This window comes from Pleurodeles waltl, chromosome 6 (genome assembly GCF_031143425.1).
Source record: "Pleurodeles waltl isolate 20211129_DDA chromosome 6, aPleWal1.hap1.20221129, whole genome shotgun sequence".
In the NCBI taxonomy this organism is placed as follows: domain Eukaryota; kingdom Metazoa; phylum Chordata; class Amphibia; order Caudata; family Salamandridae; genus Pleurodeles; species Pleurodeles waltl.
In genome coordinates this window covers 1,535,534,314-1,535,678,492 of record NC_090445.1, presented here as the reverse complement: position 1 = coordinate 1,535,678,492, position 144,179 = coordinate 1,535,534,314, and the positions used below count along the sequence as shown (strand labels likewise).

At 45.9% G+C, this 144,179-nt stretch overlaps 1 protein-coding gene and 1 pseudogene across 1 annotated transcript; one reads left to right on the top strand and one right to left on the bottom strand.

Moving 5' to 3' along the window:
• The first annotated feature begins 47,217 nt into the window (after positions 1-47,217).
• Positions 47,218-122,128, top strand: PLEKHN1 (pleckstrin homology domain containing N1). The gene is made up of 16 exons (XM_069241119.1): positions 47,218-47,813; positions 48,887-48,974; positions 69,891-70,037; positions 73,187-73,267; positions 79,479-79,563; positions 81,729-81,853; positions 86,039-86,188; positions 89,535-89,615; positions 107,435-107,510; positions 109,510-109,664; positions 111,618-111,812; positions 113,960-114,223; positions 114,342-114,488; positions 117,588-117,767; positions 118,587-118,635; positions 119,720-122,128. The coding sequence occupies exons 1-16, from the start codon at positions 47,734-47,736 to the stop codon at positions 119,941-119,943; spliced, it is 2,127 nt and encodes a 708-aa protein (XP_069097220.1). The 5' UTR covers positions 47,218-47,733; the 3' UTR covers positions 119,944-122,128.
• LOC138302264 (U6 spliceosomal RNA) lies at positions 86,997-87,090 on the bottom strand (annotated as a pseudogene).
• Positions 122,129-144,179: the final 22,051 nt, after the last annotated feature.

Below are 144,179 nucleotides of genomic sequence, written 5' to 3'. Positions count from 1 at the left end.
AAATCTCCAAAACCGGGAAATGTACTGAGGCCCTCTATCGGATACAATGGTATGTGGAAGTCCATGAAGACGGAAGATATGATCGATAAATATCTGGCTTAGTTCGTGGGATGTAGGTAGCTTTTTTAGGGCAGTGAAGTGAGCCATTTTAGTAAAGGAATCCACAGTGACCATGATTACCCGGTTTCCTGCTGAAGGTGGTAGTGAACACATAAAATCAGTAGAGATGGTGTGCCATGGAGTTGGCGGAACAGGCAAAGGCTGGAGTAATCCTGCAGGTCTGGTACGGGGAATCTTGACTTGAGCGCATGTGGGACAAGCCTGAACGTATCTTTCAATATCCAGTTTCCAGGTAGGCCACCAGAAAAATTGCGAAAGAAGTTCTTGTGTGGCCTTGATGCCTCTATGACCCGCAACCGGTGAATCATGGCACATTTGTAATGCTTTTTCTCTTACTCTGTCAGTAGGGAGGAATAACAGATCTTGATAATAATAGTAACCTTGTCTTTTATGTAATAGAGGCCTTAGTTTCTCTACTTCGTGATCAGATAAGTTGGAGTATTCCAGTTGTACCTCCTCCAGAAAAGACTGAGCTACTCCAATGATCTTACTAGGTTCCAGTAGATGTTGAGATGGGGCAGGAGTACAATCTGGATAACGGCGAGACAGAGCATCAGCCAGAATGTTTTGGGATCCAGGAATATAAGTAATGTAAAAATCATACTGACTGAAGAAAAAGGCCCAACGAGCTTGGCGACTATTCTGGCATACGAAATTTTGTAAACATTGTAAATTACGGTGATCTGTTCTCACCTCAAAAGGCTCCTTGGAACCCATCAGGAACTGTCTCCATTCTAGGCAGGCTGTTTTCAGGGCCAATAATTCTCTTTCCAGGACTGAGTAATGTTGTTCTGCTATAGAGAGTATATGGGACAAGTAGAAAACAGGATGTTCAAGACCATCATCCTCTTGTTGTTGAAGTAAGACGGCTCCAATGGCTCTTTCGGAAGCATCGGTAACTACAATAAATAGTTTGTTGGTATCTGGATGTCTTAAGATGGGAGCTTGAGTGAACGCCTTCTTTAAATCTTGAAAGGCTGTTTCGGCCGCCTTAGTCCAGACAAATCCTTTTGTTAAATTTTCCTTCTTTAAAGTGTGAGTTATATGGCTAGTCTGTTTCGCAAAGTCTAAGATGAATTGCCGATAAAAGTTTGCTAACCCTAGAAAACATTGTGTTTCTCTAATAGAAGATGGAGAAGGCCAGTCTAGAATAGCTTGTACTTTTTCTTGATCCATAGCTATGCCGGTGGGATTTAAATGATAACCCAGATATTTAACTTCCGTCTTGTCAAACTCGCACTTTTCTGGTTTGCAAAATAACTGATGTGCCCGGAGTCTTTGAAGGACTTGTTTCACATGGGAAGAATGGAGTTCGGGATTTCTAGAATAAATAAGAATATCATCTAAGTAAATTACAACTGTCTGGTTCAGAAGGTCAGAAAACACTGAGTCCATAAATCTCTGGAAGATTGCGGGGGCATTAGTGAGACCAAAAGACATTACTTTGTATTCAAAGTGACCAAAAGGGGTCCTTAAAGCTGTTTTCCACTCGTCTCCTTCTTTAATGCGTAAAAGGTGGTAGGCTCCCCGTAGATCTAGTTTGGTAAACCGTTGAGCCCCTCTGACTGCTTCTAGAATATCCCTGATGAGAGGCAAAGGATAACGATCTTTAATAGTTATCTTATTCAGGCCTCAAAAATTCAGGCAAGGGCGAAGATCCTTTGATTTCATGGGTACAAAAAAGAGAGGAGCCCCGGCCGGAGAAGACGATGGAACAATAAGACCACTCTGTATATTTTCTTCCAGATACTCTTTTAGAACTTCCTTTTCAGGTTCCGTGAGGGAATACATCCTTCCAAAAGGAACGATAGTGCCAGGTTCCAAGGGAATAGCACAATCATAGTCTCGATGTGGAGGTAACACAGGTCTGGATGGTTTTTGGAACACATCTTGAAACTTCAAATAGTGTTCAGGGACTCCTTGGACTGTATTAGTGGAAGAACCGGTGGTACCTTCCGTAATTATTGATCTCTTAGGTGACCAATACTTGTCAGAAGAAAAACAGTGCTCGTAACAAAATTGTGAAGACAAGGAAACTGTTCGGGTTGCCCAATTCACATACGGATTATGTCTAATGAACCATGGAATTCCAAGAATGATGGTATGGTTGGGGGATGTTATGAGATCAAAGGCAACGTGTTCTTGATGGTTACCGATCTGTAAATTCAGCAGCAGAGTAGTTGTATCAACTGGACCAGAGGATATCAAGGATCCGTCCACTGTGTGCACTTGTTCGGGAATTTCCTTGGGTTGTGTAGGAACTTGTTGAGTAGTGGCCCACTTCTTATCCATGTAAATACCACTAGCACCACAGTCTAGTAAAGCCATAGTCTTTTCTTGACGGCCGTCAGGAAATTGTAACAGGACTAGTACTATGAACAAGGATGTTGTATTGTCATTAAAGGAACTGATGGAAGGTATAGCTGATAATCCCGTCCCCTCCCTTCTTACAGAGGACGGGAAGTGGTGTTTCCCGATGGCCTTGACGGACGTACAGGACAGGTACGAAGCATATGGCCAGCAGAACCACAGTACAGGCACAACCCTTTCTTTCGCCTGTCTTCCTGCTCGCTAGCGGAGAGAGGGCCTCGAGTAGTATCCACCTGCATGGGTTCTCCTTCGATGTCTCTAGCAGGAGGGCGAGGTTCCTCAGAACGATGCGGATAAACTCGTGAAGTGCTTGGTTGGAAAGACCCTCTACTCCGTCTCTTCTCCGATCTCCGTTCCTGAAGGCGGTATTCGATGGAAAGGGCTTGATCCATCAGGCCACGAAGATCTTCCACTCTGGTGGAATGTACTAATTCATCCTTTATTTCTTCTTTGAGTCCTCTACGAAACAAAGTCACCAGCGTACGTTCCACCCAGGTGGTCTCTGCCGTTAACTGACGAAAACGTGTTATGTATTGTAGGACATCTTATGAACCTTGTTGAATGTCGCATAAGGCTTCTTCCGCTGAAGCCTCCAATCCAGGACGACTAAACATTTGTTTGAAGCGATTCACGAAGGCGGAATAGTCCGACAATACCGGATCGTTGGACGATACCATCGGGGTTGCCCAGGCCAAGGCAGGAACGGATAAGGCACTGATTAGATAACCCACCTTTGTTCTGTCATGGGAGAATTGGGTGGGTCGGAAGGCGAAGTACACCGTTAATGAATCAAGGAACTCACGCAGTTTGGTTGGTTCACCGGAAAAACGATGGGTAGAAGCTGAAAGCGTTGGAACATCACCACTGCGGAAAGCCAAAGCCTGTCGTAACGCAGCATTCTCATTGCGTAGTTGTTGTAATTCTTGAGCTTGTTGCTGAATCGTCATCAGGAGAGATTGATCCGGATCTGCAGCAGCCACCACTGTGTCATCCATGGTGTTTGAAGACGTCGGAATGGTTTGGCGCTGCAATCTGTCACGACTCACGTGCTGCTTGCGCCTGGAATCTGCAGATCTCGTGGTGTGGATCTTGAGTGTTCGGCTTTGGCCCAAAAAGGGGCGACTCTTTCTGGTAGCCACGGTGCTGTAGGCAATGGAAACGCCAAGAACAGACCGTGACCTTCAGAAAATAGCACCAGAGGGAAAAAAAACCTTCCAAAAAAGGGGAAAAAACCTCCAAACAGAATGACTCCTGAAAACAAGAACAAAAGAACAGGAATCAAAAAGAACTGAATTCAAATAGCACAGAATTGGCGAATTCCAGAACCAAAAGGCAAGGAAATCAGGAGCGAAGACACCATCTGAACAGAAAGTGTTGCAGCGCAAAGAAGAGAAGAAAACACCGCCCTTAAATACCAAAAAACAGGAAGTGACCCACAGGAAGAAAAAGGACACCATCTTAGATAGGGCAAAGTAGATAGAACAGAATAGAGTAGAAACCATAGAGACTAGGGAATGAGGAATGCTGGGAAGAAAAAGGTAACCTGGGAAGGGGGAAAAGACATAAAGGAAAGTGCAGCAAAAACCCAAGAAAGAAGAAAGAAGAAAAAGAAGAAACAAGAACAGGTAAGAGGGGTCAGGAGACCCCAAAAATGCAGAGGGAGAGAGCAGTGCGAGGTCCCATGTAAGGTCTGGGGCCTCGTAAAGTACAGGAAAGGCTCGGGGCGCGCCGCGTCTTAGAAACGCGATGCGCGGCCCGAGCCGAACGCCCGGCTTGTGCCGAACACTCGGCTCGCGCCGCGCGGTGCGGCACGACACATTGGCGCTAAGTCAAATACACAAACCAGTTACGTCCAGGTCAAAGATTTTAGCTTCTGACTTTAGTTATTTAAGACCAAAACCTCCACAGAAGTATGCTTGTAAAGCCCCTATGACCTCAGAAGAGACACTTAGAGACTCACAGGGTGACAGGCAGAGGCCAACAGGCGGACTCCAGGTCCATTTGTCACTCGTCTGCTCAGCAGTTGGAGGAAAAGATCTCTTGTAGCTTTTTGTGTCCCTTTATCTTTAACAGGAGGTCAGTATTATGACCCTTGGAGCCCCCATCTTTGTCTTGGGTACAAGGGGGAGAAAAAGTCCAGGTCTTCTAGGCTCTGCTCAAGTCTTAGACAACCGATTCAGAACCCTTATGATCTTCCACATGTCCCGAAGTGTTCTGAAATGGGTACCTGAAAATGCCACATTTATGCCTGGCACACGATAGTTGGTGGCAATGACACCTGAGAACGCCCTAACCAATGGGGTAAAGGTTCTCTGGGCTAAGCCTACCACTTTGGGCATTTTCAAGATGGTTGAAGTCTTTGGCCACACTTAAACCTGGGCTCTGAGGGCTAGGGGTGTGTGAGGGGAGTAGTATGGTGATACTAGTGTCCTTCCACACCTAACAGTAAAGTCTTTTTTTAGTGAGTCCCTACATCCCAAGAAACTCAGAGACAGAAGTCTGGTAAAACAAAACCTGAGTTCTCAGCAACCAGACAGTCGATACACACCAAATATTTTGGCATTCTGTTTCCCTCATTTGAAGGACACCCCAAATGTTATATCGAAAACCTAGCAGACCTGTCAAGCAGGTCTTGACACTTCAGCAGGATATGACACTGTGGGGGCATGGCCTAGATGGCCGACAAGTTGGACGTGCAGTGAGCAAGCTCTGCACGCCTCGCCCACAATAAGGCATCCTGTACCACTGTGGATCCCTCCTTGACTTGTGGATCAAGAGGGGCTTGTTTCACCTCTCTGCTCCTGCCAATGTGCCTGGGAACTCTGCTGCAACGCAGCACCAACTGGACATTGGGGAGTGGCCATGGCTGGGTTTGAACCTAGGGCCTGCGTTCTGCCGCAGGCCACACCGGCTCTTCTCCTCAGATCTGGTCACTGCTGCTGTGGACCGCGGTATGAATGAGGGCCCCTGGAGCGCGAGATGGGTGCTGTGAGAGTGCCTGAGCTAGGTGGGCCTCTCTGATTCCTGCTGGGGAGCAATTAACATGGTTGAAGTACGCATGGGAGATGCGGACCTGCAGGGGACTCCGGAGGGGTGGAGAGGATGTTCTGGGAAGGGTTTGTTCCCCCCCCCTCCCGGGGATTGGCACTGTGCCCCCACCCCCACACGGTCCCTGTACTTTCTTGTGGCAGCCACGGTGTTGAGGAGGGCTCGCCGGGATGAATGTGACTCCTGGCAGTGATGGAAGCAGGTCCTGCCCGTCACTCTGAATGTTGAGTGGATCTCCCGTGCTAACTAGCTCCTTGGGGCCTAGCAGCTGCTGTTTCAGAGTGGAGGGGTAAGCTGTGCCTGTGTAGGAGCCCCACTGAGGGGGTTCATTTATTGAGGGAGGCTCTCCCCTTTCCTTCCCCTGTCCCCTTATTGCTAGCTGCTTGAATGTTGCGGTGATCGTGGCCCTGCTGGAGTTGACTCGTGTTTCTGCATGATGGGCATATTCCTCCTGCAGATGTCACCATGGGCTATGTGCCTTCGGAGCAGCACGCTCCATTCGGGGGAAGCCGGCCCCCCTCCAATTCCGAACATTGAGTGCCTTATGCTGGTTGGGGTTGAGACCCCTGGGACAATGCTTGGCCTCCTCGCTGCAGAGACACTCCCCTCTCTCCCTGGGTTCAGCCTGTGAATGGCGGTGAAGTGCACCAGCCCCTAACCACAGGGACCTGGGACCCTGACCTAGGTGTTGTTGGGGATACCCTTATTGCGTTTACCAGCTGCAGCAAGGGGTGATGTAGTGGTGAGAAGGAACTGCCCACCGCCCGTTGATGATCCCTGCAGACACATTCACTGGGGAGCACATTTGAACAGTGCCCACTGAGCCACCAGGGCAAGGACGGCGCCCGCCTCTGTTTATTTAGTAGTTTATTGGTGCTGGGCTGCATTACTGGAGCAACGGGCCCTCCCCGCATTGCCTGCTGCCTGGAGCCGGGTCCTCTCCTCTAGATGGGATGCCATAGTTGGCACCCGAACCATGGGCACAGGCTATGTGCTTGCGCACACACTGGCTCTTAACCCATAGGGTGTGCCAGGCTGCACATATCCTGATTGGGCTGAGAATGGCATGGTTAAGCAGCAGGGACCCATGGGGGCCTCGAACAGGGTGGGGTAACATTGATGCCTTTACAGACGTTGGGCCCCCTGAGAGTGGATGATGCCCAGGAGGTGCCTGCTAGTGCATCCGCCATCAACAGATTTGACAATCTATTGGGGCCATCAGAGATGTCAGGGCCACATTGGACCCTAATCTAGATGACCTCACGATAAAGATGAGCTTCCTGCGGGTGGATAAAGCTAAACTGGCAGGTGGAGATTCATCCGCGTGAACATATATCTTGACTATACAGCAGATGCTCAATCTCAACTTGGCGTCTTCATGTCTATCAAACGCCAACTCTGGCAAATGTGATTGCATTACTCTCTGATATTCCCAACCAAGCTGCAGGTGCTGGACTCAGGCACAAGTTGAGTTTTTACATACTGTGCCGAAGCTGGGAATGGTTAGAGACAAATGGGGTCTCACTGCCACCAAAGGACCAGGCCGGCACAAGTGGAAGAAGAGGAAGGCACACTCCTCACAAGTGGCACCACAGCAGTCCTCTCCGGGGTTGGCCAACCGAAAAACAGGCCTCAAGGGAGGGGGCACTAGCAAAGGATGAACTGGAGTCCTGCCACAGGCACACCACGACTGGCTCCCCCACACACTCAACATCCTCCTTGGGTAGAGACCCGCAAAGGGCCTGAGTGGGTATTCCTCCTGAACTGCAAGTGGGCCCGGTCTTGACACAAATGTCAGCAAGGCTGGTGATCTCACCACAAACTCCATATCCTTTCTTTGTAGCAACAATTGGGACACCACTAGTTGTGCTCCACCATAGAGGGGTTTCATTGTTAAATGCATAATGCAGGCGGGCTACACCACATTTGTCTTTGTTCCATCAGAGCACACACTCGTGGTTTGCCTTCTAATGTTCGTAATGTTATTACTGGTCAGGGGCTTGTTCTTGTCTCAATCTGGGGTGGGTAGGTGGGGTTACAGTTCACGCTTTAGTTATTTGTTCTTTTGTTTAATTCAACTGTCTGTGGTTGCTTGTGGGTGGGCTACACAGGGTTGGGGGTGCATGTCAGTTGCTGGTAGGAAATCGGGGGTGAGACGGTAGGGTGCTTTATTGTCTGATAAATGATGCCGAGAATTGTTGACTCTCCCCCTGTCTATACGTTCTTGTCCTGGAATGTGCTGGGGTTGGGGTTGCCTAGGCGGTGCCATCAGGTGTATTCCTACCTTTGGCACAGACATAGACCCATGGCCTATCTTCAGGAAATGCATATGATAGCACTGGAGCTGCAGCGCTTGCAGTGCTGCTGGAGGGCCCAGATAGTGTGGAACACTTATTCAGGGTATGCTAGGGGGGTATAAATATAGTTGGCACCCGCAGCCCCCCTTCAGGTAGTGTACCACAGAGTGGTCTTGGAGGGGAGGAATGTGTTAATTGAGGGCCAGCTGGATGGTGCACCTCTCGCACTGGTGACACTCTGTGCCTAACTATGGCCAGCCTCAATTCTTTGATTCCCTCCCACACTGCTGCATAACCTTCAGGCCCGAGTCTCTTTGGGGATGACTTCAATTGCATGCACAATCTCTGCCTAGATCGTGCCACTCCTCTGCTGCAGGTGCACAGTTTCCCACTCATTAGAGATTGGCTGACCCATAGTGGCCTGTGAGATATTTGGTGCTCCTTATACCCCCTTGAGCGAGAATACTTTTATTTCTTCCTACTCCTTCAACTCCACACGAGAATTAACCTCCTCTTGGGAAACCTAGGGTTAGCCCTCTTTATCAGGCAGCGGAATAAATGGTCTGGAAACTGTTGGATCATTGCCCCGTTCTGGTCACCTTAAGCTGGGGTAGGGGTAGGGCGACCACCCCCACATGGCGCCTGCCTACCCACGCACTGCAGGAAACAGTGTTTTGGGAGATGATAGGTGCTCAAGTAATAGAATACTTTGAGTTGAATTAAGTCTCTGCGTCAGACAAGAGGGTGGAGTGGGATGCCTTTAAGGTGGTCATGAGAGGCCGTTCTGTAAAAACTGATTATGATGTCCAGTTTTCATTGGATTGGGAGGTGATGGCGATGGAGGTGTGGTTAAGACTTGGTCTCGGGGTCGGGGTGTCGGCCACAGAGAGATGCTCGCTGGCCTCCAGATGGAGCATAGGGCCCTGACAGGCAAATTGAGTTAGCTGGAATATGCGGAATACACAGCTCAGCAGCATGTGGAGGGTGACAAGGTAGGGCTGGTCTTAGGGTGGTTGCTATGCTCTGAGAATGAGCAGCCTAAATTGATGCCCATCTCACCATGGGTGACATACTCACATCAGAGCAGTCCATTAATGGTACCTTCTTTGATTACTATCAGGCCCTCTACTAAGAGGATGTCAAGTTAAATGAACCTGAGATTTCAGCATGCCTGGCAACCCTGTCAGTCCCCACCAAGACCCTGTCCCTCGCTAGACACTGGACACCCCTTTGATGATCAAGGAGGTTCGTCTGGCCCTAGATCAAATGGCGTGCAAAAAAACTTCGGGGACAGATGGACGTCCTGTGGAGTTCCATACGATGTATAGTGACACACTTTCCCCACGGCCATTGGCTCTGTTCCAAGCAGCAAAGAAAAGTGGCACTCCTCTACCATCAGTGATGGAAGCGCTCGTATTTTTGCTACCCAACCCCGGGAAGGACCACTTGCAGGTGTGCTGTTATAGGCCACTCTCAATGCTCAACACCGATTGTAAGGTGTTGGGGAAGATCATTGCTAATTGCCGGCTTCCTTGTTTGTCCACTTTGGTCCACCCGGACCAAAATGGCTTTATTCTAGGAAGGAACATGTTCCTCAACCTTTGCAGTCTTTTTCGTATTATTGAGAAGCAAGGTCTGGGTCCAACAGCAGGAGTGGTGCTCTCACTGGACATCAAGAAGGCCTTAGATTCCCTGGGCTGGTCATATCTCCAGGGGTCTTGAGACATAGGGTCAGAGCTACTGTGTTGGATAGACTTGTTATAAAATGATCTGGTTGCTAGAGTACAGAAGGGTAGGGACATTTGTCCACTCTTTGGGGTGCACAAGGGCACCCAACAGAGTTGCCCACTCTTCCTGCTCCAATTTGCCCTGGCCATAGAGGCTCTGACTGGCCTCTTCCTGCAGGGAGGCCTACAATGGAGCATACGTAGTGACATTGAATAGGAGATAATCCCACTTTATATGCGGATGATGCATTGATATTTCTAAGAGACCTTGACTTGGATTTGTCAAGGGTGACGGAGACTCTGGATGGCTTTGGTGCAGCCATGGGCCTGTGACTGAATTGGTCTAAGCCCTGTCTATTTCCTCTACAAGAGATCAAAGAGGATAGACGAGGGGACCTGTGCCATTTTGGGCAACTGTGGCAGTTTGACACCTTCCGCTACCTTAGAGTGAACATCTATCATATGGAAACTGACCTGGTGGATGATAATCTGGGAAGAGCGTTAGCAAGAGCATGCCATGCACTGATGTTTTAGACCTCTCTGCCCCTTTCCCGATGGGTTAAATGTCTATAGCTAAGATGCCGGTACTGCCTCGGCTGCTATATAATTTTTCAGCATTGCTGATCACAGGCCCCCAGCACTTTTTTAGGGACTTGAACACGCTCCTCATAGCCCTAGTATAGGGTGCCGGTTGAAAGAGGGTCGTATCACAGAAATTGTTTGCCCCATTGGACAAGGGGGGCTTGGGTGCGCCAACTGCGAGTTGTATTATGCCTATCCCCAGTTGAAATGGCCCATGAGAAGGATAGAGACTGACCCCAGTTCCAAACTAAGATGCATGTGGTGTGAGGTAGGTGACCAATAGGTGTTGCACTGGCTGACAAGCACTGCCGGCATCGCTATGTGTTCCCAGGACACAGCCCAGTTCCATATGCTCCAGCTGTGCCTTTATGGGCACTTCCGTTATTCTGCACTACAGCTGACAATCACGGCTTGAGGGTGTGGACTGAAGATGGGTCACTACACTGGAAGATCTCTATGACCACAAATTGTTGATGCCCTTTCTGGATTTGTGTGACCGCAGTGAATTGCCTGAGGGCCAGTCCCTGCCTTATAAAGCACTGGTGGCGGCTATTGTGGCAACTTGGGTACCAGACTTCACTGAACTGCCGACATCTCTGGTTCTGCAGAAGCTGCTGGAATATGGCTCTTTAAGACATGCGATTACACTGCTTTACGATGGTTTGCTTGCTGTACAAACTCCCAACCCTCAGGGGTGGCATGATAAATGGTCCTTGTCGCTTGGGTGCGAGTTATTAGACAAACAATGGGATCAGGCATTGGTGCAGGTACAGGGCGTGTCCAGGAACTCCTTCCCAAAATACACACAATTGTATTACGTCCACCAGACGTACTTAACTCCATATTGCCTAAACTGTATTTTCTTCGGTGTCCCAGCAAAGCGCCCACGCTGCTCCTGTGATGTAGCAGCTTCTGCTATGTGATTTGGGGCTGCGCATAGGTCACATACCTGTGGGACGGGGCTATCCAGACTTCGGCGGAGGTTGTGGACCGAGCCCTCTGGTATGACTTTCTTGTTTGCCTGTTGTGCCTGCTCCTGCGGACACGTAAGACCAAGTATGTTGCTCACTCCTGGATATTACTCTTGAGCTTCTAAAGCACCGGAGAGCGATAGCCTGGAAGTCGGCCACAGCACCTCTACTATCTCTCTGGTTGAACGATCCCCTCAAATATGCCACGGTTGAAGTGGTGACTTGGAGGACTCTTTCCGCAACACGAGGAGCGATTCCCCCGTTAGATATCCGGGATGCGTTTTTGACTGAGTTGTTGGCTAAGACTAACGACCTTCCCCCATATGATTTTAACATTGCTCTCATGCCAGTGACCACTTGGGAGAGAGAGTAAGGTTAGCCCTGCGGCAGGTGGCAATACATACATTGTTTCAGGGCCCTTCTTGTAAGGTTCGTTATTTGCACACCCCCCACCTTCCCTTTTGACATGGTAACAGCAGCCTGTGTTTTCTCTTCCCAACGCTCCTGCTTGCCCCATGTGCTGTGGCTTGCTCCTCTGTGGATTTGGATGCCTTGTCGAGTGGGGCACTGGACTCTTGGGCATGTCCTTCCCGCAGATTTGTACCTCTGAATCCTGATGCTGACCACCCATGGGATATGCCGTTGTCCACCACAGACACAATTGATTTTCTGTTTGTTCTTGCTTTTTTGATCTACATTCTCCCTTTTTTATTCATCCTTTTCCCCCTGTTTGTTTTACCTCCAGGAAGACAGTATGCATGGTTTATGTACTTTACAATATTCTTGATAGGGGCTCTTCCATCTATTTTTTCCAGGTTCTGTGTATGGATGGGATACTATTGGTACTGTTGTGGGTGATGACCCAATGCTAGACACCTCTTGTATCCTTATTGTTAATGTTGTCTATCCTAAGTGACTTTTCTACTTGGTGTTGCCCTAGTTGTTTGCCTCCCATTGTTTCTTCATGTTTAATAATAATAATAAGCAACTGGAAAAAAGAAGGATCTGACACTGTGATGTCAACAAGAGACCCACTATGTTAGAGGATGGTGGAGCTGGAGGTACAATGGAAGGGAGCAGGCCTGGATGTTAGCTATATCTACTTGTGACTGGGTAAGCCTCTTTGAAGTGCATCAGGGTGCTGGTCCCAGCCCCCAGGCCAACCTGTTGATGGGGCCCATTGTTCCTGCCCTGAGAACAATTCTCACCACGTAGTGAGGGAGCCATCAGCAGCCAGGTGACAGTTGGCAATCACACAAAGGCCTTTGAGGCTTTAGGCAGGGGGAAGGTAACTTTTCAAAAGTACATTTTATTTAATAGGTAGACAATATGCGACTTTATCATTAAACTGGATTTTGTTTAACTATTAAAAAGAGCCCTTGAAATATTTTTTAGCTGTTACCAAACCAAAATTTTAATTATAATGTGTGATAATGTATTCCAGTGCTTTCCTGTGGAAGCAGACAGCCTTACCATAGTGAAAATAGCTTTAAAGCTTTTTCAGTGTAAGGGCATGTAGAACATAAACATATCCTACTTTTTAATTCCATGCACCCTACCTTATGAGCAATAAGGCCTACCTAGGGGTCACATGATAATATTGAAAAGGAATATTTAGGTCTGTCAAAAAGGGGTTATTTGACATGCTGAGTTTGCAATTTAAAACTGCACAGCCAATCTAAAATGGTAGACCTGGAGACATGCTCACAGTGCCACTGCAGTGGATAGCCCAATGAGTGCTGCAGTCCACGGGTGGCGTTTAAGTTACAAGCCCTGGGTACACTTAGTATCATATACTTATAGGCACATTAAATAAACCAACCAGGTGCTTACCAGTTTAATCATTTTGAAAGGAGGAACACATGCTCCTCCACTGGTTAGCAGGGATAACGTGCACAGTGTTCTATAGTCAGAAAAGGAAATCAGCAAAAGGCAAAAAGATCCTGTGTGGCCCTACAGAAAGTGCAACATTTCTAACAAAGGGAAATGGTCCCAGATCACTGGATGAATAGCAAAATACAGACTTCATTTGGAGTCAAGGGCCCCTGTGCCCCGGAGCCACTGCACCTGCTACATTAGTAATAACTATGTGCTGCCAGCAGTCACAGGCAGGAGGAGACACATAAGTGTTCTTTACTAGGGCAGAGGTAAGGCAGGGACTCCTTAAGTTTATATTTTGGACTTTTGGGGTATAAAGTTTGAGCTTGGCTATAAAGCAATGTAGCGGTGAAAATGAGAGGGTATACAAAGCATCTAGGGATTGAGAGGGTGGGGGTGATATGGTTAGGCAGGTTTGTGTTTCTTGCCCTGAACTGTGCCCTCAGGGCAGCAGTGGGTGTGGCAGACACTCATAAATTGCTGCCCGGAGGGTGCAGCTCAGGGCAAAAAACTAGGAATACCACTATAGTAGGGAAGAGATAAAAGCTTAGGTACTAGAGGGGTTGGCTGGGTGTTTTGTATTATATTATGGCATTTGTATAGTGCTTTCTACCCCTATATGGAGCTTTGAAGTCCTGATCAACACAGGTATCATACTTCACAGCATGTGGGTGTGAGCTTAGAAGTGTGTTGTCTTCGCTTTGAATCTTTAAGGGAAGTGTTTCCATGTTGAGCGTGATGACCACTGAGGTGCAGTTATTGGGTATGGGGCACAGTGCCTGGAGTTGTGATGGATGAGGAGGTGTGTAAGATAGATTACCCTTTTTAGGTCGAGCATAGGCAGCGTGCATGTGCTGTCTCTCAACATGCTGTGATCTGTTTCCGTGGGCTTTCACCATGCCCATCACTTTCCTTAGTTCCTTGGATTGCCTTTCAAAGTTCCTTGGGTTTTTAGGTAAATGCTTTGCGTTTGTCCTGCCCCTCACCCCCAACGTTTCTGTTAGTCTGTTAGTCAGCCAGCCACTCTGATGGTGGAGCGGTGAAACTGGTATGCTATTCTAATTAGCATCACAGATTTAAATTAGGATGCTAAATGGCAATATTTTCATTTTTTGCTGCAGATAAAGGAAGAAGGTAAATGAAAGTGCTTTAGTTATATGCAGGGCCACAGGAATTATGTGGCAGAGAGGACCAAATTATGCGGCAGGGTTGACCAATTTACGTGGCAAGAAAAGTCCAGTTATGCATTTACAATGCCAATAGCTAGAACTCAAGTGTAGGAGGCTGGACTGGCTTGTAGTGAGTATCAAGGGGTACTTACACCTTGCACCAGGCCCAGTTATCCCTTATTAGTGTATAGGGTGTCTAGCAGCTTAGGCTGATAGATAATGGTAGCTTAGCAGAGCAGCTTAGGCTGAACTAGGAGACGAGTGAAGCTCCTACAGTACCACTAGTGTCATATGCACAATATCATAAGAAACCACAATACACAGATATACTAAGAATAAAGGTACTTTGTTTTTATGACAATATGCCAAAAGTATCTCAGTGAGTACCCTCAGTATGAGGATAGCAAATATTCACAAGATATATGTACACAATACCAAAAATATGCAGTATAGTATTAGAAAACAGTGCAAACAATGTATAGTTACAATAGGATGCAATGGGGACACATAGGGATAGGGGCAACACAAACCATATACTCTAAAAGTGGAATGCGAACCACGAATGGACCCCAAACCTATGTGACCTTGTAGAGGGTCGCTGGGACTGTAAGAAAACAGTTAGGGTTAGAAAAATAGCCCACCCCAAGACCCTGAAAAGTGATTGCAAAGTGCACTAAAGTCCCCCAAAGGACATAGAAGTCGTGATAGGGGAATTCTGCAGGAAAGACACAAACCAGCAATGCAACAACGATGGCTTTCCAGTCGAGGGTACCTGTGGAACAAGGGGACCAAGTCCAAAAGTCACAAGCAAGTCGGAGATGGGCAGATGCCCAGGAAATGCCAGCTGTGGATGCAAAGAAGCTGCTACTGGACAGTAGAAGCTGAAGGTTCTGCAGAAACGACAAGGGCTAGAGACCTCCCCTTTGGAGGATGGATCCCCCACGCCGTGGAGAGTTGTGAAAAAGTGTTTTCCTGAAGAAAGACTGCCAACAAGCCTTGCTAGCTGCAAATTGTGCAGTGAGGGCTTTTGGATGCTGCTGTGGCCCAGGAAGGACCATGATGTCGCCAATTGCGTCTGGGGACAGAGGGGGCGTCGAGCAAGACAAGGAGCCCTCTCAGAAGCAGGCAGCACCCGCAGAAGTGCCAGAACAGGCACTACAAAGTGGAGTGAAACGGTGCTCACCCGAAGTTGCACAAAGGAGTCCCACGCTGCCGGAGGACAACTTAGGAGGTCGTGCAATGCAGGTTAGAGTGCCGTGGACCCAGGCTGGACTGTGCACAAAGGATTTCCTCCGGAAGTGCACGGAGGCCGGAGTATCTGCAAAAGTCGCGGTTCCCAGCAATGCATTCTGGCGTGGGGAGGCAAGGACTTACCTCCACCAAACTTGGACTGAAGAGTCACTGGACTGTGGGAGTCACTTGGACAGAGTTGCTGGATTCAAGGGACCTCGGTCGTCGTGCTGAGAGGAGACCCAGGGTACCGGTGATGCAGTTCTTTGGTGCCTGCGGTTGCAGGGGGACGATTCCGTCGACCCACGGGAGATTTCTTCGGAGCTTCTAGTGCAGAGAGGAGGCAGACTACCCTCACAGCATGCACCACCAGGAAAACAGTCGAGAAGGCGGCAGGATCAGCGTTACAGAGTTGCAGTAGTCGTCTTCGCTACTTTGTTGCAGTTTTGCAGGCTTCCAGCGCGGTCAGCAGTCGATTCCTTGGCAGAAGGTGAAGAGAGAGATGCAGAGGAACTCGGATGAGCTCTTGCATTCGTTATCTAAGGAAATCCCAAAAGCAGAGACCCTAAATAGCCAGAAAAGAGGGTTTGGCTACTTAGGAGAGAAGATAGGCTAGCAACACCTGAAGGAGCCTATCAGAAGGAGTCTCTGACGTCACCTGCTGGCCCTGGCCACTCAGAGCAGTCCAGTGTGCCAGCAGCACCTCTGTTTCCAAGATGGCAGAGGTCTGGAGCACACTGGAGGAGCTCTGGGCACCTCCCAGGGGAGGTGCAGGTCAGGGGAGTGGTCACTCCCCTTTCCTTTGTCCAGTTTCGCGCCAGAGCAGGGCTGAGAGGTCCCTGAACCGGTGGAGACTGGCTTATGCAGAAATGGGCACCATCTGTGCCCATGAAAGCATTTCCAGAGGCTGGGGGAGGCTACTCCTCCCCAGCCCTAGCACCATTTTCCAAAGGGAGAGGGTGTAACACCCTCTCTCTGAGGAAGTCCTCTGTTCTGCCTTGCTGGGCCAAGCCTGGCTGGACCCCAGGAGGGCAGAAACCTGTCTGAGGGGTTGGCAGCAGCAGCAGCTGCAGTGAAACCCCGGGAAAGGCAGTTTGGCAGTACCCAGGTCTGAGCTACAGACCTGTGGGATCATGGGATTGTGCCAACTATGCCAGGAATGGCATAGAGGGGGCAATTCCATGATCATAGACATGTTACATGGCCATATTCGGAGTTACCATTGTGAAGCTACATATAGGTAGTGACCTATATGTAGTGCACGCGTCTAATGGTGTCCCCGCACTCACAAAGTCCGGGGAATTGGCCCTGAACAATGTGGGGGCACCTTGGCTAGTGCCAGGGTGCCCACACACTAAGTAACTTAGCACCCAACCTTTATCAGGTAAAGGTTAGACATATAGGTGACTTATAAGTTACTTAAGTGCAGTGTAAAATGGCTGTGAAATAACGTGGACGTTATTTCACTCAGGCTGCAGTGGCAGGCCTGTGTAAGAATTGTCAGAGCTCCCTATGGGTGGCGAAATAAATGCTGCAGCCCATAGGGATCTCCTGGAACCCCAATACCCTGGGTACCTCAGTACCATATACTAGGGAATTATAAGGGTGTTCCAGTATGCCAATGTAAGTTTGTAAAACTGGTCACTAGCCTGTTAGTGACAATTTGGAAGAAATGAGAGAGCATAACCACTGAGGTTCTGGTTAGCAGAGGCTCAGTGAGACAGTTAGGCATCACACAGGGAACACATACCTATAGGTCACAAACGTATGAGCACTGGGGTCCTGACTAGCAGGGTCCCAGTGACACATAACAAACATACTGAAAACATAGGGTTTTCACTATGAGCACTGGGTCCTGGCTAGCAGGATACCAGTGAGACAGTGAAAACACCCTGACATACATTCACAAACAGGCCAAAAATGGGGGTAACAAGGCTAGAAAGAGGCTACTTTCTCACACAACCCCCCCCCCCCCCAAACGAAGGACAATAAGGCTAACCTTGGCCAGTTGAGACTTTATTGTCTAAGTGGTGATAAGTAGAGAGTAGCTCTGCAATAGACTGGTTACTCCCTTTATCATCCACTATATGGTTACTTCCCTGTGGGGATGTAAACCACCCTGTTTGAAGTTTTTTAGCTAAGCAACAATGTGAAGATGTATTTTCAGAGTTTCTATCAGTAAGTTTTAGTTTAGAGCAGTGGGAATTGTCCACTGAACCTATTTGTAGTGATGGAAATGCCAGACAGGGATGCTGTCTCAGAAAAGCCACAGCTGGGCAAAAACTTTGTCCATATGGCTGGAAGAGAGAACAGGGATGCTGTTTCTCTTGAGTTGGAGCAGGGCAGGGATGCTGTCCTATGAGCTCCACACTAGGGCAGGGATGCTGTCCTAAGTGTTGTGAGGCAGTGCAGAGTTTCTGCACTAAAGTTTCTCTGGGAGGGTTGGAAGGATGCTCCATGTTAACTAAAATGGTGCTCTTTTTCTCACCAATGTTAGTTATCCCACAGAGAGGTACTTGTACCTCAGGGAGTACAGCTTTGCCAGCTGATGCTTCCCTTGGAACAGGTGCCACCCCAGGAGAGGTTTCTCCCACCACAGGAATGGTATCCTGAATGGCAGGGTGGTTAGGGGATACTGTGATACCTTTTTTACCTGTTGATGGAGAGGGATCCTGAGTTTTCAAGCCTTCTCCCCTTTGCTTTTTCATTTCAGTAGAAATGAGAGGGAACAATTCCTCTGGGATGCCCAGCATGGCTGCATGGGCATAAAACTCTACATCAGCCCAACCTGAGGCCTCTAGGTCATTACCTAAGAGACAGTCTACAGGTAAGCTAGGTGATACCACCACCTGCTTAGGGCCAGTAACTCCACCCCAACTAAACTGAATTATAGCTAAGGGAAGAAACTTAGTGGAGTTATGGACATCAATAATTTTATACTGTTGTCCAATGACGTGTTGTTCAGGAGCCACTAGGTTTTCAGTCACCAAAGTGATACTGGCACCTGTGTCCCTGTAGGCCAAGGCCTCAACACAATTTATTGAAACTGTCTGCCTGTACTTATCCATTCTAAGAGGACAAGCAGCCAGTGTGGCAAGGCCAATGCCACTAGGTGTGACAGAAACTGTCTTGGGACTGACTACCCCAGTTTCTATTATGGACCCATAAGTGAACCCAACTACACCCTTAACTTGACTGTTGCCAGCAGTCCCACCACTAGTACCACTACTGCTAGGGGCACTAGAGCTTGATGTATTAGTGGTGGTAGGCTCAGGGGGTTTACCTGGACAGGACTTATCCCCTGGCCTATGGCCTCTGTTTTTACACACAAAGCACCAAGGCTTTTTAATGTGTGCGGGTTGAGAAGAAGAGGAAGAATTTGTTTTATCCCCACCCTCTGAAGAGTGTTTAAGATTTGAAGTGGGATCATTGGTTTTACCCTTATCCCCATGCTTATCTTGAGATTTTTCACCATCTTTCTTGCCATCCTTGTCACCACCTGTATGAACTTTTCTGTTCACTCTTGTTCTGACCCATTTGTCTGCCTTCTTTCCCAATTCTTGGGGAGAGGTCAGATCTGAGTCCACTAGATACTGGTGCAACAAATCAGACACACAATTATTAAGTATATGCTCTCTCAGGATTATGTTATATAGGCTTTCATAGTCAGTCACTTTACTGCCATGTAACCACCCCTCCAAGGCCTTCACTGAATGGTCAACAAAATCAACCCAGTCTTGTGAAGACTCCTTTTTGGTCTCTCTGAACTTCATCCTGTACTGTTCAGTGGTTAAGCCACAACCATCCAGGAGTGTATTCTTAAGAACTGTAAAATTATTGGCATCACTTTCTTTTACAGTAAGGAGCCTATCCCTACCCTTTCCACTAAATGATAGCCATAGGATAGCAGCCCACTGCCTTTGAGGGACATCCTGTACAACACAGGCCCTCTCAAGTGCAGAAAACCACTTGTTAATGTCATCCCCCTCCTTATAAGGGGGAACTATCTTGTGCAGATTCCTGGAATCATGCTCTTTTGCAGGATGACTATGGGGAATACTGCTGCTGCCACCATGGGTTTCTAAACCCAATTTCTGTCTTTCCCTTTCCACCTCTAAGGACTGCCTGTCCAAATCCAGCTGTTGCTTCTTGAGCTTCAGTCTGGTTTGTTCCACTCTCAATCTATTGAGCTCCCTTTCTAACACTCTGTCATCAGGGTGGGTGGGTGAGGCATGTCTAGAGACAGAAGTATGCTGAGATAGAACAGAAGGAGACCTGGCCCTAACAGAAGGCACCCTAACAGCTTGGCTAACAGAAACAGCACTTCTACTATGATGAGAAGGAATACTCTGACTGTGATGTGAGACCACACTATCTGTATGATGTAACTCAACATCAGTACCAACTATGCTAGGTTGTCTGCTAGGGGGCAGGCTTGGAAGTTCCCCTCCCACCTCTTTTGCTAGGGGTGCCCCAGAATCAGAGTGGGAACCATCAGCTAACTTTTCAACAGTAGTGCCAGCTCTGGCCTTATCCTGTTCAACAAGCATATTCACTAACAGTTCTCTAGAAGGATTCTTCCTTACACTTAAACCTCTATGCAGAAACTCCTTGCTTCTTTCCAGCTAAGGTTATCATAAGCAAGTTTGGACAGATCAACAGTTTGGCCTGTGCCAGACATTTTAGACAGTGTTTAAGTGACAGAAAAAGTGAAGAAAAAGTTTTTCAGAACTTTTAGAAAGACAGAAAAAAACTTTTAAAACTTTTTAAAGAACTTTTTAGAAAGTTAGAGGTACTTTTCAGCACTTTAGAAAAGAGGTGAGAAAAGAAATGCAAAACTTTTTGGTTAGGTGTACATACACTGAACTTGTTTTGTATATTTTTCTCTTATGAAAAGTACAATGACAAAAGTGGTAAGTAGTTACAGAGCACTTATCCCACCACTGCACAACCGATGTAGGAGGCTGGACTGGCTTGTAGTGAGTACCAAGGGGTACTTACACCTTGCACCAGGCCCAGTTATCCCTTATTAGTGTATAGGGTGTCTAGCAGCTTGGGCTGATAGATAATGGTAGCTTAGCATAGCAGCTTAGGCTGAACTAGGAGACGAGTGAAGCTCCTACAGTACCACTAGTGTCATATGCACAATATCATAAGAAAACACAATACACAGATATACTAAAAATAAAGGTACTTTGTTTTTATGACAATATGCCAAAAGTATCTCAGTGAGTACCCTCAGTATGAGGATAGCAAATATACACAAGATATATGTACACAATACCAAAAATATGCAGTATAGTATTAGAAAACAGTGCAAACAATGTATAGTTACAATAGGATGCACTGGGGACACATAGGGATAGGGGCAACACAAACCATATACTCCAAAAGTGGAATGCGAACCACAAATGGACCCCAAACCTATGTGACCTTGTAGAGGGTCGCTGGGACTGTAAGAAAACAGTTAGGGTTAGAAAAAAAGCCCACCCCAAGACCCTGAAAAGTGAGTGCAAAGTGCATTAAAGTCCCCCAAAGGACATATAAGTCGTGATAGGGGAATTCTGCAGGAAAGACACAAACCAGCAATGCAACAATGATGGATTTCCAGTCAAGGGTACCTGTGGAACAAGGGGACCAAGTCCAAAAGTCGCAAGCAAGTCGGAGATGGGCAGATGCCCAGGAAATGCCAGCTGTGGATGCAAAGAAGCTGCTACTGGACAGTAGAAGCTGAAGGTTCTGCAGAAACGACAAGGGCTAGAGACTTCACCTTTAGAGGATGGATCCCCCACGCCGTGGAGAGTCGTGCAGAAGTGTTTTCCTGAAGAAAGACCGCCAACAAGCCTTGCTAGCTGCAAATCGTGCGGTTAGGGTTTTTGGATGCTGTTGTGGCCCAGGAAGGACCAGGATGTCGCCAATTGCGTCTGGGGACAGAGGGGGCGTCGAGCAAGACAAGGAGCCCTCTCAGAAGCAGACAGCACCCGCAGAAGTGCCGGAACAGGCACTACAAAGTGGAGTGAAACGGTGCTCACCCGAAGTTGCACAAAGGAGTCCCACGCCACCGGAGGACAACTTAGGAGGTCGTGCAATGCAGGTTAGAGTGCCGTGGACCCAGGCAGACTTACCTCCACCAAACTTGGACTGAAGAGTCACTAGACTGTGGGAGTCACTTGGACAGAGTTGCTGGATTCAAGGGACCTCGCTCGTCGTGCTGAGAGGAGACCCAGGGTACCGGTGATGCAGTTCTTTGGTGCCTGCGGTTGCAGGGGGACGATTCCGTCGACCCACGGGAGATTTCTTCGGAGCTTCTAGTGCAGAGAGGAGGCAGACTACCCTCACAGCATGCACCACCAGGAAAACAGTCGAGAAGGCGGCAGGATCAGAGTTACAGAGTTGCAGTAGTCGTCTTCGCTACTTTGTTGCAGTTTTGCAGGCTTCCAGCGCGGTCAGCAGTCGATTCCTTGGCAGAAGGTGAAGAGAGAGATGCAGAGGAACTCGGATGAGCTCTTGCATTCGTTATCTAAGGAAATCCCAAAAGCAGAGACCCTAAATAGCCAGAAAAGAGGGTTTGGCTACTTAGGAGAGAAGATAGGCTAGCAACACCTGAAGGAGCCTATCAGAAGGAGTCTCTGACGTCACCTGCTGGCCATGGCCACTCAGAGCAGTCCAGTGTGCCAGCAGCACCTCTGTTTCCAAGATGGCAGAGGTCTGGAGCACACTAGAGGAGCTCTGGGCACCTCCCAGGGGAGGTGCAGGTCAGGGGAGTGGTCACTCCCCTTTCCTTTGTCCAGTTTCGCGCCAGAGCAGGGCTGAGGGGTCCCTGAACCGGTGTAGACTGGCTTATGCAGAAATGGGCACCATCTGTGCCCATGAAAGCATTTCCAGAGGCTGGGGGAGGCTACTCCTCCCCAGCCCTAACACCATTTTCCAAAGGGAGAGGGTGTAACACCCTCTCTCTGAGGAAGTCCTTTGTTCTGCCTTCCTGGGCCAAGCCTGGCTGGACCCCAGGAGGGCAGAAACCTGTCTGAGGGGTTGGCAGCAGCAGCTGCAGTGAAACCCCGGGAAAGGCAGTTTGGCAGTACCCAGGTCTGAGCTACAGACCTGTGGGATCATGGGATTGTGCCAACTATGCCAGGATGGCATAGAGGTGGCAATTCCATGATCCTAGACATGTTACATGGCCATATTTGGAGTTACCATTGTGAAGCTACATATAGGTAGTGACCTATATGTAGTGCACGCGTGTAATGAGGTCCCCGCACTCACAAAGTCCGGGGAATTGGCCCTGAACAATGTGGGGGCACCTTGGCTAGTGGCAGGGCGCCCACACACTAAGTAACTTAGCACCCAACCTTTACCAGGTAAAGGTTAGACATATAGGTGACTTATAAGTTACTTAAGTGCAGTGTAAAATGGCTGTGAAATAACGTGGACGTTATTTCACTCAGGCTGCAGTGGCAGGCCTGTGTAAGAATTGTCAGAGCTCCCAATGGGTGGCAAAATAAATGCTGCAGCCCATAGGGATCTCCTGGAACCCCAATACCCTGGGTACCTCAGTACCATATACTAGGGAATTATAAGGGTGTTCCAGTATGCCAATGTAAATTGGTAAAATTGGTCACTAGCCTGTTAGTGAAAATTTGGAAGAAATGAGAGAGCATAACCACTGAGGTTCTAGTTAGCAGAGCCTCAGTGAGACAGTTAGGCATCACACAGGGAACACATACCTATAGGTCACAAACGTATGAGCACTGGGGTCCTGACTAGCAGGGTCCCAGTGACACATAACAAACATACTGAAAACATAGGGTTTTCACTATGAGCACTGGGTCCTGGCTAGCAGGATACCAGTGAGACTGTGCAAACACCCTGACATACATTCACAAACAGGCCAAAAGTGGGGGTAACAAGGCTAGAAAGAGGCTACTTTCTCACATCAAGCAAATCCGAGAGCTATTGCATTGCAAATGCTTGTTATAGTTTGTGATGTGCTGCAGCTCTGATTAGCTTGACAGGCCTCTATATTGTATTGATGTTATTTTTTTTGTTCTCAGTCCGATTTCCTAAGCCGGCTCTAGCAGGACTTCGACACCACTCTGAGTCTTATCGATCTAAGGGCGGTAATAGATATAGAAGACGAGTGAAGGGAATCGAAGATGTGCTCGGATACACTGTGTTACAGTCCTAATTTATATGATTGTCATCATGAGGTCATAAGTAAGGAGATTTGTCAACGTTCAAAATTATTATCTTCCTTTTTTGGTCATTATAGGATGTTAGTGCTTAGGGGATGTGACCAGTTGGGACCTGTAGATGGGCTTCCTAAAGAGTCCTCTGTGACATGGACTACTTTGCAGGTTATTTTGGCCTTTGCCTGCCTGTCTGGTTAGTAGTGAGCAGTTAGTTAATCAAACTAGTATAGTCTAAATCTGTGCACTCCATGTGCTTGCAAGTTTCCACAGATCCTTTCAAACAGTATATGCCTGCCCCGTTGACGGATCAGGCAGTGAATTTGTATGTAATATCATATGGCTGCACAAATTATATCAGATTAAGAGTGAGGGACTATCAGAAAGACTAAATGTATTGCCATCCATTTTGTAGTTAAAGGTAGGAGGAATGGCAGGGTAGAAGTTCCTTACTTCATCTGAGTGGTGGTATGGTAAGAGCCCACTATCTCTTTAGGCAGGATGCAGTATTGCAGGTGCAGAGTGGCAACAAGTAGTTATGATATTGACTTGTGGGAGGTGTCTTCTGGTTGGGATAGCGACGTTATCATATACATTCCATATATTAAGGTCATTCTGAGCAGTGGCGTAATGAACCTTGAGGGCCTTTCCTGCAAAATACATGGAGGCCCCCGCCACACTCCGGACTTCACAGTGCCGGATTGCCCCCCTGCAGCTCCCAGCCCCCCCCCCACACACACACACACCGCGTGGGCTGCAGGGGGCTTTTGTTATGCCACTGATTCTGAGGCTATTTGGGGTGAAGGGTCCAGGATTGGGCAGCCACCCCTGTGTAAATAGGCCCTGTCTTCTGAAGACAATTTATTTTCCCCTCTCCTCCCCGGTCTGATCTCTGCCACTCTGGTTTTACACAAAGTTAACCCCTACACACACAGGCAAGTCTTATGCAACCACAGGGAACTCTTGCACATATGTTGACTCGTCAGAGCCCTAATAAGTAAACTTACAAGGAGACGCAATTAGGTCGATGAACCTTTGGACCGCGTTTGGGGACTTCCCAGCACGAAATAGTCTGTTTCCTTCGTCAATCAATAGATCAATAAACATTTAGCAATAACCAATCAATAACCAATCAATAGAAGTCAATAATTGAACTCACCATGACCTTCCAGTCATGAATAACCACACCAATTTAATTTGAAGTTAGAACATTTATTTCCCTATTTTTAACAATCTAATATCACGTAGGTTAATCTCAATAGCAATGAAACACATCAGAAACAATACTATTTGACAATCGGCAAGAAGAACACAACTTAATAAATGCATGGATTATGCACATTCAGATTTTGAAGCACATCATTAATATGAATCAGCTTAGCAGAGTCTCATTAGTACATGAATCAACAAAGCAAGATCTCAGTCATTTGTCTATTTGCATAAGATACTAGTGAACACCTCAAATAACCTCAAATTAGCATTGGCATGTTGGGCTTCATGCAAAACATTTAGTGAACACACATTTAGAAAACATCTAAACTAAGGCCTCAAACAAAATAGCAGTTGGTACCTAGAAAGAAAAGGCACACAGACAATCACAATCACCATTGGATAGTTACCAATCCAGCAGATCAGCAAGCAGCGTCAGTCTTCGTCCTCAGGACATCAGTCGATCAGCATCAGGCAAAGTTAGAACTGGGCAAAGTCTTTAGCATTTAATAATAATGGCTGAATAGGTAATGGCAAAACTGGCTCCGGAATAATGGCAGAAGGTGGCAGAAAATGACTGACAAATGGCTGGAAAATTACTGATTTCTCCTTGTGCAGTGCTGTTAAGTCAAAACTGTCAAACTATTGCCAAATTTCCTATTGGATGAATTTTGGTGCATTCGTATCTCTGACCAATAATTTGCAAACACCTTATTAGAACTTTCAGTAATTCACAGTCCCCATGTCACGGATTGGTCCAGTTATTGCAGTCTTAAACGGTTGGAATGTCAGGTAACAAAATGTTGCAGTTCGCACTCCAGTCAGTGTCTTCATTGTCTTCTCCTAGGAGAGTTAACCTTGCACCTGTTACGAATTACACTGTTGCATTTAGCAAGAACATTGCCTTCGAGTAAGCGGGTTCACACAAGAAGAATTCTACTACGTTTACAAACACATAACTTCTGGAAAAGTACAGCTTTGTGTCCTTCAAGAAAGCAGCATGTTAAACGCGTTAGAAATACAAGTCAAATATGAGGCCGGGCCGCTAGGCCAAAACCAAGCTAAGTTAAGGCCTTTATTAAATGAATCAAACCCTTAACATGTAACCTGAATTGTGATACACTACTACAAATTTAAAACATATTGCATAACACTTCAAAATTAATAAGCATTTTCATTAGTCTTCGTATACATTGGTAACCACTCTCCGCGGGCACATTTCAAATGCATGCATTATTTTTTTACGTTAAACACATTTTCTGTGCAGCTTCATCACACAATATATGCAAGCTTTCGCATTAATATTTCTTGTTAAAACACACTCCTCTGATGACTCTTGTCATCACACAAAATCTTCCCCCACAAATTGTACGTCAGTTAAAATTCTGTCATTTCAATCTCTTTACGTATTGGCTTCCCCCTTGAATTTTCCTTAAACAATTTTTCCCTTTCCTTTTCTTCCCTCCTCTTATCATTTTTCGCCTTTCTTATTTTTATTCTTTTGCAAACTTTACATACCACCCACAATACAAATAGACAAACCACAATAATCAATATCCCCTGTATTATTTTAGATAATATCCCATGCCAAATGTTGCTGAGCCAATTTCCCACTGAAGCAAAACCCTTTCTGACCTTTTCCCAAACACCAGGTTCTTTCAATTCCTTTAAATCTGCACTTTCATTAGTCAAGTTAGTAAGCAAGCTTCTAATCTTGTTACTATTATCAGGAATATACGCACAACAATGACGCTCATTAAGCATTTTACAAACTCCGCCATTCTTCGCTAAAAGAATGTCTAAAGCAAGCCTGTTTTGAAAAGTCATAGCCCTCTCCGCAGCAAGTTCAGTATCCACCAGGAGTATAGCTCCTGAGAAATTTGTCAGCATGTTATCCACAATAGTAGACAACTTTCGAATCTTTATTGAGTTCAAAATAACTCCCAGTAAAGCAATTATTGCCCCAAATATATCTCCCACTACACCAGCAGGTGTATCTCTTTTCTGTCTAGTACGATGTAAATCAGACAATCTCGGAACTTCTTTAAGTCATTGAGTTGGTAAATCTTTGAGAAAAATATCCCCAAATAGCATGTCCCATAACATATCTTTGGAAGACGGTAATAAGCATTAAGACCACATATATAGTAGATCCCAGGAATCACCGGGTCCTGTCCATTCAACATAAACGTCCATTTACTTCAGAACAAAAACACATGCTTACATTCACTCGTTCCCACAAACACATTGTCATAGTACGATCTTGGCCTAGATATACAAAGCTTCCCTATGTGTAATTCATCTAAAGCTAATTTCCCTTGGCCTCTTATTGCGTCATAAGCTTCATTATTCACAAAAGCTTGCTGCTGTAATCCTTTTTCTAATTTACCCTTTAATGCTTTCCTTCTATCATCAGTGTGATCTAAAAAGCTCTTCTCTACAGGTGTAAGCAAGCATGTTAAGTTATTTCGGTGAGCATAAGATGTACTAATTGCTAATGTTGGCTCAAAGAATCCTTTAACTACCTTTATAATATAGTATCTAGCTACATCACTCAAATCCTCTATTATAGGCACGTAAGAAAACACTAGATTCTGGTTGGAATAGAAATATTGAATGTCCTCCTGGTTATAAAACCTTGTTAGTAACAGACTACAACTCATCCCATAAGTGAGCGTCAAACTATGATAGGTGACTCCTTCCTGTACAGACGTAGGAATCTGCGTACACACAAAGCAATTCTTCGCATCCATCGTCTCAACATACTCACTCAGCAAGTGATAGAAAACATTAGAAGAAAGTTCCCCTTTCGCATTAGTACCCTCATGTAAGTATCTCTCTTCCAGTTCAAATCTCTCCAAAGCTGTTAGTACGGTAGTAGCTTCAGGAACTGAAGCATTGTTAGTCCCGCACTTATCCATCAGTGTCATACCCACAATCACAACCACAACCAAGATCACACATGCAATACGTAAACCAACACCCAAGTATTTACAACGCCTACTCCCTCTATTCTCCTGCCTAGTATTAGTCATGATCTGTAAAGAATCAGAAAGCGGAGGATGGTTAATAGAATGACAACAGAGAGTGGTTCTTAAGCAACAAACTGAGAATGGGTTGTAAGGCACAAAACTGCATCAAAGTCAAAACAAGCACAATCTTCTTTTGGCAATTATTTACAGCTTTCAATCTTACTTCCAGGATCCCTTGTCAACTCTGTTCAGCAGCTTGTCAAAATCGGTTTTCAAAAGTGAATTGCAGGTTCTCGAAGTCCCATCTGGTAAATTTTCTCAGTCTCTTTCTCTATCTCAATTCTAGCTCAGATTATTACACCAACTCAGTCCCTTCAGCCAGATTCAGGTGCCAAAAGATTGACCTGGAACTTCTCGATCAAAACAAAAAGACAGAAATTCCTGTTGCCATTCAGTTGTAGTTGCATACGCCCATTAAGGACCTGCGTACCTTTGATTTGCTATTCTATTCCTTTCCAACTTCGGATCACCCTGCAACTCTCCTTCGCTTAAATCTTCTCTCCTTGTTGTGTCTACTTCTTCCTCTATGGTGTCCTCGCCAACCACTTCTCTCCTCCTTGCTTGTGACTCTGGCCACTTGTCTCCTTTCAGTGTTTCTTTGGTCTTTGATCTCTCTGGTGGCAACCTTGCGCTTTCTCCTTGCTCTATGGTGTTTTTGCTTGATGGACCTGCAATCTGCTCAGGAGGAGTTTGGACACTTTGACTCTCTTCCGCCTCAACTCCTTCGCCTTCTGGGCCTGTCAAGTACTCTTGCTGGTTCTCAGAATTGTCTGCTTCTGGGAGAGCCTCCCTCTGACTAGGCTCCCCAGCTGCCTCAATTGAGATAGGCTCACCGTCACTAGTCTGGGTATCTTCTCCCTCGTCTTTTACGGGAGTGACCAAGCCATCCTCAACGGGCTCTCCTTCTGTCTCAGTTCCCCTTCGATCTTTCTCCGGCCCTGAGATTTCCTTGTCGGTTGTTGGTACTTTCAACAACTCAACTTCCTCATCAGCTGGACACGTCACCTTTTTCATGTGACTGGGGTGGTTCCAGTTCAGAACTCCTGCATACTTCACAGCTGTGGTAGTCATTAGTATCACTTGGTAGGGTCCCCTCCAACGAGGCTCCAAGCACGTCTTGTTGATGACAACCCAGTCACCAGCTTTCAGGTTGTGTCCTGGATCATGGATCGGTGGCAGGGTGGTAGCTTCCATCTGGTGAGGAAAAGAGCAGACCACATCAGCCAGACCTTTGCAGTAGTCCAACACCACATCATCTGTGATATTCACAAGAGCAATCGCAGGCACTGCGGGCAGTCTCATAGCTTGCCCCATGAGGATCTCGTGTGGCGACAGTCCTGTCTTCTTGTTAGTTGTATTTCTCATTGACATTAACACTAAAGGTTATGCGTCACACCATTTCAAATTCGTAGATGCACACATTTTCGCAACTCTCGACTTCAGGGTACCATTCATTTGTTCCACCAATCCTGATGCTTCAGGGCGGTAGCTGCAATGCAACTTCTGCTCAATGTTCAATGCTGCACACAGCAATTTAACCACCTCATTGTTGAAGTGACTTCCCCTATCTGATTCCAAAGAGATCGGAAAACCGAAATGTGGTATCTGTTCCCTAAGCAACAGTTTTGCTACTGTGAGGCTGTCATTTCTACGTGTAGGGTATGCTTCAATCCAATGGCTAAATATACACACAATCACCAACACATACCTCAAACCTCCACACACAGGCATCTCAATGAAATCCAATTGCATTCTGCTGAATGGATCTCCAGCCATTCCAATGTGGCTCAAATTCACCACTGTCCCTTTCCCCGCGTTCGTCTGTTGGCAGATGATGTAAATGGTGGCAAATCATTTCAGCAACTTCTCTAAACTTTGGGTTGAACCAGTCAATCTTGAACAACCTAATCATGGTATCCCTCCCAATGTGTGCTTGGCCATGATAAAACCTTGCAAACTGTGACAAAAGACTGTTTGGCAAAACCATTTTCCTTCCTCTGAAACCCACAAATCATCTGGTCTTTGTATGCACTGCATTCTAGCCCAAGAATTCTTCTCATCTTTGCTGACACGGATCCTGCAGCAATTTCAACTCTTCTAATGTGTCAATCACCCTCAATGCGTAACCTGGTCATATCTCATTTTCTTTTTCAGGCAACAACTCCCATTGGTCCTTGAACGATATACAGTTCAATGCGCAAAACATTGCGACTTGATCTGCAGATCCGTTTCCCATCGAAACAAAGTCGTGTGACTTCAGGTGTGCACTGCATTTTACCACGGCAATCTCGTGAGGTAACTGAATTGCATGCAACAATTCTCTAATTCTTTCACTATTTTTCACTGGCGAACCAGAAGAGGACAAGAAACCTCTCTGTGACCATAGTTGGACAAAATCATGAACAATTTCAAATCCGTACTGACTATCAGTATAGATAGTGACTCTCATCTGAGCAGCGACATGGCAAGCCCTGGTAAGAGCTACCAGCTCAGCTACTTGAGCGGAATACACTCCTTGAAGCCAAGACGCTTCCAGAGTACCAGAAATCGTGCATACAGCATATCCGGCTCTCAGCACTCTTACTGAGTCTCTCAAACATGAGCCATCAACAAAAATAATTTGGTCATTTTCTTCCAATCGGGTGTCTCTAATATCAGGTCTTGGTTTTGTGCATAATTCCGTTATCTCGAGACAGTCATGCTCAATGTCTTCCAAATTTTCAATCTCTGTATTCTCACTTGGAAGCAAATTTGCCGGGTTCAACACTGTACATCTCTTCAACGTTACATTTGGTGACCCCAATATAATTGTCTCATATTTGGTCAATCTTGCATTCGTCATATGTTGCGTCTTGGTACGCGTCAGTAGAATTTCAACTGAGTGAGGGACCATGACTGTTAAAGGATGTCCCATCACTATGCCTTCACACTGTGTAAGGCTTCGTCCAACTGCTGCTACTGCACGCAGACAACCAGGTAAGGCTGCTGCAAGTGGGTCCGAAGTAGCTGAAAAATATGCTACTGGTCGGTTTACACCTTCAAGGACCTGTGTCAAGACAGACAAAGAACATGCATCGCGTTCATGACAAAACAGAATGAAAAGCTTCGTATAATCAGGCATACCTAAAGCTGGAGCCCTGCACATGCTCTCCCTTAACTCAGTAAACGCTCTCATTTCCCTCTCTTCCAACACTATAGTGTCCTGACTCTCTATGTTCGTCAGCCTCTGTAATGACTTAGAGATGACTGAGAAATTCGGGATCCATTCGCGGCAGTAACTCACCATCCCTAGAAACATCCTAACATCTCTCTGTGTTGTCGGGGAATTCATCTGTAGTACTGCTGTTATTCTTTCCCTGGATAATTTCCTCGCCCCTTTCTCAATTTGATGACCCAAATACTTCACCTCTCTCTGACAATACTGCAATTCCTTGGGGGACACCTTGTGTCTGTTCTTTCCCAAGTGGTTCAGTAAGGCAATCGAGTCATACTTACACTCGTCCCTTGTTTTGGATGCAATTAACAAATCATCAATGTACTGCACTAGGGCGGATTGGAAAGGCAGCTCCAACGACTCCAAATTCTTCTTCAGTATCTGGTTGAATATGGAAGGTGATTCCGAAAATCCTTGAGGAATTCGACACCAACTGTAGACTTTGTCCAAGAATTTAAAACAGAAGAGAAATTGGCTGTCCTCATGAAGAGGGACAGAAAAGAACGCTTGGGACAGATCAATTACCGTGAACCATTCTGCATCGCATGGAATCTGAAACATAATTACAGCTGGATTTGGTACCACTGGCAACATTTTACCACTATGTCATTAATCTTTCTCAAATCTTCGACAATCCGAACCTTCCCACAGGGCTTTCTCAGTCCCATTATTGGTGAATTACATGGACTGCTCAATACCTACTTTAAGACTCCCTGTTTCACAAAATCTGCAATGATTTGTGCAACCTTCATAAGGACATCTTGCGCCATATGGTACTGTGGTATCTGTGGGAATATTGGGTTAGGCTTCACACTGACTTTAACTGGCTCTACTCCTTTTTTATCAGTCCCTCTTCTTTCCCTGTCAAGTCCCACACCTTTTCTTTAACTGTTCCCTGTAAGTCTGAGGGAAGTTCAGCCACTGTGAACATCGGAAAGAAATTAATCAGAGGGTATTCCTCGTCTGTGGTCTCAATTTCGGGTTCTGAAACCTGTTCCTCCCCTTCATCTTCACTGTTCGTCTGGACCTCAATTCTATCATTAGAACAGGTGATCAAACACCTCGTTTTGCACAATAAGTCTCTTCCCAGTAGGGATACGCACTTGAATCGCAAACCACAAATTTGTGCAATCCTTGGAAATTGCCAAGCTCAACTTGAACCGGATCTGTGATCGGAATAGTCAGGAGTTGGTTTGCTACCCCTACTACCTTAACTGTCTGTCCCGAAAGGGGCTGTTTTGGAACTTCTGCACTTCTGACTGTGGAGCGTGTAGCTCCTGTGTCAACCAAAAATGAAACCTTGTGATCCATAACCTTCCCCTGCACATAGGGTCCTCTCTGATTTACCTCTAAAGATGCTGCAGGCCTGCACTCCTCTCCGTCTGAACTTTCATCCGACCATTCATCGTTTATTCCATTCTCACCGCGTAATGGGTATTGCTGCACTGTGTTATTCTGACTCATTCTTTGACCCGTGACCTGTTGAAGAAGCAGCATCTATTGCTGTTCCATTGGGGCTAAAGGCAATTGCAGTTGCTGTCTAGGTACCATGGGGACCTGCTGTTGCATTGGTTGTGACTGAATTGACTGTATATGTGGCATTTGCACCTGCTGCATGGGTTGAAACCCTTGCATCTGATTCAAGTTATTCTGAAAATTAGGATTTGGACCTCTCAATCTTGGTCCTCTCACATTTTGAAATGAATTGACATCATTGCTTTATTGAACAACACCTTCCTGCACCATCATTGGGCACTCCCGCTTCCAATGTCCAATGACCCCGCAAGCATGACAAGATAACAATTTCTTCATTCCCTGTGCGTTGTTTTGAATTACTACAGTGTTCAGGTCTGGACAGCGGGTCACAATACCTCCTCGTCCTCCACCTCTCACCTGCGACTGAAACATCCCATTTCCCTGCTGCTGCTATCCCATTTGCTGTGGAAAACTTCCCTGCATCCCTGTCTGCGTTGCCTTGATTTGCATCACCATCGCTTTCTCCTTCAACTTTCTCTTCTTCAACTCAATCTCATCACTACAGTACTTCGCATACTGCAACACCTCATCAATCGGTTTTGCTTGCCAGCAAATCAAATTACTCTTAATCATCTGGCCAATTTCAGGTCTCAATCCTTCTACGAATCTGAACACAAGGTGATTCATGTCCTTCGCCTCAATAGTCTCTGTGCCACTGTAATGCTTGAACACCTTCAACAACCTCTCATAATATGCATGCATCGATTCTTTGACTTCCTGAGCCGTTCTGTCAATCCTCTGCCAATCAATATTCTTGGGCAAAACTCTTGTTTTCAGAAACTCAATCACTTTATAATAATACTTCATCACATCAGGGGACGGCGCACCTGTATGTTTGTCCCTTGCTGGTTCATCAGTCAGCCAATCCACGCTCCTTTTACACTCAATCCACAAGTCAGCTAGAACTATTATCTCAAAGAGAGTGTTCAGGCCTTCCCAAACACACTTCGCAAGCTTCACAAACCTGTCTGTCTGCTGATACCAATCTATTGGTTTCTCTCTCAACCTGGGGTAATCGTTCGTAAAAGATAGAATATCACCTCTGGTCCAAGGTACATGGACAAGAGTCCCTCCTGCAGTTTCTCTCATTGGTAACATTTTTACAGGGTTTGTGTCCTGTTGTGTTTTAGCAGTCTGCTCTATATGATCACTTTTCCTCTTGTCTCTCTTCTTTGCCCATCTGCCTTCCCATTTATCTAAGGCTCCCCTTACTTGTGCACTTTGCAGTATTTCTTTGAGGATCGCTTTCATTCCAGCAGACCTCATGTGTTCAAAATCCTTTGGCTCGAAATCTAATCTGTAACTTCTCTTCAAATGTTTGGTATTCTCTAGGTCTACGCCGTGCTTGTCGGCCAGGTTTGCCAACCTCTGCTGCACCTTGCTCACTTTTCTAGTTATTTTTGGGCACAAGTACCTCAATTGTGCTTCCGTATATGACTCTAGCCTGTTCACACCCATGTTCCCTTCAACGAGTTCACCTGCTTCCATACCCAATCTCACATAGTTTAGGTATTCTTCTCCTTCCGCTCTCCCTGCTGCTACAGGAGCAGTCTGTGGAGTATTAAGTCTGTCTAACCAGTAGGTCAGCTGCTGTGCAGTTAAAACTTGCAATGAAATATTTCGAGCCTGTACTAAAGGCGTCTGTGGTACATTTGCATTTGAGGTCTGCGGTGTCAGCAATCTCGAACTTGATTGTCTCATAGCATCTGGAGGAACCCCAATCGGACTGAAATCTAATAAGGATCTTGATCCTTCAAATGTCGGTTCCACAGGAATCATCCCTCAGGTGTTTTCTGCGAACCCTCCTCTTGTCGTATTTTGTGTCATTACCCCTTGATCGCATACACTAGGCTTCGCCTGCACGTACAATGGTACAGGTGGACCAACCATAATAGGCAAAGATATGGCATCTGGTGTCTGTGTATTTCCCAAAATCTGTGGAAGATTAACTCCCATATTCTGGTTCATCATTGACGACATGTCTGACTGCGCTCCTGTGACCGAAGTATATCTCGGCATCACTTGCGGCTGCACCTGGGGCAGTAAAAGTGGAGTTGGTTCAGTCTGAACCAACCTTGGTCTTGTGTATCTCTGCTCTGTCGGCACCATCAGATTGATGGCAGTCTCTAGAATGAGTGCATCAGGGTAAATCATCCGAGCCTGTTGCGGTTGCAACTGAGGTTGCTTCACCTGTGTGGTGGCCCCACCAAAACTATTCTGCATCGGAACTTGTGTCGGGGCAGGACTAACCTGTATCTGACTCGTTGCCTTCTCTTGCATCAATAGCAACACAAAAGGATGATGGACAGAGTGCTGACAATGCAAACACTCACCCAGTCACAGATCTGGGTTTAATCCATCGTTTATTTGCTGCCCATGCCATTCCAGTTTGGACCCAGCCATATGCAAATCAGTCTTGACCCTGTTCCCCATGGGAACAGTCCAGCCCGAACTGCCAGGCCAGGTCTTCCCTGGATTGGAAACAAGCATCCTGGGACCTGTTTCTGGGTTTCACCCCTCATCAGCCAGGGTAGCTTGAATCCAGTGGCATGGGAAGCACGGGACCCACGTCTGGGCATACCCTTCCCACTTAGGGCGACATTAGCAACACAAAAGTATGATGGACGGAGTGCTGACAATACAAACACTCACCCCCAGTCACAGATCTGGGACCCTGAAACCTCTCCCAGGAAGCTTGTTTCCGGTCCAGTGAGGACCTGGTTTGGCAGTTCGGGCTGGAGTGTTCCCATGAGGAACAGGGTCAAGACTGATTTGCATATGGCTGGGTCTAAACTGGGGTGGCATGGTGAGCAAAAGAATGATGGATTAAACCCAGATCTGTGACTGGGGGTGATTGTTTGCATTGTTCAGCACTCCGTCCATCATCCTTTTGTGTTCTCTTGCATCAAACCTGTAGGACATGTACTGAAACTTGGGCCATTTTCGTCTGCCACATACAGTGGTGGATGATCATTCAGTAACTGAGTAAGGAACTCATCATCGTCTGAGTTGTCTATCTCTAACGAGGACATTCTAGCCTCTCTCTCTCTCTGGAAGGACTTCTATCTGTTTTACGGGTAGCTTTCCTTCCTTTGCCTTCAACCTCTTGGGTTATTGCTGGAAACAGCTTAACTCCTTCTAATGTCTCTCTTCTCCAAACTTTCTGTACACAATCCCACCTAGCCTCCGTGTCTTTTCTGCTCTCCTCATTCACCTCTCAAATTTCTGTTGCTGTTGCTGTCTTGCCATTAGCTCCCAGATTGCTAACGCCTCAAACTGTGCTGGTCTTGGAGGTGGCTTCAGATCATATAGCACCATCCGTAGATTTTCTAAAATCCTCAAATTGAAAGTTCCATTTACAGGAGACGCTAAGCTCCCACTTTTCTCCGTCGCCTTGCACCATTGTTTTAGCCAGAGACATGGCACGACACCCTTTTCCTCCATTACAATGTAAGCTGGTGTACCCTCTGGCGGTGTAACTTCTCCTACACTTGCGGTGATATATACATCTCCCCTTAAGGCACTCTTTAAATCCTTGAAAAATGTAATTGTTCCTTCTTTTATTTTGTTCAAAATCAAATCAGGAAGTGACTTTTATTCCCAGAATTCTCTTCGCATTCCTTCTCAACCAATTGCCTCTCATGGGCGGCTGCCAATCCGTGCGCGACCCTTCTCACTAACCAACCTATCCCAACGCGGCTCCAATGACGTCACACTCACACGTACTGCGGCTGACAAAGTCTTGCGGCTTGTCCTCCCACTCTCAATTCACATAAAACTAATGCAATATATTGCGAGCACCAAACAAAATCAAAACTCAAATTCGCCGGTTTACTACAGGAAAGGTAACACAATCGCTTCAGAACTTTACAGAGGTTTCGCTTAGTCTAGGCCGCTACTCTCTCCTTCTCAGATACCGCACTCGCAAGCAAAATTTGACCGCAAATTCTACTCTTGACTTGTCAATGGATTATTGTTCTAGTGCACTTTAGAACTCACCAACTCTCCATCGAAGTTTTCATTCACTCACTTTCGACTCAAACTCGACTCGTCGACCTCGCGATTGACCTATTAAACTGAACAAATTACAACATAAACCAAGTGTCTCACACATTTATCAATATACACTGGAGTCTTAGGCTGCGCAGGGTCCATACATCATCAACAACCACGTGGACAATTTTGAGCACAAAGCGCCACACTCACATGAAGTTCGCCAACTTCTCTACTCTCATACTGTGGAGTACGCCCACTCCTACTAAAACATCACCTGGCCTAAAATTCTCACAAACCTCACAATTCACCTGCGATTTGCATAAGCTGTGCAAGTGCAAAACCTACTTCATTCACACTATCACTAGATCGCCGAGAACATACTCAAACTTCCTTCAGCAAGCTCCGAGATTCCGGGAAAGTAATTTGGGACTTAGGGAGACATCATCTCTCCAATTTACATCATTGAAAAACACAAAACCCAATTTATTCGGTACACCTTGCCTACTACCAAACCGTTTCACTTTGTATCATCCGTACCAGGACCTCAAAGGGCCAAACCCCATCCGTACCTACCGAAACTGTTGATTATCGTACTGGGGCCTCAAAGGCTAAACCATCAACTCTACCAAACTGTTGGTCTTTCGTACTGGGGCCCCAAAGGACCAAACCATCCGCACTGCTACCAAAACTGTTGACGCGTCAGATCCCTAATAAGAAAACTTACAAAGAGATGCAATTAGGTCGATGAACCTTTGGATCGCGTTTGGAGACTTCCCAGCACGAAATACCCTCTTACCATCGTCAATCAATAGATCAATAAACATTTAGTAATAACCAATCAATAATCAATAAACAATCAAAAGAAGTCAATAATTGAACTTACCATGACCTTTCAGTCATGAATAACCACACCAATTTAATTTGAAGTAGAACATTTATTTCCCTATTTTTAACAATCTAATATCACGTAGGTTAATCTCAATAGCAATGAAACACATCAGAAAAAATACTATTTGACAATCGGCATGAAGAACACAACTTAATAAATGCATGGATTATGCACATTCAGATTTTGAAGCACATCATTAATATGAATCAGTTTAGCAGAGTCTCATTAGTACGTGAATCAACAAAGCAAGATCTCAGTCATTTGTCTACTTGCTTAAGATACTAGTGAACACCTCAACAAACCTCAAATTAGCATTGGCATGTTGGGCTTCATGCAAAACATTTAGTGAACACAAATTTATAAAACATCTAAACTAAGGCCTCAAACAAAATAGCAGTTGGTACCTAGAAAGAAAAGGCAAACAGACAATCACCATTGGATAGTTACCAATCCAACAGATCAGCAAGCAGCGTCAGTCTTCGTCCTCAGGACATCAGTCGATCAGCATCAGGCAAAGTTAGAACAGGGCAAAGTCTTTAGCATTTAATAATATTGGCTGAATAGGTAATGGCAAAAATGTCTCCATAATAATAGCAGAAGGTGGCAGGAAATGACTGAAAAATGGCTGGAAAATGATTGATTTCTCCTTGTGCAGTGCGGTTAAGTCAAAACTGTCAAACTATTGCCAAATTCCCTAGTGGATTAATTTTGGTGCATACGTATCTCTGACCAATAATTTGCAAACACCTTACTAGAACTTTCGGCAATTCACAGTTCCCATGCCACGGATTGGTCCAGTCATTGACGTCTTCAACGGTTGGAATGTCAGGTAACAAATGTTGCAGTTCGCACTACGGTCAGTGTCTTCATTGTCTTCTCCTAGGAGAGTTAACCTTGCACCTGTTACGAATTACACTGTTGCATTTAGCAAGAACATCGCCTTCGATTAAGCGGGTTCACACAAGAAGAATTGTACTACGGTTACAAACACATAACTTCTGGAAAAGAACAGCTTCGTGTCCTTCAAGAAAGCAGCATGTTAAACGTGTTAGAAATACAAGTAAAAAATGAGGCCAGGCCGCTAGGCCAAAACCCTGCTAAGTTAAGGCCTTTATTAAATTAAGCAAACTCTTAACATGTAACCTCAATTATGATATACTACTACAAATGTAAAACATATTGCATAACATTTCAAAATTAATAAGCATTTTCATTAGTCTGCGTATAGATTGGTAACCACTCTCCGTGGGCACATTTCAAATGTGTGCATTATTTTTCTACGTTAAACACATTTTGTATGCGGGTTCATCACACAATATATGCAAGCTTTCGCATTAATATTTCTTGTTAAAACACATGTGTCAACACATGCTAACTGATAACTCAAAAATATGCCCGTAGATGTTAAAACTGCAGATGGCAATTCCTCCTCACAGACACCCACAGAACAGGCAACTTCCACCCACAGGACTAGGTCCTATACATGCACACACTCACCACACTACACATGTAATTCATGTACACAGATAAGTCCTACTCAGACTCGTAACTCTTAGACAGACTAGTGACACCTCCCACCAACAGCTATTGCACCTTGTTAGCCGTGATCACATCTCCCTACAAGCTCTTCACTGGCTCCCAGTGGCAGCAGACATCTCCACCGAGGACTTCAGCACCCCTCATCGGGCAATGCGCAGTGCTGGGTCAATGTTTCTGTAGCCCAAATTCTGCACTTAACACTACTCGGCAAGACTGGTCTCACTACTGCCCATGCCCGGTTTCAGAAAGCCCTGCACTGATGCGATCTCCTTTGTACAGAATGCCAGCCTCTGGAACTCTCTCCCAGCAAGAACCAGAAACCTTAGCCATCTCGAGTCAGAGTTGTAAAAAGAGGCGTTATGATCTCCCCCCCCCTCCTTCTTTAGCAGATTGACCGCGGTGGGTGCCCCTGTACAGTTCTGTGAAACATAAAGCACTTAAATTGATTTTTACTTTGAGGATCTGTATCTTTACCGAAGCAGGTTTCTGAATAGAAGCTCATACAATCGACTGTAAGAGAATAGTATGCTAGAGCTGGGGGTTGTGAAACAAGAGGCCACATAAAGGGGGAGCAAGGGTTGGAGAGATGAATGGATGGAGTGAAGGAAGGATGGAATGAAAGAAGGAGAGATAGGTCAATAGATGGAGAGAATGATGCATGTATGGAACAAAGGATGGATGGATAGGTGAATGCAGAGATGAGTGAATGGATGGAGAGTAGCATGAATGGAGAGAGTGGTAGATAGATGGATAAATTGAAAAAAGATGGGAGGAATGATGAAGAAGTGAATGATGATATGGTGATTGAGGGGTGGGTGAGTGATGGCTGACTGAAGGGAAAGTATGGACGGAAGAAGAAAGGTGTAAAAGACAGACAGAGAAAGGACAGATTGAGAGAATGGTGGAAAGATGAATAGAAAAGGTAGAAAGAATGAAATAGGAAAGGAAGGATAGATGGTTCAATGGATGTATGGGAAATGTTAGAAGGAAGAATTCAGATGGAAGAATGAAAGAAAAGAAAAAAATGACTACCACTAGCAGAAATGTTGGGCTTGCTTGCATCTCTCACTCAGTACTGTTGTGAATATGATTCACAAATGGTGGATGGGGGGTTATTTTATTTTTCTGGATACTCCCTTGCGTTGCACAGTTCAGAAATGAGCTGCAGGACAGGCCACACAACAGGTGGTTTTTAGCCACTAACCCAGAACAAGCTTTAAAATTAGCCTAGCTTTGTGCACGGTTGTCAAGAACCTAAACTATTCACACCAAGGGGCAAGTTTACGAGCCCCATTTGTAGGAAGCTGGCCTGGTGTGTGGTGGACACTTGTGGTGTTTACACATTATTCCAGGTCCAGTCAACCCCTTATTAGTTAGTAACAGGGTCTAGGAAGTCAGGGTTACAAAAATAAAGGTACTTTATTATGACAATACTAAATTAGATCACTTATAGGCAGTTCTCCTAAATGGAGGTAAGTACCCACTATATGTATATATATATATATATATATATATGGAATGCAAAGTTAGGTCCCCCACCCAAGGATGTGGAGTAGTTAGTCAGGAGCTGGGAGAACTCAGAACCCCAAGAGGTGCGTACTTAGATGACCCCCAGCGACCTGGACAGCAGAGGTAAGTTACCTTGTTTTCCCATAGGCTAACAAGGGGGCTTAGAAAAGGAACTTTGCAAGAACAGGACCAGACCAGAGGAACCTAAAGGTGGATTCTGGAAGAAGAGAACCTGCAAAAGAAGGGGACAGAGCCACAAAGGAGTGACCCTCTGCAGTCGGGTGAGCCAGCAGAAGCAGTCGCCGCCTCCGCAGGGAACCCACTGGCATCAGGCTTTATAAGTTGCAGTGAGACCCAGTCAACACACCTGGAGAGGAGCCCCACATCGCTGGAACAGCAGAGGAGAGACTGTCCTTGCAAGGATGAAGTGCTGGAGGTTGGGACTACATGGAGCCTGAAGATCACATGGAGCAGGAGTCAACAAGCCTTGGTTGCTGCAAGAGTTACGGTGCACAGGGATTCCGTCCTACAAGGAGAGGCAAGTGGTCACCAAGTTGGACAGAAGGCAGAGAAGACCAAGGGGACCACTCAGACCCACCACCTGTGTTGCAGGATACAAGCAGTTCCAGAGGAGAGCAGATCCACGTAGTCGGACGTCGTTGCCTTTGGCGCCTTCAGATACAGGGGAGTAACTCCTTCACTCCAAGGGAGATTCCTTCTTGCTTCTTGGTGCAGCTAAAGTCTTGCCGACCCCAGAGGATGTACAGCTGGGGAAATGTTGCAGTTGCTGGAAGGAGCCGGGGAAACTATGTTGGAAGGTGAGGTTGTCTCAGGAGTTGCAGTGTTGTTTGGTTACTGAAGTGTCAAGTTGCGGTTCTGGTGGCCAGGAGCAGAAGAGATCGATGTAGAGGAGTCCTGTGGAGTCTTGCATGCCGAATCTGGGGACCCACCTGCAAGGGAGTCCCTAAATAGCCCTAAAAGGGGGTTTGGTCACTTTGCACTGCGACCACTTTTTGGAGGGGGTCACTGATGTCACTTTCCTGACCTGGCCACTCAGATATTCCCAGGGGCCTCTGCACATCTTGTTTCCAAGATGTCAGAATCGAGTGGCCACCTGGAGGAGCTCTGTGCACCACCCCTGGGGTGGTGATGGACAGGGGAGTGGTCACTCCCCTCTTCTTGTCCAGTTTTGTGGCAGAGCAGGACCTTGGGGTTCCTGGACTGGAGCAAACAGGTTTATGCAAGGAGGGCACCAAATGTGCCCTTCAAAGCAAACCAGAGGCTTGGGGAGGCTTCCCCTCTCAAGCCTAGTAATACCTATTTCCAAGGGAGAGGATTTTGCATCCCCTCTCCCAAAGGAAATCCTTTGTTCTGCCTTCCCCTGCTTGAGCCGGTCGAGCAGCAGGAGGGTAGAACCCTATCTGAGGGGTGGCAGAAAAATTAGCTGCCCGCCAACCCTGGAAGACTGGTAGGAGCAATACTGGGGGGTCCTCTAAGGAGCCCCCAGAGTGCATGGAATCATGCCATTAATATTGGCATTGGGATTGGGGTATGATTCTGACATGTTTGATACCAAACATGCCTGGATTCGGAGTTACACTTTTGTAGCTGGACCACAGGTAGTGAATGTCCTGTGGCCAGTACACATGTGTAATGTGTTCCCCACACTTACGAAGTCCAGTGCAATGAAACTGGAAGTCATAGGGGCACCTCTGCTCTTGCAGGGGTGCCCTCACACACAGGGACCGGCACCCTGCCCTTCGGGCTGAAAGGGCCTGCCATAGGGTTGACTTACAGTAACCTGGTGCAGTGACCAGCAGTGAAAGGGTGCATGCACCTTTCTTTTCATGCAGGCTGCAACAGCAGTCCTACAGACACAGTTTGCATAGGCTCCCATGGATGGCATAATACATGGTGCAGCCTATAAGGGGTCCCCCTGGTGTACCAATGTCCTGGGTACCTGAGTACCATATCGTAGGGAATTACAAGGGTACACCAGTGTGCCAATTGTGTGTTGTAAAAAGGTACCAGGATGACCGACTTTGGAGGAGAGAGCACAATCATTGGGGTCCTGGTTAGCAGGATCTCAGTGAAAACAGTCTAAACACACTGACAGACAGGCAAAAAGTGGGGGTAACCGTGCCAAAAAGAATGACTTTCCTACACCATTGCTCTTGCACCACGCAATGTAGTGCAAGAACGACGCAAGCCCAAATTGAGATTTATGAAGTCACACAAGGCCATCTTCATGAATCTGGAGCAAAGCAACGCAGTGCAAACCACTGTTTTGTGTTACCCTGCCCTAGAGAGGCTTTCCATGGGTGTTGTGTGGGTGTTCCCATGCAACACTCATGGATTTTGATGCATTCCCAGATATACCAGAAGTGGTAGACCTGGGAATGCACCAAAAACATACGCCTCTCCAAGTAAAGCGTAACTAGGAGAAATATCTTTATTTCTTCTCATTACTTCATCTATGTGCATCTTTTTATGTGCAATCTTCTTTTTTGGTCATTATAGGATGTTAGTGCTTAGTGGGTATGACCAGTTGGAACCTGTAGGTGGGCTTTGTAAAGAGTCCTCTGTTGACCAGGACTACTTTGCAGGTGTTTTTGGCCTTTGCCTGCCTGTCTGGTTTGTACTGAGCGGTTAGTTTTTCAAGCTGGTATAGTCAGTATCTGTGTACTCCATGTGCCTGCAAGTTTCCACAGATCCTTTCAATCATTATATGCCTGTCCCATTGATGAACCAGGCAGTGATCTAATATCATATGGCTGCACAAATTATATCAGATTAAGACTGGGATGACTATTAGCACACATAGTAAAAGGAATATGCATCAGGGGATTGTTTTGTGCTAGAAGGTGCCCCTTCCTGCACAAAAACAATCCTCCTTACAAAGGAGGCACCCTTGCAACATGGTGCAACGGTGCCTGCGTTGGTGCTAGTCTCCCAAAACGGCACCCCGCATCGGGACAAAGGTAGGCCTGTAGGTACTTCAACAAGGCCGACGCTGTCATCGCACCCCACCTGCGAGACATCATCAACACATCCTTCGACACCACCATCTTCCCCGAGAGCTGGAAACACGCCAAACTCAGCGCTCTACTCAAGAAACCAACAGCGGACCCCACCGACCTCAAGAATCACCGCCCCATCTCGCTTCTCCCGTTTCCAGCCAAAGTCATCGAGAAGACCGTCAACAAGCAGATGGCCGCCTTCCTCGAGACGAACGGATCCCTCGACCCCTCACAGTCCGGCTTCCGAGCCAACCACAGCACCGAGACCGCCCTCATCGCCGCCACCGATGACATCCGAGCCCTGATGGACAATGGAGAAACAGCGGCCCTCATCCTCCTAGACCTCTCCGCGGCATTCGACACGGTCTGCCACCGCACCCTAGTACGGCGCCTCAGCAACATCGGAATCAAGGACAAGGCGCTGGAATGGATCATCTCCTTCCTCGACGGAAGAACACAGAGAGTCCGCCTACCACCGTACAAGTCAGAGGCCTCCGAAGTCATCTGCGGCATCCCACAAGGATCATCTCTGAGCCCCACCCTCTTCAACGTCTACATGAGCCCCCTCGCGGCCATCGTACGCAAACACAACCTCAGCATAATCTCCTACGCCGACGACACCCAGCTGATCCTCTCCCTGACCAACGACCCCGCCGCCGCCAGAGCCAACCTGCACGAAGGGATGAAAGAGGTAGCCGAGTGGATGACGACCAGCCGCCTGAAACTGAACTCGGACAAGACGGAGGTTCTCATCCTGGGCTCTTCACCCTCCGCCTGGGACGACTCCTGGTGGCCTCCCGCCCTGGGCACCGCACCCAAACCGACAGACCATGCACGCAACCTGGGCTTCATCCTGGACTCCTCCCTCTCCATGACCAGGCAGGTCAACAACGTCTCCTCGGCGTGCTTCAACATCCTACGCACACTTCGGAAGATCTTCTGGTGGATCCCCACCGAGACCAGGAGGACCGTCACCCAGGCCCTCGTCACCAGCCGACTGGACTACGGTAACGCCCTCTACGCCGGTACCACCGCCAAGCTCCAGAAGAGACTCCAGCGGATCCAGAACGCCTCAGCCAGACTCATCCTCGACATCCCACGATCCAGCCACATCTCCGGACATCTGAGAGACCTGCACTGGCTCCCCGTCAACAAGAGAATCACCTTCCGCCTCCTCACCCACGCACACAAAGCCCTACACGACCAAGGCCCGAGCTACCTCAACAGCCGAGTCAACTTCTACGCTCCCACGCGCCACCTCCGATCAGCCAACCACGCCCTCGCCGCCGTCCCCCGCATCCGAAGAGCGACTACAGGAGGAAGGTCCTTCTCCTACCTGGCCGCCAAGAACTGGAACTCCCTCCCGACCGACCTGCGCCTGACCCAAGACCACCTCTCCTTCAGGAAGAAGCTGAAGACCTGGCTATTCGAGCAGTAGCGGCACCCCCCCCCCCCAGCGCCTTGAGACCCTACGGGTATGTAGCGCGCTTTATAAGTGTCATTGATTGATTGATTGATTGATAGGAATGCACTGTATGCTTTCATATATGGTGCATCCCTGTCCTTTCTCTTCGACGCAGCGCAGCAAAGTGACTTGCTGTGCTTCATCACTTGGCCATAAATATGGCCCTTTGTCCTGCTGTCAGCACCACATCTGCAGGTTACGTAAGGATTGTCTTTAAACATTTTCCCTAATCCACTTTTAACATTGTAAATTATAGGGATGGATAGGTGATGGTTCTCAGGAGGGAAAGATAGAGGGAAGAATAAAGGTGTAAACAGACAAAGAATAGATTGGGAGAAGGATGGAAGGATGAATAGAAAATGACAGAAAGAAGCAAAGAAGAAAGGAAGAATAGATAGATAGATAGATAGATAGATAGATAGATAGATAGATAGATAGAAAATCTTGGAAGGGAGAACCGAGATGGAAGAAGTAGGAAAAGAAAAATGGCAGCCTCCAGAACGAATGCTGGGCTTGGTGCATCACTCACTCAACTCTATTTTGAATATGGTCCAAAGGCGTGGGGTGTTGTATTTTTCAGGCCACTCCCTTGCTTGTAAATGCCTCGCTGTTCATCCTGGGGGATCCTTCCACCTATCCAACATGACATATGCTTCTCATGTATGCCGGCGCATAAAGCAGCGATCAAGCAGGCCAGCTGGATGTGGTGTGTGCAGAGACTCGTCTCTCTGTCTACTTTTAACTCTTCTGCCCCTTGATGTTTAAATTGCAGCATGAAATCCTCAGGATGGCAGAAACCCTCACCCTTTCCACGGGTCACACTCGCATCACACTCCTCACCCCAACCATAAACGAGGCGGGGAACCAGCTGGCATCACCTATTATTGAGGGGTGTAGCTGCCATTGGTGCAGCATGTTCAGGTGATGAGCCCAGTGAACTCTGATAATTAGTGCATTTTACTATCCAGACAGCAGTTAGAGTCCATTTTCGTTGCTTCTCACATCCTTGTGGTGTTTCATCAGTACATCTTAGTGCAATTCTAAGTTTGCCGAGGCACAACCGGGGATCCCATCCCGCCCTTCTGCATGCCACTCAACAGTTCTCACATAGGTTACTCCATAAACATATCTAGTCCCAGCAAAGCATTCCAGGTAAGGGAGAGACATGCTCACACACAGAGGTACCCCCAAAGCACACACAGCGACATGCACAAGTGTAACTCCCACACACAGACACAGAGGTGACTCCTGCACACTTACACACAGAGCTAACTCTTTAAAACACACAGCAGCTCTTCTTCCGTCGCCCGAAACAGAACAATCAATCGTGGCCCTGTACAGCGCTCTGCTGCCTTTTGACCAAGTCTGTGATGTACAAATAGCACGTACATTCACAGATCTTAAGTGCATCGCTGTATTCTTCACTATATAAAGTTGACATTTATATCTATAAGTGTATATATGTTAATATTGATGGATAACATTGTTTTAAATGCATACAAAGTTTCACTCACTTTGTCAAAATATAAAGCGCTTTGACCTTGCCCTGATAAGGCCCGCGCTGTACAAAACGTCAAATGAATGCAAAATAATTAAACAAGTGATAGCTACATCTCAAGGGCACACCCATAACCAAACAAACTCGTGCAAACAGACAATTACCACCACATATTTCGTACAAGCACCAGTAATGTGCACAAACACACAAACACAGACATTCACATTTCCACTCATTCCAGTAACTCCTATGAACACAGAGCCCGGGATTTTAGTACACCCAAACCAACATATGCCCCCGCACACGTAAGAATACAGACACAGACATTCCGGACACAACAAGGATAGCCCAACACAGAGCCTACACATGGGTGCCCATCTTCCACATACCCAAGAAACTCATACATAGATAGGACTATTTTACAAAAAAGAAGGTGCCGGCCCGCCTCCTTTTTTAGAATGGTCCGTCATTGGACGCACAGGCACCATCTCCGATGTGTGTACCCTCTAACCCCCACGGTGCAAGGGTGTGTTAGGGACAAGCGGCGGGTCCCCCCTCTCCTTGGCTGTCACCACAAGCATGCCTAGTGAGTTGTTTTGTGAAGTCTCGTGTTTCCTGGGAAAACCTCCGCCCCCCACCTTTTCCCTGAACTCTGCTCCAGTCTGAGGTGTTTCTAAACTTTTTTCCTCTTTCTTTTCAGAAAAGCCGAGACGCGCTCCCCCCTCAGACACCCAGGGCTGGTGAGAGACAGGCGGAGATAAGGCCCAGCCCGGAGGGTGTTTGCTCATCAGACACACCCAGCAGGAGCCGGGCCTGCCGCGCGGTGAGGGCAGGGTCTGTGTGCATGACACACCGGGGGCTGGGGCGCAGCTCCTGCTAGGAGGCACACGGGCACCAGCCAGTCAGAAGGAAGCGGCGCACGGACGGGTCGGAGGCTCCCTGCAGGAGAGGAGGTCGGGAGATAGGCGTGCGAGAAAGAAGGCTTGGAGTACACCAACCCGAAAAATAAAAGAGTTGACGCTCACCGGTCGGGAGCCTCCCAAACCTCGGTCGGAGGCGGGAGCCTCCCTGGCATTACGAGGCTGAGGCAGGAGCCTCCCGGTATTACCAGTCTGTGACAGGCGTCCCAACACCAATATCAGCACTGAGGCTTGGGCTGCCCGGGAGTACTGCAGGCGCCTCCACCCCGGCCCGTCTGAGACAGGAGCCCCCCGGAACATTCGAGGCAGGAGCCTCTGCTCCGGCATGGGGAACCTGTGCGTGCCCCAGGGCCCCCGGGACATGCGGGGCTCCTTCACCAGGAAGAACTCCCTGCAGAGCAAAGAGTGAGTAGACCCCACTTCATTAACCCTCGGGTACTGCCCAGGCCTCCCTTACTGCCGCTACACTCCACATACCCACTCCTGACCATCCACCACCTATGCCCGCCCTTGGCCCCACCAGCTTCGCCCAACTCGCTTCCTCTGCCCCCTAACACCGGTGGCCTTTAATGGGATTAACGGACCGCGCTGTCACTGCTTGAGTATCTCCCAGCGACGCTGCTGTGTTTGTAATGCGATAGTACGAGTACTCCTGGGCAATGCTGCTATACCCTTAAAGGATGTATCGGGACTTTTATTGGGGTCTTATTATATCTTCCCACCAGTACTACCGCTATACTTCGACGGGGTGCTGTGCTGCCAAGGCAGCCCTTTCCTATAGTGTCTGCACTTCTCAGCTGGTCTGCTATACCCCTGTAGGACAGGGCGGCACTTCTCATTTCGGTCGCTAACTTCTAATGCCATGCTGTTGGCACTACCTAGGAGGGTGTCTGCACTTGCAAGTGGAGAGGGTTGGCGTGTCAGCTGCACTGCTGTACCTTCAAAGGACAGTTTCATAAGGTATACCCTTTAACGCACAGTACTGGCACTTCTTAGTGGAGCTGCTGCTCCTTTCAGTAGGATAAGGCGGGCACTTTATGGGTGGGATACTATACCTTAACAGAACAGTATCAACATAGCTGGTGTACCTTAGTTGGGCAGCACCGATGCTTCTCAAAAAAGCAGCTTTTACTTTCATGGGACAGTCTCGTCACTTTTCTGTGGAGCAGGTGTGCTCTTAATGGTATTTTTTTTTCTCATACTTAAAGGAGTTTTGTTATGTCCGGTTTGAACAACTGGTCAGCAAGATTCTGGGGTTTGAGCAGAGAGCGTGTCTTTTGCCGAGAACTCTCTTCCAGTTGACACTCAGTGTGATCTTTGGCAAGTGACGACAGGCATTGCACAAATTTCAGTGCATAGGGACTGGCCCGTTTTCCAGGGATCGGATAGAGGCGTTTCAACAACATTGTAACTGTTTCAATCAAGGATTGGATATAGGATTTTGCGAGCCTGACTAAATCTTTTATGTCCGTTCACAGCAAGAAATGGACGTACCTATTTGGGAACGAAAACGGACAAGAAAGGGATACCAGCGGAGAAAAAATATTGCAGTACATTCCAGCCAAGGTGAGTTGCTAAGATAGCAGAAGCCAAATGGATGTATGGATGAATGGGTGTTGTAAATGGGATAGCGTTTCATGCCTCGGCGAAGTATGAAACGCTACACAAATTCTGCCATCACGAGGCAAAGATTGTATCAATGTTAAATCATTCAATATTTTAGTATCGCGTTTTGACCATATGCATGGGTTCTATCAAAGCCTGCCCGTCCTAATTATGCTATTGGAAGCGCATTGTGGTTTTACTAGTGCCGACCGTGTTTTGAAGGGGCTAGTAGGGTACTGTGTGGTCCTAGGAGAGGCAGTGTACTCTAGGGCACCCGGATATAAGGGCCCCAGGAGAGGGTCTGTGCACCCATGGGCACCCGCAGATAAGGTTCCCAGGAGAGGCTCTGTGCACCCAGGGGCAGCCTGGGTTAAGAGTCCTAGGATAGGGCCTGTGCACCCAAAGCCACCTTGAGATAAGAGTCCTAGGAGTGGGTCTGTACACCTAGGGGTCCTTTGAGGTAAACATATTAGGGGAGCATCTATGCACCTAGGGGCACTTGGAGATAAGAGTCTCAGGAGATGGCCTATGCACTTAGTGTCACTCTGAGATAAGAGGCCCAGGAGAGGGTCTGTGCGCCCAGGGCCCCCGGAGTTAAGGGTCCCAGGAGAAGCTCTGTGCACCCAGGGATAGGATAGGACCTGTTTATCCACGGCCACCTTGAGATACAAGTCCTAGGAGTGGGCATGCGCCCTAGGGAACCAGCAGGTAGGAGTCCTAAGAGAGGGTCTGTACACCTAGGGGGCCTTTGAGGTAAACATATTAGGGGAGCGTCTGTGCACCTAGGGACACTTGGAGAGAAGAGTCTCAGGAGATGATCTGTTCACATAGTGGCACCCTGAGATAAGAGGCCCAGGAGAGGGTCTGTGCACATAGTGGTACCCTGAGATAAGAGTCCCAGGAGAGGGTCTGTGCGCCCAGGGCCCCCCGGAGATAAGGTTCCCAGGAGAAGCTCTGTGCACCCAGGGGTAGGATAGGGCCTGTTCATCCAAGGCCACCTTGAGATACAAGTCCTAGAAGTGGGCATGTGACCTAGGGACACCAGGAAATAATAGTCCTAAAACAGGGCCTGTACACCTAGGGGCCCTTTGTGATAAAAATCTTAGGGAAGCGCCTGTGCACCTAGGGGCACTTGGAGATAAGAGTCCCAGGAGTAGCTCTGTGCACCCAGGGCCAACCTGGGACAAGAGTTTTAGGATAGGGCCTGTGCACTCAAGGCCACCTTGTGATACAAGTCCCAGCAGTGGGCGTGTTCACCCAGAGACACCAGCAGATAAGAGCCCTAAGAGAGGGCATCTACACCTAGGGGGCCTTTGAGGTAAACATTTTAAGGGAGCGTCTATGCACCTAGGGATACTTGAAGATAAGAGTCCCAGGAGAGGGCCTGTGCACATAGTGGCACCCTCAGATAAGGGTTCCAGGAGAGGACCTGTGCCCATAGTGGCACCCTGAGATAAGAGTACCAGGAGAGGGTCTGTGTACCAGGGGCACCCAGAGATAAGGGTTTCAGGAGAGGGCCGTGGCACCCATGGGCAGGCTGGGATAGGAGTCCTAGGAGAGGGCCTTTGCACCCAGGACCACCTTGAGCTACAAGTCCTAAAAGTGGTCATGTGCACCTAGGAACACCAGCAGATAAGAGTCCTAAGAGAAGGCCTGTACACCTAGGGGCCCTTTGAGGTAAAAATATTAGGGAAGCATCTGTGCACCTAGGGTCACATGGAGATAAAAGTCTCAGGAGATGGTCTGTGCCAAGGACGGCTCTTCCATAATGGTGGAGGAGCGTTGCCTCTCTGCCAGCAGCGGCAGCTGCAAAACCTTTAAAGGAAAAGGATAATAAACTATATTTATTATCCTTTTCTTTGAAAGGGGCGGTGCACAGCACTCCCCCTCAGTGCGCATGTATGTGTGGCTGGCCGTCTCGGGCCACCAAGCACACATGCGCAGTAGGCTCTCTCAAGCCCAGCAACACAGTTGCCTGGGAGTGCTTTGAGCAGCGTCAGGATTATAGATAAATGTCCCAGGAGAGGGTCTGTGCACATAGTGGCACCCTGAGATAAGAGTCCCAGGAGAGGGTCTGTGCACCCAGGGGCACTTGGAGATAAGGGTCCCAAGAAAGGGCCTGTGCACCCGAGGGCACCTGGAGATAAAGGTTCCAGGAGAGGCTCTGTGCACCCATGGGCCCAAGGACATACGAGTTCAATGACAAAGTTGGTGCGCCTCGGGGCACACATGTAATAGGAGAGCCCCTGGGGTATTATGAGGTAAGAGTCCCAGTAGAAGCCCTGTGCGCCTAGGTGCATCATGAGATAGGAGCCCCAGGAGAAGGCCTCTGCACTCAGGGGCCAAAGGACATAAGAGTCCAATGACAGGTGCTGTGCACCTCGGGGAACACATAGATAAGCGTAGTAGGAGAGGGCCTGTGCTACTAGGGGTATCCTGATAAGACTCCCAGGAGAGGGCCTGTGCGCCTAGGGGTACCCTGATAAGAGTCAGAGGAGAGGGACTGTGCGCCTAGGTTATCATGATAAGAGTCCCAAGAGAGGGACTGTGCGCCTAGGGGTATCCTGATAAGAGTCAGAGAAGAGGGACTGTGCGCCTAGGGGTATCATGATAATAGTCCCAGGAGAGGGCCTGTGTGCCTAGGGATATCCTGATAAGAGTCAGAGGAGAGGGACTGTGCGCCTAGGTGTATCCTGATAAGAGTCAGAGAAGAGGGACTGTGCGCCTGGGGGTATCATGATAATAGTCCCAGGAGAGTGTCTGTGTGCCTAGGGATATCCTGATAAGAGTCAGAGGAGAGAGACTGTGTGCCTAGGGGTATCATGATAAGAGTCAGAGGAGAGGGACTTTACACCTAGGGGTATCATGATAAGAGTCCCAGGAGAGGGCCTGTGCGCCTAGGGATATCCTGATAAGAGTCAGAGGAGAGGGACTGTGCGCCTACGTTTATCCTGATAAGAGTCAGAGGAGAGGGACTTTACACCCAGGGGTATCATGATAAGAGTCCCAGGAGAGGGCCTGTGCGCCTAGGGATATCCTGATAAGCGTCAGAGGAGAGGGACTGTGCGCCTAGGTGTGCCCTGATAAGAGTCAGAGGAGAGGGACTTTGCGCCTAGGGATATCATGATAAGAGTCCCAGGAGACGGCCTGTGCGCCTAGGGGTATCCTGATAAGAGTCAGAGGAGAGGGACTTTGCGCCTAGGGGTATCATGATAAGAGTCCCAGGAGAGGGCCTGTGCGCCTAGGGATATCATGATAAGAGTCAGAGGAGAGGGACTGTGCGCCTAGGTGTATCCTGATAAGAGTCAGAGAAGAGGGACTGTGCGCCTAGGGGTATCATGATAAGAGTCCCAGGAGAGGGCCTGTGCGCCTAGGGATATCATGATAAGAGTCAGAGGAGAGGGACTGTGCGCCTAGGTGTATCCTGATAAGAGTCAGAGAAGAGGGACTGTGCGCCTAGGGGTATCCTGATAAGAGTCAGAGGAGAGGGACTGTGCGCCTAGGGGTATCATGATAAGAGTCCCAGGAGAGGGCCTGTGCGCCTAGGGATATCCTGATAAGAGTCAGAGGAGAGGGACTGTGCGCCTAGGTGTATCATGAAAACAGTCCCAGGAGAGGGACTGTGCGCCTAGGGACACCGGATGTAAGAGCCTCAGAAACCAGCATTCGAACATCCTAGAGAGCGTCACTATGCGCTTGTAAACCTTCAAGGCACGAGGATCCTGTGTTTGTGGTGGGGGAGGGAAACGGGGAGGAGCCGCTTTTGAGATTGACAGCTTATTGGGCTAGGTCTACGGGAACCCTGGCTGCCTCGCGGCAAGCTCAGAGCACTGGTAGCCCAAGATAGCTGCACCGGAACCCCCCAGCACCGTTCCAGTTCATTATTTGAATCACTATTGTCCAGCAAGGTTGTGGGAAGTGGGAGGACCATATCTCCCCACATCTGCTGCCCAAGACTGTCTCTCCATCTTTGCAGGCCATCTCTCCTTATGATCTTCCTATCTTTGCATCTAGAATGCCTTTTCTTACATTATGTGTCTTTATAGGACCCATCTGTCCCTTGGCTGTGTCACAACATTAGATATGTCTCTTCTTAGGATGTGTACATCCTCAGGGTCTGTCTGTACCTTGGGTAAGAGTCTTCATTGGACCCGTCTCTTCTTTGGACGTGTGCGTCTTTAGGGTCGGTCTCTTCTTAGGATGTGTACATCCTCAGGGTCTGTCTGTACCTTGGATATGTGTCTTCATTGGACCGTCTCTTCTTTGGACGTGTGCGTCTTTAGGGTCGGTCTCTTCTTAGGATGTGTACATCCTCAGGGTCTGTCTGTACCTTGGATAAGAGTCTTCATTGGACTCGTCTCTTCTTTGGACGTGTGCGTCTTTAGGGTCGGTCTCTTCTTAGGATGTGCACATCCTCAGGGTCTGTCTGTACCTTGGATAAAAGTCTTCATTTGACCCGTCTCTTCTTTGGACGTGTGCGTCTCAGGGTCTGTCTGTACCTTGGATATGTGTCTTCATTGGACCGTCTCTTTGGACGTGTGCGTCTCAGGGTCTGTCTGTACCTTGGATATGTGTCTTCATTGGACCGTCTCTTCTTTGGACGTGTGCGTCTTTAGGGTCGGTCTGTTATTTGGAAGTGTGTATCCTCAAGCTGTGTCTGTCTTTAAGATGTGGTTGTCATTGCTTTAATTGTGCTCGCAGCGTGTGATTCTCCTTAGTACATGCGTATCCTCGGATCTGCCTCTCCCAACTACATGCGTGACCCTGGGTTTCCACATGCCTTTTCTGTACATGTGTGACCCTGTGCCGTGACCCGCCTCTTTTTAGTACATATGTGTTCTTGGGCTGGCGCCTGCCTCTCTTCGTCGTGTGCCCCTGCTCCTCTCAGTACATGTGTGTCCCTGGCCCACGACCTGCCTCTTAGCACGTGTGTATCCCCAGGGCGGGGGCTCGCAGGAATGTCATCAGCTTATCTCTTTCTTCCGGGGGGATCCCACTCTCGCAGGGAGGGAGGTGGGATGGGAAGCCTTGGTTGAGTAATTTGGTAATTCAGGCAGGTCTCGGTAGGGCCCCCACCTGTTAGTATGTGTGTGTGTCATGGGAGCTGCCTGTTCTTGGTACCTGTTCGTCCCTGGGTGGAAATCTACCTGTCTTCGTACACGTGTGTTTCTGGGCTACGACCTGCCTCTTCATAGTACATATAGGCGTCTCGGTTGGAACGGCCTCTTTTCGTACATATGCATGTTTGGAATGAGACCTGTGTCTGTGCATATGACATGTTTGTCTCTGGGCAGAGATCTGCCATTTCTCAATACGTGTGTGTCCCTAGGATCTGTCCGTTCTTAAAGTGTATTTCCCGAACTTCTGTCTGTTTTAAGTACACGTCTTCCCCCGGGTTATGATCTGCCTCTTTTTACTACATGTCTCCCTAAGATCTGCCTGTTTTCATTCATGTATTTCCCTAACTTCGGCCCATGCATAATACGTGTGTTCCTATGATGTTCCTGTCATTAGGGGTTGCCTGTACTTGAAATCTGCTTTAACTGGAATCTGCCTCTCCTTGTGATTTAACTTGTGGTTTACCTTTCCTTACGGTGTTCCTCACCCAAAGATCTTCCCGTCCTTGCCATACCTTGTTATTAAGATCTGCCTGTTCCCAGGATTTGCCTGACCTTAGGATCTACTTTTCATTTGGATCTGTCTGCTTTTGGAATTTGTTCTTAAAATTTGTGTTTCCTTGGGGCTTATCTGGATTCAATTGCATTATGAATGGACTCTCACCGCTATACTCATGCCTAAGATTTCCTCCCACTGGTAGGAATACGTCCAATCCCTTCACCCTTCTACAAGTCGGAAGATTTCAGGCCCTTCCTCCTTCCTTCCACAAGTAGTAAAGTAAGACTTCATTCACCTTATCCTCCCACAAATAGTAAGACTTCAGTTTCTCCATCCTTCCACAAGTAGTAAAACTTCAGGTCCTCCTTCCTTCCACAAGTAGTAAGATTTCAGTCTCTCTATCCCTCTACAAGTAGTAAGACTTTAGGGCTTCCATCCCTCCACAAATAGTAATAATGTAGTCCTGCCACCCCCCAACAAGTAGTAAGATTTCAGTCTCTCATTCCTTCCACAAGTAGTAAAACTTCAGTCTCTCCATCCTTCTACAAAGTAGTAAGACGTCAGTCTTTCCATCCCCCACAAGTAGTAAGATTTTAGTCTTGCCATCTCCCCCAACAAGTAGTAAGACTTCAGTCCCTCCTTCCTTGCACAACCAGTAGAATTTTTGACCCCTCATCCCTCAACAAGTTGTAAGACTTCAGTCCCTCCATCTTTCCACAAATAGTAAGATTTCAGTATCTCCATCCATCCTCTACAAGTAGTGAGATTTCAATCTCCCTCCTTCTTTCCTCATTCTTTTTGTGAGTAGTAAGACTTCAGTCCCTCCTTCCATCCATAATAATGCTTTAGTCTCATCATGCTTCCACAAGCAGTAAGACTTCAGTCCCTCCACCCTTCTGCAAGTAGTCCGACTTCAGTGTTTCCATCCCCCACAAATGGAAGGACTTCAGGCTCGCCTTCTTTCCACAACCGTTTTCAGTCTCTCCATCCCTCTACTAGTAGTGAGATTTCAAATCCTCCATCCCTCTACAAGTATTAAGATTTCAGACTCTCCATCCTTCTACAAGTAGTAAGACTTCAGTCCCTCATTCCTTCCATGAGTAGTAAGACTTCAGTCCCCCCATTTGTCATCAGTAACATCTTGAGCACCCTGGGGAAGTGGATGTTGGTCACAGGCGTCTGTATGAACGGAGGCAGAGTGACCATGAAAGAACCACAATGTTTCCTTGATATGCCTGTGCCACTGTAAGTCATGTAGGGATGTGGAAGAGACAGTCGTATTTTAGGCAAGAAGGAGGTCTGCAAAGTATCAGATGAAGGCTCATGTTAGGACTACAGCTTCTGGAATGAGGAAGGTGTAGCATATTGTTGGAGAGAACAGGATTGTGAGAGGTGCACATTGGACTGAAACAAAAAGTCATGTTTTTGAGGTATATGAGATGTGGCGTCTCGCAAGCTTCTCCCTAGAAGAAGGCGACCTAAATTCTGAGAGATGTAGAGGACATCTAAAGCGGAGAGGCATGGCTGTGTGGTATATGAGATATGAATTCATGCATAAAAAAGACGATCTCGATTTTGGGAAATGCTGTGGCAGTCTAAACCTGGGAGTCATGGTATGTGAGATGTGGCATCTCCTCCGCAGGAGACGGTTGAGATTCTGACAGATGCAGAAGCAGTCTAAAACAGAGATCATGCTTGTGTGGTATATGAAATATTGCATCTTATTCTCACCAGAAGGAGACAGTCTAGATTCTGAGAGATGCAGTGGCAATGTAAAGCAGAGAGTCATATTTGTGTGGTATCTCAGATGTGGCTTCTTGCCTGGAGGAGACGATTCAGCCTTTGGATATTCAGCAGTGGTCTTAAGATTATCTACACTGAGTGATGCAGTGGCAGTCTAAAGCCTAGCGTCATAGTTGTGTTGGATACGAGATGTAACTTCTCATTTTCTCACTGGAGTAGCCGCCTGGAGCCATGTTTGTGTAGAATATGAGATGTGGTGTCTCCTGGAGAAAACAATCTAGATTCTGAGATATGTAGTAGATGTCTAAAGCCCTGAGCTATCATTCAGTGGTATATGTGATGTGACATTTTTTGCCAGGTGGAGTTGATCCAGACTTTGGGAGATTTCACTGCAGTCTAGGGACTAAAGTCATGATTGTGTGGTATATGAGATGTGACGTCTCGCCACATGGAGACGATCTAGACTTTGGAAGATTTAGATTCAGTCTAAAGACTAGAGTCGTGATTGTGTGGTATATGAGATGTAACCTCTTGCCTTGTGGATACGATCTAGACTTTGGGAGATTTAGATTCAGTCTAAAGACGAGAGTCATGATTGTGTGGTATATGAGATGTGACTTCTTGCCTTGTGGAGACGATCTAGACTTTGGGAGATTTAGCTGTAGTCTAAAGACAGGAGTCCTGGTTGAGTGGTATATAGGATGTGACTTCTCGCCAGCAGAAGACAAGCTAGACTTAATGAGATGCAATAGCAGCGTAAAGTAGAGGTCCTTGATTTCTAAAACGTGAGATACAGTCTCTCCCCTCGAGGAGGGGATCCATACATACTCTATTGGATGTGATATCCTATCTGGGATGAAGGGCCTGGGCTTTCTGAGGTGTGTTGTCCTGATTGGAGTGGAGGATCTGGCATGTGCGAGGTGAGTCTTGGGTAGAACACAGACTTGTGAAACGCCTTAATCTTGCTTCTGTTGTCCCACCCTGGACTGGTTCCTCCACTTTCCTTGGGCCTCAATTAAACAGCTGCAGCAGAGTAACTTTAAGGTCAGGTGCCTCGGTATGTGGGGCAGTGACGCGGCGGTGTCAATGCAGGCCGCCTTTAACTAAGAGGTGCCCTCACTCTTTAGCACAATTATATGTTAATATTTGACGCCCTTCAATATGAAGCAGCTAATGGCTGCCTCTATGACAGACGATAATAGTCACTAAGTGTTCCCGCCTTAGAAGTCGAGTGCCTGAGAAGCACATCCCCCCCTTCAAGGGCTCTCAGCCAAGAGACCTTGGAAGTGATAGGTGTGGCAACATTTGAAGTGTCTTCCTATAGGAGGTGTTCAAGTGCAGAGAACCACCAAGATAAGCCCAGGATGGGGTAATGTGCCAACTTAATTACATGTTGTGCCTGTAAAATGGATGTCGGTCGGGCCCTTGGGGAGATTGTAGGATCTCTCAGTGGGGTGGTGCCTTTGAAACACCAGGGCAAAGTCATTTCCATGCCAGGTAAACGTCTGACATGCGACTGGTTCTCCCCCAAGTACTACCCTGCCTTTTCAAGACGCTCCCCTATTTCCTACAGAGCCTAGTACGCTAGCAGTTTACAGGCGCTCTTCCACCACGGTCGCTAAAGGTGAGGATGTAAACATAAGGAGTTGACTCCATGCGCGCAGCACCTCGAGCCCTCCCACGCACTTCTCTCGCGGACTTTAACGCAATGATCCTAGGTGTGAGTGGCATGAGCCGCCGTTTCTTCTTGCCTTACGAGACGTCTTTCACTACACAAACCAGTAGTAAAGATGTCGCGGTGACGTAACCGATGGAGGTGGAAGATGGAGACATTCTGCACAGGGGGAAAGCAGACGTCTCGTTGCGCAACCGAGGGTTTTCCACATTAATCTCTGGAGAGAGTGCACGCGCATTTACAACCCCTGTGATGACGTAATACCCGAGCCTGTCTGGTATCACCAGGCCCTCTCAGGCACAAACAAACATCTCATCCTGTCTGGTATCCTTTGGCATTTGGTGATACACAAATTCCACCGAATTTACACATTTTTCTGAGAACCTTGCATGGGCCTGGGCCCTTGTTACTAGAATGTTTGTGTAATACATTCCTTAGAAGTTCCAAACTGTAATATCCTGACTCCTGGGCCTGCCTGCTAACACTTGACATGGGATGATGCTCAAATTCTACGGAATTTACTCCTTTGACATTCTACACATAGGCATTCTGGGGGATTACACAAGTGTGATAAACTAACGCCTGGGCATGTTGGTATCACCAGCTCTTCTCTTGTGCACATAGGCTTATAGGGGTTTCACACCCTGTGTCAACCTAACACATGAGCCTATCCGGTCTTGTACACATAGACTCGCCCTTATTCACCCCCTATTTCTCTCTCTAACACACACATCCTCTGGACGCTACACCTCAGTCACAGCCTAATTCCAGTGTGTGTGTGGACCCCAGAGTCTAGCTCAAACCACTGTCTAGGGGAACATACAGAACTCTGGGAGCTACAAATAAGATGCCTAGGGCCACAATAGCATTGACACCAAGGCAGTCTGGGAAACACACAGACTCTCTGTGGAACACATAGACCCTATATAGAGCACCGAGACCACACGAGGAGCATCCGTGTGTGTGAGATGTAAATTCTAAAATCCTAAACCCAATTTGTTTGCAGTCTTAATTCCATATCTTGCTTTATGAACAACTCAATTGGAATCGTTTATTGGTCTAAAGAAATATTAAAGTATAGGTCAGTCCTGGTGGGATTCTAACGTGAGAACTACAGGTTGCGCCCAGAGCTCTAAAGCAGGTGCATCAACCCACTGAGCTATCACACGGCATAATTCCAATCGTTCTACAAGGAACTCATTCCTGATATAAGGATGCCCTTTCATGCAGAGAACAGAGCTTATCTAGGAAATGTCAGTGAACAGAGACATGCCTCTGAGAAAAGCTGAGGGGGAGGCTCTGGCCTTGGGGTTGAGAGCCTTATCACAGCAAGGCTTCTCCATCACAAATAACTTTCCGTTTTTATTGGAGGACTAAGCCCCTTCCCTTCTCCACATTCTTATGCTGTGACCTGTTGCATTCTTCCAATATGTCGGTTAGACATCTCTGAAAGCTGGGAGCCTGCCAGTTCTAACTGTGTTGGACTTTCAGGTCACAGGTTCGAATCCCACAGAGCCGCCTCAGCCTTTCATCTCCCGGGTCCCTACGACCCCTACTGTCCAAGTGTGCTATTTACAACTATAAATGCCAATTAAACTTTCTGGTGTGAGCTGTCCATGCCTCATGTAGTAGGTTCATCATTAACGGTTGGATAGTAAGCATACCTTGCAAAATATGAGCCAGGCTACTAAAATTAAAGGCCAGCTACTAAGCAACCAACAGCGCTGAAAAGCCATACTAATAAAATTACAGCGCTATACAGATCTCTGTTATCATAACCTTTATGTTGAATCATATGAATCGTGAAACACGGGAGTGAATGTGTTTTATTACCGAATAAACACAGACAAGAACAAAACCACAGTTATTATTCTATCAGTTTACAGGAAAGCCGTCTGGTTGCTTATATCTTCTACTTTGAGAAACTAATACATTGGATCAACTCTGTCTCTCAAGCTAAATTCAACAAAAAATAATTCCTTTTCCTATACGCCAAAGAAACGTCACCACCTGTTCAACAAGCACTGGAAAACCCAACCAGCCTGGCCATAGCAAGCTGGTGCAGTGTTTTTTTTTATTGCAAGCATGTGGCACGTACATAAAAAATGCCAATTAAAAAAAATCATCACATATATTTAACGTAGAACAGTATAGTTGCATCCAGCAGCCATGTTTATTAATATCAGGTATAGAAGAACTTTTTAGTTTTAATGCACATCGCAGAAAAGTGAGATTTTTAGTGGCGCAAACAAAAACTTGTATTGTCTTTGAATTACTTTAAACTGAAGGCATAGCTTAAACACACAAGAGTGAATGAAGTAGTAAACTGTATTACAAATAGAAAGAAAACAAGCATTGGTAAGTGTTGTCTCATTAGAACCGGAAGTTAACTGCACTTATTTTAGGTAGATGTGAAATGGCAAAACACCATCACTCACAGTGCAAAAGAGCTAATAGCTAAAGTGGGCTAACTCATTGACCCAAGCTGAATGCTGTGGTGGGCAGATGCAAAATGTGAATGGCAGCTAAAGCCATACTTAGGCCACATCTAAAAATGGCTTTAAGATCTTTCAGATCTTGGTATTTCCTCTACAACAGCCCCCTTCGGTAAATATTAGTCTTCACCTTAGACCAAAACATATCAATGCATCTCAGGTCTCCAGACTTACTAACTTAGCTTCCTCCCAACTTGTCTTTCTAGGCAGTGCTTCAAAAAGAAATATAGAAGGGCAAGTACTTCACTATACCTGAGTACCTGTTTGGTACTTAGAAGTATTGTCTACTCTTTAATTCAAATAAATGCACTGCTGCACCTAACTGCTGGTGTGCTTTCTTTTAGATTAAGTAAGTGCAGGTACTTAGAACTTCTTTCAAGCTCTGGTTTTTTCACATGTAGATGGTTGCAAGGCATTGCTAGCTGTCCTGCAAGACATCGCCCAATGTACGGCACAACAGGAAAAAGATGCAGGGAGATTTAAAGTATCACCCCCAAATCTCAGGGATTTCCACGGCTTCCCCAAGGAAGCTAGAATCAACTACCCAATATCACGTGTCAACAGCAAAGCCCTTCACCTTGACTTTCTATTTATCTAAAAGATAAACTGCTCATCGCAGGAGAAGCGAGAGACATTAGCAACATAACAGCCATGCTCATTGAAATTTAGAAAAACAAAACATTTTGAAACTCTTGACCGATCCATCTCCTGTCAAAACTCAGGAACCTCTAATTCATTGGAGGTTCCTCCATAAGAGCGGAGGAGCGTTGCCCCCTACACTGCTGCAGAAAGAGTGAAAAATGAAATCGTAATAAAATGATTTTATTACCTTTTTTTGTACTCTCTGATAAACGGAGTGTGGGGGTGGGGCCAGTGCGCCACTGCTGCTGATTGGCAGCAATGAGGAGTGGCCATTTCAGTTTGAAGTGCGCATGTAGGTAGGCCAGCCTGACATGCGCAATTCAAAAGAGCAGACACAGGGCTCCACTGCCTTTTGGAGCGCGGAGGCAGCCTGCTGCAACCAATCCAGACGATTCACTCATGCTGCTTAACAGCATGAGAGCAGCATCTGGATGTGATAAGGTACTTGGTTGTAATACTGCTTAATAATAACATCCCATTGTTAAATCGGGGCCTCCAGAGGCTGAGTATTTCTGCAGCCCAAATAACCTTCAAAATACTGGATGTGATGAGAAACTGTGCACTGAGGACTGACTTCAGCTCTGACCGGATCATCTGAGACACTGCAGCGTCTTAGCACAGCTGTATTTTCTGACTACGCACTTCCCTTTGCACGTGCACATCCTCCACTGTGTCACGGGTTAGGCTGATGGTGCCCTACAGGACCACACAGCCCGGCTACAATGGTTTTGGGGATGGGTGATGTGGAGCTTTTCACCTTTGCTGATGGCAGGTAACTTTTCAAAGTAGCTTTTTACGGGAAATGATACAAGGCTCTGAGCCATCGGCTCATGATATGGGAAAGACTTGTCAAAAGGCCGCTGGTGCTCAAGGACTTTGGAGGAACACCCATGGACGTCATTTAGGGGTCACAGCTGTGACCATTGGCTTGCCCCCTTGCTGCTCCTGGCATTGTATTTGCGACCCTTGGCCTCAGAGGTCGCAAAATCAGGGCCAAGAACCCAGGGGCAGCTCGTCTTTATCGTTGTTGGTTGCGGCTCCAATTTCCTTGTTTTCAGTCATTTTTGTATTACACTAATAGTGAATAATATCAAATTATTCACTATTAGTGTAATAAAAATGGAGTAAAAGTAGCTGGTATATGACCATACCTGGCAGCTGAGGTAAATAAATATTGCTTTTTACGTGTATTTTGTGTGCGTGCTTGCCAGTGAGAGTGTGTGTATGTGTAAGCCTGTGTGTGGGGGTGAAAGTAAAGGTCAAAAGGCATATGATGTCACTTCCGCTACCCCTGGCATTTCGGTGAATTGACGTCCATGGCAACACCCCTCCCCTTTTGTTGTCTCTTTATTTAAGCATTTATGTAAATTACAAAACAAAAAAACAAACAAATCTTGTTGACAGCTTTCTGCTGACGCTTGCTCGTAGTGAAAGTCAGGCACTATCACAATCCCCACTGCACTTGTGCGCATGTCATAGTATGTGGCTAACCCTGGGAAGCAGCGCTGACTGGACTATCCGATGCTTTGTGCCCCACTACCATGTGCAATCACCATCCACCACTGTTCTTAATAAAGTGTCTCCAACTCAAGTCAAACCTGTTCTCTTTCCGTTAAGACTTCACAACCCCCTATTTAGGATTTACCTTAAAAACTAGTTATCACCCCTAATTGATATAACTAAATTCTTTCAAAATGTTTTTTGTAGTTTTGGTTTGATTTAAAAGGCTCTTCTGCCACTCTGGCTAGAATCCTGCTATACAAATATCTTTGATAATTAAAATAATTTCAATTAGTAATAATATATGAGAGTACGAGAAGCGTTCATAGTTTCCCATGCTGCCTTAGTGAGGCAAACTCAAATGTTGCTCCCTAGCCTTGACCTGTCTGTTCCTCTCCATCCTGCACTATATTGAAAATAGGTGCATCAGAAGTACAATCATGAGAAACAACATGTCATTCTTTCTGTGCTATCCAGATTTCATAAATTGGAACGGAACAATAAAGTGATGTTGAATGATTGAGTATCCTGTAAACAAAATGAACTATCTTCAGGTTCTGAATTTATTTTAACATAGGCGTTATCAGGTGTTGTAGTCATATTGCCCAGGAATTATACGGTTATCGAGAATCAGCATTTTCTGTATAATTATTGATATGTTGCAACCGCCACTTAATTTTCAACGTTTTGCAAAATCTGCTGCTGTAAAAAAAATTATATAAAAGGGAATACAAATACTGCTTATTTTGCTTTATTAATACGGTGGAGAGCCTGACACTTTGTTAAGTTAGTTAGTTCCCTTTCACGTGTCGATTGATGTATTAGGGTGTTAGAACGTTGTGGGAAGTGTTTGTGTTTTCATCAGGAAAGGAACACTCTACACGATAAAAATATCCCAGTCAAGATTTTAAAAATGATTCATTCTGTGTGAATAAAATGTTTTGTTTCAAGGTTGCTGTTGATTCTTGTTCACATTACTGTGTTCTCAAAGCAGCAGGTATTCCACGAGAACATTTAGAATTTGTTGGAAATGGCTCTAACTGCAAGGTTTCTCCTGTCTTTTTGGCTTCTAACCTCCTATTTTTGACTGGGTGCTGCATTTCGTTTTTGCTGGCTTTAGGACTCAGGCCACTTTACTACTGTTGACCAGTGCTGAAGTGTGATTGCTCCAAGTCTAAATTGGTGAGTGGTTTATCCATGATTAGCATATTTGATTTACTAGTAAGTCCCTAGTACAGTGCACCAGGTGCGCCCAGGGCCAATAAATCAAATGCTACTAATGGGACTGCAGCACTGAGTAGTCCTGTAAACATGTCCTAGAGCTTCCACTGCAGTGTCTGTGTGGGCAGTTTTAAACTGCCATATCGACCTGGCAATTGCACCCACTTGCCAGGCCCAAACCTTCCCCTTTACTACATGTAAGTCACCCCTAAGGTAGGCCCAAGGCAGCCTCGGGGGCAGGGTGCAGTATATTAAAAAAGTAGGACATGTACTGGTGTGTTTTACATGTCCTGATATTGAAATACTGCTAAATTCGTTTTTCACTATTGCAAGACCTGTCTCTACCATAGAATAATGGGGATAGCCTTGAAAAACCTTTTAAGTGTAATTTCCCCATATAGATATGGAGTTTGGGGTCTCGGAACTCACAATTTATAAATACATCTTTTGGTGAAGTTGGTTTTTGAATTCTAGGTTCAGTCACGACTCACTGTGACAAGGGGCGAGTGCGGTGTGAGCGTTGGAGGGGTGGTGGGGAGTGGAGGTACATTTAATAAATACAAAAAAAATAAAAAACTTACCTGATCCGAAAGACCCGCACCACGCCGCACCACGCCGCTCCCCTTTCCATAGTCGCTGCAGGAACGGGCTCCCAGCCTGCCCTGCGGCCAATCCCGACGCTGCTCAGAGCAGCGTCAGGATTGGCTGGGAGCACCCAGCCAGGGCTTTCCTAGGCAGACTAGGAGCAACTGTGTTTCTGGGCTGGAGAGAGCATACTGCGCATGTGTGGCCGGCCAAACACACATGCGCTCTGAGGGGGAGTGCTGAGCAATCCCCCCCACTGCTCTTCACCCCCGTGGCCCGCCCCTTTACAAGGAAACAATAACAAACACTGTTTATTATAGTTTCCTTGTAAAGGTTTTGCAGCTGCCGCTGTTGGCGGGGGTGCAACGCTCCTCCACCCTAATGGAGAAGCCGCCCCTGTGTAAGTTTGAAAATGCCACCTTTAGAAAGTGGGCATTTCCTTGCTTAACCATTCTGTTCCTCTGCCTGTCTGTGGAATACATGTCTGAGTCAGGAAGACAGTTGACTGTTTGTGAAGTCACTCTAGACAGTCACACAAAGGGAGCTGGGGTGTGCCCTGCATTTCCTTATGGGTCTTCTTGGGCTAGAGTGGTAGGAGGAGCTGACACCTGCACCTGAAAAGGGCAGTGCCTGTCCTCACACAAATCAGTCTCTAAACCCCTGGAGTGTTTCAGGTGTCAGGGCAGGGAAAGGCAGGGTCTTGTGCAGTACAAAGACTTCTCTTTGAAGTTTGCCTACTTTGAAGTTTGCCTACTTCAAAGAGAGAAATGAGTATGAGTACTGGACCTCTGACACCACATAGTTAGAGTCCCTCTGGACTGAGGACATTTTGCCAGGAAGAAGAACTGGATGCTGTAGGAGGGATTGCCAATCTGCCTGTTGCTTTGCTATGCTGGCCTGCTGCTTTCTGCTTCTGTCCTGCGAGTGAAAGGACTGGACTTGGTTTTCTACATTCTGCTTCCAAGGGTTCTCCAGGTGCGTGGACTGAGCTTGCCTCCTGTTAAGAAGTCTCAGGGACATCAAAGAATTCACCTTCCAGCACCTGGGTTCCCTTGCTGAGAGTCCTGAGTTGCCAAGTGGTGCCCGATCCAGTTCCTGGCCCTTGGGGGTTAGTTCTGGTCTGTCAAGGAAGGAACAAGTACATCAACTCCAGAGTAACTTTGGAACCAGCGCCCCTGTCCGACTCCACGCCGCTGCCTGCACCAGATCCATGGTCCCTCCTGAGTGCAATGACTTCGACTGTCGCAGCTGCAGTGCCTTCAAAGTCTCGCCACAGCGCAAGTCCATTATGCTGTGTCACCGACGTCTGTGGCACCCAACATCTGTGGCCTTGTGGGCTGATCACAACACACAGCGAAGTCGACTTCTTGCGTCTTGACCTGCAGGATTCATCGACCCGCCTTGTCATAAGAAACCGAAGTCTCCCAACCAATGCTGCATCACCTCCCCTGCAACCATAGGGAAAAGACGCCTCACCTCCACTGCCCATCAGTAAGGAACTGATGCCTCATCTCCCGTGGAGCAGTATGCAACCAATGCCTCACCTCCCCAACTCCATGCAAGGCTTTGTTTCCTTTTGGAACCCTTCCTGGCTTTCCCTGTGAAGTGCCCACTCCTGGGCACCCCCAAGGTGAAGCCAGGCATCCCTAGCGCTGTTGGGGCCGTTGTGGAGATTAAGCAAGCTATTGCCCAGAGTTACAGAGTGGGACCCCATGATTAGATTGGCACCGACGCGAGAGTTATCAGGTCTGAGGAAATTGAGCCCAAGACCCGCCGAGGCGGGAATTGAACCCTGGCCCCAGGCAAAACCTCTGCATCAGGGTCTGCAGCTCTAACCATTGAGCCACACTTCTCCACTCTCCCTTGCAAGTGGTGTCAGACTGTTGGAAACAACTCCATCAAGAAGCCGTGATAGCCCCATTTGGAGCTATTGTGTTTCTAAGTGCTTCACTAAGATTTAATGTTTGAAAATGTGTGTCTTTGCCTGTGTAAGTTGGATTTTTGCCAATTTTGTCTTGTTTTACTCAGATAAGTATTGGCTATTTTTATAAACTGGTGTGTAGTACTTTGTGCTGTTCTCCCTGTGTTATTGTCTGTGTATGTGTGTGTTTTTTTATAAATATTTTACACATTACATCTGAGATAAGCCTGACTGCTTGAGCTGAGCTACCAAGGGCGTGAGCAGGGGTTATCTTACGTGTGTGACTCCCTTGCCCTGTCTAGAGTGAGAGTCCCTACTTGGGCGGGGTACACATCACTGCTAACTACAGACCCCATTTCTAACAGAACTTAAAAGAGGCCCCAATATTTTGCATTCCTTTTTATGGTCTGTTGTTTTGAATTTTAAAGTGCTATCTAGTGAGACACTAGTTCTTATAGAAAATATGTCATTCAACAACATTAGTTATGCAAACACACAAGAAACCATGCTCACAGCTCTGAGATTTTAGGAAATAGCTCATATGCATAAAACAAAAAGGCACACATTTTGATACAAGCAGTGGGTGCATCTGGGGTTTTGTGCTATTTCATTTTACTCTAAAAGCTAGTGGAGTGAGTTAAGAACAAACAATGAACACACACACAGGGATCTGTGTATAATGTACTGGTAACTGGTTTGAAAAGTCATATCTTAGGGTAAATGGGTCAGTGTACCTGCTGCAGAGCACTGCATATAAACTGTAGCTCTTAAGTTCATTCCTAGTAATTTATGAGCATGCTGTAAACAGGTACCTTGCAAGGCCTATAATTCAATCCTTGTAGTTTTCCCCATAAATTTTGTTTTTCTGAGGTGCAGAACGAGAATGGTGCCAGTAAAATGAATCTATTATTATAATGGTGCCCAATGTCCAGGTTTGATCTCAGCGCTGTTTTGAGCATAACTTCAAGCAGGAGCAACTACCTCATTTGAGGGGTTAGACCCTGGGCAACCTACCTTTACCACATGGATAAGCAGCAGTTTTCATTAAATGTATCAAAGAACCTTCACTACACAGAATGGACGTTTCAGCATCAATGCACTTTAATTGGAACATTTGTTTTTGGCTGTGTAAGAATATTTGAAGCATGTAAGAAATTTGTGATTAATCCACCACCTGCTTCCTGTGTTTACTCACTTTCTTGAATGGTACACGAGAGCAACCTCCCTTTAGAAGTGCTTAAGCACCATTATGCCAAAAGAAAACAAGCATTGTCAAAGCCATTGCCAATTGTTTTAGCCAAGCTGCCCAGCATCCAGGGCTTTGTGCAGCCTTGCTAATAAACAGTACAAAAACACTATATGGCCGATTGTGTCATTTTGTAGGTGCACACAACAAGCATCAGTATGCTTACAAAATAATTTGAGCATGTTCTTCTTTTTTGTTTACTGATCCGAGTTGGAGCGCTTAAAAAAAAAAGGTTATCCAGGCGTATGGTGGGAAAAAAATGCAAGTGTGGGAAGCAACATGGAGTTGTGGAGGAGTGGAAGCTACAAGAGGGTGCTGGGAAACAATAGGTAGGGTGTGAGTATGCAACACAGGGTTGTGCAGGGGAAGAAACAAGTGGGTCGCAAATGGGGTTTTCCACTCGAAGAGCGCTGGAAGGTCAATGTAAGGGCTGAAAGTGAACGAAAGAGAGAGAGAGAGCCCAATGTGGAGTTGAAGGGCAGTGTGGAGTGGCTCAGTTCGAAAATGTATAAAAGTAAAAGTGTATGTAAGAGGGCCTCAAAGGACAAAGTTGTGAAAAATGACTTTTTAAAAATGTTATGAAAAGAAATGTGCTGAGAGAAGCAGGAAAACACAGAATGTGGGATACATATGCGCACTTATGTAGTGCCTTTACGAAAATGAAAAAAGTTCCCTCAAAGAATACCCTTGTGGCAAGGATCAAAGGAGCCCATCAGATGCACACTTTCTCCTTCATCGCAGCCTAAGCCTGGAAAAGCCTCCCATCCCACCTGAGAACATCTTCTTCCCTCCAGGACTTCAGGAAGGGCCTGAAGACCTGGCTATCCAATAAGAGAACAGCAGCAGACTAGCGCCAGGATACCCTCACGGACGATAAGTGTGCTATACAAATCCGCTGATTGATTGATTGATTTAGAGAGATAATAGGCATTCTTCACAGGAGGTGCGAGGAATAGGTGGATGGGCTAATGCAAATAAAACCATTTAATAGAAAGCAAGGAAATATAAGTGACAAAACAAAAGCCAGTGGAAAGTAATGAGTAAAGTTGCTTTCCAAGTCAGCTATCTCCATATCCTAAATAACTCTTTCGCAACCAGACAGCTGCGCTGTGTGGCAGGCTTCGGCTTAAAAGGATTTCTTTGTTTCTGTGCAAGACACCATGGTTAATTGTTGCTGAATAATATTTGAAATATGATATACTCATGGTCACATTTTTCTTTCTTGAGAAACGTCGGTATTTTGTAGGCACTGGGATTACATCTGTATACATATGTGGGACCTATTTTCAATATATCACAGGGTGTGAAATTGTAGAGTTGTAGGAACAAAAAGCATAATATGCTACAACATTTGCCTTTTCTTGCCACATATTTCAGTCACCTGTGCCACTCTTTCAGTGAGGCTTGCTTGTGGCTCGTCAACCTACACCAGGGTTTCCTGCCCTCGTGCCCTGTATATTAAAATCGGTTTTATGACACATGGACACATGGGCCTCACCACCTTCAAATCCATATAAACAGGAGTGTCATTGTCTATGTGGACATGGGTGACATTGTCCATCTTTCCTCATGAATGAATGTCGCCTTTTCCTAACTTTTATGGTGAGATTGCCCACCTTTTCAAGTGGCGTACATTGGCACTGTCTGGATGTCTAGGTGAATCAATGCTACCATTGCCCATCTTGTACCATTGCTCACTTTCCCACGTGGATATAATGTAATTGCCCACCTTTACACATGGATGTATGGTGTAGTTGCCCATTCTTACACCTAAATATATGGTGCAGTTGACTTTGCATATGGTTTAACGGAGTCATTGCCCACCTATTCATTTGGTTGTTTAGAGCTATTGCTCTCCTTGTGATATGGACTTATGGGGCCTTTACCCACCTTTTCCTGTGGTGTACAGTGCCATTACCCAAATGTTCATATAAATATATGGTGCCATTGCCCACGTTCCTCAGTGGATTTACAGTGCCATTGCTCGACTTTCCGCATGGATTTATGGTGCCATTGCCAACCTTTTTATGTGGCGGTGCAATTGCCCACCTTTCCACTTGGATGTAATCCTCAGCATTCACAGTTCTGCAGCTCACAATCTTGGTAGCCATCTTCCTTACACTAATTTCCTGTGCCTAACACTCTTTAATATCGCACAGTTTTTTGCTGGCATGCTTATGTGACATTTGTCCTCACCCACCCATCACTGCTAACTCTTCTTGTTTCATTGCAGGATATTGCGTCACATGATGGGCAGAAGGAGAACATGGACCAGAAGTTCTTGAGCATCTTTAGGAAAGGAAAAAAAAAGACTGTGGTGAGGAACATGGGCCAGATGGTGTACTACTCCAAAGTGAAGTTTAAATTCCAGCACTGCCAGGTAAGCAGGGTGGAGGTACCATGCGCAGGGTGGAGGCTCCTGAGACTTGGCGGGGGAAGTGGGACCCTGTAGGAAAGGCCTGTGGGACTCTGGGAAAGACACACCATAGTGTGGTAACATCTTAGTACAGAACAGGAAAACCCCAAAAGAAAGGGGTGGGTAGGACATCCCTTGGCAAAAGGCAAGATGAGGGCCCGCTGTATATGGTAGGGTGGGGAGATGCCAAAGGAAAGGACTTGGTAAATGTGTCAGTACAGGGTTGAGCAATCTGGAAAAGGGCAGCAAATGTGTACCATGAACAATGGCAGAATAAGGTGCCCTGGGAAGAACCTGTGGGGTGCACCTAGCACATGGCAGGTTGTGGGCACCCCAGAGTGGCCGTGATGCAGATACGAAATAAATAGGTCATGTGGGGGCGCCTAAGGATATGGCAGAGTAAGCCAAGATGGGAAAGGGCAGGGCAAGCATGCACCAAGTGAAAGGGCAGGGAAGGGCTACTGGGCCAGAGCGGGGTGGGGGACATACGGGGATAGCAAATGGCAGAGGGCATTTTGAAAAAGAGCAAAATAAAAATCAGCCTCAGAAATGAAAAATTAGAATTTCTTTAAAAAGGGAAGTTGGGCCCACTAAGAAGGGTTCAGACACCAATAGAATTGGCTAGAGAGGGGGCTCACTAGGAAAGGGAAGGGTCAGAAGAAACCCTGTGGGCGGGCAGAGTGGAGTGCTCCCTGGAAATATGGCTAGTAGGTGGAGTCCCTGGAAAAGTGCTGGGTTAGAGGTGTGCCCAGCAAACCTCTAACCTAGTGAGGGGCACCGTTGGAAAGAACTCCGTGGGTGACTTCTAAAAAAGGGCAGGGAAAACAGGAGGGTAGCGATAAGTGCTTCCTAATGGCTGAAATATATTTGTTCATATTGGGGCCTCATTTCAGTCCACCCCCGCACCTTTACTTCTAGGCTGAGTACGTTTGGCGAGACTTTTCTGCTATGAATGTTGTGTGTGTGCTACTATAAAATAGTATAGAATACTATAGAATAGGAAGACCGTATAGATTTTAGAAACTCTTGGGCATATTTACAATATTTTGGTGCAGGGCAGTGCTGCAAGGCTTCTTGCGCTGCTCTGCATCAAAAGAAAAGGGCAGGAATGCGCTGCATCTATAGGATGTGGCACGTTCCTGTCCTCTTCTACTTCTGTGGTGCACAATTGGCTGCTATGAGCCAACGCAGGCACTCTTGCTCCAGGATACAATGGAGTCTGCGTTGTAGGAATGATTGTTTTTGTGCAGGAAGGGACACCCTCCTGCACAAGAAAATTGAGGCGTTTTCCTCCTTCTATGTGTGCTGCAGAATCCAGCATACATAGAAAGAGGAAAAAACAAGGAAAAATAAAGTTCTTTCTCCTTGTCACGCCTCCCCTGGGGTCTCCCAGACTTTTGACTTATTCCCAGGTTTACAAATCCATGTAAATCTGGGAAATCCATGGGTGTTGGATGGGAAAACCCATCGTAACACACATGGAATCTTCTTTGACGCAGAGTAAGGCAACACACAGCTTGCTTACTCCATATCTGCAAGGCCAGGAAAAGCCACGCAAAGTGGTTTTACATCGCCTTGTAGATATGGGCTTGCAGCCTGCGCTGCATCAAAAGAAATGACCACTGGCAGCTCAAGTTGCTTGTCAATATGCCTTTCTGTCCATTAATCACATGGTGACCTTCCAATTCTCCACAGAATGCCCCATGTTATAAGCTTTATTGGATATTCACTTGGGTTTTAGATTTTTTCTAATTTGTGCCACATCTGATTCTTCTTCCTGGATAACGCCTCTGCTCAATAAAGGATGTGCTCAATTTAGCACAACCTTCCCCAAACAACATCATTTTATTTTTATAGTGCAAGTACATAATTATCAAAGGGGAACCTGTGGTCTTCCCAACAGGTGCAGGGGTTGGTTAAAAGCTTCAGATTGGTAAAATATATATCTATTTTATATCAGAAAAGCATCAGTATTCTGATACAAACGGAACAGAGCTTTGTTCATTAGTTTTTAGGTATTCGTTTTTCAAGTATGTCAGACAGATTTATTGCTACCAATATGCATAGAGTGGGCTTTGGATCCACCCCTTTCAGCAGCTGGCTTTCTTCGACCAACCTCTATCAGCCATTGGCTTGAGACTTTGTCAATCATGTCTTGGTTCAGCCCAATAGAATATTCATCTCTCCGCTAATGCTGTTGGACTTTTGACTGCTTCCTTCCTCCCCCACTGTAGTGCTTGCATTAAACTGTGCGATGGACTGTTTTGCAAATATTGCCCCCTCTGTCCTCTCTTACAGGCTGTCTTCCATGAGTCATTTTCTAACATGTTAATGCTCCATGCATCAGCACAATAATCCCAGACCTAATGGCTTTGCTAATGCTCGTTTTTTCTATTTATCAATTGCATGGCCAGCACTGTATTATAACAGATCCCAATGAAAACCCATATGACAAAGTAAACTCTGGTGGTTTGCGTTAAGTTTTGTTTTAAGATGAACAGGACAATTTTTGCATGTCTAGGCAAATTTCCCACATTCTGGTAAGCTTCCAAAATGTTAGTCTGCCTCCCAATTTGATATATTGATGTTGTTTTCCGTGGGTGGTGTTTTGACTGTGATGCAAAGTAGTCAGCATAATGTAATACAAGTTTCCCTTTTTAAAAATAAAAAATAAAAAATTAATGGAGGATGGAACACTTAACTCGAAATGTATGTTTTCTACTTCCATATCCAAAGTCTTGGTTTTATTTACTATATCGCTCAAAATGTAGATGAGCACACTAATGAACGTTAACGATTCTTATCTTGGCAAGTTTATTGTGGCGCAAAAACCTGGTATGTCTGCCCCCTTGAGTCAACGTGATCTGAAAGGGTTTTTTTATTTGCAATTTTTAATTGGACCCACATCTACTTAAAGTTTCCATAAAAAGTTTAATTGCCTACTCCACCCTAAAAAAATACAAAACCACAAAAGTTGGCTCAGTGACCTAGAAGACCTCCTGAAAGGCATGTTCAGGGCTGCCTTTTGGGTTTTTGGGAGCAGGCCTAACCGGCTTGGGCGGCAGCGTTTGCTGACACATGCTGAAATGTTTTGTAATTTGCAACCATTGCAGGACGTGAATGACTGCTACCTGGAGCTCTTCCAAGCTCACCTGTATTTCCAGTCTCGCAGCCCGAAAGGCCTCACCTACCAGGTAAGCAATCGCAGTTCTAGGGGCGCAGCGCAGATATGGAGTTATGCATGGATAAGAAGGCTTTGTCTGGGCGATTCATTCCACAGTTCCGGAGTGATATCTACTCACACTGACCACATACATAAATAAATTCATGGAGCTCAGGCCACAAACAAATTTGTCTCTTGGTATTTCAACGGTTGTACGTCGCAATATCGACAACAAAGTATTGTGCTACAAAAATATTGTAGGAAGAGATCCACAACAAAAGTACCGTGACCTATGTATACAGAGGAAATTAATTTTACATTTACCAGTCTTAACTCCACATAAGGTACATGCATGTAGATTTGACAATATCCTTGCACATTTTTTAGGAGTCGATATTCTGTCAGTATACTGATTAAACAATGGGTGTTATTAGGAATCCAGTCAATTGTACACAATGCATCAGACTTAAAGAGATGAAAGGCTGAGTCCCAGGAGTTGGAATTAGGCCAGGTCCTGGTCAGAGACAAATCAGGACACCGGCCTACCTTACAGGCAGTGCTTTAAATGGAGATGAGTACCTATTTGCTCTTGAGAAATAATGCTACTCGCCCAATAAATGTATTGCAGCAGTGCTGAGAAGTGCAGGTACGCTCACTTCCAAATGAAAGAAGTGCAGGTACTCAGTACCGGACAGTACCTGCCCATTTAAAGCACTCTACAGGCCAGCCTACTGCGGCGCTGCACTTGGCGCTTGGTGACAGCAAACAGCACAGCCGTTGATCTATATGCTTATAGGAATAAAGGAAGGAGCATGCAAAAGGTAAAATGATAATAACCCTTGGGGAGCAGAGTGGAAATCTGGGGAAGGAAGACCTTTCGCATGAGCCCCCTTGGTTTGAAATGAATTCGCTCCCTGAGAGGCGGCCTGCAGTCACCAGACCGGTCCATCCAGTGCTCACAGCGAACATTCCGGTCCGGCCACGCTCCTCCGGGCCAAGGGACCCTGCGAACATATACAAACACTGCCCGCACTCGTCAAGACCGGCAAAGAGTTACAGCAAAAACATCACCTCAGCAAAGACTCGCACTGAAAACATACGTATGAGGAAAGAATCGAAAAAGAAAATAACTGGAATAAAAAGGAGAAACAAGCACCTTAGCGTAGAGAAGGGAAAATGTTAAGTCCTCAGAATATTCCAGATTTTAGCAAGAACTACCAGAGGAGGCGCTAGGGCAGAAGCTCCTTTGCAACATTCAGTCAAAAAACACGCTGCAAACCAGATTGTCACTCATTGTTGGCCCACTATAGACTGCACACATATACATTGTATTTTATTGTATTAACATGTACATAGCGCATACTATCCCTATGCGTGGCACTGAAGCGCTTGCCTGTACTGGTAGCACGTTACACTGTGAATGTGTAACATAGCAGGGTGCGAACAGAAATAAATAGCGCAGGTCCATAGCTAATATAAAAATATTGGTTTTATGGGAGGTTTTAATAGCTACACTGCGATGGATCGAGCTCCCATGTAAAAGGCCAAGCCTACACAGTCTTGTGATTATCAAACTTAACTGAGCTTCGTTGTGGCATGTCCGAACACGACACACGAAACATAGGGACCCAAAACGAGACCATTACTTAGCTGGTTAGATACCCCTGGGGGGTTTATCGCCTGTTGCGGAGACCTACTTCCGACCTACAGTGCTGACTAGCGTGCCGGCCAACTCCGTCTTTTATCCTTCACGGGTCGGTAAGACGAATGCTTTTGAAAATGGTTACTAGTAACTGCTTTAGAAGTGGCAAGAGACCACTCAGCCTGGTGTAAACGGTCGCTGAGATTATTATTCGATGTATGTGAGAAGAGTCAACAACTTTGGGGGGGGACAAGAGTGCAGCGGAAGATGTGATTCTTGCTGCAGCTGTTGGCGGAGTCATCACTGGAGCGAGGGGGCTCTAAGATCCGCTTTCTCCGGGTTCAGGCCTTGACATGCTGCTGATGTGCGAGTTTTGCTGGGTGGATGTGATTTCACTTTCCATGCAGATGTCTCAGGCGCCAGGAGTCTCGCCTTCCTTTTTCACCACTTACGGTCCCATATACTGCAGGGGGCTTCCCCTGGCTGAAACCCATTTCCTTTGATTAATACAGTCACGGCCATGTCAGCTCTTGCCCCCTGCTGACCTCTTCTCATTTAAATTGAATTATCTTTATTGTGACAGTAACTGGCCTGGTTCCTGCAAACCGACACCTAGACACCAATCTCACCCAGACTCATTTCCCACATCCAATCCACTCTTAAATAAAATAAATGACACTTAAAGTGTGGACTAGGGCCTTGAAATACACAAAAAGAGAATTATCGCTGACTCATCACATCTTAGAGCAAGGTGTGATAAGGAAAAACTTACAGCTTACAAGCCAAACACCTGCCTTCCCAAAAAATGAACAAAGATGGCATTAAAATTAGGGTTTCTTGGTTTCCACTTAATATAAATAAAGACACAGAAGAAGAGATGAACAATTTGTTATTGACTCTTTGTATTTAGTTGAAAACAATGAAAAAAGACCGAGATATTTTTTCCTGGCTCATTAATGTCATTTCAGGAAAACCATGGAGAATGTGAACTGCTACCTCGCAAAAGATTTTTTTTGTAAATACGGCGAAATATTTCATTCCAACATATTGTTTAAAAGGTCAGTAGATTTTAGAGAACATTCTGAAGGATTCGTGCAGTAATGCAGCACCTTAATGTCGTCTGAAGGTAGCATGTGAATATACAGGCAACAAAAACCTCTTTTTCACAAATACAGTTTCCTAAACATAAATTACCCCCCTCGTAAAATGTGCGACGCAAGTTTGGATGGATTTAGAAACTAAATACAGGTCTACATTTATGTAGAAGGCCATTTATGTAAGCTCAAGATTTTGATAGTGTACCCTATCTTACCGAGTCTATATTTTTGCAATCTGTGTTATCAGTTACCAGCCTCCTGAACTCAGGAACATTTTTCATGTGTTGCAGCAAAGTCAACCAGCCTGCGGTAAAAAAAAAAAAGAAAAAAAAGACGAGAAGTCACAACAAACCGGATTGACGTAGTCTGTATAGAGAACGTGTGCCTTATTGGCAAAACACCAATCGTAAATCGAGTGCCACTGCCAGGTGAAATAATACCAATTTAAAAACAAGCATTTGCAATGCAATGGCTCGAGTTAGAGCTATTAGCATTCTAAACTGCTAAACGGATTTTTCTTGCCACATAGATTGAAAATTTTAAGTAAAACAGTTTCACATAACTAACTGGACTTTTCTTGCCATATAAACTGAAAAGTAAAAGTATCACATAAGCGAGCCGATGGCTGCCATCAGCGCAAAGCAGACACTCAAAGGGAAATAAAAATTCGCTCGCAGTGAAACATATTGGCAAAAGTGCAATTATCCATGTAACCAGCAAAAGTGCAATTATCTATGTAACCGACAAAACTGCAATTACCTATGTAACAGGATCAATGTCATGGAAAGCGCTGGACTACTGCCCAGCGAGATCGCGCTGCAAAATAAAGAGAAAAAGTAGTCCAGAAACCAGACGGAGAATATCGAGCCTCGTATGTTATCAGTAGTTGGTCGGTGCGCGCGAGGAGGGCTAAACACCGGAAAAGGCATGACGTATGCACGCCTTTCACTAATGAAAGCAAGCGGATTTTAAAAGGCAAGCCCACGAACCAATGAAAGTGACTGACGTGTCATGGGCGTGGTTAGAAGCCCAAAGAGAGATTACAGCAGGGGACGTGGTGCTTTGCGCTCGCCCCTAACGAGCAGTAGATGTAATGCCCACCACAATCTCTGAGCCGGTGAATATCTGACCAAACCCTGTTCCAGGTGCTAAAATACCTTTATAGTTGTTCATGCCACATGCCAATGTGCTAGCATCATGAAGAAGGGGGCATATAGTACATATATGGGTGCTGATAAAACAGTGCAGATGTGTTTCCTACACAGGCTATGTAGTGCTGTCAGTGAAAGGATCCGGCGCAATATTCCTGGGCCTGGGAAGGGAATGTGAGAGGACTGGATTCATCAGTACTGCTCAGTATTCCTAGGGGCATAGCTACAAGTGGTGCAGCAGGTGTAGCGCACCAGGGTCCACTGAACCATGTAAATTGCCGTATTTCACTATCCCGATAGGAGTCAAAGGGGCTATTCAGCTTGTTTGCACCAGGGCCCTTCACATCGTTGTCATGCTACTGAGTATTCCAGGGTGTTGTCTTTACTATCAGGGGGTTGCTTAAATATCCTTGGGTGCTGCTATGAAACCAAGCTGGATTCTGTAAACCAGGGCACCACCATTCTCTTCAGGATTGTTAGTGCACCAGTGCTCTGCCATTACATTCAGGGTGCACGTGGACTGAAGTTCTCTTAACGACTCTATGAGCCCCAATGTGTGGCTACCTTCAGTACCACGTTATGGATGTCCATCAGGTCCTTCCGTCCTTCCCTATCACAGACTAATCACATATCTCTGCTTCTTCGTGGTGTACACACATGGGGTATCGATCGCATGGAAAGGGTATCCAGCCTTGGTCTATAAGAGGCAAAAAACATGCTACATTTTCATGACAACCATTATGTAAGAGGTTCCAGTTTTGATTAATTGAAGGCAAATTGATATGTGGATTTACTAGCTATCTGGCAAGGTTCTTGCTTCGTGGGCTAATACTGGACAGCCGTGGTCCAAAACACAAGGGTATCCAGGCTCACACAGGCAGGAACAGTGAGCTTTACTAGTCAGCAAAGTGCACTACTCACTATGATAACTGGTCTAGATTTCAGTACAATATCTGGCTGGTAGGTTATTAGCGGCATGTCAGTTCTCTTAAGGGAGCCTCAATACTGGTAAAGCAAGTGTGTTAGTGAAGCAAAATTACTTCCCGTATAATTCAGCTGGGGCTCATTACAGCCACAATAACCAATATTGAGATCAGTACTGCCAGACTAATGTCAGTAACCGATCTTGGAATCAGTGCTGGCACTGTACCTAATGACAATACCAATCTGGGAATCAGTACCGGGAGATTAACTAATGACAATAACAAATCTGGGAATCAGTACAGGCTCAGTAACTAATGACTAACCAAGCTTGGAATCAGCACCCGCACAGTAATGACAATCTGTGTCTCATTACTGGCGCTCTAATGACGATAACCAGGCTGGGAATCAGTAGTAGCACAATAACTAATGACAATAACCAATCTTCGAATCAATACTGGCACACTAATGACAATAGCCAAACTGGTAATCAGTACTGGCACAGTCATGACACTAACCAATCTGGGAATCGGTACTGGTACATTACTAGCGCTATAATCATTGCGGGCTCATTACTAGCACGGTAACTAATGTGGGGGTCATTACTGTCACAATAACTTTCAAATCATGCAGAATAGCAGTTGCCTAGGCCCACCTAGAAATTACAGCCATCACTATTCAGTCCCTAGTCAAAATTGTTGATCTGTTTAAGTATGTATGGAAAAACTATCTGTGACTTCCTTATTTACAGAACAAAAATAAACATGGAAAAATACCAAATATATGAGTAAAACATGCATATGGAAAATAGAGACACCAAAGTCTTAAAGACACATACCATATATTTTTATTTAAGACATATTTATATGGACGGTGAGGCTTCGATACATGGTCCCTCCTGCCGTACAGAAGACTTGAAAATATCTGAAGATTTTTAGTTTTGTGTTGGGTTTGTGGCTCAGTGGAATAGTACATCTACTGTAGGGACCTAGGTTTGGCCTTATGTTGGAAGGTTTAATTCCCCACGGGTCCACTCAGCCTTTCATCCTTCTGAGTTTGATGAAATGAGTACCATTGCGGCAGGTAATAATAAACATCTGTTATTCTGCATCAATATACCCATTGCTTTACAAATGCACGTGTTGTATTATATGTATCCACAACATTGATGCATGTTGCTTGAGGGGTCGGGGGGGAGGGACAAGGGGTATTTTGTCATTACAAAGGGCAAGGGGTGGAATGACCTCAGAAGCAAGGAGGAGTGTTATACAGACAAGGCCAGTAACTCTAAAAGCCTAGTACTTGTCTTTCAGAGACATATCTCCCCTGAGTCGCCAATACCTCTTTGGACCTGTGCGGGTTAATGAACAGGGGTTTGTAGAGGGGTCCTGGACAGCGACTAAATGTGGGTGCTTTTTGTTTCATGCACAGGGACTACTGCCTTTGAAGGAGCTCAGCATATACAAGATGGATGCCTCAACAGCGTCACAGGAGGAGCACGCCTTCCGGATAGCTGGTAAGATAAGCACTGGGTGAGGCCGGGACACAGCCAGCCATCCTCCTGCAGACCGGGCACCTGCTTGTGAGAACGTCGTGGGGTTGGGTGAGGTCAAAGACATGGCACAGATGCAGGTCTAGATAAGAGAAACCATAATTTATCAAGCAGGGTGTTGTGAACTATGTGTGTAGGTGCGTTTGTGTTTGCTCTGTGGCTGGCCTGTGATTTCTTTTATTTATAGTGTGTGTTTTTTTTTTGCATACAGAAGTGCCTATTTCTCATTGTGTTACACAGTGCTCCTTTTCCTTTGTGTTTCTGTATCATAAAGTATAATAGTGTGAGTGTGTGCATTTATTTCTTTATTCCTGTTGTGTTTACCTACTGTGTTGCCCTGTGCGCATAGAAGTTGTGCAGTGTGTTATTGTCTTCTCTTCACTGTTTGTTCTTGTACCTTCCCAATCATTGTATGTACCCTATATACATCACAGTATGTGCCTATGCATACTTTATGTTTGAATTGTGTAAGTTTGCATTGTGTGAATATACCCTGTCTATAGAAGTAGATCATTTAGATCTGTCTTTAAAACTGCTTGGTGGGGCCTCAAAGCTCTTTAGTGCTTATAGTGAACTAAGTTAGTTGCTACTCCAACAACTGCGTACGTTTTCGAGGTGTTGGTTAGTTGTCAGCTATGAGTAAGTGTTTTGATTTTTAAGGCCAGAGATGTGCTCCAGACAGAGTGAGGCAGCACATATCAGCATATTTACGCATACATGAATAAGCAAGGAGAGGTTCACATGTTGCATATACACGCCTACTAACGTGGTCCGTGGGCTTATTGTGTCATGATGTTAGGACCATCAAGCTAGTATTGCTCTTCTGAATTCTTGGTGCCTGTCAATGATCCTTATTCTCTTTGCGAGCTGGTCCCAGAGCTTTAAGGTTTGATCAGAGAAGGAGCTATCTCCTATGCTTAAGAGGGGGTGATTAGGAGTGGAGCCATTGTACATCTGCAGTTTCTGATTTGACTGTACAGTTTGAGTTTTGACTGCAAGGAGACACATCCTGTACAAGTGGATCCCCTCCTCGGTGTGCATTGCTGAGTGCTTTGTATGTGATTCTTCTTGCTACTGGTTAGCAGTGTAGAGCTTTGAGGGAAGGGCTAATGTGGTGCCGCCTGCTCAAGTCTGGGACTTGTCTGGCCTCCACAAGCTGGATTTGTTGTAGCTTATCTGTTGGTTTTTTAACATACCAATGTGAAGGCCATTGAGGTAGTCAAATCTTGATGACACCAGGGCTACATACGTTTGAAAACTGGGTGATAAGTCTCATTGTGAGGAAAGGATCTCTGATCACTTTGTTAACTTGGGTATCGAGGGAGAATTTGTTGATCATGATCATGCCAAGGTTTATTACCCCCTTTGGTGTGGTTGATGTGTTAACTGCAGATGCTATGTGGATAGAGTAACATAATGTGGATAGAGGGCCATAATGTTGTGTTCTAGGTGAACATTTCCGTTTTTCCTGAATTAAGTTTAAAATGATTCTTTAGCATCCACTGGCCTGTTGGAAACTGGGCATTGCGTAAGATGGAGATCTTAAGGCCTGTATTGTTTAGAGTATTAAAATGATCTAAATCACATTAACATAGTTAAGCGTGAAGGCGTTGGTAAGAGCAGATGAGTGAAAATGTGGTGGTGTGGGCTCTTAGGTGAATTTTTACAATAACTTATTTTCCATAGGAAACGTGCTACAACAGTATTTTCCTTTTTGATAGTGCTGTAAATAACAAATGTTCCTTTTACCCAAGCACATGTAGGTGCTTTGCGCTTCGGTTTGCCTCAAGCACGCCCTAGGTGACTCATTGTGCACAGATCCTCGTATAGTGCATGCGAGAGGTGTTAGCTCGTGCCCTAATGCTAAATCAGTGCATAAATACTGAGTTCCTGCACCACTTAAGTGGGTCTCTACGTGGTGTTACTCAACCCTAGACCCCAAACATGACTATTTTGTACTATCCTGCCCAGTCAACCCATGCACCATAGAGTTGGCCATGGTGTACTCTTGCTCAGTCAGTGCAGCCTATGGGTGCTGGATGCTGGTGCCCTGTTGATCAGCCCTTGCACTGTACAGATGGCTGCTTGTGCACTGTTACTCAGGTTTCTGCTCCTGTCTCTCTTTCTAGGACCATCTCTGAACCCTCTGATTGTGTACTGTGCCAGCCAGCAGGAACTTCAAAGGTGGCTGTACCACCTGGAGAAGCAGATCCAGCTCAATGGAGGGGTGGCAGACCCCTCCTTCGACAGGGAGGTAAGGAGCTCCCATGAGGGACCATCTAACTCACTTTCCTCAAAAATAATGTAAGCCATTTTGCCGGCCAATCCTAATTTTCCAGATGACACATGCAATTGCTCATGGATGTAATCCTCATGCCTGTGCCTTTGCATTTTTCTGTAGCTCAGTATCCCCGGGGGTTGGGAGCACAGATGTGCTCAGAAGTAGGTCGGTCCACACATGGACATTGGCTAGTTCTGCCTTTTGGGCCACAGTAGTAGTTTGTCTGATGGTAATTGTAGTTTCACTTTTCCGATCAGAGACATTTGTCTAAAACGTTTAGCTTGGAAAGCATTTTTGGCTAAACAAATTGCTACTTCGGGGGTGGGGGGCACATGACATGAGTCCACATGACAGAGGCGCCCTGGCCACATGTGTACTGGTAGGTACTCGGCGGATGAAGGTTGTTGACAGACCTGGGACCTTGGTTAAGGGGTGTTCCACTAGGAAAGGTCCACTAAGTATCGGGAGGGAGTTCTAAGCCAATAAACCCGCTTTCTAAATGGAAGCCCATGTTATTGCGCGGACTGGTCTCCTTGGCAACTGTGGTAGATCCGACTAGTCTCTAGAGGCTGGTTGTGTTGGGGAAGAGTCATTCACGTGTAAGGTGATCCCCACATAACCGTCCCTATTTCACTTTTAGGGTGAAAAGTCGGCTAGAAAGTATTGACAACATTTTGTGTACTCTGTGGAGGCAGTGGCAGATCTTAACAAGGTTGTTTGTGACTCCAATGGACACCAGTACCTCTGGAAAACACTGTGGTGCCCTAACAAACTCTCCTCTCCCGCCCTCAGCGTGCACCGCCGTGACCCCTTCAGTCGAGCTGGCCAGCGCCGTGCCAGACTAGTGGGGAGCCTGGGGGTGGGTGTCCCACCTGCTTTGTCATGGAAACAGGGCTTTGATTGACAGGAAGCGAGCAGCCGCTGCCCGCATGCCCTGCCGCCCCCTGCTCTTCCCGCTGTCTGGCCGCCGCCAAGGCTGGCACCTGCTGCTGAGTGAAATTTAAGAGGGAGCCTTCGGGGACAAGAGCGGGCGGAGGCAGCCTGTCAAAGGGCAGCTTACAGGGTCACAGACAGACAGCTCTGACTAGACAGCCTATCCCTTCTCACTCCCTGCGCTGGGCCCTGTCACAGCCTAGTGAACCTCTGGGGTCTGAGATCACCCAGCCCACCATATGACACCTGAACCCCCTTTAACCCCTCAGACTTCGTCCCTGCCTTCGGGGAGAAGAGATGGCGATTGCAAAGGTGTCAAAGAGCAGCTTACGCTGTAAAGGCAGCTTACCTTTCCTGGACACTATACCCCATCCTGTACTTCCTCTACGAGGCCCCACACTAAGTTAGTGAAATGTTGAGTTTTCCTTGCCCATCTAAACACAGCCCACACTGCCACAAGAAGCCTGTTCTAGCTAGCCAGCACGCCTTACCCCCCCCCCCCATGCCCGATGAACACGTGGCTCTAAGAAAGTCACATCTCAAGCCCCCTGCCTCCCGACCTCACCTCCACATCACCACACAGCATACACTGCCATAGGCAACCTGTTCTACTTAGACAACATGGCCGTACACCACTCTAGGCCGATCGCCATTCCTAAATGTGGGTAGCTTGTGGGCTCTGACAAAACTCTGCTTTTTCCGTCTACTACGTCTGAAGACAGCATACGCGGCTAGGTAGCCCTGCGCCAGGCCGACTGCCCTACCGTGTCTGGTGAATATGTGGGCTCTTCCTACCCCTACCCACTGCCTAGAGAGAGCATACACGTCGTTAGACTGCTTATTCTACCTAGATACCGGGTCATACCTTTTATAAACTACCCTATGCAAACTTAAAGAACTTGGGAGATTGGAAACCCACCTGTCCATTCATCATGCGTGCCTTCACCTGGCTTACCTTTGACCCCCTACCCTGCCCAAACTTGCTGGCTTTAAAACCTACCTCTTTTAAACTGCTAAACCCTGGCTGCAGTCCATGCCACCACATACAGTCTGCCCTATCCTTCTGTAGGATGTCTAACTTATTTCACCATATTGGGCTTGTGTACTTTCTGGGCTTGTGTGCTTTACTCCCTGCCACTTTTCTCCTCTATGATCTTCAGTCGGAAGAGAGGATACACTGAAATATTCCACATTTCCTACTAGACACCTTGCTGTGCCACACACTATGCCCACCGAGACAGCCACCATGGCCCAACTCTAATGAGCATGGAGGCTCTGCCCAGGCTTGGTCCCCACCCGCTTTCCCATCAAAACTGGCCTTCAGTTCCATGGATGATCTCTTATACTGTCACCTAGGTCGGATGTCCTGCCATACCATAAACAGACCCCCCGCCCCCAAAACCTTCTCTCTCTCTTTCTCAGGCAATGTCCTCAAACTTTAGGATTGTCTTCTGCTACCAAGTGAAATTCAAAGAATTTGAGTCCTTCGTAGAGAAAGCAGTGGCTGGAAGCAGAAAATCTACAATACCTTAAACATCTTCCCCTATCCAAACAGCTTTCCCTCTCCTGGGTACCATGGGCTCTTCTAACAAGCCTCACTCGCCCTTAAAAGGCAATCCTTGTCAAACACAGTCTGCATTACCAGTCACACTACCCGAGATACCATACCTGTAGTAACCTGCCCTACACATGACACCCTCCACTGACATAGACACTCTGTCCTACCCGCTCACAGAACCATGGCTACACAAAACACTGTTCCCTACACTAGACATCCCCTCTCCAAACAGTGCCCAGCCCTCTCACTAGAAATCCTAACCTACCCTAAAGGTTCTGCCCTACACAAGACACCCTGCCTGACCCTAAATTACCTCCCCTACCAGACAGGTTTCCTTACACTACGCACCCTGTCCCACCCTAAACCTTCTGCCCCATGCTTAGCCTCACTTTACCTGGGTGTGTCTTTCCTACCCTAGAAACCTTATTTTATCTTGGGGACACATGCAGCACCCCAGATAGCCTTTCCTACTGTAGACACCTTTGTAAGGAATAGCCTACCCGAGACTAAACGTACTGCACTACCAAAGACAACTACTAATAATAACTTTCAATACCCAAGGCAACCTCTGCTGTCTTAACTTAAGCAGCTTGTCCTACCCTAGACACTATAACCAACCCTTGGAAAGTCTGCACTAGACAGAGTACCTTCATACCGTACGGTGGGCAGATTACTCTACTTCTTAAACCCCCCAGAACTATAGCTAACCTGCCTTTGTCTAGAAATCTTGTACCACCATAGATGGAGTGCCTTACCCACCCTTAGTCAAACTGCTCTACTTTTGGCAGACAGGCACTACTTCAGTGTTTGTACGAGTCTCACCTACACTGCACACTGCAAACAGTGTCACCTCAAAATGAATGCCCTCCAGGCGCTTGGGAGAGTTTAGGGTATCAGATATTGTGGTTTTGAGGGGTGCTGGGTTCAACACTACGTGAATGACGGCTGGGAGTTCACAGTGTCTTAGTGTCGGGCACAGTGAGTGGATGCTGAGGTCCATAGACCTAGGGTGGTGGAGGCCCTCAGCGAATGGATGTCAGGGGTACTGAGGTCTCATAGTGAAAGAAAGCTGTGCTTGAGCTTCACAGTGAATATGTGCTGGAAGCACATGCTGACTATCTGCTGTGGGCTGGGGACAGCGCTTGGTGCTGGAAGCCCATAGTGATACAGTGCTGTGGGCGGGGATAGAGTCATTGGTGCTGGCAGCCCATAGTGATTGGTGCAGTGGGCGGGGATAGAGTGATTGGTGATGGCAACCCATAGTGATTGGTGCTGTGTGCAGGGGACAGAGTGATTGGTGCTGGCACCCAATAGTGATAGGGTGCTGAAGGTGGGAGACAAAGTGATTGGTGCTGGCACCTCATAGTGACTGGGTGCTGAGCATGGGTGGCAGACTGATTGTGTGCTGGAAATCATTAGTGATAGGATACTATGGGAATGGGTGCACAGATTGGGCTCCACAGAAATAAAGCCGAGTGGACTCCCAGTGTTTGTGTCCTGGGCTCTTACAATGACCGTCTGATAAGCATGTTCAAGCTGCTGGGGGCTAACAATGACTATGGACATTTGACAGTGATTTGTTACACATTGTCCACATTTATTGAGAGTTGATCGATTACTGCTTGCCAGAGTTGTGTCACTCAGACTTATGTTTTTCTCTTGAGTAGCGCCACGGGAGTGGAGGCCAAATGCACATTACAAAGCTGCGTTGGTCCGTACAAAACCTGCCCATCCAGAACTGGGAAGGAACTCAGCGGGAGTCTCTGGGTGAGGTCAGCTACGTCTCCAAAGTGACCCTACAGCACCTGCCCTTTCAGGTGGGTAACTCATATTCCTCACATATGTGATCCTATTGCGAGTCCCTTGGTAAGGCCACCTATGTCTTCAAGTGGGCTGTCAGGACCTCCCATTCCACTGCGTGCCAATCATCACCACACCTTTCAATCTACTGGAGACCCTAGGGCACGGTTGCTTAGGATGAATAAAGATAAAGAGTTCAAAAACTCTAGTTTGAAATGCTTTAAATTTGAAACTAAAGGTTTCACGCTTTTAACATGAAATGTAATTCAGTCTGTGAATTTTGTGTTTATGTTGTTTAGGCAGAACATAACCCAAGAGATGCTCCAATACCTACACTTAACATCAATGCAATAATACTAATTGCTCATAATCCTAAATCTGTTCCTTCTTCGGGACTGTCAATTCCATCTTGCCACAATCAACTTGTTTAACCCGAGCAAGTACCCATAAGCATTTATAACTTTTCATAGGCCATCCAACTTCATTAGTTTTTCAAAGTTATGTGTTCTATACATCCTGAGCCATAAAGTAGTATCAGATGGAGTGATGCACTGCCATTGTCCGGCCCTGTGTACAATTAAGTTGTTTTTAGTTTCCTTCATAAAAGCCACCATAGTCAGTACAGGGTCATAGCCCAGCAAAAGCCACACTGATACTGAAATTCTGTGAAAGTACATCACTGGAGTTGAAGAAGGTTTTGGGACATGCAGCAAACATATGTACCCGATCTACCGTTTGCGATCTACATCTAAGACAATAGGTTACACTACCGGTGCTCTCTTTGGCTGTCTCTTCTGATGTGAAGTACAAATCAAATACATTGCAAAAAATATGAAGTTGCTCTATCTCTTTCATATGAGGCAAGCTAATCTTCTCTGTATTGTTCCAATTTTAGTATACATGCTGCCAAAGTTAGCACAATTTTATGTTTAGTTTTAAAGTCAAAAGTTCAACATTTATCATTTTTTTTACATATGTTTTACTGTACTGTCCTTTTTGGTGACGTTACTTAACCCTAATAACCAACACCTTACCCTACCGGTCACCAATAAACCAAAATGCAACTCTAACTCTACCATGATGACCCTAATGCTCCTATCTAAACCTAACTTAATCTCCATAGGTATGCTCCACTAATCCAATATTATTCTCTTACTTAACCTTAACACTAACCTTGCAGAAAAACACAATACCACCCTTGTCTTATCCCCATTTGCATCCCTCATGTGTATTCCAACTTTACAGTTGTCAAACAGAATGAGCCATAGTTTATCCAGATATCTGAATAGATCAGAAAGAAACTAGTCCTTGCAGAACTCAGTCAAGAAATTGAAAAGGATCCTTAGACTTTCTCCAGACACCCCTGGTCCACCTTAACTTGCAGAAACATGCCTGATTTACTTACAGGCTCACCTGTTCTGACTCTGAGATGAACTTTCTCTGGCTTGAATCCAACTACACAGATTGCCACTAAAATGAATATTACTGCTCCAATTTTACTAAAATGTGTGCAATTTTGAAAAATCGTGATGCTTTATTGGATGAATGAAAAGCAACATTTAAGAACTGAAAATTTGCGAATAGATTGCTCCTGAGTTCAGTATTTCAGATACCTGCTATGTTTTTTCAAACAGAAAAATGTAACATTGTAGGGCTTGTGTCCCCAAAAGAAGTACTGTCAATACTATGTACGGCTTCTCTTCTATGTTCAGTTTAGCATGTGATCATGAATGGAATCAAACTAAAGAAGAAATAATTGTAATAGGTAAAATACTTCAGCTACGGAAGTTCTCGTTTTTATCCTATTAAATACCTTTGCAACCAAAAAGAAATCGTGACGTTTTGGATACAGAATGTGATAATCAGGGTATCTTAGCACAAGTCTGATGTTGGGGCAATTCCTGATTTCCTTATTAACCCTCCTGGAATGCTGAGATTTGTTCCTGAAACCACATAATTTGCTCAAGGTCGAGTTTTTTTTGTTCATAAGAAAATTTGCAGATTAGACTAGGACGTTGGACAGGCACCAGCCCTGCTCTTTGTTATGTGATATCCCCACTGTTCCGCAGTATATCAGTGTAAACACGATACACTCATCCCTGGTATGGAAAGTGTTGCTTCTGTCATAATGAAGTAGGAACGGCTTGGTCCACACAATAGGAGCTAATGAAGTTTCCCGTCCTAGTAGTTTTTTTTTCAGTGTTGATTAAACCATGTTCTTTTTTCCTGTATTTTACAAATCAATGTGCAGAAAATAGCCCAATGTAAAGAAACTACTATGTGCTTCCCTGAGTTCAAGCAATCAGAAGGATACACATTATCCCTGCACATCCATCTTTGACTACATCAGTTGGCATAATATGAGCTCAAGGCACCATGCTCACGTTATTATACACTGTGGTAATGGTGTAGTCTCAGTAAGTTTAAGAAATATGTTAAACTTACTGTGCATGTTTGCCGGAAGTCCTACTGACTGTGATACCTATTAAATACTTTGCCACTAATACTGCAAAAAATGTGTTAGAGATATTCGTTGACAGGACAATCTACCAAATTTACCCACATGGTGAAGCTGTCTCTCTGAGTTGGACAATAATCGTCCAGAGGGAATAGCCCTGCTCCGAAACTAATAGACTTTGCATAGGCAATGGAGTAATCAGAGTGTGGGTGCAAAGACAGAGCTTAAGCCTAAGTAGGACCCACAATATTGTGGCGAGCATGGAAATGGACAGGGTAGATGGGCCTAGCACTGCACATAATAATACTCAGTGGGAGTTGTGGCACCACTACGCTGCACAAGTGTATGCCATATTTTTCAAAGAAGTCCACACTCCCTGAGGTCCAACTGTCCTCAAACCTCGATTAACATAATTGTATTGAATCGAAGATAGGGGAAGGAATCTTCAGTTTTTAGAATATCATCTCCTTTTTTAACCAAGAATCCATCCATGAATTATATACTGATGGTCAGGAGTCATTCCATAATCAATTTGTCAAAATGAATGAAATGTCTGAGCCCAAGAAATGTGTAACTTCTTTGATCATCCCTCTTGAATATTTCCATAATGTGGGCCTAATTCCGAAACATTTCAATGTCCCAGCCAATGCGTTTCATCCCTCTAATGGGACTTCATCAGGGCAATAACTACTGCTGCAATTCCAACGGAAAAACTGAGCTTTAAACATTCCTATGGTGCCCATTCATATTCAAACTGTTTTAGGCAGTGATGCATGCTCATTCGTTCTATCAGCAGCTTAGAAATGAGCTGGGTAGATGGGCCTAATACTCTTTATCTCCCATCAGTATCTGAGTAATTATGCTGTGTTACTCATGTAAGACTTCCAAATCTTTGACACCCCCAGGAACAACACGAGAGACTCTTGATCCTGTACCCTGAGACGCTGGTGATCTTGAGTGAAGAGCAGAGTGGCCTCTACTTCCGGGTAAGATATTTTGGCTTGTGCCCTTGTGCTTGGGTTTCTCTCTGGGATGCAGCCACTCTTCGTCTATGTATCATGCTTTACTTATGTGTACAGCGACAGTGTCAGTGTTTGTTTGCTCATTATAAATGTTGACTGGTCTAAGTGTCTGCCTAGTTCCTCCTAGGGACATCCTAGCTTTACCACCCACCGATTGAAACAAAGGTGTGGCAGTACGTGAAGAGAGATCACATGGATTTCTGTCTGCTACCCGAGGTCTACAGCCCACATTCAATCATACAGAGAGCTTCCATTTTACAAATGGATGCCATCACCCCTTCTCAAGAGTCTTTATTCTATCAGTGCTTTGCAGCTGCAGGAGCGGTCGGTCGTACACAACTCATTCATCTCCTTCCTCCTCACAATGAAGGGGGGCAGCCCCTGTGCAGTTCCACTTTTTTTGAGGTTCGCAAGTACTCGCAAGGCAGACAATGTGAGTTGCTAAACCAACTGCGACTTTCAAAGCCTGTTGATTACGTTGAGATTGTGGTTCATGTGCTCGCAAAGCTTAAACTTTAAACTCTGCAGTTTTCAACTGCAAGCACATTTAGTACATCTGACTTTAAATTCCTCACGCCTTAGAGGCCGATAGCGCTATGTGCGCTCATAGAATCACGAGTTTATTGGGATTCCAGACTCTGAATCCCGTTGACTCGCTGTTAGATACTGCGCACGTCACTGCGGTTGAACCGGTTTCTGTCTATAAAGTAGTTTCGCCAATCTAAAGTGTTTTTCAGAGTTCATGTGTTTACCCCACACGAACGCAATAGAAAGCAAAAAAAAAATCCTAACAAAATGTTTGTTTTTAGTTTTGTGCACTCACTGACATTGATGGCATCATCTTTATCTCCAAGCAGCAAGGTAGGGCATGCAGGAGCACGTCAGGGAAGGAAGAGTGGAAATAACTGAGTCAGCAGTGAGCAGCCTTCTTCCAGACCAGCTCTGTCAGGTCCACGCGGTTACAATAGCTCACTGCACGGCAAACTCGTTTGCACACTTTTAACAAGCATTGGCAAAGCTAATAGGTCTTCCCTAAACGAGAGCTATGGGCTTTGGCGATGTGTTTTGCTATGTTGTACACTAGTGAGGCTGCTGTTCAGCATGGCTAAACGTTGGTGTGGAGTGTCAGAGTGCAGTGGGGGAGTACTGTCATAGAGTGGATTTTTTGGAATGCTATAAAGTGGAGTAGGAGAGTATCGTAGAGTGGAATTGAATAGGGTGGAGTGGGTTCGTATGGATTGAGGTAGTTGGATTGTATTGGATTGGAGTATAGTGGGGTGGATTGGATTGGGGTAGAGTGGGGTGGATTGCATGGAGTGGGGTGGATTGAAATGGAGTGAGGTGGATGGGATTAGGGTGGATTCGAGTTGGGTGGAGTAGATTGGATTGGGGTGGGTGCTTTGGATTGGAGTGCTAGGGCTGGGGTGTGGTGGATTGGACTGGGGTGGAGTGGATTGGACTGGACTGGAGTTTGGGTGGATTAGATTGGCCTGGAGTTGGGTGGATTGGATTTGAGTTAGGTGGATTGGAGTTTGATGGATTGGGGTGGGGTAGATTGGATTGGGATGGGCTGGGTGGATTGGAGTGGGGTGGGTTAAGTGGATTGGAGGGTGGTGGACTGAACTGAGGAGGGGTGGACTGGATTAAGATAGAGTGGGAGTATTCAAGTAGAGCATGGTGTATTTGTAGTGAGTCGAGTGGATTGGAGTGAGGCGGGTGGACTGGAGTGGGGTGCATTGGACTGGAGCAAGTTGGATTGAAATATGGTGGGGTGGGGTGGATTGGGGTGTGGTTGGCTGCAGTGGGATGGATTGGATTACATTGGTGTGGGGTGGCTTTGGTTGGTGATTGGAGAGGGATTTACTGGATTGGAGTGGATTAGATGAAGGTAGTTTAGAGTGAGGTGGACTGGACTGGAGTAAGGTGGATTAATGTGGACTGGAGTTGGGTGGATTCAAGTGGATTGTATTGGAGTGTATTGGATTAGAGTGAGGTGGATTGGGTGGTGGTAGACTTAATTGGAATGGGGTGGATTGGATTGGTGAGTTGTATTGGAGAATGGTGGGTTGGATTGGAGTGAGGTGGGATAGTTTTGAGTGGGCTGGATTGGAGTGAAGTGGGTTGGACTGGAGTGGGGTGGATTGGACTGGAGTGGATTGGGTGGGTTGGGGTGGATTGGACTGGATTGGATTGGGGTGAGGTGTATAGGATGGGAGCGGGGTAGATTGGACTGGGCTGGATTGGGTTGGATTGAATTGTTATGAAGTGGATTGGATTGGTGTGGGGTGGACTGGATTGTAGTGGGTTGAATTGTGGTGGTTGGAGTGGGATGAATGGAGATGTAGTGGGATACATTGGATTTGGGTGAGGTGGATTGGAGTGGGGCAGATTGTTTTGGATTTGAGTTGATTGTTTGGGATTGGAGGGGGCAGGTTGGAGTGGGGCAGGTTGTTTTGGATTAAAGTAGGGCCGATTAGAATGGGGCAAACTGGATTGGGGCGGATTGAAATGGATTGAAGTGGGGCAGGTTTTTCTGGATTGAAGTGGGGCAGATTGGAGTGAAGCGGATTGTTTTGGATTGGAGTAGGCAGATTGTTTTGGATTGGAGTGGGACAGATTAGGGTGGGGCAGATTGTTTTCGATTGAAGTGGGGCAGATTGGAGAGGGGCAGATTGTTTTGGATTGGAGTGAGGTGGATTGGAGTGGGGCAGATTGGAGTGGGACAGATTGTTTGAGATTGGAAGGGGCAAACTTGAGTGGGGCAGATTGTTTTGAACTGGAGTGGGACAGATTGGAGTAGGGCAGATTGTGTTAGTGTGTTGATTGCAGTGGGTGGATTGGGTTGGTGTGGGTGGATTGGAGTGGGGTGGGGTGGATTGGATGGGGTGGGGAGGATTGGAGTGGGGTGAATTAAGATGGAGTGGGTGGATTGGACTGGGGTGAGGTGAGATATTGTTTTGGATTGGAATGTGGAGGATTTGAGTGGGGCAGATTGTTTGTAGATTGGAGTTGGGGAAACTGGAGGTGGGGGAGATTGGATTTGGGCAGATTGTTTAGAATTGGAGTGGGGCAGATTTGAGTGGGATAGATTATTTTGGATTGAAGTGGGGCAGATTGGAGTGGGGCAGATTGTTTTGGATTGAACAGGGACATACTGGAGAGGGCAGATTGTTTTGGATTGGAATGGGGTGGATTAAAGTGGGGCAGATTGTGTTAGTGTGGATTGGAGTGCGGTGGATTGGGTTGTGTGGGGTGGTTTGGATGGGAGTGGGGTGGATTGGATGGGGTGGGAGGATTGGAGTGGGGTGAATTGGGGTGAAGTGAGTGGGTGGATTAGATTGGGGTGAGGTAAATTGGATTGGAGTGGGGCATATTGTTTTGGATTGGAGTGTAGAGGATTGGAGTGGGACAGATAATTTTTAGATTGGCATATGGGAAACTGGAGTGGGGAGGATTGAAGTGGGGCAGATTGTTTTGGATTGGAGTGGGACAGATTGGAGAAGGGTGGATTTGAGGAGGACAGATTGTGGTGGATTGAAGTGGGGCAGGTGGGGGTGGGGTAGATTGGAGTAGGGCAAATTGTTTTGGATTAAAGTGGGGCACATTAGAGTGAGGAGGACCAGAGTAAGGCAAATTGTTTGGGATTGGAGTGGGGCAGGTTGTTCTTGATTGGAGTGGGGAGATCATTTGAGCAGCAGTGGGATTGCAGAAGATTACAGCAGGGCAGATTGTTTTGGATTGGAGCAGATTGGAGTGGGGCAGATTGTTTTGGATTGGAATGGGCAGATCGTTTTGGATTGCAGTGAGGCAGATTGGAATGGGGCAGGTTGTTCTAGATTTGAGTGCAGCAGATTGCAGCAGGCAGATTGTTTTGGATTGGGGCAGACTGGAGTGGGGTAGATTGTTTTGAATTGGAGTGGGGCATACTATTTTGGACTGGAGTGGGGTATATTGTTTTGGATTGGAGTGGGACAGATTGTATTGGAAAGGGGCTGATTGTTTTGAAGTGGTGCAGACTGTTTTTGATTAGAGTTGGGCGAATTGGACTGTGGCAGATTACATTGGATTGGGTTGAGAGGATTGGAGTGGGGTTGGTTGGTGTGGATTGGAGTGGGGTGGATTAGTGTGGGGTAAAGTCGGGTGGATTGGGGTAGATTTTAGTGGGGATATTGCAGAGGGATGGATTGGTATGTACTGCCTGATTATGTGTTTAAAGCATTATTTCAGAAATTACACATAATAAAGAAACAATGTTGCTTTGCAATATTTCTAACAACTTTATCATCATCTTTTGATAAGAGCGCCCACAAGCAAAAACAAAAGAAAACATGAGTTGAAAGTGAGAAAAGAGGTCTTGGCAGAAAGAACGTTAGCTTTAAAATAATATAACTTTGCAATCTTGTTTGTCCTGCTGAGCACGTTTTTGCCAGCCTTCTGTTTGCAGGGCACTTGACATTGCTGCTTCATGTTGGAAGCAGCAGCTGGGTGCAAATTAAGTTGAATCAATCAGTGCTTGGTCCCTGCTCCACACAGAGGAATAGAAATTATGCCAGGCTTGCCTTGATGAATTACGAGACTGTAAAGAAGAGTGCTACACAAACCAACAAATGGTGAGCGACAGCAGGCTCCAAGCCCTTTACTGTACAGAGCATAGTCTTGCAAGCTAGACACATGCGCTAGCGCAAGCACTCACAGGCGGGACCCTACAAATGCTGATGAACTGTGAAAGACCTTAATTGAAAGCTAGCTCAGTGGCTTGAGCATCAGTTGCAAAGGCCTGTGCATAAAATAGAGGGCACTGAGTGGAATCTTGGTCGACCCAACTCGGGCTTTGGTACCACCTAGGTATATAAAATGAGAACCGTTGATTTGGGTAAAGAGAAACCTCAGTTAGTCTCTCATGACACCATAACAGTTCCAACACAGGATACACTTAGCACACAAATTCTCCCAATCATACACAACCATAAAATATAAGCATAAATTATTCTGTCACTCATCTTTGCTCCACTCTGTGCTCAAATGCAGCTACATGCGACACGATAAGAGTACCCCTATGGCAGTACTTGAACTGGAAAAACAGATATGCAGGAACCATATACCTGAGTACCTACTTGCTTCTGATAAGTGCAGGTACTCCCCCCCTCAAAATAAAGTGCAGGTACTCAGTACTTGGGAGAACAAGCCCATTTATAGGACTGCCTAGGGTCAGGACGTGCAACACCATATAGTCCATATAGACTATATGGTGTCTATATGGCCATATAGTCCATGTTGACAAACCACACTTCCCTCAAACCACAACATACAGAGTAACACTCTACCCATCCATTGGGGAGGGCTGTGGTTTGCTGCCCTTGTCATCAGACTAAATAAACACATAGTGCATGGCACAGCTACTGGTTATTCAAGCCCCAGGAGACATTTCACTTTATTGTGTGAACTATTAAAATGGTAACCATGCACATGAATACCCAGAAAAGACTTCAGGCGATACAAGACATTTGGTGCCAGCACAGCTCAAATTTAAACTGCTACAGCCAGGACAGACAATTACCCAAGATGTATCCATCCTCCGGCTATGGGTGAATAACCCCCAGGCACCACTGTTCCCTTTCTAGGGACATCACCTTTACAAGTAATCTATATTCAAAAGCTCTGCAACAAAATGTCTCTGGCTAAAGAACGGCTAAAACATAGTTGTGTCGATATGCAGTGAAAGACTCTGCTTGGGTTCCCTTAAGTAAAATGTTTCATTTTTAAAATAACACGTAGGTTACATGCCATTGAGGCATTTAGTTTGCTTTCGTTTTGCCAATCGTAGATTCATAACTTTGTTAAAGATGGCGGCTCCTTGTGGAAAATAGGGTCTGCCTGCACTACTGACATCAAAGGAACTTGCAAATTGTGGCTTACTGTGTTCTGCAAATAGTCTGTCCATGCACTAGAGTGGGATAAGGAGGGTTGGGATTTGCAACGTTCCCCAAAACCAGTTTGTGTAGGAAGTAGGCACTGTATTAGAGTCTCAGACATCATCTGAGGCAGAAAAACCTCTGCACCATATCAAACTGCTTGCAGAGAATGCCAAGGTACAGACAGGAATGTCCGCCACCCCTTGAGCGATTTCTCGTCATTGTCTTTCAGATTCATATACCCTTAGTACTGCACAGCTTTTTCTCACAGCGACCCATGGCACCTTCCGGAATGGTTGAGTCTGCACCGCTGATCAGGGACATACGAGTCGGTTCAAACTTACCGTCTCAGACTTAGAAGGGCCGCATCTATGTCAGGCTCAGGTTGGGTTGTTTGTAAAGTCTGCAAGCAAAGGGCCTGCGTCGCTGAAACACCCAAATTTATTTCAACGCATTAACTGAGGGGCAGGACTTTGTTTCTGTGGTTCAAAAAGTTGTGACATCTCTTCATATCCCAGGACAGTCAGACCGACTGCAAAAGCTCGCTTCTCCTACAGGCAGTATTTTAAATGGGCCAATACTGTCCGGTGCTGAGTACCTCAACTTCTTTCATTTAAAAGAGAGAGTACTTGCACTTCTCAGCACTCCTGCAATACATTTGATGGGAGAGTACCGGCCTTTCTCAGGAGCAAACAGGTACTGAGGATAGTGAGTACCAGCACATCTAAGTTTCCATTTAAAGCACTGCCTGCAGGTATCTTGGTGGTAAGGCCCTGCTCCTCTTTTGCACCCTGAAAAGAACTAAGCTTTTTAGCTCTCATTGTGAAAGTAAAAAGAGGCACAGCCACTCAGACCCAGTAGTCCCCTTAACACCATATTTATACTTCCGTGCAAAAATGGTGCACAGGAGGGAGGAGGGGTCAAAAAATGGGGCAAAGCTTGCTTTGCCCCATTTTTTAACGGCTGGGTCAGGGCAGGTGTTAAGGGACATGTGAGCCTATTTCCATGGTGGAACACCATGGAATAAGCCCAGACGTGCCCTCCCCAGGGACACCCCCACTCACACCAGAGGGACTGCGGAGGATGGGGGACCCCATCCCAGGTAAGTACAGGTAAGTATTTTATTGTTATTTTTTAAAGTGCCATTGGGGGCCCTGAAATGGGCCCCCACACATGGCACAGGGTGCAGTGGCCATGCCCAAGGGACCCTGGTCCCCTGTGCTGGCCATTGGCGTGGTGGGCATGACTCCTGTCTTTTCTAAGACAGGAGTCATATGGTATGGATGGTTTTGTGTCAAAAAATGACTCTAGGCAGGTTAGAGTCATTTTTTTTACTCTAACCTGCCTAACGTCATTTTTTGGTGCAAAACCCCCTTCTTCCATACCGCCAGCCCCACCTGACTAACGTCATTTTTTTTTTACACTAGCCTACCCTTTGCACCGGCTTGCACCATTCCATAAATATGGTGCCCGGCTGATGGACAGAAATGGTGCAAGCCGGTGCTAAACTTTTTGGTGCAAAGCTGCCTTAGTGCAGTTCTGCCCCAAAAAGTATAAATCAGGGCCTAAATCTGGTAATTCACTGCTGTAACGTGGCCACGTTTTTTTTTTAAGAAGCTGTTACCCATCAATATTTTATATGTTGACCCTTCCCTCTGAATTAAAAGGAGATTATCTAGAGAAGAGGGGGAAATGCATGTATGGTGTCCAGAGAGAGAGACACACAGTGGATAGGGAACCCTTTTCTCCTAGGTTTAGCCCTAGAGAAGGTGCCAGGAACGGGCGCCACCCAACTTTTTCATTTATTTATTTATTTATTTATTTGTCTAGTATTTTCCTCTGAATTCGTGCCCCCAAGTTGCTTAGGCAGTGTGGTTATATGAACCAGCCACCACTAATCTGATCTGCAAAAATAAAATTCACAAGCGTCTGCAACGTCCAGGGCCTGCTGCTGTGGAGGCTGGCTTAAGATAAACGTGCAGTGTGCCTGGCACAGAAATCCCATGCCTGGAGAATGCCTATAATTATTCACCTTTTTGAAAAACATACACTCTCGGTGGAATGTAGGGCTGCCAACAATCCGGCCAAGCTAAATGAAGTTAAATGTCTGGACCAGAACAGCTCCCTCCTTTAGCACCGACTCTAAGTGGAATCAAAAAGGTAAATTCAAAGCACAGAATGCAAGTGGTGCTGTAGGGGTATTGAAGTTCTCATACTTGTCTGTTTAATTCTGGTATTTTGTAGAGTGCTATGTGCCATGATGCTGTATTTATAACACTTTCATACTAGGTGCGTGCTGAGCGGAAGGGAAATCCGGTTGAATACATTGGTGAGGCCTAGTCTGTTGCGTGATCCCAGTCCGGTTGCCTAGGGAGTGAAGAGCATGTCCATGTTCTCCTGTGCACAAAAGCTGGGAGTGCTTAGAAGCAGGCGAGGCTTGTGGTTTTATTTCTATTAGAAACTACAGCCAGTTTTATCACATCCTATGTGAGGTGCCACCTGTCATACCAGCAGACAGCTCGCAAAGCACTTCCTAAGCTGGAGGACTCCTTTTTCAATCAAGCAGTGGCACTAGAACTATGCAATTTTGAGACCGCAGCATTTTCCTCACAATTATGGATTTACCAAATTGGCCAGATAACCCGTCACCTGCACAGTTTGCATATTTGAAAAAAAATCTGGCACAAATGGATCAAAAGTTACTTTAAAATGTGCCAACAGTGATGCTGCATAGCAGCCAACCACTTTTTGCGGTAGGTCAGATTTAATTTGCTGCTTGCTGTACTCGCATGTTAAATTGGTTCTATTAGGGCGAAACTTTTACCCAGACAGTATTAAAGATGTTGTAAAAGACAAAACAGAGAAGTACTATTGCCACAGAGTGATGCGTTGTGCGGCATATTTTGCCGTTTTTCGGCATAATTCAGACAACCCTGCCACGTCATGTGGCCTTCTACCATGCACTACTTTTTTCCAGTGGCCCAGACATACATAAAATGCAATTAGGCCCGGGTAGTCTGGTGATGCTATCCCTGGCACTGGCGTCGCTATCAATTCATCGCTTTGGGCAAAAGGCAGTGGGATGAAAAAGCAGCAAGAAGGCTGCAGTACCCATGCCTTGCCTTTCCCTTAGCTCATCAGCAACATACGTGGGTAGGTGTGCAATGATGAATGACGTCACTTCCGCCTCCGAAACGTCATTGACTCCAGGCCTTGCACATATCACTTCCAGCCCGGCACTTGTTACTGCTAAATAATTCGCACAGTTTCACTTAGGGGAGGGTAGGTCTCTGGCGGCTCCACGTGACGTGGGCCCCCAAGAGCAGCGAGAGATAACGTGACACCCTGTAGGGTGAGATGGTAGGTGTGATGCACGGCGAGCCGTCCTGCAGGCCTCGTTCCAGCGCTGGCTGGGAAGTGTCAGCTTCCCCAGAGGTCTGACTATTTATACCCAGACCCTGCCTGGAAACAGAGGCTCGGAGCATGCACCGAACACAGTGCTCTAAAATCCCGGCCTTTAATCTCGGGATGAGGACTGAGCCACAACCACTCCGTGCATGAAGAATGCTGAGGGCTGGGCCTCAATCCCACAATGAAAACTGGGCTCTAATCGCCTAATTAGGGCAGGGCTCAAATCTCTACCCACTCCTGAACTGCAAGCTCACTCTGAGGTCGCGGCTCTAATATCCTACCGAAGACGTGTCTCACTCACAGGACGGGGCACTGATATTACACCGAGGACAGAAAATACGAACAATTTTACCCAGCCCTTTCTGACTGCTACGTGCACTCCCCACCCTCGATGCTGTTCTCTGACCTCCGTTCTCAAGGCCTTTCTTCGCTTACTTAAGTATTTGTTTGTCTTTGCCCAATAGATAAGGCTCTCTGGCCCTGATGATGTTTTCACAATTGAAATCCAAGCACTTAAGTGCCTGTATATGGGCCAATCAAGTTATTCACCAAGGCAGTACAAGTCAGTCATATACTATGCATATTATTCTATCGGTTTGCAGCACACAGCCCAATCTGAACGGTTTTATGATTCTTGCATTTCTGAGGCCGGAGATGGCTTCAGGATTATGTTGTACTCACACATTTAATTGCAGCAGCTGCATGTTTCAGTGGAAAGCTTTCAGCACCGGCACGTTTTTATTTACAAATTAAGCACTGGTTGGCATGATGTCAGATCTCTGCTGCAAAGGCTAGACGGACAAGTGGACCATTCACGCTGTCTCTCTTTGTCGATTCATTGACCTGGTGCATTACCTGCTGAAACAGAGTTGGAGAGAGTGTTTAAAGGAGGAAGTGTTTGAGTACTGTTGTCTCCACGTCTCTTATTTCCCTCAGAGCACAGGCTTGTGGGAGAACAGGGATATTAGTATTCGGGGATGATACCCTGAAATGGGGGCTAATTCAAGGGACAGGTGTTGCTGTCTTTGATCCCACAGCAGGATGGCTTACACTGCCAATGGGGCAGCCCTGGGAAGGTCTCTGCTGACTCTGCCTGGAGAGTAAGCAGGGTGTAGAAACAGGATGGTATAAATCTGAAATAAGACAGGGTGTTCAAAGAAGGAATTTAAGGACATATGTGAGGTGTCAGAAACAGGAACAAGGAACGGGAGAAGAAAAGGAGGCAGAGATGGATGGTGAGAATCAAAGATGTAGTAAGTGATGTAGGAAGGAAGTGTTAAAAGGACAGATGGTGCAACAGAAGGGTGGAGGGAGTGAATGATGGTGGGAAATGAGGGACTGATAGAGTACATGAGTGAATGCCCAATGGAGGGAATGCTGGAGCCAGTGTTGGAACCCCAGTGACGACGGCGGTGAGGAGTGAATGGTGGGTGAAAGAGGGGAGATTGTTGGAGAGGTAGTGTGATGAGAATGGAGTCATGGTGGGAGTATTTGAGTAATGGTTGGCCAGGGAATGATGGAGACGAAGAGGGAACGAAGACGAAGGTAACAGAAACGAGGATGGAAAGTGTGAGGGCAGAGGAGACATAAGAAATTGAGGAACTAAGAAATGACTGAGGAAGGAGTGAGTAATGGAGTGAGAGATGGAGGAGTGAATGACAGAGGAATGGTGTGTGGATTTATAAAGCGCAGCGAATCTCCCGCAAGGGCGGTAAATCGCACTCAAATAGTGATGCCAGCTCCTATGCTAAAAAGACCTACAGCAGATCCCAAAGATCTGGTCTACCGCTACCCTTTGTCCACTTCTTCTTCCTGAGCAGGAGTCTTGAGGGGGAGGTAAAGTTCGAACTCTCAGACAACATAGTAGTGAATAACATCCTCCATGAGGGCCAGCGGCCCTCATACCTATAGGGGCTACTGAATTCTCATTTGTCGACAATAGAGGATGTCCCATTGTCACTTGATGCAGAGTAACCTTTACTCATAATCCTTCTTGACCCGTCTGCTTGATGTGACAGCGCACCATAAGATTCTCCCAATTTGCTCGGAACAGCTGGCCACAATATCAGATCATTGTGGTGGTAATGAATCATCATTCAAAGTTTTCTGCACAAATAATTTGGGGGACAGACTATTAACAGTGACTCTAATTACTGTACATCAACACAAGCGAGGGTGTGTGTCAGGAGGAACCTTGTCAACACAATCACAAATTTTAGAGAAAGACTTTGGCTCAGCAGATCAAACTATATCAGGGCATTAAGAATTTTGAATGCGGTCGGTCTTGCTCGAACATTAAGTTATATATGTATGATATTTGTTTTTATTTGTGCAAGAGATAATTAAATGATTGTCATTTAAAAGGCAAATTCAAGAAGGTATACGGTTATAAAATAAAGGAGACAAAATTGTAAATGACCTGTTGTAATCCCCTAAGAGTCACCTGGAGAAGCCAGCATTGTGGTAGAAGGCCTCCTTCTGCAGTGGCTCAGGCTGAGACACTTTGTTGTGGAAGCTGTGGCTGGATTTCACCAGCCAAAGACATTATGAAGCCCTGGTGGGTTTCAACAGTCCCGGTCTACTATTTGCTTAAGTCCCTTACAGGATTTAGCAAGCTTCAGCCAAAATTATTCTGGGAGCACGCTGAGTTGTATCGGTCAAAGACAACGCTACCTTACAAGGCCACCACGGGGTTCATCCAAGGTGAGTCAACATTATCAAGGAAGCCTGTCACTGAGTTCTAGCAGGCCTGCCCAACGGCATCATGGGAGCCCAATTAGGTTCATCCCTGCCTATCATACGTTGTCATAAAGCCCTCTTTGGCCTTTATGAGCCAACTAATTGTGGAAGCTCGCTAAAAGACACAGAGGAAGCCCTGTTGTGTTTCACCAGTCTGAGTTAACATCATTGTGGAAGTCTCTATTGTGGCAATCTAGATTGAGGCAGCATCTCTGTGGAAGTCCCACTTGCCTTTGATCAGACTGAGTCAACTGTTCATGGAAGTCTCTACCCGGGACTGGACGATGACTTATATACACCTTACTGGATTTGGCACCTAATTTCGATTTCACCTGTTTGAATCAATGTCATTCTGGAAGCACAGGGTGGCTTAATTCAATCTCAGCCACTATTTCAGTTAAATACTCCCACTGGGCTACACCAGTCTCGGATAACATATTTACTGGAAAAACCTCACTGAGTTCCTACAGACTAAATCAACTGTATCTTGAAGCTATCTTTGATTTGAGCAGTCTGAGCTACCACCGTTTTTAAAGTGCCACTTTGGTCCGCATCATGGCCAGAAGACCCTTTGGGTCCATTCAGACTAAGCTAACATTATTAAAGAAGCCCCCACTGAATTAGGCCAGTCTGAGCCAATATTATTTTGGACACCCCCTAAGATTTTATCAGAAAACTAATGTTGTCATGTTGGAATAGCTTGTTATTATACCTCGAGTGACACCTTAGCAATTAGCAACCTCTACAGGAAATTAAATTGTGAAAGAGAGCGTGGGAACATGCCACACCTGGGCTTGTCATGGGAGGTGCTCGGCTGTCCTTGCATCTTTACCTCTTTGTGAATCACCCCCTGCAAACATTTCTGCAATTAGCAAGACACCTCCCAACCTATTCAGAATCAGAGTAAGGCAGCCTCCCAAATCACAAATATGATGGGAATTGGAGGTGATCTATACAAGAGGATTTGCCCTGGGATGATGGATAAATCCAAGCAGCCTGAAATGGACTTGCATGGTATTAATTTCCATGTGTTGCTTTGACAGAAATCACAATGTGTCTGTAGAGGTGGAGTTGTGGGGAATAGATAGGGGTAAGCAGGTCAAAAACGTAGACAGAATCTGTGAATCCAGAAACGGCTGTTTATGTAAATGGTCCTAAATGTGAGCCAGTAGGGTGGAGATCAAGCTGACCAACTCCTTCTCCCGCACACCTACCCTGGCATGCTAAGAGAATTGGAGTGATTTAGCCAGCACTGCTTGGCAAGTGCACTGGAGTGATTCAGGTTGAAGATCTTTTTTTAATAAGAGCCCTGATTCATTTGTTCTTTCATGCATCAACTCATTCTGTTGATGTGGACAAAGTCAAAGAAGGTAGGTTTTTAGGTGGAAGCGGTGTGTTCAGGCCTAGTTTATTGCGTGTGTGGCATGGACACAGCACATTTTCAAATACTGGTCTTGTCAATTCTGTCTCTAGTGGGCATCTTTGTTTGTTTATTGCCTTCAAGTCACTTTGCTGCACTTGAAAGCCAAATAATGTAGATTAGAAAGTAAACCTAGGGAAAAGTGGGAGAGATGCAAATCGCCTCTTTGGAGGTCTGTCAAATCTTATCTGGATGATGCAGATTTTCTAGATCCCTGATTACATTTTTTGGGGTATGGTACCATTTTAAGATATAGGATGGGTTTGGATAATGGTTGGGAAAGAGTTGAAAGCTGCCTGAAGTGGATGTGTCTTCACAGCTGTCTTGAAAGACGGCAGGGTGGGTATCTCCCTCAAGGCCAAGGATGCTGCTGATCCAATTGCACAATACGTTGAGGCTGTTGGGCCAGGTTGATTGTGGTTGATGTTTGAGAGGGCACCTCTACTGGCAATACCCATTTTAGAGCACAGTGGAGAGTATATTGGGATGAGACCTTCCCCTTGTAGGCTGTGTATAGGATAGAGTCTCTTGAATTTAATTTCTCACTTTACTGAGTGCCTTTCGAGATCGTTTAGGATGGAGTGATGTGGTTACAGTTCCTCAAATTGACAAATAGTTATGTTGTTTGATTTTTGACCTGATGCAGTTTGTAGGTGCCTTTCCTTGCGACTACATTTATTCTTCAGCTTTACCAAAAACTACAAAGAGCTTGCCTACATCTGCTGACTGGCACGCGAGTCAAATAAAGTAACTATAACTGTTATCAACTTCATTCAACCCCCCTCCTCTCACAAACAGTGGTGTAACATTGCCCCCCGCCGTGGGGTCCCTGAGCTTCAGGGGACCCCTCAGCATAGTACACAGTCAAAATATACCAGATTTTTGGGAATGTGGGGCAAAGGGATAGGTGGTGGGCCGGGGGGGGGAGTCCTCCATGTACTTTGTAGGGGGGCTCCCTCAAGTTTTGTTATGCCACTGCTCACAACACCAGTTTCTTCTGATTGTCTGCAGCAGGGCTGTAATGTAAGCCCCTGCTGTGAAGGGGGGAGCCCCAAGCTTTCAGCAGGCCTTCATTCAGCCCAAGTTCAATGAATATCTGCGAGATATGATCAAGACCAATGGAATTATGCGATTGCCCATTTGCTGTGTTTTTCGTATACTTATAGATTTGCTATATAATCCATCATCTGTGGCATAAACTGCAGATTTTTTTAAAAAAAGTTGTTTCTATCTCAGTTCAAAAGTTACTAAAAATGCAGCAGCACATATTGCTGCGCAGTGGTAGGCTCTTTGCAAAGATTGACTGATCAACCTTTCTGTTGCTTATTGCTATATTGGAGAGTTAAATTAGGACTGAAGAGATGCATCCAATGCCCAAACAGTGTAAAAATGTCAAAATAATGAAGAAATACTATAACAAAGTGTGCCGCGTATGTTGTATAATTTGCATTTGCTAGCTGTATGATTAACTCAACCATGCCTCATAATTTTGGCCCTCCGCTGGTGCATAATGCCAGTGGCCCTGAATATGGTGGACTCAGGGTTCTCGCCATGCTCTGCAGGGGGCCCCATCACTTTGTGTTAAACCAATGTTCTGGAGCACAGACGAGAGAGACCGGATTAAACCTGACCACAAGATATTTCATTTTATGTTACCGTGACCTGGTGACGATGAGAATGAAAGAAAAGCGTTTTCTCTGCTGGACCAGAGGAGAACAAAACTCTGGGACATCTGTGGTTTTGACTGAAGTCTGAGAACTGGGTGAGGTGGGATTCGAGAGCAATGAAGGGGGTGGGGCATAGCTGCAGTCGTGGTAGTCATGAAGGTGAAGCAAGGAGACAAAAGGCAGTCGGGTGAGAAATGAAGGGGGCTCAACCAAAGTGAAGTGTGTTAACCTTTTACCAGTTTCACCATTACTTGTTACTTTAAATAGTTCAGGTTTGCTCCATAAAATACCTGTAGACCTCATATATCTCACCCGAATAACAAAATAGAAACGTGGAGGCTCGGGGGCTTGTAAATTCCCTTTCCCTATTGTAGGGACACAAAGTGACCACAGCATCCACAAATGAGGGTGATTAGGACCTATAATGTGGAATTATTACTTCTCGAGTTGAGCTATTGTAGAGTGCAGTGGTGCGTTTGCTTCCTTTGTTGATGAATCGCCCCGGGTGCTCAGACCGAGCCTGTTGTCTTTTCACTATTAATTGCAGATCTAATATCAATCTAGTCGTGACCTCCCCCATATTTCACTTTCACGCTTGGACCTGCACTTTCACACATCCCATTTTCACCCTTGACGTGCTCTTTCACACATGGACCTGCACTTTCTGACTTAGCCCAACAATTCCACGCAGGGCTCTGCGCGGTTATATTGTACATTTTGTGAAAACTGTTATTGTTCACCGACGTGAAAACACCTTGGCTGGCATCGTGCGAGTTAGCAAATAATAAGCTAACAAAACAAAACGCACCCCACACTTTCACGTGCAGCCCAGCGTCCTTTTTGTTGACCCTGTTTTCCCATATGTGGCCACCAGCTGTCACGTGGTCTCTTGCACTTTTTCTCGACCCTGCGCTTTCCAGCACGTCCCCGCACTTTCCCAGGCCTCCGCGCGCTTTCACTCTCCGCCTGGCACTTTCACAATCGCTGGGAATGTTGGCGTCGTCTTTACGTGTGAATCAGCTGCCTCTTGGCACAGGTGCGCAATTCGCTTACTAATCAGGGCGTGTGCAGACTACGGACACTGAGAGTGACCCAGTGCACACCTGAGGCGGGACCAGGCCAGCCTGTCATATCCTGTTCACACACAACAAACATCCCCTTACGTCACAAGCTGATGCATCACTGGCGGGTCCTGATTTAATGATTATTGCCGCCCCGTGAACGAATGATGAGCTGTAGGGTTATCGAAGAGCTGGCGGGCTGTGTGAAATGGAAAAACACATGTTGAGGTACAGGACTTTCTTTCATGCGGGCTAAGAAGTGCTGGCCCATTAAAAGTATGGTACGCCAGGAAAGAAGTGCTGCACTGGTTCTTTTTAAAAGTATGGCGGCCCAATTAGGACGTACTGGTACTGTCCAATTATAAGTATACCTCCTCCTCTGTAAAGTGCGGGTACTGTTTCATTGAAAGTAAATCAACCCTACTTTGAAGTGCTGATACTGCGGTTTGCAATGTATGTCCGTCCAGACAAAATGTGCTGGCATTGCCCCATTACAAATATAGTTGCCTTGCTGTGAAGTGTTGGTACCGTCTAACTGAAAGTAAATCAGCCTTACTTTGAAGTGCTGATACGGTCCATTAAAAAGTATGTCCGTCGGACTGAGAAGTGCTGGTACTGCCCCATTAAGAAATATCTGCCTTAATGTAAAGTGCTGAAACTGCCTCACTGAAAGTAAACCAGCCCTGCTTCAAAGTGCTAATAATGTGTGATAAAACAGGGTGACCAGAATTTTAAAGCCAAAACCCGGGACATTTCAGAAACACAGAAGAAGGACTACAATTTTATTTCCACCGAAGGCACAGAAATGTACAGCGCTCATCAACGTAGAATTACAAAAAAGGCACTAAGAACATAAATAAAAAGCAATTTTTAAAGCCAGCATAATGCCTGTTAATTAAACTGCTTTCTGTTTACACCTGCTAACTATCTCTTCTTTGCAAAAAAAAAAAATACCCCCACGGTTTTCAGACGACCCTGTCACAAAACTGTGACATGAGCTAAATTTCCTGAAATCTGCAGGGACAGCTGGTGAAAATCCAGGACGCCTGGTCACACTTTGATAAAAAGTATAGCTGCCCAGCTAAGAAGTGCGGGTGCCACCTCATTAAAATCATATTGGTCATGCCCTATACCACTGTTACAGACACATTAAAAAGTACAGCAGCTCTGCTAAGACATGATGGCACGGTCCCTGTAAACATACAGCAGTTCTGCTAGGAAGAGCGTTTATAGTTAAGTTAAAAGTACAGCAGATTTACACTAATGGTCAGTGGCCCTGTGCACGTCCACCAGTACTATCACAATAATAAATTTCTACTTTATTGCATTTTTTATGTGGCAAGTACCTCACTGATACTGTTGCTCACTTGTTCCTGATTAACTAGGACATTCTGACAGCTGTTTGGCTAAAAGAGGGAGCTAGCCAGGGCAACGTTTTATCCCCGTTTTCCATTTCTCGCGTTTTTCCCATTTTTGTGTAATATCTAAGCCAGTATGTATTTTTCGGTTGCAAAAAAAAAATTTTTGGCTTTGCAAAAATGCTAAACTTGTCATAATGTTTTCCTCTGAACAGGGAGAGCTCCCATTGAAAGCCATACAGGTGACAGCAGAGGAGGGGATGCGGCCTGCTAGGTCATTCCTCATAGAAGGTAAATAATTCAGAGTTTTGGAATGTGTTAATTGCATTGTCTTTGGGCCCCAAAATTTGATCGCAGTTCAGACTGGTTTGGGAAGGGCCTACCTGTTACGTTCTCTACTAGTGCACCTGGTTAGAGACAACTCGAATTGTGATCTTACGCTTTGTTGTTGTTGTATAGCACATAACCAGATCTAGTCACATCTAGGCACTGTTGTGAATTTATGGAATGAAACTGATGCTTGTGATAGACTCTCCCCCAAACACACCGGCATTTCGAAGCTATGTCTGAATAGGACCCTTCCCAAAGTGCCTTTCAGAGGTGTCACGGGTATGTAACTGACTTCCACAGGCCTACTGGCTTTTCAGAGTGTGGATCTTGAATATGGCCTACAGAATATTGTGGAACATTAATAAAAAATAGACCATTGAGGGATAAAAGTTTAAAAGGTAAATATGTATAGATTTTGTACACCTAACTCCACATACATGTACCTTGATGATATATATCTTAAGCCGGTAGTTCTTAAGCCTACTCTGGGGGTCAGCGACTGCTTAGAAAATTAAATAATATCAACAGATTCATTAAGTTTATATAAATAAAGAAGCAACATGCACAATTGAACATTTTAAAACATTTTGCATATTTGAAGCAATTAAAGTTGGAGGCTAAAAATTAAAATAGTATCCTCCAATTGATGCTTGGAAGCAGTGGAAGTGCATCATACAGACTAAGTATGGATGACGAATGGCCTCAATTGAATTTACAAAAGCTCCAACCCTCCTTTTAAAATTAACATTTAGATTTTTTTTAAAGTAAAATGCTTCATTGATTGTGTATTTAATTGATGAAAGCTTGTTCTGTATTTCTTGTGCTTTTTTTGCAGTTTAAATCATCAAAAATGCTTCTAGTAATGACTCAGTGGGGGTTCCTGGATTCTAATAATAATTTATTCTGGGGTCCCCTGGGTTTCAGTAATGATTAAATGAGGGTCCACAGAAGTCAAAAGGTTAAAGACAACTGTCTTAATGTGTATTGATGTGGAGTTAAGAATAGTAAATCTATACTTTCCTATATGCGCTTCCCTTCCGATATTTTATCTACAATATCAGTGTACCATGACATTCTGATAATCAATTTTCCAGGTACAGACCTTTTCAGAGGGGCCATAATATTGACCAGTATCTGCAGTTTGGGGAAATTCAAATCCTAAAAACATAGCTATTCAGACTGGCCCTTGACTACACTACAGATTTAGTGGCAGCAAGTGAGGAATATCAGCCAGGGGTCACCCTGCACATTCATTTGGACTTCTACTTCCCTAGAATCCCTTCAATTCTATTTTGAAAGGTACAGCGCTCAGAAGTAACTGTGAGGTGATGTGCGGTGCTACATACAAATCCTAAATAAATGTATCTTAAAGAAGCATTTGCAAGGCCTATAAGTCTGGTGCTTTTTGCCAGCCGTTTGGCTTTTATCAACAATTATTTGGTTTTGTCATTTTTTTGTAAACCTTTATTGTCAGGAAATCTGCTGGGCACTCGCTAATATAATTTTTTTTTTGGCTAAAACCAAAAATATTTTATAACACACATTGCCATAATCGTCCCTGCCATCAAAAGGATCTATTTTCTGTGTGGATGTGCTCCTTGTGAAAGAGCAGAATGCCGTCACTCACAGTGAAGTTAGCCAATGGCTGAAGTAGGCCGAGCCATGCCTCATATTGTATGTTGTAGGGAGCGGAAGACAAATGTGAATCACACATCAACTGAGCAGTGAACAAAGATTGCTGGCTGAAAGTCACTGCAAGTAAATATATGTACCTACATTTATTAAAATCTTAAGATCCTGTCTAACTTGAGACCTAAACATTGTATTTAGCCAAAAAGCTGCTACCTCGGTTGCTCGCTCTCTTGGCTTGTGCACATAGTGCTGAATGTTTGATTTGATAATGACTGACGTTGACACTTCTGGTTGTTTTCTCTAATTGGCAATGCTTTCACTTTTACAGGCAGGTTGATAAACACAATCCGCGTGACATGCTCAAGCTCAGATGACTTTGAAGACTGGATGGACTACATCCACAGTGCTAAGTTCCAGAACTCAGATTCGTCCTACTCTGGATCTGAGGGTTTCACTCGCACAAGGTCTGCGCACTATGGACAGGTAGGATTTATCACTGGCATATAATACTGGGAGGGAGACTCTAAAAGCTCTAAAAGCCTCTAGCTAGTGCCCTCAGGATTCCCAACCAAACTACCCTCTGCACCACAGACCCTACATCTTGGTACCCTACACACTAAGGCCTCTTGTTTCTCCCACAGACGTAGTTTTCCTGTCTTCCTCACCACTCCTCTTCAGTGCCATTTACATTTAAAAAGTCTTTATTTAAGTTGTGATCTTCACACAATACTCTCACAGCAAAACAAAGTACAGACACCAGCAGTACTAGGCTTCCTCCCTCCCACACACAGAACAAAGCGCATGCAGCACAGAATTCCCTCCCACTTAAAGAGCAAAGACCAGCATAGCCAATATAAGTGCAGGCTTCCCTTCACTCAGGGCGGCAGCAGCGCAGGCTTCCCTTCTGCAAAGACAACATAAAACAGCACAGGCAGTAGCTCAGGCTTCCCTTCCACACTGGGAGCAGCAGTAGCAGCGCAGGCTTCCATTCCACACTGACAACAGCAGTAGCAGCACATGCTTCCCTTCCCCATAAGGCAGTAGCAGTTCAGGCTTCCATTCCACACTGAGAACAGCAGTAGCAGCGCAGGTTTCCCTTCCACACTGGGAACAGCAGTAGCAGCACATGCTTCCCTTCCCCATAAGGCAGTAGCAGTTCAGATTTCCCTTCCACACTGGGAGCAGCAGTAGCAGCGCAGGCTTCCCTTCCACAATGAGAACTACAGTAGCAATCCAGGCTTCCCTTCCACACTGAGATCTACAGTAGCAGTGCAGGCTTCCATTCCACACTGAGAACAGCAGTAGCAGCGCAGGTTTCCCTTCCACACTGGGAACAGCAGTAGCAGCACATGCTTCCCTTCCCCATAAGGCAGTAGCAGTTCAGACTTCCCTTCCACACTGGTAACAGCAGTAGCAGTGCAGGCTTCCCTTCCACACTGGGAGCAGCAGTAGCAGTGCAGGCTTCCCTTCCACACTGAGAACTACAGTAGCAGCGCAGGCTTCCCTTCCACACTGAGAACAGCCTTAGCAGCACAGGCTACCCTTTCCCACAAAGCGACAACATTGCCGGCTTCCCTTTTACACACGCAACAGCAGTGCAGACTCTCCTTCCACACTGAGAAAAGCTGTAGTAATGTAGGCTTCCCTTGTACACAAGATAGCAGCAGAACCAGCTTCCCTTGTACACAGGGCAGTAGCAGCACAGGCTTACCTTCAACACTGAGTGCAGCGGTAGCAGCGCAGGCTTCCCTCAACACTGAGTGCAGCGGTAGCAGCGCAGGCTTACCTTCGACACTGAGTGCAGCGGTAGCAGCGCAGGCTTCCCTCGACACTGAGTGCAGCAGTAGCAGCGCAGGCTTACCTTCGACACTGAGTGCAGCGGTAGCAGCACAGGCTTCCCTCGACACTGAGTGCAGCGGTAGCAGCGCAGACTTACCTTCGACACTGAGTGCAGCGGTAGCAGTACAGGCTTCCCTTCCACACAAACAACAAAGCCAAACTCAGGCAGTAGCAGTGTAGGATTCCCTTTTGCACAGAGACAAAGACTCTCACAGGCAGAAGCAGTGCAGGATTCGCTTTCGCAAACACCGCAAAGCTCAGCCAAGGCAGCAGTAGTAAAACACCCTCCTTACAGTTAGAACAACTACAGGATGGGTAGCAGCAATGCAAGCTTCCCTCATACACACTGGAGCACATAGGGTAGGAGTGAAAGCTCCCATTGTGTAAAGAACTTGCACTGGCCACAGACCAGCAGTGCAAGCTTTACTTTTTTATAAAACGTATTCTACACTGGATGCTTTACAAGTCCTACCCTACCTACACAGTTCGTGGAAGACCACAGACAGCCACAGTTCAAGCTGCTTTCCCACACTTGCAACAAAAAGAACAGAGGTACATTTCTTCGCCTTTACATGTCACCATCTGTCCTTTTCACAGCCTTCTGGAAGTGGCCGAAGCTCCTTGGCCTCCCACGGACGCAGCAACTCTTGGACGTCGGGCAAGAGAGGACCACGCCATTCCCACAGTTCCCACAGTTCCAATGGTGCATCCGACAGGCAGTCATTTGCCATCCTGAATGACCCCAGACTGCAGCAGGACCCTCTTTCCCCCGGATACGCAGAACCATTACCGGTAAGGCAACCACTGCGATTGTGCTTAACTTTTATTGGGTCACCAGCGGAACCCAATGAGGAGACAAATCAGGGTAGATTACACCAGATGTGATGAGTGGGTGGAATAACTACAGGAAGAGCTTCTCAAGACAGCCCTGTGAAAATAAAAACAGTCCCAATAGGCAACAGGCTGTTTCATGAATGCCCTCTTCACACAGTTTCTGAAACCATGGACATCAGATCAGCGTCAATTCACTGCCCACCCTTTGACTCTGATGACATGACAGAGTTCATTCCTTTTCTCACCTATGGTTTCTCCACAGAAAGCAAGAATTGTCGCTGATCCTGTTCACTTTCTGTTCTTGCTACCCCCTGCTTGCTTCTGAGACCAGGAACAACAAGGGCAGTGCAATGATAACACTAGCCGGAGTAAGACGTTATGTAATTCAACCAGCCTCCATATACCCTCCCAATGGTACTGTAGCAACACTGGAGTATCAAACAGCCTGATAAGCTTTGATGAAGACTCCCACCTCATTTATAAATCAAAAAATCAGTCTTGTCCGTCCATTTGGGTAAAGTCACCTTTTGTTGTAGGTGGTTATGTTGGGGTGATCTTGAAGTGGCCAGTAAAGACTCTCTGATGCTTAAAGGAGGCAGGTATCTTATTGAAACCTTCTTGGACTTTGATATGGTTGTGTTGCTGTAGCAATTGCAGGGCAGTGGTTACAAAGAGAAGGTCAGAATAGCAGCATCTCCGCATGGATATACCACTGTGAGGTCCAAGCCTGGGACCTGTTTTCAGACCACAGCCAGAACTGCCAGTAGGACTTTGAGAGATTTCTGGGCACACTGCAGTTGTGGGGTGCGGAAGGGGTGGGCCAGCACGCAGAAGAGGGGTAGGGGTGGAGGGGGGAGGCGATGAATAAACATTAAATTATTTTTGAAAAAAAATACTTACCGCAATGCTGCCGCTCCGCTCCACCGTCTCCTCAGCTTCGTTGCTGCAGGCACAGCCTCCCAGCCTGCCCTGTGGCCAATCCTGATGCTGCTCAGAGCAGCAGCAGGATTAACTGGGAGCGCCCAGCCAGGGCGCTCCCAAGCAGAGTCGGAGCCTGTGCATGCTCTCTCCAGTCCGGCAGCTGTGTAGCTGGGCTAGAGAGAGCCTACTGCGCATGTGTTTGCCTGGCCGTCACACATGCACTCTGAAGGGGAGTGCTGCGCACTCCCCCTCACTGCTCGTCAACCCCTAGCCTGCCCCTTTACAAGAAAACGATAATAAATGCAGTTTATTATCGTTTTCTTGTGAAGGTTTTGCAGCTGCCGCAGCTGGCAGGGCCAACACTCCTCCGCCCTAGTGAAGGAACTGCCCCTTGCACGCTGGTCTCTCAAGAAGAGTCAGTATTTTCACACCGCTAGTAAGAGTTGCACAACTCTTTTAACTGTGCGTTTGCTTCTGTTTATTCATTTTCACATTGACTTTCTTCTCTTGCCTCTACCAAGTCTTTTCACATGTAATTCTCCAGTATTTTAGTGTCACTAATAAGCCTTCGATTGCTTGAATTCAGTATTCTAATTCCTCTGCTTAATGGTCTTTCGGACGTTCACTTAATATATTCAACCTTATACTTAATATTCTGCTACTAAGTCTTGTCTGGTACGTTTTGGCCTGCCTCTACGGTCTTCTTCTGCCTCTACTGACTCTTCTTATCACAATTCAGGCTTTTCTTGGCTCTACTAAAACTTTTCCCATCCCTACTGAGGCGCTCACTACGAATGGCCTTGTAACTTTGAAGGGGGCAGTAACAACAGTTACTGAAAAGCTGAAAGCACCTGAAGTCCTCATGTAGAAATCCTGAATAAAATGAGGAATTACAGTGGGAATTGAACCTGGAATTACTTATACCTTTGGTAATTTCTAATTTTTTAGTAGACCATGAGGTTCTAACTTGTAATGGCCCTGATTGTTCACACCTCTAGAGTTACTAGTATCCTTGGTATTGGTAGCTCCATTGGTGGGGACAAACCATTTTCCAGGTTACTTCTAACGAAGTGCTGAGTCTTTACTAACAGGTACAAAGTTTTCTTTTGCCTCCAATCAGTCTTCTCTTGTGACTACACAACCTTTTTTACCCATACTGAGCCTAGTCATTTCTTGTCTTCCAGGCCGTCAGAAGCTCCAGCTGGGTCACCGGAGGTGCCCCACAACTGCCGTCAGATCTCAAGAAGGGAGGAAGTACAAGGGCCTCAAAGGGAAGGCCAGGTCTCCATATCCAGTTACCACCCCAGCCCGTGGATATGCCCAGGAACTGTTACGGTTTGATTCTTGAAACCCCCCGTGAGGACCTCCTCTCCCCGGTCTACAATGAGCCATACTCTTCAAACGACACCCGGCAACCTACAACAATGTATCATCAGGAGTGTGACGAGGTGAGTGACACGGTCACTTGGTTCTTCTCAGACCCCCACGACGAGAGTTGTTGCAGGTGGGTGTCTTTGTGGTGCCCGCTTGATGAAGCATCTTGTCATTCTTATCTTTACCTTACAGGTGAAGCGGTGGAGCCAGGCAGAGAGTCAGAACTCCACTACTTCCAGCATCTCTGAGAAACAGCTCCCGCCGCTGCCCAAGTCCCCCCTGTACGCAGACCCCTACACACCAAATGCCCAGCCGTCCTACCCTAGATTCCTGGATGAGGTAAGGTTTTATTCGCCATAACACACTGATTTAGATCCACAAAGACCCTGGACAGCCTCATCATACCCTCACACTGTTCCTAGCAGACTATCCCTTACCATCCATATACCTTCACAAAGCTCTCTGCAATCTCCCATGATAGCATGCATATTCGTCAACATCAATATAGTACTGAATGTGCTCTAAAATAGCTGCCTAGTGAAACTCATATACCCCTCAAACGACCAATAAAAAGCACACAAGAGACTCAGGCCCAGATTTACAAAGCCCTTGTGTTGCCATAGTGCAAGAATGCCTGGGTTGAGGCTAGGCTGCAGTCAATGCGCCAGCACAGAGAGAGCAGGAAGGCGCTATATCTTAGTAGATATGGCAATTTCTGCTCTCTCCCTATCACACAATGCAGCGCAGAAAGTTGTCATGCTGCGTTGCATGACTTCCAAGTAAATCCGCCCCTCAGTTGTCAGCCAGGACATCCACAAGAACCCCCAACATGCGTTCACATAACCACAAGCATTGCCTCACTGACAGACCATCCGAGACTCTCATTGTTGGCCCATTAGTTCCTACCATAGCCCCCAAGATACCCTCACCTAATCGACAAGAAAGCACCACTTATTCACCAAGATGGCCTCACTTAGGGGCATATTTTATGAGAAAGTGGCATAGTGCAGAGCAGTAAGTCATCTTGCTGCGCTACACTGCATCACCGGAAAAGTGCAGGAATGCATCATATTTAAGGCATACAGCGCATTCCTTGCTTTGCTCCATGCACTGGCGCACAATGGGTTGCCTAGCGCTAACGCTTGCACCCTTTCAGCATGCTGCAAGGGTACCTGCGCTGCATGCAGGATTGTTTTTGTGCAGGAAGGAACACCTGCACAAAAACAATCCTGAGAGGCATATTCCTCTATCTATATGTGCTGCAGAATGCAACACACATAGAAAGAGGAAGAAAGCAGGATAAATAAAGATATTTCTCCTCGTTATGCCTCTATTGGGGATGTGTATCTTTTTGACACATTCATAGGTTTACGAGTTCTTGTAAATCTGGGAATGCGTCAAAAACCCTGGGAGTTTCATGGAAACACCCATGCAAGCACATGGAAAGCCTTTCCAGGGCAGAGTAATGCAACTCATTGATTTACACTGCGTTGCATTACTCCAGATTTTTTGGAGACACTCAAAGCCATGCAGAGTGTCTTTCTATATCTTCAAAAATCTGACTTAGAGGTTTTCGTCACGCATGTACCACTTTGCATGGTGCAAACATGACGCAACCCTCTCATAAATATGCCCCTTAGTGTCCAATGGAGCAGCAAGATGACCTCATAGCCTCAACATAACCTTATATAGCGAGATAACCTCACATAAGCCCTATATGCACTCACATAGTTCCCAAGATACCCTTAATTAGCCACAATATTCCTTTGTATAATGCCCAAAGACCCTCAAACAGCTCTTAACCGACCCTCATTAAGTTCTCAACAGATTCAAGCATAAACCAAGCTGACCCTCACTGAGCCCCAGCAGACACTCACAAAGCCCACAGCAGAATACCCTAGACGCTCATGTAGCACCGAAAATACCTTCACTTTGTTGGTAGCAGACCTTCATATAAGTCCAGTAACTTGTTAGCAAGCTTTTTCACTTGCTGCATCCCTGCAGCTGGTACGCAATAGCAGTTTCTGTTGTTACTGTTCGAAATTGTAAATTGTAATTGTAAACAGTAACTGATGTTATGTTAATGTTTGTACACAGTTTACTGTCCGATTTTATTACTTTTATCCTTACTGAATAGTTTGAAGTTGAGCCCACCTGCTGATTGTAAGCTTTCCCCCTCTCCTATATCCTTACTGTTTGCGAGCTGTTACTTGTCCTGTACGTTTACTGTTTGTAAGGTATTTCCCTCTTCTGCATCTTTACTGTTTATAAGCTGTTCCTTGTCCTGTATGTTTACAGTTTGTAAGGTATTACCCTCTTCTGCATCTTTACTGTTTATAAGCTGTTCCATGTCCTGTATATTGACACTTTGCAAGGCATTTCCCTCTACTGTGTCCTTGCTGTTTATAAGTTGTTCCTTGTCCTGTATATTTACAGTTTGCAAGGTATTTCCCTCTTCTGTATCCTTACTGTTTTTAGCTGTTTCATGTCCTACTTGTTTACTGTTTGTAAGCCATTTGCTGCCCCCACACTATAAATGTTTGTGAGTTGTTCCAAGCCCTAAACATTTACTATTTGTGAGCTGTTTCCCTCCCTATACCTCTACTGCTTGTGAGATGTTTCCATTTACTGTACATCTATTGTCTGCAAGCTTTTTCCTTGTCATACATACGTGGTGCAAGCGATTTCATTATCCCATAGCCATATTGTGTGTAAGTTGTTTCCCTTCCATAAATCCCTTCTATTTTAATGCGTTTCCAAGTCCTATGACTCTACTGTTTGTGCACTGTTTACCTGCCCGTGTTCCTACTGTTTGTAAATCATTTACTCTTCTGTATACCTGCAATATATAAGTGTTTATCCTGTCCCATATTGCTACTGTTTGTAAGTTGTTGCTAGGTCCTATAACTCTATTTTTACACAGTTTCCCTTTCCTATATCCTTACTTTTTGCAAGTTGTTTCTGTGCCCATACATCTGTAGTTTGCAGGCTATTTCTCTGTCTTTTGTGAGCTATTTCCGTGTCCCTTGTGCCTACAGCTTGTAAGCTGCTCCTTGCCCCATAGCCCTCCTAACTGTAAGGTGACCCGTCTCCACAGATCCCAACAATTTGTAAGCCTCACTCTACTCTGTAGCTGCCCTGTTTCTAAGCTGTTTCACTTCTCTGTGCCCTCACAGTTTGTACAATATTGTGCTATTTTAAATCACTAGTTGTTGTAATCTGTTGGCTGTCATATACGTTTCCTGTTTGTAAGCACCTGCCCTTCATTTCTACTGACTGTAAGCTATTCTGTGTCTTATAAATGTGGTGTCTGTAAACAGTTTGCTTGTCCAATATCTTTACAGTTTGTAAGCAGATTTCCTGTACAACGTCCCTACTGTTTGTAAACAGGCTTTGTGTCTTATTTTCATTTTTTTTAACATCCTTTACTTACTACAGACTGTAAAAAATCAGAGCCAGACTTCAAGCGAGAAGACAACACCGGGGCTGAAGCCTTTCCCTGTACTTCCCGCCTCTCATCAAGCTCTGCATAGAAAATTCTCTTACCCTCAGTTCGAGAGCTCACGTCCAGAGACATCAGTACCTCATCGGAACAGCGAACCACACGTCTCGCTACAGGTAGGACTCACTTGTTTATGGTGAATACATATTTCAGTATGTGTGACCACTCGTTATTAGCGTTTTAATCTTTTCTGACATAATTAAAGTCATTTCACCAGTGCTTGAAATGGAAAAAATAAAGTGCAGGTACTCTGTGCTAGAGTACCTGCTTGTTTCTGAGACGTGCCGGTACTCTCCAATTAAAAGTATTACGTTTTTCTTGAGATGTGCCGGTACTTTCCCGCTCAAAAGAAAAAAGTGCTGGTACTCAGTACTGGACAGTACTGGCCCATTTAAAGCACTGCATTGCACTTATCATGAAGGTGATCCACAGACAATGGGGCGATCTCCGGGGTTATAGGAATGTTACTTATTCAGGCCTAACTCAGGAGAGTTATCTGGACTTTACAGGCTGCAGCCTAAGCAGAGTTATGCTCTATCTAATATCTCTCCCACTCAACCTTCATACAGGAGAGAGGTCTCTTGGGATCCATGGTCCTGGTAGTTCAGGTTTCAGGTAGCAAAGCTATTCATGGAAACAATTCTCACAGCTCAAACATTATAGTTGTCCTGGGGGCTAAACAGACCTTAAAAAGCCTCTTAAAGTGCAAAACGTGGTATACTGCCGGGGGCCAAAATCATACAGGCTCAGGCCTCCTCCGCTACAGCTGTTCCTAAGGTGGTACAGATCTTACAGGTTCAAGACTTAGCAGCGCAAGCCCTCTGTGGATACAGGCCCTTAGGTCAGATGATTGGTTTTAAGGTTTGATTTTGCACAGATTGTTACTATACATAGCATATTTATAACTGTAGCTTAATATGTTTTTATTTCTGCAGGACTCCTCCTCTCAGGATGCTGTGCCTTTCCCACGTTGGAATAAGCCAGGTGAGGATTTAACTAAAGGGTGTCTGTTGAAAAGGTGTTTCATTTGGGGTGAGACTGGAGGTAGAGATAGGAAACTGACTATTTAGTAGCTACAGGTGGGTGGCAGGCAAGAGTAGATCAGGGTATGGCTTTGCATAACTCAGGGATGACAATGTAGATTAGTTCTTCTAGACAGACACAACTGATTCTATGGATGAAACCTACTGTTTTTGGGGTATAGTGCTGAGAAGCGTCAGATATTGGTATCAAACGCCGACCATTGCGATGTGACCTTGATTGGTTGGAAGTGAGCAACTCCAGATGGGAGGAGCCGGAACATTTTGTTCCAACATATAGACCTTTGAAGCTGCCTTCAGCTGCAGACATAGCAATATCGGTACAAGGTACAAATGCCCTGTTCCTTGACATGCAATGCTCTCTTTTGAGTCGTTCAACCTGAATAACATGTACCGAATTGTCCAAGATCAGGAGACCTTAGATTTGCACTTATCTCACAAGCTTGGCTCTCACAGGGTTCTCTCATGCAGCAATGAAGTGAGCAGGCATGCAGCCAGCGCCATGGTGCTGAGACCTCGCTCTGCCAGGTAAACCAAATCTAGGCTAAATGGCTCCAGTGGGACTCCCCTACTTGGTAAATGGTGTCCTCCATCGTGACAGCCTCAACCCTAAGAAAACATGGGATCTCGGTAAAAAAATATTTCTGGTTATTGTAAATCTCCCTGAAAGTGTTACAATTACCACAAATGTCCCAGAAGTAAACAGAAATATTGAAATGGATCGCAAAACATCTAATTGTCAATATTTCTGTCTATTTCAGGGAGGTTCTAAGGCAAGCAATGGCTTCCGGCTGCCTCTTCAACCAGGAAGTGGATTTATGATTGACAAAACAGCTGGTTAAGGGTCTTAGAATGTGTTTGAGGAGCAGGCCCATGAAAGGCACATCCCACCTTTATTGACCCAAGAACTTATGTTAGTGAGATGTCCTTCACATCTTTAGATAGAAAAGAAGACATAAGGGCTATAGAACTGTTCACCCTCGCTTGTCTCCCCGAAATAAATATATCTGTGAATTTGTTTTCCACAGGTTTGTCTTCCGACTGCAGCCCACGGCCGGTGTTGTTAGAACACGAGTATGCTCAGCTTCAAGGCTTACACAGCGACAGCACTTACGACAGTGATTTCACCTACGACAACGTGTGGGATACTGAGCCACATATCACTCGTTTATCTCCGGGCCCAAAAAGGAGGTCAAATCATCTACCTGGGCAGGAGAACAGGACCAAAGTGATGGTGAATCACTGGGCGTAGAGCCCACTGGGCTGGAATGTCCTGTCAGTATGTGTGCAGGGCTGAAAAACACATGGTCGACCGAACAATTGCTTGCTATGGTTTACGGTAGCTTTGTTCCCACTGGGGTTCGGCACTCAGGGACACTGACTCTTGTTGAGAGATTCTAGTGATTGACAATGAAGAGGTCGCAAAAATAGTCACCCATATCAGAAGAAAAAAAAATCCAAATCAAATCAATGCTAAATCTGTTGAAGCCCCCACGAGGGTAGCAAGCATGGCAGATAAGCATTGAATCAAATGGGTGGGCATGATGGATATCCTTTAAATAAAATGAAGTGACAGTTTGCCACAGTGGCAGAAAAAGGGGATCCTTTGCTGGTCAGGGCAATCATGGGCAACGGTGGCATCCGAGGACACCAGTGCCATCTGTAGACAGTGGAGACATCCATTGATGGTGGTGTCGGCCATGGACAGTAGGAGCCTCCCAGGCGAGTATGGCCAGCAGGGGACACTGATAGTGGCCATGAACAGGAGAAGCCATGGGCAGTAGTGGCAGCCTTGGAGAGCAGCAGCCATGGACAACAGAGGGAGCCGCAGACACTAGACGCTGCTGTGGAAAGTTTAGCCCTATGATGGAAGGTGCCAGCTGTGGACAATGAGACATCCATTGATGGTGGCGATAGAGGTGGCTTTTCTGGACAGTGGTGTCAGCCATTAGGAGCATCCCAGGCGAGTGTGGCCATCAGGGCACATCAACAGAGGCCACGAACAGGAGAAGCCATGGGCAGCAGTGGCAGTCTTGGAGAGCAGCAGCCAGGGACAACAGATGCGGCTGTGGAAAGTGCAGCCCTACGGTGGAAGGTGCCAGCTGCGCATGGTGGGGTGGAGGACTGTGACAGCCGTGGACATCAGGATAATGATGCTTTGATTGAAACAGCCATTGACCCCTTTGGGCAGCTGTGGAGGTCGGGAGCAGCTGTGAGTGACAGGCGCTATGCACAATGTGTGTTCTAGAGCAGTGCATCCGGGTGCATTCAACTCTCCATGTGCTTAAATTGTGTGTGTATTTAGTCCCAGTGTGTGGCGATCAACTCATTCCATTTTGTCACTGACAATGTTTCGAGTTATTGGTTTTCATTTTACAACCTAACCCATTCTGGGCGTTGTAATGTTGGCATCTCCATTAGACCAACATACGACACGTGATTTGTATTTTAAAAGCCCGGGATTGGAAGCGGTGTCTGAGTTGACATGGAGTAAGGTAGCCACAGAACCATCAGGCATTGCACCTATAATATTTATTGCATGCTTCAGGCAAAAGCAGAGCTTTGGAAATGTAAGTCTTGTTAACGCCAGGGACGTAGCCACCATTAGTGCACCGTGGCGAAGAGCCCTGAGGGTCCCATTGAGCCCTGATAATTTCAGTATTTTACTAAAGAAAAGTGCCATCTGTCTTGCTTGCAACGGGGCCCGTAGCATCATTGCTACGTTACTGGTTAACACATTATAAAATGAAGACTACAGTTCCCTGAATGCCATTGCAAGGTGAACACGCGGACTGAATGATCTGGATAGCCGCTCTGCATGAATGAAATAGGTCACTCCTGGCTTTGCACTCAGGTGGCCAATTCCACCATTCTTTACCCGAAGAAACCCCCGCCATTTTAGTATGAGATGCCATATATAGCGCTGCGGGTGACGCCCCAATCTTGCTCCAAAAAACCCTTTGCTGATTGTACTGCAGTATTCCTTGCTCAGCTCTGCGAGTGCCTTCCAATGCTGGCCGCCTCGGCTTCCGTTCCTTCTCTGAAACCCTCCTCAACAGAGCCTGCCAAAACCTTCCAGCCCTGTATTGTTGCAGGCGAAAGCACAACTGCACTATTCGTGAGCGCCCAGTGCGTGAAATCTGGGCTCATGTCGTTCACAGGTGGCCAAATCCTAACAGCTGAGGTCATGCCTGACCTTAGCTCGGTGCCTTGGACCCTGACAAGTCAAAGGTCATCGTTGTTCTTTGTTAGAAACTGTATTTTTTAAAATATTGCTTCGTGCACATAACTACTGTGGACTTTTAACTGTTGGAAGGGCCGTGTTTACAGTCAAAATAACTTAATGCTTTATTGTATTTAAGGTGTATGATATTTGAATAAATTTGGTATATTTAATTTTATAGCAGTAAGGCATAAAACAACAGTTTTGCTTCTCACCAATTTGTTCTTGTATTTTTTTTTACTTTAAATACATTTTGAAAATAAGGGTTGTGATTCTTCAGTCATGCATTTTCCATCGGCAAGCAGTGCCCATCTGATCTGCATCCAAGAAGGGTGGAGGGTGTTATCAAACATGCTGGTGGCGGCACCAACCTTAAAAAAGATAGCACGTTTGTCTGGCCACCAGTGACACAGAGGTAAAGGTACCAGAGGATTCTGTGCCAGCAGGGACACCATGGGGCATATTTATAAGCCCCTAGTGCCACATTAGTGTCATTTTTTTACACTAATGTGGCACAATGAGGCCAAAATCCTCCCGCCATATTTAGAAAGTGGCTCAACACCCTTTGTGCTACATTATGCTTGTGCCAGGCATAATGTATGCAAATGGGGCATTCACCCGTTAAGGGGACGAAAAAATAGCATTTTTTACGGCATTTGTAACACCTGCTCAGAGAAAAGGTTAAAAGGGTGTTTCCATTTATAATGATCCCCTATATATTCTGCAGGAGTAGCATCAATATTTTGGCGCTACTCCTGCAAAGTACCTCACTAACATCAATAGAAATGATGCTACTGCCCACTACCCTGCGCCATGGTGCGCTGTATCTTAGATACGGCGCTCACATGGTGGTGGTAGGGGGTGCCAGGAAAGTGGCATTGCACTTGGTGCTGCGCCACTTTACTTAAATATGTCCCCATGTTTCATTACTTGACTTTTTCAAACCATCGTCTTCAGGCGTGTTACTTCAGTTGAACTGAAGAAAGACTGCAGTTCTCATAACGCATCGTGTTGTTTACAAAGCCCAGGACTGCAAATCCGTGCTCCTAATAACATGGCGTCATACAGGACCTTACACAGAGGTAACAATTCTGGCGAGACTAATTAGGGGCCATATGTTGGCCTGGGAGAGGCGCATAATTGGACCTGTGTCGCCTGTGACATCCTCAGGCAGCCTTGAGCTTTTATCAACTATATCTTTCACGTTGTGGATTTTAATTCCCCATTTATCATCGGAAAACTGAAGTTACAAGTTCCAGAATCCAAGTGCCGCTGAATAAATTGCCAGGACTGGCTGAAGATGTCACACATGAAACTGGGACACATGCCAGTTGCTCGGGCCTAGGAGCCCACTTTCCCAAGGCGACGTTGGATGTCTGCCACCAGCCTCTCGCCTCCCTCCCGCCTCCATGCTCACCTGCCTGCGGGGGCGGGGGCGGCGGGTGGGAGGGCATACTCTTAGGGGGTAACCAGAAAGAAGTGTATAAGTTTGAGCCTCTGATTATGTATAGAATAGAAAGAGAAAACAAGTTTTCGCAAAGCAAACAGCCCTGCCTTTTAGTTAGGGGAAGTGATCTGCAATAGGTGGTGTCTGTGTGTGTCGCCCCCACCTGTCATGGAAAGAAAACCCCTTTGTGAAGCAGCATCCTTCACTGTAACAGGATGGAAACTGCAAGAAGGGCCACATCGCTGCACTGACTGCGTTAGCTGAGTTAACATGTAACCTCAACGAAGGGTGTTATGAAAAGGAGTCAGAAGATACAACTTTGCGCTGTAAGTCGTACACTTATAAGGATCTTCAGCACATTATTGCACAGTAGTTTTGACAAGGAGTTAGTCTCTTATAAAGCTTCGGTAAGCACACAGCTTTACTCTGTGACCAAAAAAGGTTGTAAGCCCAACAACATGCTGACATCAAATTAAAGAAATGAACACAGAATGGCACAGGTTTATTTAAAGCAGGCCAAGCATCCCAACCACAGCCACTGCTGAGGAAAATAAAACCCTCTCTCTCTATTTCTTCTAGTACTTCTAAAAAGAATTAGGGCTGAATTTAAGAAAAGTGGTGCTGCATCCAATGCAGTGCCACTTTTATTTGCCCCCTTCTAGCGCCACCATATGTGCGCTGTATTTAAGATATAGGAACAATAGCGTGAACGTTTTTGACGCTATTGTGGCATTTTGTTCCACTAGTGTAAAAAATGATGACGCTAGTGGAGCAAGTGCAAGGAGGCCCATTGATTTCAATGGGTGCGTCCTTTTAATGCCTGCTTTCAGCAGGTGTTAAAAATGACACTAAAGATGGCGCAATCAAATCTTGTAGATTTCATTGTGCCATTTTTGCGGGTCTCCTTGCGCCGGAATGCCCCCTTTGCGTACATAATGCATTGCGCATTCATAATGTGGCGCAAAGGGTAGCAAAGTGGCGCAATGCATGCATTGCACCACTTTCTAAATATAGCACAGTGTTTTTGGCAATCTAAAGCCACATTAGTATCAGAAAAATTATGCTAATGTGGCGTTAAATAGCGCAAGGCTATCCTTAAATTTGGGCCTTAATCTATCTGTAGCCAGACCTAAAAGATGTCACCTGATTCGGGGCCTAACATGCCACAGGCTGGATCACCAGCAGATTAAGGAAGAGAGAAGACTTGACCAGTGTTGGCACCAATAAAAGCAATGTAAATAGGGGTGGACTATGGTGTGACCTGGAGGCGCTATTGCACCAAGAAATATTAGAGTGATTTAGAAAGAACAAGAACGATTACATATAATATTTAAATAAAGAAAGTGGTAACATCTGAATAGGAGGGATATATATAAAGGAGGTCTGAGAACTTCAAAAGAAAGCATTGATTGTAATGTAAATAGCAAAGATATATATATATATATATATATATATATATATATATATATATTTTATAAATATTTGTATTTTATTTTCTTTGATAAACAGTAAACGGCTGCAAACTCACACCCAACACAATACATACACTACAGGGGAGAAGATGCAGCAGTATTAGCACAAGGATTCCACATACAGGTACAGGAACACGTCCAGATACATAGATCCCGTCAGATGGGGTGGGAGGCAACTGGGAAGCCTGAGGGAGAACCTGGATCATAGGGGTCCCCCCTCCATCATCGGTTCCAGTTCATAGACTTTTATCCAGGGACCTGAAATCTGGTAAAATTTCCTTGGGCACCCCCTATTCTTGTATGTGACCTTCTCAGCCACCATGCACAAATCCATTCTAGTCTACCATTAGCAAAGATATTTTAGCAGGTTTGTAGAGGAGATATGTGTTGACTACTTACCTCAGGGAGAGGGGAGTACCATTGGTTGTTTACTGTGCCGAGGAATGATTGCTTTGCTTAGAGTGCTTTGAATTTTGGATTTTCCAGTTAAAAATGACCTCTGAGGTAGTAAGTAGCTTACCTAAATAAGGCAGGATTTTTCAGTGAGTTGCCTTGTAAGGGAGGCACTACATTTTAAATTCTTGCTTCTTGCATAACCAGAAGGGGACTCTCAGGTTTAGGAAGATTTGAACAAAATTTTCCTTGTTCAAGATGAGTTTAGCAGTCAAATAAAAGACTTAAGTGGAGTAAAAGATGGCTAAGGTTTGCCTGCCACAGTGCCATTGCTGTCATCTTAACAGTAGGTAATTAGAGGGTGTGCAGAGTCTTAACCTTCTATTGGTGAATGGAGTTAGACATTGGCTTATTTAATAAGTTTGTGTTTGCATCATGTGCTTCGGTAGATCCCACACTGTGCACTTCTGCCAGGTATTTTGTGGTATGGACATTGCAAGTTGTTTTTCGGAGAAGAATTTTTGATTTTCAGGTGACTCGTGACACCTCCTCCAAAATCCACAGTGCACCAGGACACAGACTCCACCTTAGATTGTCATTTTTCCCACCATTGTGTTCTGATGTATGTTTGGGTGTTCCAGTGCTATCACAGAGAAGCTGTAATCCTGTATTCTAACACACTGAAATGCACTTTCAACCCGCAAGGACCTTGTGCTGCCATTGAAAGTTTCTGAGTCGAATCAAACTGATCTATCCCATAATAAGGTTGTAAGAGAATGCCTTATGTATGGGGAGGCTATGAAGAGCCAACTTTTTAAATATTGCCCTCACTGTAATGACAAGCCCTGTGGTCGGACCAATATCAGGACTGCAAACTCTGCCTCCCGAGTGACCACAAAAAGCCTATCTGTCTGGCCTATAAGGCTTTTCAGAGAAAAAAATACCATTGTGCACCGAGGATAGGCAGTGGCCACATTATAGTATGTACCACTGAGGCTCTCCTGAGCCATCATTCAGAACAGGTGTTGATGGAACTTGCACCCAATGACCTAAGGGGTGGGCCCTCTAGTAATCCAGAATCTCATGAAGATCAGTTCAAAGTACTATCATTTGAGGTAACAATAACCACATGCAAGTATGCAAAATGCCAAAGCTTTCAGGCACCCAAACCCACAATCCATGCGCAGTGCTCTATTGACCAAATGCGCAGGAACATTTACTTATGCTATTCCCTGACTACTAGTCATTCTGTATGTACTTAGGAAGATGCAACAAGCACCAATGAGGCTAATCCTCATTGGTCCCACCTAGGCACGGCAGCTATGTTAGGCACTCCTGGGAATGTCCATTCGCCATCACAAAATGCTACTCCGGTGCCAAGATCTCCTCAAGCATCATTATTGTCAGCCAAACTTCAGGGCACTACATTTTTGATTTGGCTCCTGAAACCCTAGAACACTGAAAAGATGATGGGTGAAATGCTTGCAATTTGTTTAACCATTGGCAATCGCTCTGAGTAGTATCTTCACCCATTTTTATGCTCAGTATGCCACCTCAGTTTGGACCCAGCTATATGCGAATCAGCCTTGACCCTGCTCCTCATGGTAACAGTCGAGCCCGAGCCACCCCAAAAGATGCTGGTAGGAGTGCTTGCAATTTGTCTAATCACTCATCATTATTTTGCTCACCCTGCCACCTCAGTTTGGACCCAGCTAAATGGAAAACATCCTTGGCCCTGATCCTCATGGGAACAGTCCAGCCGGACCTTCCAGGCCAGGTCCTCCCTGAAACAGGATACATGTAACCTAGGGCCGGTTTTCTCCTGATAAGGGTTCATCAACCAGGTATAGCTTGATTCCAGTGGCACAGTGAGCCCAGGACCCATGTCTAGCATACCCTTTCCACTTAGGGTGGTACAGGAAGCACACAAAAGGTGACAGGTGGAATGCTTGCAATTTGTCTAACCACTGGCATTCACTCAAGGTAGCATCCCAGCCAATCATTCTTTTGCTTGCCAAGCCACCTCAGTTTGGACCCAGCTGTTTGCAAATCAGTTTTGCCCTTGCTCTTGGGAACAGGCCAGATTGAACTTCCAAGCCAGGTCCTCCCTGAACTGAAATGCAAACAACCTAGGACCAGTTTTGCCCCCAATAAGGTCTCATCGGACAGGTATAGCTTGAGTATGGGACCCATGGCTGGGCATACCCTTGCCACTTAGTGCAGTACATAAAACCCACAAAAGGTGGTGGGAGGAATGCTTGCAATTTGTCTAACCACAGGCAATCACTCGGGGTAGCATCCCAACCTATTGTTCATTTACTCACCGTGCCACCACATCTTGGACCCAGCTATATGCAAATCAACCTTGCCCATCTCCTTATGGGAACAGTCCAGATCGAACTGCCAAGCCAGATCCTCCCTGAACTGGAATATAAGCAACCTAGGACTGGTTTCACACTGATAATGGCTCATCAACCAAGTATAACTTGATTCCTTAGGGCAGGACATGAAACACACAAAAGGTGATGAGAGGAATGCTTACAATGTGTCTAACCACTGGCAATTGTTTAGGGTAACACCCATGTGTTCTTTTGCTCACCATGCCATCTTATTTTGGACCCAGCTAAATGCAAATCAGCCTTAACCCTGCTTCTCATAAGAACAGTCTAACCCTCTTTAAACCAAAATAGAAGCAAACTAGGACCGGTCTCACCGTGATAAGGACTCATCAGCCAGGTATAACTTGATCCCAGTGACACAATGAGTTTGGGACCCACGTCTTGGCCTACCCTTGCCACTTAGGGCAGTACATAAAGCACACAAAAGGTTGTGGGAGGAATGCTTGCAATTTTTCTAACCACTGACAATCGCTGGGGGTAGAATCCCAACCCATTGTTCTTTTGCTTACCCTGCCACCTCAGTTTGGACCCAGCTATATGCAAATCAGCCTTGACCCTGCTCCTCATGGGAACAATGCAGCCCGAACTGCCAAGCCAAGTCTTGCCTGGATCAGAATATAAGCAAACCAGGCCTGGCTTTGCCCTGACAAGGGCTGAAGAGCCATGTGTAGCTTGATTCTAGTGGTGCAGTGAGCACAGGACCCACATGAAATACACAAAAGGTGATGGAAGGAATGCTTGTGATTTGTCTAACTACTGGCAGTCGCCCACATGTGGGTCCCATGCGCACTGGGTCACTGGAACCAAGCTGTACACAGCAGATGAGCCCATAACTAGGACAAACTGGTTCGGGGATGCTTCTGTTTTGGTTCAAGGAAGACCTGGCTTAGTGGTTCGGGCTTGACTGTTCCCATGAAGAAGGGGGTCAAGACTGATTAGCATATGGCTGTGTCCATACTGAGGTAGCATGGTGAGCAAAAGAATGATGGGTTGGAGTGCTACCCAGAGCGATTGCCAGTGGTTAGACTTATTGCAAGCACCTCCCATCACTTATTTGTGTGTTTCATTTACCGCCTCAGGTGGTATGGATATGCCCAGATGTGGGTCCCATACTCACTGTGTCACTGAAACCAAGCTGTACCTCGCTAATGAGCCCATAACTATGGCAAAAACGGTCCTGGGTTGCTTGTGTTCTTGTTCAAGAAGAACCTGACTTAGTGGTTCCATGGGGAAGAGGCGCAAGACTGATTTGAATATGGCAGACTCCAAACTCAGGTGGCATGGTGATTTGGAGTGCTACCTCGAGCGATTGGCAGTGGTTAGACTTATTGCAAGCTGCCTCCCATCACTTTTGGTATGGTTCCTGAAATCCCAGAACATGGCTACCTACAACTTGCTGCTAAGTTCACGTAAATTATTAAAGAAGCTAGAAAGCACACTACACTGGTGTGCTACTAGGTTAACCTGAACATTTTTGTCCATTATAGTAACAATCCTCCTGAACAGCCCTCAGAACCCAGAGTGCAAAACATAATTGGTACTTGTTGCACATACAAAAGGCAACACTAAACCACTCTTCCATAAGGTTACACGTCTGATGTAGCCACTTTCCTGCTAAACAGGGCATACCAGTTCATGTTCAAAATCCCAGTTGTCAAATCCTTTATGAAGGGCCTCAAAATGGTTGTGCCTCCATATGTGAAACTGCAGTTCCTTTCCGCAAAAGTCAGCTTTCTCATTACCTTCACCTCACTCAATAGGATTAGTGAGCTGAGGCCTTAGCAGTTGAGGAGCTATTTATCTAAATATACGAAGATTGATTTGTCTGTAGCAAACAGCCTCAGTTTTCTTCCAAAAGCTGTCTCTCTGTTCCACGTCTATCAAACGATTGATTTGCCCTCTTTCTTCCCTCAACCACAGTCTGTTGCAAAACAGACTTTAACAGATTTAAAAAGCCCTTATGTACTACATTAACCATACTAAGGGGCATATTTATACTCTGTTTATGCCGGATTTGCATCATTTTTTTCTATGCAAATCCGGTGCAAACTTAACTCCATATTTATATTTTGGTGCTAGACATGTCTAGCGCCAAAATATTAGAGTTAAAGTCATTTTTTGCCTGCGGAAAACTGCGTCAATGAGATGCAAGGTAGGCGTTCTCGGGCAACAAATGACTCTAAGGCCCTAGCGCCTTATTTATCCTCCCATGCAAAAATCACACACGGGGGAGAAGGACTCATAAAATGGTGCAAAGCAAGCTTTGCACCATTTTGTAACGCCTGGGTCAGGACAGGCGTTAGGGGATCTGTGGGCCTATTTCCATGGTGGAACACCATGGAATAAGCCCACAGGTGCCCTCCCCAGGCCCCAGGAACACCCCCTCCCACACCAGAGGGACAGCAGAGGATGGGGGACCCCATCCCAGGTAAGTATAGGTAAGTACAGGTAAGTATTTTTTTTTAAGTGCCATTGGGGGCCCTGAAATGGGCCCCCTACATGGCACTGGGTGGAATGGCCATGCCCAAGGGACCCAGATCCCCTGTGCTGGCCATTGGGGTGGTGGGCATGACTCCTGTCTTTTCTAAGACAGGAGTCATGTGATATGGATGGTTTTGCGTCAGGAAATGACTCCTTGTAGGTTAGAGTATTTTTTTATTACTCTAACCTGCCTAATGTCATTTTTTGGTGCAAAACCCCCTTTTTCCATACCGCCAGCCCCACCCGACTAATGTAAATATTTTTTACGCTAGCCTACCCTTTGCACCGGCTTGCCCCATTCCATAAATATGGTGCCCGGCTGGTGCACAGAAATGGTGCAAGCCGGTGCTAAACTTTTTGGTGCAAAACTGCGTTAGTGTAGTTTTACAACAAGAAGTATAAATCAGGGCCTAAGTCCTTTGAGCCAACTCAGCAGCTGGTTGTTGCTTTTGGCCAGACCCACCTAAAAAATTCAACTTCTAAAGACGGCGTTGGCAGGTGGATTGTTAAATGTATTCAAGTTTGCTAGTCTAAAGTCAAAGACACACTACAGTCTGTGCCTAGAGCACATTCAAAGTTTAAGGGTCTGCTATGGCTTTCCTAGGTGACAGTCCCTGTAGACTACTGTAAAACTGCAAAAGGGACTACTATCCCCACATTAACTAAGCATTATAGGGCATATTAATGAGCCCTTTGCGTCACTCATGCTCAAGGCAATGTGGTGCAAGAGCAATGCAAATAAAAAATGAGATTTATGAAGGCACGCAAGGCCACCTTGCATGGCCCTGCGCAGCTTCATAAATCTTCAGTAATTAAATGCAGCACAAATTGATGTGTTGTATTACTCTGTGCCAGAGAGGCATTTTCATGGGTGTTGCGGAGGTGTTCCCATGCAACAACCATTGATTTTGACACATTCACAGATTTACAAGACAGGTAAACCTGGGAATGCGCCAAAAAGATATACCTTCCCAGGAGAGGCAAAACAAGCAGAAATATCTTTATTTCTGGCGCAAGGGTGCCTGCGTTGCATGCAGGATTGTTTTTGTGCAGGAAGAGGTAACTTCCTGCAGAAAAACAATCCCCTTAGGCTTTTTTCCTGTTTCTATGTGTGCTGCATTCTGCAGTACAAATAGAAAAAGGTAACAACAGAAAGAAATAAAGATACTTCTCCTAGGGTGGTGTATCTTTTTGACACAGTCCCATGTTTACCTGGTCTTTAAAATCTGGGAATGCATAAAAATCCAAGGACGTTGCGTGGGAACACCCATTCAACACCCATGGAAACACATCCGTGGCACAGAGTAATGCAGTGATGCGATGTGTACTGCATTATATTACTCAAGACATATGAAGCTATGCAGGGCCACACAAGGTGGCTGTACTTGGCTTTGTAAATATAGGGCCATATTTATACTTTTTGACGCAAAACTGCGCTATCGCAGTTTTGCGCCAAAAAGATTAGCGCCGGCTAACGCCATTCTGAAGCGCCATGCGGGCGCCGTATTTATTGAATGGCGTTAGCCGGCGCTAGCAGACCGGCGCTGCCTGGTGTGCGTGGAAAAAAAACACGTACACCAGGCAGCGCCGGCGTTGGGGAAAATGGCGTTAGGGCGTCTTAAAATGGGGCAAGTCAGGTTGAGGCAAAAAAATCGCCTCCACCCGATTTGCGCCATTTTTAACGACGCCCAGACGCCATTTACATGACTCCTGTCTTAGTAAAGACAGGAGTCATGCCCCCTTGCCCAATGGCCATGCCCACGGGACTTATGTCCCCTGGGCATGGTCATTGGGCATTGTGGCATGTAGGGGGGCACAAATCAGGCCCCCCATGCCAAAAAATAATATTAAAAAAAATAATAATTATACTTACCTGAACTTACCTGAATGTCCCTGGGATGGGTCCCTCCATCCTTGGGTGTCCTCCTGGGGTGGGCAAGGGTGGCAGGGGGGGTCCCTGGGGGCATGGGAGGGCAGCTGTGGGCTCATTTTGAGCCCACAGGTCCCTTAACGCCTGCCCTGACCCAGGCGTTAAAAAGAGGCGCAAATGCGGTTTTTTTTGCCCCGCCCACTCCCGGGCGTGATTTTTGCCCGGGAGTATAAATACGACGCATTTGCATCGCAGTCATTTTTTTTAGACGGGAACGCCTACCTTGCATCTCATTAACGCAAGGAAGGCGTTCACGCAAAAAAATGACGCTCTTTCCTCATACTTTGGCGCTAGACGCGTCTAACGCCAAAGTATAAATATGGCGTTAGTTTTGCGCCGAATTTGCGTCGAAAAAAACGACGCAAATTCGGCGCAAACGGAGTATAAATATGCCCCATAATGTTTCATTTGAATTGTTGTTGCACCACGTTGCGTGGTGCAACAGTGACGCAAAAGGGCTCATAAATATGTCCCATAGACTTTACATCTTGGCATCTACTTACACTTACCTTTATAGGAAAAACAGAATCTTAGGTGGAGTCTGTGTCTGATGCATTAGGGGTTTGGTGCGATTAGAAGGAATTCAGTTTTGCATCAGTTCGACATCATAAAATTGTTGGACAACCACCAGTGGAGTTTTGGGGGGCAAGATCGAAGAGTGAGGGTGTTGGAAATGGACAAAGGAGTTTTTGTGATGCTCAGGCGGCGCAAACTATAAAATTATATCTATGAGGCCATGCAAAGCCACTTTGTGTGGCTTTTCATGGCCTCATAGATATGGAATAAGGCAAGGCAGCGCAAATCCCTAAATAGCCTGCGTTGGTTCTAGGCTGAGAGGCACCAGCGGAGGGGGAAAGGACAAGAATGCATCATATTGCATAAATACGGTGCAGTCCTGCATTTTCACTTTGACGTAGGGCAGCGCACCAAGGTGACTTGCTGCGCTGTGATGAAGGACAAAGGCCCATATTTATACTTTTTTAGCGCCACATTTGCGCCACTTTTTAACGCAAAAACGGTGCAAACTTACAAAATACAATTGTATTTTGCAAGTTTGCACCACTTTTGCGTCAAAAAGTGACGCAAATGCGGCGCTAAAAAAGTATAAATATGGGCTTAAGTATTTAGACAAAGTTGGGCGTAGTCCACACATTGCGTGACGGTGACCATCGAGTTTAACAGATCTAAACTTCATGGCTTAAGGTAAACAGTCAGTCCCCATGGACTGTTAGCCGTGATTGATTACATACAGCCATACGGCACATATCGGAATAACTATTTGTTCACATAAAACCTGAAGACGGGACAGCGTTGACTGATGAAAAAAATGCTGAAACACATCAGCAGAGAGTTTGGAAAGCATGATGGAAACGAACAAAATAGTCCAGACTCACATCAGCTGTGGAACAAGGTGGTGGCAGAGATTGAAGCAGTACTACTGAAGCTTGCCTATGACGATGCCACCATGGATAAAGGAAGTTGTGAATGCCTGTGCACTCTGCTGGGCGCATAGGAGAAAACAGCATAAGACGCAGTTATGGTCATCAGTAGATGAAAAGCCGGAGTGATAGCTTCCTTGGTCTGAACCTTGGGAGGCTGCTCCAGTGTCAAGCAGGTCTACCAGACTCTGATGTGGAGGCAAAGCCTCTCACGGACCCAGGGGTGTCGGAGGAGGTAAGCCATGAACAAGTAGAGAGAATAAGTATGAACGAGACTTTGGAAATGATTAAAACTTAATAGGGACTTTGCCTTTCGAACAGAAGATGATCAGGGAAGGAGTCCGACTTGGAGGTTGGGGTACAGAAGAAAATGACCATGCAGGCTCTGCAGGGCTGATCAAGTTTGACCTCGATGGCACTGTCAAACAAACCTAATCCCTATACGAGCCACTTATGTTTAGTATAGAAGTACAACAGAGAGAGAAACTAAATAAGCCAACTACAGAGGTAGATGTACAAAGACGTCAAGCAATGCAGTGAAGCAACAAAAGCTGTGTTAAAGAGAGAGCAGAACAGTGTTCCATCTACAAGGCTATTGCACTGTTTCTGTCTCCTCACTGTGTAGAGCCACTTTTAGCTGCCTTGGGCCAATGCACAGATCCTTAGGCTGCAGTGCCAGCAGTGCTTAATAATTTGTGCTTGTTGTTTCCGGTGCTGAGCACCGGCACTTATTTTTGAGGGCCGGCGCTTATTCTTCTGTCCCAAGCATTTACTGCACATATAGGAAAGATGGAAGAAGAGAAAAACGAAAAAGCGTCACAATGGGAGAAAGCAGAAAGCTGCAAAAGTGAGCTGAAGAGGCAGCGAGTTGCTTTAAATGGATTCAAGAGGCCCGAGATGGCTTCAGGATTACGCTGCCTCAGTATTCCATGTTCCCACATTTAATTGCAGCAGCCGTGTGTTTAAGAGGAGGGCTTTGAGCACCGGCAAGTTTTTATTTACAAATTAAGCACTGAGTCCCAGGGTGTGTAGTTGACGTCAAGGTTCTGTGCTAGAAGGGTAACTTTCTAGTACAAAAGCTATGCTTTGACACAATTCAACACTTTTCCAACTTTGTAGTATACTGTATAAGCACAGTTTGAAAACATCTGAGAAAATAAAACCTTTCTCAAACCTTACGCCTTAAATAGATAGGGATTTTCATCAAAATTTGAGGGTGGTTGTCCGAGAACACTCATGCTCTACCCATGGAACACTATCTTGGCAAAAAATAGTGTCAAGCAATACTTCAGGTGATATTCCAACGATATTCAGATTTGCATTGGAATGTGAATCAAAACACAAGACTTTGCGCTGGGTTTTCATCAGGTTTGTGGCAATAACCCAGCAGAAAGTGTCATAAAATCCCCCCACAGTAATTTACAAGTATACCCCCTAAGTTTGCTTGTGCATTAAAACTTCTGCCCATCAAAAAGTGCTTTGAAAGTAGGACATTTATTACCCACATTGCCTGGAAAAACTATGCTGGTGCAGAATTTATTTAGACCTCTTGATGGAGAAAAGAATGGAAATAGATGCAGCAGAGAGGCCTGCACAAGTGCTGGGCTGGAAAATCTCAAAGGACAACATGGGATACAATGGTTGATTACATGCTTGTGACCACTACTGAGACAATAGCTCCTGACTCAACCCTGAACATTGCGATCAAACAAATCAATTTACTAAAGAAAATCTGGGGCGAAGATAGAGAAGAGAACCAACACCAAGAACCATCCAGAACAACGATGCCCATCAAGAGAAATATGCTTTATCTGATTAATTGCTCTACAGATAACCAAGTATGATCTAAAAGCCAAACCAATGGGGAACATGCTTCTCAGCCAGAATATAAAATGATGAAAACTGAAACTGTTAATCCTCGGTTTGCTTCCCACCTCTTTCGTGTGCCCATAAAAGTCGTGTGCTTCTCAAGATTGCCATGGTTTCTGTGACATTATTTAGCACTTCAATGCTGATGATCCAGGTAAGATCTGAAGAAACCAGCTGAGTGATCCATCGGCAGTGTGTCAGAGTACAAGAGGCAGTCTGCTTCTTCCTTCCATGAAGGCAGTCCATGTCTGCATGCAGGACTGATTTTAGCTGTGACCACACCGAGCAGCTGTTGGTCAGGAAGGGTGACCCAAAAGGCTTGGACATCTTACATGTTTCCACTACATGAGCAAGCAAGAGAATACTCTTTGATACCCATCCTACTAGCAAGAATAGATATAATTTGTTATGGCTTTAAGAATAGCTTTTCTAAATCCATAAGAAAAGTAACCTTCGACTATTAGTGAAAAAGAGAGACTATTGCTAGTTGGGAATGGTTTAGCTTTTCTGAAGGACTCATCAGATATCAAGGGGTCTTCCTCCCTTTGTTTTATGCAGTAAAGATTGGCCTCCAAAGGACTGAAATCTGGTAAGAAGGTGTCAAAGAAGATATGGGTATGAAGTGCGTGTCTCAGTCGGAGGTATTTGTAGAATTGCAAAGAGTTGAGTGTATAGGTTTCTTGAAACTCCTGGATGGAGAGTGTGAGTCCCGGACCATATGTCACCTATTTGTATTATTCCAATAACGTCCCATCTCTCAAAACCTTCCAGCGCGGTCACCTCATGCAGGCATGTGAGTGGGTAGGGTTGACATGAATTTTATGCCGCCAGCTAAAAGTCCTTCAGACATTTCCACTTTTTATCCCTCTCCCAATAATTCAGTTAATGCAGCAGGAACTTCTTAGTTTTGTATGGGACAATAGGACCCTAGGGCTGCTAAAAAACTATATCAAACCCCACAGAGGCAATGCAATGCTGCTGGTGATTATATAGGAGTGACTCAGCTGAGGCCAACACTTGTCTGGTCACGTTTACCTCATATGGAACCCTGGCTCAAGGAGGGACAAGATAGGGCATGTCTTCCTCGGCAATATCTCCAGTTGATTCCTCCTAGATTCGCCGACCCACCCTAAAGTGAACAAATATCGGAACTTACACTTCTTGGACACTGGGACGTAGTGGTAAGGAGTAGATGTTTTACCGCAAACCCACCTCCTTGTCCCCTAGAAGCTTCACCTTTGCTTTTCCCACTGAGTTCCAGCCCTTGTCAGGTAACATTCTACCTAGAGCTGTCTGTGTCAGGAGAACTGAAGATTGGACAGAGTTGTTTAGTGGACTTCGACCTATTACCTGGTGACAGGTACCGACTGATCCAACTCCTTGACTGGGTTGAGACAGAGAAGGGTAGGGTAGGGGTTGTGGACATAAAACGTCTGTAGATTTATGTAGACACAACGTCATCTTAGGAAACGCATGTCCGGTTGTATTCAGCCTTATCGAGCTCAAACACAGGCAATAAATGCAAATACATGACTAAATGGGAGACATAATTTGGCACAGAGGTAACAGTCAGGGTATGGTTTATCGTAAGGAGAAGGGCTGCGAAATCTTCGATAAGCTTCGTGCACAAAGAAAGGTCACAGAAGATTCTTTCAAACTCGCATTTCATTCCAGCGAAACTGGGGGAAATATATGAGCTGATACTCGCATACCACTATAAGCTTTATAGTCCCTAAATAAAATTATTTACACAAAGTGATTTTGACAGGTCTTCTTTTTATTCCAGACTTCTCAGCTATAAAAAGTGTTCAATCTTATCCAACACGTGTTCGTCATTCGGATGTAACCCAGAGCCCTCATCAGGCCTAGCGAAAATACATACACGATGCACTGAAAATTGACATAAACATCCTTTTTCCAGATCATAAATAAACTTATGTCCATAAATTCATGATAGTCACGCAAGAATACAGAGATCCCTAAAATCGTTTACAATTTGTATTATACTACGTGTCAATATAAGAAGCTTATGAGACCTAGAGAAGTGGATGAGACCTAGAGAAGTGGCGTGAGTTAGGGATCACACGAGCACTGTCTTGGTTGAGAATCTTTCCAAAGTCTAAAATTGTGAAACTAGGCCTTATAACAGGAATATTGGTATATTTTATAGGTTCGCAGACGTCTCACCTTCTACCACATTTAGAATTCTGAACAATAAGGTTTGTTGTGGCCTGTACTAAAGAGTCTTTAAACTGCGTTCTTTGTGACCTGTTGGGGGATGGGTTTGCGTTATGTGCCCACTAAAGATTTACATTCCCTCATCATACATGACACACTTAGGGGTATATTTACAAGCCGCATGCGCTGGCGGAATGTCACCTTTTATGACGCTCCGGCAGCGCAGAGTACACCCATTTCTATGAGACCACGCAAAGCCACTTTGGGGCATATTTATACTCCGTTTGCGCCGAATTAGCGTCGTTTTTTTCGACGCAAATTCATCGCAAAACTAACGCCATATTTATACTTTGGCGTTAGACGCGTCTAGCGCCAAAGTATGAGTAAAGAGCGTCATTTTTTTGCGTGAACGCCTTCCTTGGGTTAATGAGATGCAAGGAAGGCGTTCCCGTCTAAAAAAATGACGGCGACGCAAATGCGTCGTATTTATACTCCCGGGCAAAAATCACGCCCGGGAGGTGGCGGGTCAAAAAACCCCGCATTTGCGCCACTATTTAACGCCTGGGTCAGGGTAGGCGTTAAGGGGCCTGTGGGCTCAAAATGAGCCCACAGGTGCCCTCCCCTGCCCCCAGGGACCCCCCCTGCCACCCCTGCCCACCCCAGGAGGACACCCAAGGATGGAGGGACCCACCCCAGGGACATTCAGGTAAGTTCAGGTAAGTATAATTTTTTATATATTTTTTTTTTTTTTGTGTGGCATAGGGGGGCCTGAATTGTGCCCCCCTACATGCCACTATGCCCAATGACCATGCCCAGGGGACATAAGTCCCCTGGGCATGGCCATTGGGCAAGGGGGCATGACTCCTGTCTTTACTAAGACAGGAGTCATTTAAATGGCGTCTGGGCGTCGAAAATAATGGCGCAAATCGGGTTGAGGCGATTTTTTTGCCTCAACCTGACTTGCCCCATTTTAAGACGCCCTAACGCCATTTTCCCCCTACGCCGGCGCTGCCTGGTCTACGTGGTTTTTTTCCACGCACACCAGGCAGCGCCGGTCTGCTTGCGCCGGCTAACGCCATTCCATAAATACGGCGCCCGCATGGCGCTTCAGAATGGCGTTAGTCGGCGCTAAATTTTTTGACGCTAAACTGCGTTAGCGCAGTTTAGCGTCAAAAAGTATAAATATGGGCCTTTGTGTGGCTTTCATGGCCTCGTAGATATGGTGTAAGGCAACGCAGCACAAGTTGCTGCGTTGCCTTACTCTGCATCAGGGAGGTGTTCCATGGGCGTTGCTGTGGGTTTTGCCACACAACACCCATAGGTTTTGATGCATTCCCAGATTTACAAGGCTCTGTAATCCTGGGAATGCGTCAAAACCATACGCCTCCCAGGGAAGGTGTAACAAGGAGAAAAATGTCTATTTCTCCCAGTTTTTCCCTCTTTCTATGTGTGCATCATTCTACAGCACACATAGAAAGAAGAAAATGCTTCCATGGATTGTTTTTGTGCAGGAAGGGAAACAATACTGCATGCAACGCAGGCAACCTTGCACCGTGGTGCAGCGGTGCCTGCGTTGGTGCTAGACAGTCAAAAGGGCACCAGCGCAGGGGGGAGAGGACAGAAATGCACCATATTTTGTAAATAGGGTGCATTCCTGCCCTTTCCCTGTGGTGCAGGGCAGCACAGCAAAGTGACTTGCCGTGCTGCTCTGCACAACTTTATTGTGAATATGCCCCATAGTGTACAATAACAGTTATAGTGTTATTACATAACTGAGTAAGAGTCACAACATAATACCCAAGAAGCCATGTGTTTTTTAGTATCATTGTTGGTGTCTTCGGTCTTGTACAACAACTATGCACTACTGGTGTAATCATGCTATGTAAGCTGCTACTATTTAACAGTGCTCATGTTGTACTGGTATAAAAATGTATAGGTGGCCGCATGATTTAGTCTAGCTAATAAACTAAACTCTATTAGTGCATTACTGTTCCTATTTGGAGAGCACATGTGCATCTATTCTTCCTCTATACGGGATTATACTTAGATGATCGATGTCATTGTAGGGAGCTCATTCCTACTTGATAATGGTATGTGCTGTGTGTCCTCTGGCCACCCAGATTGGGGGCAATGTGAGGCACTTCAAAGCAGCATTGGAGAGGGTGTCAGGCTTCAGAGCCCATGATCACTGTATGGTGGTATGTACACCACAGCCCAGCACACTGAACCCTCATACTGGGCAAAATCAAACATGTAACAAGTACACCCTAGGGCCCTGATTTTTTTGCTCTACCACTAGCCCACACAGGAGAGAAGGGCTCTAACCGCCTTTTAGCCCCCAAGGGAAAACTGAAAACACCTAGGGCCATATTTATACTTTTTGACGCAAAATTGCGCTAACGCAGTTTTGCGTCAAAAAAATTAGCACCGGCTAACGCCATTCTGAAGCGCCATGCGGGCGCCGTATTTAATCAATGACGTTAGCCGGCGTTAGCCGCCGGCGCTGCCTGGTGTGCGTGGAAAAAAACAACGTACACCAGGCAGCGCCGGCGTAGGGGGATATGGAGCTTGGGCGTCAAAAAATGGGGCAAGTCAGGCTGAGGCAAATTTTTCGCCTCAACCCGATTTGCGCCATTTTTTCCGACTCCCAACCCCCATAGAAATGACTCCTGTCTTAGCAAAGACAGGAGTCATGCCCCCTTGCCCAATGGCCATGCCCAGGGGACTTCTGTCCCCTGGGCATGGTCATTGGGCATAGTGGCATGTAGGGGGGCACACATCAGGCCCCCCTATGCCACAAAAAAAAAAAAAATACTTACCTGAACTTAACTTAATGTCCCTGGGATGGGTCCCTCCAGCCTTGGGTGTCCTCCTGGGGTGGGCAAGGGTGACAGGGGGGTCCCTGGGGGCATGGGAGGGCACCTCTGGGCTCCTTCAGAGCCCACAGGTCCCTTAACGCCTGCCTTTTCCAGGCGCTAAAAAACGGCGCAAAAGCGACCGTGCGTCATTTTTTTTGACCCGCCCACTCCCGGGCGTGAATTTTGCCCAGGAGTGTAAATACGGCGCACATGCCTCAGAGTCAATTTTTTAGACAGGAACGCCTACCTTGCATATCATTAACGCAAAGTAGGTGTCCACGCTAAAAAATGACGCAAACTCCATGGACTTTGGCACTAGACGCGTCTAACGCCAAAGTATAAATATGGAGTTAGTTTTGCGTCGGAATTGCGTCAAAAAAAACGACGCAATTCTGGCGCAAACGGAGTATAAATATGCCCCCTATACTTTGGCAGCAAGGTTTTCTATTGCTCAGTTCTGGAGGTCCCATTCTGCACCACTTTTGAATATTTCGTGGACACAACTGTGGAATATCTGCACCATAGAATTGGTGGCAGCTATCTGTGTTACACTTATAAAGGTTGAGCAAGTATGGGCTCCCAATATGACTTATGTGAAGAATAACCCAGACCCCGGATGCATCTGCCTTTTTTTCCAAGAACTAATAAGAAGCTCCAGGCTAGCGGACTCTCTCCCACATATGATAACTGAGGTTTTGTGGAGTGTATACAATAACATACTACCACAGTGCCTACGCACATTGTATGTGACACACTGTTATTTAGAACAATGCCACCAATGAGTGTTCTTTACACCACTTTTGTTATTTATTTATGTGAATGAGTATGGACTACTTCTGGGTTTTTGCATCTTAAAAACTTTAATAAATACTGGTTAAAAACAGATCTGACAATCTACTTCCAGAGATTACAAAATAATTGGTCAAAGACCTTTGCCAGAGTAATTCAGGAGCCTGGGGGTGGGGATAACATAATCGTGAAAGAAATAGAAACTAAAGTTCCTCAATAGGGCGACTACTTAATAAAAAATGAAAACGAAATACAGAATCTGGTCGTGGTAAGGGTGAAAGTAAACAGTAGTAAGAGGCCTGGAGCTTCAGATTCGAGATGACTTGGAAGACAGGCACTGGGGAATCAAAATAAGACTTTGAGGTAAAACAAAGTGCACAGAAAAGAAGACATTCTTTTGGCGTTGGTTTATGTAGAGGAATCCTTAAGCAAAATATTTACTTCAATGGGGGTATTAGAAAGGTGCTCTGAGGTGAGAAGCAAAGCCGAAATGGAGAGCATGGCCAAGGGCCATTTTGGTCAAAATGTCTTCATTTCATCTGAAGGAACAGGCTGTGAAGCAGTCAAGAACTCAGGCTTCTCTGTGCTATCAAAGGAATGAAGCAAGACTTTATCAAGGCTGCTCAGTGAATATCCTGCAGAGGAGAAGGGGAATGAGAGAAATTATCTCTGAGTTTAAAAAAGGAAGTATAATTATAAATGGGAGTTCACATTTGAAGATTATTTATATTTTTATAGATTTTTTTAAAACACACATACAATCTTAGAGAATCACTTTGTGCTATAAGTAGAGAAGTGGACTGAAATTACAGCACCAAAAATAAATTACTTGTTAAATAACTAATTTAAAGTTTTTTTTCTGAACCTTAGCCTGTTCTCAGAATGTGCGAAAGGGGGAAGGGATTTTGCTCCAGGCCCTGGCTTGGAAAGCAGACCCCCCCCATCTCTCTTACTTGAAGTTGGGGATATCAAAGAGAAGTTTTTTTTTGGGACTAGAAAAAGGCAACTCAGCGTATGCTTAATTTTTGTTCATTAGAAATTTAAGACCAGAGCATGAAAGATATTATACTGTATGCAAGCTGCTTTGAAAAGTGTATTTTTTGTACTGGATGCCAGTGCAAGTGCCGGATAGTGTCAGACAGACTCATATTTTATATAAAATAGTTCTGGCTGTACGACTCTGTATCTTTTAAAGGCTTTCAACGTCTTTCTTGTGCAGACCAGAACAAGTTGCATTACAGATATAAAATCAGGAAGGCCTAACTCCATTAGGCACTACTACCCAATGAGTGAAGGGTGAAAAATGGAAAGCATGCCGTAAAATTCAAGGATGGTATATACAAGTTTTCATGAAAAGTGAAATTTGATGGTCAAGATTGAATCAGAGTCGAACCAGAAACCGATTCCTGAATATGACCATTGGACCTGTGGAGGTTCTACAGAATGTGGTTATATTTTGGCATCTCATCTATCAATCTTATTACTCATGATCAATATTTTCAGCTCAGCAGGATTGTACAGGTGTGTATAGAGAAGATAGAAACCAGCTATAAATCACCTCAACAGAATTCAATTTTCAGTTGACCAAAACATTTTAGCTCCATCAAGGAGCAAGGCGGAGTTGTCTCCTATCACTACTAATGTTTTTTTTTGTTGAACTGTTGGCTCTCATTATGCACATAAACATATTAAACAAGCACTGACAGAACCAATATTTTTTGGCTAGTTTCCAATGGCCATGCTGGACAGCATCAGCAAGATGCTGTGGAGCATGAGCAAAAATATTTTTATAAAAGGTGCGAAGATGTGTTCACAGTTGCCATGTCATTTTGTAGCTGCGTACATGCGCTCCTGTAAATTCACATGGCTGCCATTTTTTAATTGACCGATCCAAGAGAGATCGATAAATAATAAAACAAAAGAGAAAGAACTAGTGCAAAAGTACTTTTTTTATGTGGAGGGGCTGGCAGCAATTTGCCGCCTTATCCTTTGCCCCCCCCCCCCTCCAAAAAAAGACAGTTGCCGCGTGGGACAATGGAAGAGTGGATGCAGTAATAGGTAGTAAACACTAGCACACATTTTAAAACAAGGACAACTGCCCAAGTGTAAGATGTGTAAAATGTGTAATTTCACTGCAGTTAAACCTATTATATCATGTAGGGTCGGCTTTAGGGCAGTGCAAAGTAATTTTGGCGCAGACTTTGAGTGAACATTTGGGGCCATATTAATGAGTGGTACGCATCGTGGTACATGTGTGACGCAAACCTTAAGTCATATTTGTGAAGTCCCACAAAGCACATTCCCAGGGGAGGCATAATGAAGAGAAATATCTTGTTCTCCTCACTTCTTCCTCTTTCTATGTGTGATGCCTCCTAGGATTGTTTTTGTGCAGGAAGATGCCCCTTCCTGAACACAAACAATCCTCCATGCAACGCAGGCACTCTTGCACCATGGTACAAGGGTGCTTGAATTGGCACTATGCAGCCCATTGTGTGCCAGGGCAAGAGGAAAGGACAGGGAGGCGCCACATGCCTTAAATACAGTGCATTCCTGCCCTTTCCCAGTAACAGTGCAGCACAGCAAGGTGGCTTACCGCCCTGCACTGCAACACTTTGCCATCAATATGGTTCTTGGTGTAAAAAGTTTTTTTGCACAAGTTGTTGCTGTTTGTACAATTTTTCCCCATCCCACGCGTGCACCCACACAAACATGCAGTAAATGTGTGCCTACAACTCATTAGAACGGACATATTCAAGCCACTAACAACTCAAATCCACAAAACCGATTCTGACTGTGGTTGCGATGGAAAAATGTGGAAAGTCATATTCTGGACTACCAAAAGCTACAATGATACCATACTTATAGCATGTTGTGTTCTATACACGTGCTAACTAACAACAATATCTGAAACATATCTGGACGTGGGCACCACCCTGCCTCCACACGCCCTGCTGTCCTCTACGTTCATGCTGTGTGCCCTCACCCACCCTCTTCCCAGGCAGCTGGGGGC

What these genes read in the sequence shown, in the direction of transcription:
- PLEKHN1 (XM_069241119.1), top strand. Translation starts at nt 47,734, where the DNA reads ATGGGGAACCTGTGCGTGCCCCAGGGCCCCCGGGACATGCGGGGCTCC. An exon ending in GATACGCAGAACCATTACCG is followed by an intron (nt 111,813 to 113,959) that starts GTAAGGCAACCA and finishes CTTGTCTTCCAG; the next exon opens with GCCGTCAGAAGCTCCAGCTG. An exon ending in ATCATCAGGAGTGTGACGAG is followed by an intron (nt 114,224 to 114,341) that starts GTGAGTGACACG and finishes TTTACCTTACAG; the next exon opens with GTGAAGCGGTGGAGCCAGGC.